At 37.2% G+C, this 130,788-nt stretch overlaps 7 protein-coding genes and 1 pseudogene across 22 annotated transcripts; 6 read left to right on the top strand and 2 right to left on the bottom strand.

Annotated features, from left to right (window-relative positions):
* The first annotated feature begins 3,118 nt into the window (after window positions 1-3,118).
* LOC122297009 (TMV resistance protein N-like) lies at window positions 3,119-5,937 on the top strand. Its single transcript, XM_043106796.1, has 4 exons — window positions 3,119-3,185; window positions 3,295-3,417; window positions 5,093-5,333; window positions 5,850-5,937. The coding sequence occupies exons 1-4, from the start codon at window positions 3,119-3,121 to the stop codon at window positions 5,935-5,937; spliced, it is 519 nt and encodes a 172-aa protein (XP_042962730.1).
* A 69-nt stretch (window positions 5,938-6,006) lies between these two features.
* Window positions 6,007-6,737, top strand: LOC122297008 (annotated as a pseudogene).
* A 21,622-nt stretch (window positions 6,738-28,359) lies between these two features.
* LOC122297007 lies at window positions 28,360-29,848 on the bottom strand. The gene is made up of 2 exons (XM_043106795.1): window positions 29,668-29,848; window positions 28,360-29,537 (listed from the first exon to the last, which is right to left on the bottom strand). The coding sequence occupies exons 1-2, from the start codon at window positions 29,846-29,848 to the stop codon at window positions 28,360-28,362; spliced, it is 1,359 nt and encodes a 452-aa protein (XP_042962729.1).
* An 8,782-nt stretch (window positions 29,849-38,630) lies between these two features.
* Window positions 38,631-39,698, bottom strand: LOC122297005 (TMV resistance protein N-like). The gene is made up of 2 exons (XM_043106794.1): window positions 39,193-39,698; window positions 38,631-38,676 (listed from the first exon to the last, which is right to left on the bottom strand). Exons 1-2 carry the CDS (start codon window positions 39,696-39,698, stop codon window positions 38,631-38,633), a joined length of 552 nt encoding a protein of 183 aa, XP_042962728.1.
* Window positions 39,699-42,081: 2,383 nt separating this feature from the next.
* LOC122295451 (disease resistance protein RUN1-like) lies at window positions 42,082-122,698 on the top strand. Of its 15 annotated transcripts, XM_043104483.1 has the most exons (8): window positions 42,083-42,647; window positions 43,230-43,411; window positions 44,229-44,332; window positions 44,429-44,716; window positions 44,810-45,874; window positions 45,964-46,559; window positions 46,655-47,373; window positions 48,745-49,016. In XM_043104483.1, exons 2-5 carry the CDS (start codon window positions 43,321-43,323, stop codon window positions 45,848-45,850), a joined length of 1,524 nt encoding a protein of 507 aa, XP_042960417.1. In that variant the 5' UTR covers window positions 42,083-42,647; window positions 43,230-43,320; the 3' UTR covers window positions 45,851-45,874; window positions 45,964-46,559; window positions 46,655-47,373; window positions 48,745-49,016. The 15 variants fall into 15 exon arrangements, with proteins under 15 accessions (XP_042960421.1, XP_042960417.1, XP_042960420.1 ...); XM_043104486.1 differs by lacking the exon at window positions 43,230-43,411; XM_043104484.1 differs by having other exon boundaries at window positions 42,083-44,332; window positions 44,810-45,012; window positions 45,121-45,874.
* On the top strand, window positions 52,743-54,640 carry LOC122297004 (formin-like protein 3). The gene is made up of 3 exons (XM_043106793.1): window positions 52,743-52,815; window positions 53,360-53,525; window positions 53,941-54,640. The coding sequence occupies exons 1-3, from the start codon at window positions 52,743-52,745 to the stop codon at window positions 54,638-54,640; spliced, it is 939 nt and encodes a 312-aa protein (XP_042962727.1).
* On the top strand, window positions 55,066-68,920 carry LOC122295456 (formin-like protein 6). Its single transcript, XM_043104493.1, has 4 exons — window positions 55,066-56,001; window positions 56,128-56,199; window positions 68,569-68,628; window positions 68,721-68,920. Exons 1-4 carry the CDS (start codon window positions 55,975-55,977, stop codon window positions 68,835-68,837), a joined length of 276 nt encoding a protein of 91 aa, XP_042960427.1. The 5' UTR covers window positions 55,066-55,974; the 3' UTR covers window positions 68,838-68,920.
* Window positions 74,916-80,084, top strand: LOC122295447 (disease resistance protein RPV1-like). Of its 2 annotated transcripts, XR_006238078.1 has the most exons (6): window positions 74,916-75,510; window positions 76,092-77,193; window positions 77,290-77,577; window positions 77,671-78,741; window positions 78,832-79,546; window positions 79,653-80,084. XR_006238078.1 is itself a non-coding variant. In XM_043104467.1 (5 exons), the coding sequence occupies exons 1-5, from the start codon at window positions 74,999-75,001 to the stop codon at window positions 79,384-79,386; spliced, it is 3,528 nt and encodes a 1,175-aa protein (XP_042960401.1). In that variant the 5' UTR covers window positions 74,916-74,998; the 3' UTR covers window positions 79,387-80,084. The 2 variants fall into 2 exon arrangements, 1 of the variants encoding a protein (XP_042960401.1); XM_043104467.1 differs by having other exon boundaries at window positions 78,832-80,084.
* Window positions 122,699-130,788: the final 8,090 nt, after the last annotated feature.

The raw sequence follows: 130,788 nt of genomic DNA, 5'->3' as shown, positions 1-130,788 counted from the left end.
TAAGGAGAAAATAGTGCCTTGTAAGTCTACCCGTACCTCTTCAAAACGCCCTTGGCACTTCAGTTTATCGCCATTAGCTATTTTCAGGGTGAATGTCTCGGTTGGCACCACTGGTAGTCATAACCCGTTGGCCATTCGCTTACTAATGAAATTGTGAGTTGAGCCGCTGTCTATTAACACGATGATGTTATGGGAACCGATCCTAGCAGCTATCCGCATGGTCCTGGGAGCTGACCAACCTGTTAATGGATGCAACGTAATCTCAGGTTCGAGATTCTCCTCCTGGTGTACTCTTGCATTTCATCCTTCATTTACGTCGTCATAGATAACATCGTTACCGTCCTCGTATCCCTCCAACATGAGCAACCGAGACCCCTGGCATTTGTGACCTGCGGTAAAACGCTCATTACAATTGAAACATAATCCTTGAAGACGACGTCGCTGCATTTCCTCCCAACTCAGCCGCCGAACTGGATCGACATGTGCTACTAGTGCTATCCGATTTGCTGGTGGGAGAGCTGGGGGAACTCGTACTGGTGGTGTAGATCGTAAGAACTGCCTTTGTCGCATTAGTTGGTCATCTCTCATCCTTGCTAAATGTATAGCATCTTTCAAAGTCTGTGGTTTAAACATACGGATTCCATCCGAAATTTCTGTCTTCAAACCACCCATGAAGGTTCCCGCAAGTGCCTTCTGTGTCCAGCCTCTGACCCGGTTGCCTAATTGCTCGAATTCTCATTGGTAATCATGCAGGGAAACCGTCTGCGAATTCGGGACAAAGCTTCGTCAAAGTCTTCACAATCCAAAGGTCCAAAGCGTGCCCATAGTTCCTCTTCAAAATCACTCCATGAAAGAACTCGACCTTCCTCTTGAAAAGTCCTGCAAATCCATTGCCGCCACTGGTTGGCTTCTCCTTCCAAATGGTAAGATGCTAAAGAAACCTTTTGGGTGTCGGGAGTGTTTTGGAACTCGAAAAACTGGTTCACACGGTTGAACCACTCCATCGGATCATCTCCTAAAAATCGTGGAAATTCTAACTTTGCCGTTTTGGAGGATACCACAAGCCATCCCCCATTGTGACCTTCACAGTATTGAATACCCTGGTGTGGAGGTTCTTGGTCTGCAAGGAGCACATCAGAGAGACGGTTAAGAGTCTCTTCAACATGCCGCAGTCAATCCGCCATGCCTAGCTCCATCCAATGTAGCCCCTCTTGAACTTCACCGAGCCTAGCCTCCAGATGTTCAATTCTCTCTTTATTGGTTCCCATATTAACCTGGCTCTGAGGCCAATGATAGGTCCCAACTCAGAAATTACAAAAGTAAATAACAAATTCTCTTCGGGTGAGAAAGTACCGCAATGTTTGAATAACAATGATTTTTTTCGTACCCTTCATTGATAACTGCGGCTACTTTAAATATGTAAGGCCTGGTACAAAAATCTGAAATACAAGCAAACGGGTAGCTAAAGCTACGGAACTGAAACACACGTAAAAGTAGGTCATGCGACTTACGTAAAATAAACAAACTAACATGTAAAATAAACAAACTAACAAAAATACATAAACGACGTAAAATGTGCAACTGCAAGTGACCCAGTCTACTGACCCAGTCCACACCATTGCACCCCATTCATTCTTCACGTGCCATTAACTCCTTTGTTGTTTTATCATGTCCATCTGCATGCTGCATGCAATGGCAATTTACGTTCTACTTTTATCCCAAGTATTTGGGATTCGGCCGAGGAGCTCTGGCTGACCTTCGTGGCCTATCACCCTACAAGCGCAACCTTCCTTTCTGATTCACCACCTCAAGGGTATGAACAATCCATCGAAAAGGACTATGTTAAGTCGGTTTGGTTGAGAGGTTTGGTCAGTGACTTGGTGCTAGCAGTTGCCTCTGTGATGGGGGAGGCTTTGCAGTATAGAGATGTAATGTATTTTTGTTCTTATTAGCGTCACTTTCTTATCACATTTATCTTGTTTGGCCAAATTACAGTTTTTATGAAGAGCAGATCAATATCTAGAGTTCATGTAATGCTATCACTTCTGCAGATTGACCACCGGCGGGCATATAACTGTGAAATCATGCTTTCAAAGGTGAAAGTATCATTGCATGACTTAGTGGTAAGTTTGATGGCATTTCAAACATGTACTTCTCCGGGTAATTGGAATGAAGGTTTAATTTAGCCTAAGCTTCAAGTAGTACAGAGCTGAACTGTACAAATCTTTATCGAAACTATAGGTGCTCAGATAAATGAACATGTTCTGCATTCCACTATATATAGGGCAGTATTCGTTTCTTATTCCTAGGTTTTCTTTTCCTAACTTCTCATCCTTATATTTGAAATTCTCTTTGTATTATGTACAAACTGATACCGAGAGTAACAGGTTTTATGACATGTGTCACTTGATTCTAGAATTTCTCCTTTTTTTTTTTCAATAGGTAAATAAACCTATGTGACCTTACCCTCTGACCTTATAAGGGAAGGAAGGGCCATTTTGTCAAGAGACCATTGATGCCAATTGGTTGCTTGAACTACAGATTCATTTCAATAAAAGAGTTCCAGGATGGTTGGGCTCAAACTTAACATTTGAAATATGATTAGAACAATAATGGTGGTGATGTGTGCTAAACGCTTACAACTGATATGAGCCTACAATGGTTTGACTTTAAAGTTTCTGCATAGATATGTCAAACTTTCAGCACAAAAGTTCTTTCTTTTCTTAGAACTCAAAGTTTCATGTTGTTAAAGGGACACGTATAGTTATATTATTACATTCGTATGGTTATCTTATGTCAACCCTTCAGTTGACAAATATGGGATGTAGGTCATGTCTTTAATTTGCCTTGAGCAGGTTGTGTTATAATTGTTTTGGTGATCATAATGTCATCTTCCACTATACATCCAAAAACAAAACGTGTTGCTCTCTCTCTCTCTCTCTCTCTCTCTCTCTCTCTCTCTCTCTCTCTCTCTCTCTCTCTCTCTCTCTCTCAATTCACTTACATTCTTATTCCCTTATTTAGGCTCTCTCTCCTGCTAGAACTCATCTTTTACCTCTCGGTCATCTCAAATGGGAGTAAGCTGGATTGTACTTCCCTCCATCTTTACATGGCTACTATGGCTGAGGAGATGCAGGGCACGGATGGGAGAAAATACGGATTCAATAGAAGAAGTGTGGCAGGCGGTTAGACTTTGGATGGCCAGGTTGATGAAGGACTCCTCAAGGTTTCGGAAGATGTACGTGGGGATAAAGAAATGCTGAAGGGTCTGAACATTGATTGATGTAATACCAGTGAAGTTAAAACGTGCACAAGTGGTCAGGTGGATAAAGCCTCAGCAGGGGAGATATAAGCTCAATACAGACGGAAGCAGTAGTCCAGGTGCTTCAAGCGCGAGTCTCCTTCGAGATGCCAACGGTAATTTAATTTTTGCTTTCTCCGTAGACTTTGGTGTTGGTAGTAATAACACGGCTGAATTAAGGGCTATCCTATATGGACTAAAGATCTGTCAAGAACAGAGGATTAATGGGGTGTAGGTTAAAACCAACTCACTACTAGTGGTTAAGTGGATTTGCGGTGCTAAATGCGGAGTGTGGTACTTGAAGACTATTGGGATGAACTCTTGAAAATTTTCAGAGAAGGTGGTAACTTGATTCAGCATATCTTCCGAGAAGGAAGCGCCTCGCCGATTACTTGGCAAAATTTGGTGATCAAGGGAAAAACCAAATATGGAATAATCTTATGCAATTACCGAGGAAACTCCGAGGACTCATCTGAATGGATAAACTCAACCTCCACTATTTACACATCCATTAGAATACTCTCAATGAATTCTCTATCTTATTCTTTAAAATATATCACAAAAACACACTTTTTTTTTTTTAATTTTACATATTGACTTTTACAATATACCATATATCAGCTTATTTATTTTTTCTTCATATTATTAAAATATTTTACTTTTTAATCTTTTTTATTCATTTCAAATATTTTATCTATCTATCAATGATATTTTCATATCTTTTGATATCTGTAATATCTTTATATATAAAATGTCATATAATTATGTACTATTTTAAATTAATATAAATTTATAAGTTAAATCAAAATATAAATTAATTCAAAAATTATAAAAATTATATAATAACAATATATATTAAAATATCACCACCAACCAAATAATTGATATCCAAATTATTAAAAATATCTCCATTCCAACACTTGCCTAGACAATGGCAATCCATGACTACGTCGCCTCCAGGTTCTTCTGGATATGTGAGAAATGAATCAAAAAACGTTTACAAGTGTGAACAGGTTCTTCCAAATGTAGTGGCTTTCCTATAGCATACTGTAAAATCTCTTTAAAATAGAAGATATGATGGAAGGCAATTTTGACAACATTTCTTTATATTTTAAAGAAAAATACATCATACAACATTCATTAGGAGTGCTCTTAGTAATAATCGTGTCTATGGATACTTCTTGTGTGGTCCTAATATGGATCCTGTTATCATGGTTTTCCTCTTAAAGTGAGGATTTATCATTTATTGAATAAAATAGGGGTTCTGTCCTCGTAAAAAATTTTTAAAAAAAAAGTATGATTTAGGTAATTAAAGAAATCCGGCCTAGCCTTTAGGAAATTATTTTCTTTGTTTTTTTTTTTTCGTTGACCTGCTGGCCAGCATGCAGGTTGTTGCCAAGAAGTTGTCGACAAGTTTAACCCACTTCTCTATTATTATTTATTTGCAATAAGTACTCTATAATTGGACCTCTTGGTGATACTAATCTTGCATACTCATCAGATCGATCAGGATGAGCACTTCTTCCATGACCTTTCAATTAGGAGCTTCTTCCTCTCTCTCATTCTCTTCTTCTTCCATTCCTAGGTGGTCTCACGATGTATTCTTGAGTTTTAGAGGTGAGGATGTTCGCCAAAACCTTATTTCTCATCTATATCATGCTTTGCATCAAAGGGGAATCAACATTTGCATAGACAACAATATTGAAAGAGGAGATGAAATTTTGCCAAAACTTTTCAAAGCAATTGAAGGATCAATGATTTATATCGTTGTATTCTCTAAAAACTATTCAGATTCTAGATGGTGTTTAGATGAGCTATTGAAAATCCTTGAGTGTAAGGAAATGGTGAAACAATTTGTTTTACCCCTGTTTTACGATGTAGATCCGTCGCATGTACGACATCAAAAAGAGAGTTTTGGAGAAGCATTTAGTAGAGTTGAATATAAGTTCAAGGCTGATAAAGTAAAGCTTACAAAGTGGAAGGTAGCTTTAGAAAAAGTATCCAATTTGTCCGAATTCGAATTTGGGGACAGGTATTTTTAATGAACTATGCTTTTAAATATATATATATATATATATATAATATATGTTTATATATGATGTTCAAGAGAAGTTTATGGGGGAAAATTTAGACAAATCCCGAATCTGAGAGTTTGCAAATTGATGAAGATCATTATATGGTGCCATGCAAAACTATTTGATATTTTTCAGTTTTTCAGCATTGAGTTTTATGCATATATACCATACTTAAATTAGAAATCTTTTCTTACTAAGGGATTTAATATCGTACTACCATATTAATTTCACATGAAGTTTATGGGAGAAACATAACAGAAGAATGTGAAAAAATCAAAATCAAAATCTTCTCAAAATTAAGGGAGGGACAAATTCGAGAATGGAACTTTAACTGCATGGTAATCTACTACTGTAGTTTTTTAATATATGAAGAGAAAAAGAAAAAATGATATTGTTACTAAATCATCTTTATGTGTGTATTACAGTGAAGAGTCTTAACTCTTTTAAATTTCTTTTGTCTTTTATATTGATAGGGATGAATCAGAGTTTATTCAAGATATCATTAAATGGGTGGACTCAAAAATGGTAGATCGTACACCTCTTAATGTTGCTACGTATTGAGTTGGAATAGAGGCTTGTGTACGAGACATTTATCAACATTTAAATATGGGAAGGAATGATATTATATGCATGGTAGGGATATTTGGAACTGGTGGAATTGGTAAGACAACTATTTTAAAAGAGGTCTATAACAAGATTTCTTATTAATTTGAAGGAAATTGTTTCGTGAAAAACATTAGAGAAACTTCAAAAGCAGGAGGTCTGATCCAGCTACAAAAGACACTTCTTTATGAGATTTTGGGAATGAGTTTGGAATATCATGATATTGACAAAGGCATCAATGTAATTAGGCATAGACTTTGCTCTAAAAGGGTTCTCCTAATTCTTGATGATGTGGATGACTTGGTCTAACTAGAAACATTAGCTGGAGCTCGTGATTGGTTTGGTCCAGGAAGTAGAATCATCATAACAACAAGAGATCAACATTTATTAAATATCTCTATAGGTGATTCAAATATGAAGTAAAGAGGTTGGATCATAATGAAGCTCTTGAGCTCTTTAGTTGGCATGCTTTTGAAGAAGACAAACCTATTGAAGATTATGTGGAACTCTCTAAGCAAGGAATGCAATATGCTGAGGGCCTTCCACTAGTTTAAAAAGTGCTAGGCTCAGATTTAAGGGGTCAGAATATAAATCATTGGAGAAGTACATTGGATAAGTATAAACGAATTCCTAACAAAAATATTCAAGAAGTACTCAGTATAAGTTACGATGGATTAGATGATAATGAGAAGGAGATTTTCCTCGATATTGCTTTTTTTTCAAAGGACAACACTTGGATTATGTTGTTAAAATATTAGATAGCTGTGGTTTCTCTCCGGAAAATGGTATCAAAAGGCTTAAAAATAAGTGTCTCATTACAATTACTATTCACAATACATTGTGGATGCATGACTTGCTACAAGACATGGGCAGAGAAATTATCTAAAAGGAATCACGCAATAAACGAGACACACGTAGTAGATTATGGCTTTATGAAGATGCTGCCATGTACTGGAGGAAAATGCAGTAAGTTCTTAAATTTAAATCTCTTTTAATTGAACACTTTTTACTCACATGAAAAGTATTGAATTTCTTTTCATAACAAGTGGAAAAGAACTGCATATTAAATAAAATACCATATATGTATAGAAAGATAATGTGATCATTTTTTTTATATTTCCAAATAAAAGTAATGTATTTAACTAACTAGGGCAATCATTAAATCATCATACTTAAATGTGCTTTAAAGATATATAATCATCCCTTTTCAAAGACAAGAATGAGTTTTTTTTTTTTTTTTTTTTTTTTAATCTTGAGTATATTGCCTTGTCTTATATGAATGAATAGTTAATAATGACACATTTTGAAGGTGATTAAATACTTTTACTAGCACTCTTATGAATTGTCTCATTAGGGAACAAACAATGTTGAGGGGATAAAAGTGGTTCTGCCTGAGGGCAATGATCATGACATGATATGCTTGAGTCCCAAATCGTTTGCAAAGATGAAAAGACTCAAATTTTTTATAAGCCATGGTGCACGCTTTTCTGGAGGATCACTTAATTATAGAATTAAGAGTACTTGATTGGTCAAACTGTTCTTTACAATCTTTGCCATCCAATTTCCTTGGAGAGAAGCTCACTGATTTTCAACTGCATAAAGGCCGCATCAAGGACATTAGCGGCCAATTTAAGGTACAATTATTACTTTCAATATTTCCTTTCTTTAAACCCATGTTATCATGTGAACTTCCTCAGGGTTAATATATATTTGTTGTTTTTCAACAAAACTTGACGATAATGAAATTTTATGAGTGCAAGTTCTTAACCAAAATCTCGAATCTTTCAAGTTGCTCAAATTTACAAGAATTGGATATTAGGGGTTGTGAAAACTTAGTCGAAGTTCATGATTCTGTTGGATTCCTGGATAAGCTTGTTCGTTTGCGTCTTTATCACTGCTCCAACCTAAGTTTTCCAAGGCATCTCAAGTTGAGATCTCTACAAGTCCTTACACTTCATAGGTGCTCAAAACTTCAAAACTTTCAAGAAATCAAGTGAAAAATGGAATATTTATTTTCATCTTATTATGGGGCACTGCAATAAAAGAATTGCCTTCATCCATTGGGACAATGCACAAAACTTATGTGTCTACCTAGTAGCATTTATCAGTTGCAAAATCTAAAGTTGCTTTGTGTCAGTGATTGTATTAATGGATGCTTCACTGGGATTGAACATTTTTATATAGAAGGCTGCAAGGACCTGATGCGTCTCCCAATCAGCGTTTCTGATCACTTGCAGCATCTAAAGAGTCTTTCTTTCAATAATTATACAAATCTTGCAAAAGAAGAAATAAATTTATCCTTTGGGTACTTCACTGGGCTTAAAAATCTACACCTAACAACATCCAGAATGATTAAGAGGCTTGAACCCGAATCAAGTGATGAATTACTACCACAACTCTTGTCGTCGCTTTATGGTATCTTGACGAGTTCTCATTTTGTTGCACATCCACTTTGCAAGAGTTAGATCTATCTGGAATTGTTATTGTCAGCCTTCCTTCCAGTTATTGAAAGCTTTGTTGAATTGAGGATTCTCAAACTGTGGCATTGCGAGAAACTTAAAGAAATTCTACATCTTCCACCAAATATACATGTGCTATATGCTCGTGATTGTTTCTCCTTGGAAAGATTCCCAAAAGTATCAGCAAAATTTCAATTCTATACAACATGTGGCTTGCGAGAGCTAAGATGGATTGATTTGTTTGGTTGCCATAAATTGGATGCAAATATAGGGAGTCAGGTGCCAAATCCTTCATTTATTAAGGTATGTCTCAATTTCTCTCTGTGTTTTGTGTAGGTGTTTTTGTTTGCGGATTGCCTTGTGCTTATAAAAATATGCAATATATGTTTGACAGGAACATATTCAGGACCATTCATGTGGTATTAGATTTCCAGGGAATAAGATTCCAGATTGGTTTAGCCATACTATGAAGCCTTCAAATAGAGATTCGTGTGAATTGGATATTAGTGGGCCCTTGTATTTGGATGAAATCATAGGAATTGTTTTCTGTGCTATTATTGGATCCAACCCGGATGACTCTCCCTCCGGTATTTGTGTTTCTATAAACGGTAACATGCTTGTAGAAGAAAATTTTGAATTATTAGGAGACTGGGATCATGTATATCTAAATTACTCATTTCTAGAATGTATCGAGCAGTGGCTACGGTACCTAACAGGAGACAATCTGAGGTTTATATTTGATAGCAATGAAGAAGTTGCAGCGATGTTTACAAGTTGCAGAGTTCACATAATCTATAAGCATGAAGAGAATGAGAGTTTAACAGTTGGGGAGTGCTCAGTAGATTCATTGAATGGTATCCAACTTTGTAAGGACACCGAGATGATGAAGAGAGCAACTTGGAATTCAACGAATATCCACAACACAAGAGGCGCTCTCAAAACTTGGGCAATTCAAATGTGGATTGCGCAGGTGTTGATGGTGATTTCACAGAAGCAAAAGGAGTTTGATCTGTGGGAAGTTTAAAAGAAGAAGAAATACCTGCCTCTCGATGACTCGATCTGTGTCCCAAGAAAGCCAAGCCAATTCAGAGAAGGCTTAGTAGGCACCATCAGTGTATTTGCATTGATAAAATTCCCCAGTTTGGTTTTTTTTTTTAATTATTTTTTTATATTGGATTGGTTTCATGACATATATATATTTTTATCAAATATCTGATTGGTTTCATGACATTAATGGCATGTACAAGGATTTTCCGCTGCCAATTGTAAAAGGGTTTCACAAATGATCGGACGATGGACTTGTATGTGTGCTTGGTGGTGTTCATGACATGGTAATTGTGTGCGGTGTTGCCCCATCCATCCACTTGCAGCCTCCTTTTTTACTTCATCGATAATTTTTTGTGCATCCCGTGAAAACATTACTCTCTCTAACTGCAGATTTCTACATGTTTCCATTGCCTTACACATAGCACTTGCTTCAGCTAACTCAACACTTCCATGAAAGTTATTAGCTGCACACAAAGAGAACATGATCTCCCCTTCATGATTTCTTGCTACCTCCCCTATACCTATTTTCTACTTTGCCTTATTCATTGCTGCATCAAAGTTAATTTTTGTGAAGCTCTCAGTTCCATCAAAGCTCTCATGCCAGGTTCAATCTGTTGCTCTCCTTTTTCCTCCTCAGCTTCTTGAAAGACTTTCAGGTTTAATAAAGCCTTATGAATAACCATGCATGGACTATCAAATTTATTTTCAAAAACTGCTTTATTTCTTCTGGACCAAATACCTGCAAGTATTACAGATATTTCTTCTATTTTCTTCTGATTAAAACTCCACTGCAATTTTTCCTATAGTTGAGAAAATTATATGGAACTTAATTAAAACCCTTTAATTAGTTTGTTCATTGGTTCTTTTATATTATATATATATATATATATATATATATATAATCAAAGCATACTAGAAAATCCAGTAGTTAATAATTCAATTGTCTCAGTTTGACTAAGATTGTTTTTAACATAAGCATTTGCAACCATAGACATCTTATTCATGGTATTGAGGATTTCTTATTCAAAGAATCCATAATTAATTAATTTGTAGTACTATTAATAATCCTATCAACCAAATGCACAACTCATGATGAGACAAAATTGTAAGTTAATGCACAGACTTCATTTCCACTTAATTTTTTCATTGGATACAATTTTTCCATTCACTCTAAATTAATTAATGATGATGCGTGAAGTATATATGTTAATAGTTTGAAAATATAAATCTTTTGTCAAAGCTTTTCAGGTGAATTCTACTTCTCAGTTGGCTAAAGAAGCTGAATTTGAGGTTAGAATTTAGAGCACAAATGAAACCATATCTTATGTTCTTAGTTAGGACTTTATGAACCATTAAACAACACAAGCGATATGTTGAAATTGAGTTCACTTAATTGTTTTAAAAAAATCAATTTATATATGTACAAATGTCTATGATTCATGGCTTAAGAATGGGCTTAAGAATGGTTGTTCTTCTTCTTTCTTTCTCCTACTTCTCTATAATTGAACCTCTCTAGTGAATGGTACTTACACTTATAAAGAGGGTGACTCCCTTCAAGGAGCTTCTTTCTCTTCCTTTTACTCTTCTTCTTCTTTTAGAGGTGAAGATGTTCGCCAAAAGTTTGTTTCTCATCAATACCATGCTTTGGATAAAAGGGAAATTGGCGCTTACATAGAAACCAATCATGAAAGGGGAAAGAAATCTCACCAGCATTTTTCAAAACTACTGAAATTAAGATCAAGGATTTCTATTGTTGTACTCCTTGAAAATTATGCAGAATTAAGATGGTGCTTGAATGACCTATTGAAGATCCTTGATTGTAAAGAAGCGATGAAACAAATTGTTCAGAAGTACAACATCAAAAAGGAGATTTTGGAGAATCCTTTGATAGACTTGGAGATAAGCTCATTGATAACGTAAAGATGCTATAGTGGAAGGCATCTTTAGAAGCAGCAGCCAACTTGTCCGAGTTTGAATTAGGGAACAGCTACTTCCTATGAGCTGTGCCTATATATATGTTTATATATGATGTTAAAAGAGAAGTTTATGAATAAAATATAGAGAAATTAAGGATTTGAGAGAGCGCAAATTGGGGAAGATATGGTGCCATACAAAACAGTTTGATATTTATCATTCTTTTCAACATTTAGTGTTATGCAAGCCATAAATATATTTAAATCTTTTCTGGATTTGTTAGGGAATTAATTACCACATTAATTTCACATAATGTATGTATATTGGAAAAACAAACAGAGAAATTAACATGGAAAAAATACAAATCTAAATCTTCTCTCTCTCTATTTTTTTTTTTTTAACTAATGGGGAGTCTTCTACTTCAAGATCCAACACTTAACGGGGCTCTAACACTTTCCCCCAGCCATTCCTAAACCATCCAAAGCTACTTTTGTTGGTGAAAGAACAACAATCGGTCAATGGCATCATCGCCTCAGCCATGCTTCTCTTCAACTTGTCTCACGCATTTTGCACACCAAATGCTTACCATTTATCCCTACTCAACCTAGTTTCTTTTGTTCTAATTGTCCACTTGCCAAATGTCAGCAACTAGCTTTTAAGCTTTCCGTTACGTGGTCCTCTAGACCATTAGAACTTATATTTGTAGATGTTTGGGGGCCCTCTCCTTATATATCACATGATAGTTTTCATTTTTATAATTGATTTGTTGATGATTACAACAGATATACATGGTTTAATCCTTTAGCCTCCAAGGGAGATGCGACATCTACTTTCTTAATGTTCCAAAAAACTGTTGAAAGATTACATGATGCAAAAATTAAATTTGTCCAAAGTGATTGGGGAGGGGAATTTTGACCCCTCACCTATGTCCTCAACTCTCAAGGCATCTCTCATCGCCACTCATGCCCAAACACTCACCAACAAAATGGTGTAGTTGAGAGAAAACACGTCATCTTGTTGAGATGGGTTTAGCACTTTTGGCCACGACATACCTTCCCTACAAATTTTGGTCGAATGCTTTTCATACTACATCATATCTTATCAACCTTCTTCCTTCACCTTCACTTCAAAACAAATCACCAAATTTCCTACTCTTCAAAAAGGAACCTGACTACACTTTTTCCAAAGTGTTTGGTATCGAATGTTGGCCCAACCTTCGGCCCTACAGCAACCACAAAATTCATTTTAGATCACTCTTTTGTTTATTTCATGGGTATTGTAAAGGCAAAAATTGGCTAGGATTAGATGACTAAATGATAAGGTTTATCTTATCATTATTTGATTAAATTTGAATGAATGATAAGATTCATCTTATCATTATTTGATTAAATTTGGATGAATGTAAAATAAGTATTGATTTGTATCTAAACAATATTGAGTCTATCTAGAAGTCTTAGGTGTTGTTTAGATAAGTCTTTGAGGTTAAAATCGAGTTCTGGAAGTTTGGTATTTATCAAGAAGAAAGCTGAACAGAGTTTAAGTCAAAAACAAAAGATATTATCGCGAAATGTTAGCAGTCCGTCGGAACACGTTTTCGTGTCTGTTGCTAACCGTCAGCAGAGTCCTACTACGACTAGAACTCTTTTGAACAGAGTTTAGTCAATAACAGAAGATATTATCGCGAAATGTTAGCAGTCCGTCGGAATACGTTTTCGCGTCTGTTGCTAACCGTCAGCAGAGTCCTGCTGTGACTAGAACTCTTTCCAGACTTTCTATTTAAAGGGATTCGGTTTTGTATCTTTTCAAGGACTTCAAGCCACGAATTTTACAGAGGAGATTTCTGAGTATTTAGGAGAGAAAATTCACTTGAGAATTTTCATGGGATTTTTCATATCTTCTTGAGTGTGATCGTGCTTTGAATGTAAAGCAACATTGATTGGATTTCAGCCTCTGGAGTTCCAGAAGGGAAGTCAACATTTGAAGATCGTCAGAGGTTCTGGCTGCTACTGCGGTAGAAGACAAACGGGTCGTTTGTCTAGGCAAGTAAGAGAGTCGAATTGCAAAGGTTTTGTAATTGATTATTGCTTGTAATTGTTCTTCAAATAATAAGATTGACTTTCCTGGGTTTGGCTGCCCCGTAGGGTTTTACCTTTAAAGAGTTCTTTAAAGGGTTTCCCTTCGTAACCAATCTTTGTGTCTTGCAAGTTTGATTATTTATTTTAAAATATTTGATTCGTTTCATAATCTTGATAATTGAGATCTAACTTATTTGTTCAAGGAAATTGGTAGACAATTTCGTGGTTTTACATGGGTACGTTGGGAATTTCAATTGGCATCAGAGCGTGGTTCACTCATTCGAGTGTGATCCGTGTCCTTGTAGATCATGTCGACGTCATTACACGTTCCACCATACTTCGATGGGGAAAACTATGCTTATTGGAAAGTTCGTATGAGGGCTTTTCTCAAGTCTTTAGATGAACGTGTATGGCATTTGGTTGAACGAGGATGGACTAAACCTGAGACATCTATAGATGCTTGGACAAAAGATGAAATTAGCAATTGCAATTTGAATAGCAAAGGACTTAACGCTATTTTCATGGCGGTATCCTCCGAAGAATTCAAAAGAATCTCCATGTGTGAGATTGCTAAAGAAGCTTGGGATATTTTAGAGGTTACACATGAAGGCACAATAATAGTAAAAAATTCAAAATTGCAAATGCTAACCTCAAAATTTGAAGAGATTAAAATGTTGGAAGACGAAAATTTTAATGATTTTTATGCTAAACTGAATGATATTGTGAATTCCAGGTTTAATCTCTGCGAAAAGGTGGAGGATTCAAGGATCGTGAGGAAGATTCTAAGGTCTTTACCTGAAAGATTTCGACCCAAAGTTACCGCTATTGAAGAAAGCAAAGATCTTGATGCAATAAGGGTAGAAGAATTGGTAGGATCTTTACAAACATATGAATCTTCGCTTCCTCAAGCAAGAAAAGGTAAGTCTATTGCCTTAAAAACTATAGAAGAAAACCAAGATGATTTTTCTGATGAAGAAAATCTTAACAATGAGGATATAGATCTTATAGTAAGAAAATTCAGAAAATTCATATTTAGTAAAAAGTATAGTGAAAAGAAAAAAAGAGGTAGAGAATTTTCTGCAAAGAAAAATTATTTTGAAAAATGGAATAAAGAAAAATCTGATAAAGTAAAGTGTCATGAATGTTCTGGTTATGGTCATATAAGAATTGAATGTCCAAATTTCAAGAAAAGTAAAGGAAAAGCATTGAATGTCACACTTAGTAATAGTTCAGAATCTGAAATTTCAAGTTCATCATCTGATTATGACAATACTTTTGTCACTTTTTCTACTGTTGTTAATGATTTTTCTGATATTGAGCTAACAAAATCTGAAAGTGATGATGGCAATAGTGATTCGGAGGTTGCTCTAGTTGTGGAGGATCATGAGTTGAGTTTACAAGAAGCTTACAATGATGTGTGTGAAGAAGTGATCAAATTAAAGAAACTCAACAAGAAGCTGTACAAGAAATTCACTAATATGGAGAGTGAGAAAAATAACTTGTTTGAGGCATTCAAAATTTCTGATATTGAAATAGCAAGATTAAGGGATCAAAAAATTGCATTAGAAAAAGAGTTGGAAAAGGTTCAAGAAAAAACAGCAACACAAAAATTAGAAGAGATGTTGAGTATTCAAAAATCTAGTTGTGATCGCACGGGTTTGGGGTATATGACTTCCCAAGGTATGGAACTTAAAGACTCATCATCCGCTGCCACCTCATTAAAAGATATCATTTTTGTTAAAGGAAGTCAAGATGAGGAAACTCCAAAGAAGGCCGTGTCTACAACTCATGTTCCAAGAGCCTCACATGATAGATCAATGACAAAGAAGCCCGACCAAGGTAAGTCCAAAGGTAAGTTTATTCCTACTTGTCATTATTGTGGTGTTATCGGTCATATAAGGCCAAATTGCTTTAACTTGAATAAAGTGAAGAAAATTGGATGTGAAAGAAATCCAAAAAGGAAAGGAAATAGTCTAGAGAATCAAATTTGTGATATGAGTCAACAAATCAATTTTTTAAATCTCAAAATTGGTGAAATAGCAGATTTTTGCTTTCAAAATAAAGAAAAGATCATACAAAGTGATGTTGATAAAAAGAATAGGCCAAAATTTAAAGCAAAATGGGTGGTCAAAGAGGATGTTATGTCACATTAATGGATAGGATTACTTGCATGTTCTTGCATCCGTTATATTATTGCATTAGCCTAGGACATACATTTTATTTTTCTGTTTTGTTTTATGTTTCTATTTTTCAGTTTTAAATAAGAAAAATATAATATAAAAAAAAAATTCTGGTTTGGTTCAAAACTTTTCTTTAAGGAAAGTGTATGCTTGATATGTCAAAGTTTGAGCATTTGTGTTCTCACTTAATAAATTCCTGAACCTATGCATCTCTCTACTTTGTGCAATTCACTTTGTGCATACTAACCCTATGGATTATCTTGCCAAAGTTCATTTTTAATGCACTGTGAGGAACCTATATGTAAGCATCCTATAATTAATATGTTTCTTTTTTAGATGCTAATCAAAGGGGGAGTTCATGCCTTGAATTGACTAATACTAGTTGAACCTTGTACATATATAAAGAGCTCACTTCTTGCCAAACACAAAGAGTGATCCATATAGAAAAAGTCGGTGTTAATTCATTGCGGAAAAAGACAAACACCCTACACGGATCTACCACCTTGAGTTCTTACAGAAAAAATCGTTGCTCTAATTATTATGGAAAAAGATGAGCAGCCAACATGAACAAAGGGGGTGTACAAACTAGTGTTTGGAGGAGATGCTCATGTATCTAGGCCCTAGCATAAAGTTTGACTTTTAAGGTCAAGTAACAAACTCTTGAGAGCATCTATCAAAAGTAATCTTTCTTTGAACAAAGGTCTCAAAGATACATTAAAAAAAAAGGGGGAAGCAAAACGAAAAAAAAAAAAAAAAGGAGTTCATAACATGCCATGATATAAGTATACTCACTCACACACTCACATGAACTTTGACATTGATGATCTTATGAGGAGTGAACATCCATAGTGATTGTTGCAAATAAAAAGGTGTACTTTATTGAATTTGTTTTGTGAGTTACACTATGTTTGAACTAAGATGCATTTAAGCATGTTACTTGCCCTTTTGTTGTTTTTTTTATAAAAAAAAAATTATAAAAAAATTCAATGGTTTTTTTTGTTATATCTACTCTATGCATGTATTGAAGACGGTTTTTGAGTGGGTCTTTAGCCTTTGTCACTCGGTTTTCATAGAATGCCCACCAAGTGTTTGTTTTTTTGTCTCAACCAAGTTGTCTCAATTATTTGCTCATTGTTCAAACATACATTCATGCTCATACATCATGTGCATTTAATCCATGAAAAATTGAGACACATGTGAGTTGTTCATCATTTCTTAGTATCGTCATCTTGTCTCACATAAGTGATATTTATTCTAGTTTGTGTCTTGTCAGATTAGTGACAAAAAGGGGGAGAAAAATAAATTGGAATATCTTGATATTATGAAGTTTAGGGGGAGTTTGAGTAAGTGGGAGTTTAATGAATTTGCTGAAAATAAAAAGGGGAGCAGCAGAATATTGAGGGGGAGAACTAAGTATTGAACATGGTTATTGATGATGACTAGAACATTTTTTTTGTCGGTTTACATTACATCTAACCTTTGATTATTATTGGGACTAGTTTCAAGGAATGTTCTATGTCATTTCTTATCATAACTGTATTAAGATATTTTTCACGAGATCTTGGTCTGCTGGTTGTTTTTGTCTTAGGTACACACTACATTCATCAAGTTGGTTTTGTGACTGATCCACCAAAGGGAAGATGGTATATGCAAGACATTCATCAAGTTAGTTTTGTCACCAATCCGCCAAAGGGGGAGATTGTAAAGGCAAAAATTGGCTAGGATTAGATGACTAAATGATAAGGTTTATCTTATCATTATTTGATTAAATTTGAATGAATGATAAGATTCATCTTATCATTATTTGATTAAATTTGGATGAATGTAAAATAAGTATTGATTTGTATCTAAACAATATTGAGTCTATCTAGAAGTCTTAGGTGTTGTTTAGATAAGTCTTTGAGGTTAAAATCGAGTTCTGGAAGTTTGGTATTTATCAAGAAGAAAGCTGAACAGAGTTTAAGTCAAAAACAAAAGATATTATCGCGAAATGTTAGCAGTCCGTCGGAACACGTTTTCGTGTCTGTTGCTAACCGTCAGCAGAGTCCTACTACGACTAGAACTCTTTTGAATAGAGTTTAGTCAATAACAGAAGATATTATCGCGAAATGTTAGCAGTCCGTCGGAATACGTTTTCGCGTCTGTTGCTAACCGTCAGCAGAGTCCTGCTGCGACTAGAACTCTTTCCAGACTTTCTATTTAAAGGGATTCGGTTTTGTATCTTTTCAAGGACTTCAAGCCACGAATTTTACAGAGGAGATTTCTGAGTATTTAGGAGAGAAAATTCACTTGAGAATTTTCATGGGATTTTTCATATCTTCTTGAGTGTGATCGTGCTTTGAATGTAAAGCAACATTGATTGGATTTCAGCCTCTGGAGTTCCAGAAGGGAAGTCAACATTTGAAGATCGTCAGAGGTTCTGGCTGCTACTGCGGTAGAAGACAAACGGGTCGTTTGTCTAGGCAAGTAAGAGAGTCGAATTGCAAAGGTTTTGTAATTGATTATTGCTTGTAATTGTTCTTCAAATAATAAGATTGACTTTCCTGGGTTTGGCTGCCCCGTAGGGTTTTACCTTTAAAGAGTTCTTTAAAGGGTTTCCCTTTGTAACCAATCTTTGTGTCTTGCAAGTTTGATTATTTATTTTAAAATATTTGATTCGTTTCATAATCTTGATAATTGAGATCTAACTTATTTGTTCAAGGAAATTGGTAGACAATTTCGTGGTTTTACAGGGGTACGTTGGAAATTTCAGGTATAGTCCACTCCACAAAGGCTACAAATGTCTTCATATCCTTTCAAATCAATTGTACACGTCACGAGATGTTGTTTTCAATGAACAATCCTTTCCTTACTCAAAATCCCTCAAACTGGCCCAAAGCCACACTCAGCCAACTCATATCTCACTATCCATCATCTCGCCTCTAATATTGGGCCCAAGTGCCTCTTGTTTCCCATCTAACCATAACACATTACCCAGGCCATCACATCCTAGCCCACTTCCAAGTCCTTCTTCGCCATCTACACAACCTAATCTGACATCACCAAACAGCAACAACCAACCTCCTCCTCCAAATCGACTGCCTTCACCTCTTCAATCCCCCATAATCACACGCTCCAAAACAAATAACTCATGTCCCAAAACCTTTACCGATGGCCAAATACCCTACCCACCCACTTGCCACTGTAATTTCACAATCACTAATACTCTCAAAGACCCCCCTCCTACACCGTAGCCTGACATTACCTAGAATGGCGTGATGCCATGAGCAAAGAATTCCAAGCTCTCATACAGAGCAAAACTTGGTCTCTTGTCCCCCCTCCCCCTTCATCTAACATTGTTGGTTGCAGGTAGATTTTTCACACCAAACATCATGCCGATGAAAGCATTGAACGACGCAAGGCCAAACTTTTTGCCAAAGGTTTCCACCAACAAGGAGTAGACTACTCTGAGACATTCAGCCCAGTAGTCAAACCCACGACAATCAAACTTGTCCTCTCCCTCATTTTGTCCAATGGGTGGCCTCTTCGACAGCTTGACATCCACAACGCATTTCTTCACAGTGCCTTCAGTGACATAGTCTACGTGACCCAACAAGTAGGCATCATTCACTCCAAATATCTTGATTATGTGTGTCACTTGCATAAGGCCATTTATGGCCTTAAGCAAGCACCAACATAGTTTGTGGAACTCAGCTCATCCCTCCGAGAGTATGGCTTCCACCCCTCCAAAGCTGATCCCTCAATATTTATCTACCATCATCAATCTGTTTTGATCTATGTGTTAATCTACGTTGATGATATTGTAGTAACCAACTCTCACCCAAGTCAAATTGATCATCTAATTTCCTTTTTGGCCTTTGTTTTCTCACTAAAAGATCTAGTCAGACTGTCTTATTTTTTGGGTATTGAAATTACATACTTAGAAAATGGAATCCTCCTATCCCAAAGGAAATACATTTGTGACATGCTCTTAAAGACCAATATGCTCTCGGCAAATGGTGTGACTTCACCAATTTCAACTTTCACCAAGTTGTCTATCAATGACACTCCTTCATTTTTTGATCAAACTCTCTACCATAGTATTGTAGGAAGCCTTCAATACCTCTCCTTAACCCAACCAGACATAGCTTTTTCAGTAAACAAAATTTGTCAATTCATACATAACCCCAAACACTCACACTAGCAGGCTGTAAAATGCCTTCTAAGATACCTGAAACAGACATTGAACTTTGGTATTTTTCTTCACAAATCACCCTCACTTCAAATTCAAGCTTTTTCAGATTCTGATTGGGCAAGTTGCCCCAATGATCGTCGCTCCAATGGTGGTTATTGCATCTTCCTTGGATGCAATCTGATCTCATGAAGCTCTTGCAAGCAATGCATCATTGCTCACTCAAGCACAGAGGCCGAATACAAGGCTCCTGCAAATACCACAGCAAAAATACTCTAGATACAATCCCTCCTCAAAGAACTCCACATTTTTATGCCTAAAGCTCCCATCCTCTAGTGTGACAACCTTGGCGCCACATACCTATCTGTTAATCCCATTCTCCACTCTCGCACAAAACACATGGAAATCGAATTCCATTTCATTTGGGATGCAAAAACCATCCAAGTTGCTTTTCTCCCATCAAAAGACCAATTGGCAAACATTTTTACTAAACCTATTTTGTCCACTCTGTTCCAAACAATGAGGACAAGCCTCACTGTCATTGACACTCCGTTAAGCTCGTAGGGGCGTGTTGAAGCATCCACTCTGGCAGCCAAGGCACAATCCCTACAACAAGATTCCTCCAAGTCAGCAGCTCCTCCAGAACCTTTAGGAATAATGTAGAACATGCTATGATTGATTTTGTACAAATGATTGTAACGGTATTGGCAGAGCTATATAACAAACTCTGCCATACCGAGCACTACCTCACTGTGCACGCCACCTGCTTGTAGGATTTTTTAGGACAGCTCACCATAGCTGCATTCTTTTGTGTATATATACATCACTATAACATCTCCTTGATAATTAATGAAAACAATTCTTCAAGAAATCCTCTCTGTTTTCTCTAGCTTGATCCTTAGTGGGTGCTGATCTATAAAAGTTGCAGAGCAAAAGTCGTATACAAGAATAAGGAGAACAAATAAAAGGAGAAGAATGGATGAAACCGATCCTGGAAAGGGTCCTCAACAACAATTGAGTTAATGATGGATAACCCAAGACTTCCATGTTGCTGTTGTTTACTTTAGTTTTTTTTTTCACCTGCCTGTCTTCTATTTTTTTTCCTTTCTTTCTCTTTCTTGGATGCAAACGAAGCAAGCGTTTGATATGCATTTTATCAAACAAGTTATAGTTTGTGTTGTATTCCCAATCTACACTACTAAACTCTCAATACAACTGACTCCAAAATGCACCAATTAAAGAAAACCAAGTCCCTCATTTTGGCTATAAAACATGGCAATGAGCTTATTAAGTTCAAAGCTTAGCTAGAATAAATAAAGAAACTTTACCAGACAGACACTGGAAGAAGATTAAAGAAGAACTTATCGGACAACCACAGAGAGAGAGAGAGAGAGAGAGAGAGAGAGAGAGAGAGAGAGAGAGAGAGAGAGAGAGAGAGAGGATTGCATCTTTATATATACCATACAAAGGAACATAGAGTCCGCAACTTTGCAAGCAATTCGGAATGAAATTCTACCAGCCAAAGGCCATCCCTCCGTTTGAAGCTCTGCACCATAAAAAGTGTTAAGATGGGAATTCCACATTGCCTATGGACCAAAATCTGGGTATGTTTATAAGAATGATCAACCCTATCTTAATGAACCGATTTTATGATATGAGTTATGCTCATGAATTTCTTTATGGTATCAGAGCCAACCACAGGATAAATGGCAGATAGGAGCCCACATTAGTTAGCACACACAGAGAGAGAGAGAGAGAGAGAGAGAGAGAGAGAGAGAGAGAGAGAGAGAGAGAGAGAGAGAGGATTGCATCTTATATTATACCATGAATAGGATCATAGAGTTTGGAACTCTGCCGGCCATTTGGAAGGAAATTCCACCTCCCAAAGGCCACCCCTCCCTTTGAAGCTTTATGCCACGCAAAAGCTTCCTAGTTCTAACAACATGCAATCGACACACAAGGAGTTACTAACTGACATAAATTCAGCACCAACTAGATAATAGAAGACTTCATATATAGCATCTCTACCCCCCAGCAATTACATAAATAATAAACTTCCCTGTTCTTATGGAGAGATATGCATTATGCTCGTAATCTTTGTTTTTTATGCTGTTGTTTTGTAAGGAAAATGCTAAACTCACCGATAATGAAACCTAACAGCGGGTCCCGATAGTTTTTTTCTTTATTTAATAATTAAGGAAATGTTTTTTAATGATGTTTTGAGTTTTTTTGTTAATAATTAAAAGTATAAAAAATGTATAAAAATTAAATTAAATTAAATTAAAAAGGCCAAATGGCCTTCTTGAGACATTTTGTTAGGCTACATGATTCTTTTTATAAAAAACTCAATATCTAACATCAGCCTTCCAAATATGGTAACTTTTTTGTACGTTGTGCCAAATATTACCATAAAAGTGCACCTTTGACTTGTAACCTTTGTAAGACTCTACATGGTACATATGATACACAGGCAAAACAAGGGCTTCTTCTGTCTTTCTGCGAAAGCTCTTTGTCAATCTCTAAACTTATTTTTATCTTCTTCAAGCCCAAACATGCATTACAAATACACTTGGTAAGCCAACTCGTGCCCATTAACATAGTTTTGATCTAAATTCATTCTGTCTAAAACAAACGTCCAAATCTAACACCTACTAATTAATTACCTTTAGACATGAGAGCATTAAAAATTTATCACATTAAAGTAGTTTTTTTTTTTTTTTTGAAAGGAACAATTATATCAATCATCAAATATTACAATAAGGATGCAATACATGAAGGGACATCCTCTATATCTACAAAGACAGCAACAACATTGAGTGCATCTTTAGCTAGGCAGTGAGCCAAATTATTGTAGCTTCTAGGAATAAAGTTAATTGAAAAAGAATTAAATCTCTTCAGCACTTGCTTAACATCATGAACAAGTAAACCAGCTTGGCCCCAACTTTTTTTGTTGCCTTTAATATCATTTATAACATTCAGTGCATCACCTTCAAGGGTAATATGTTTCAGTCCAATATCAGCAGCCAGACTTGCTGAATGCAAAGCACCAAACGCCTCTGCCATATAAGGATCAAGAAATGGAGGCCTGCACAACCTCATACAGGCTATGACTATTCCTTCCCAATCTTGAATTATAGCCCCAACACCCACTTTGCAATGCACTTTATCCATAGCAGAGTCCCAGTTAATCTTGTACACATCAGAAGGTGGGGCCAGCCACTGGTGGATATGAAATGTAGAAGTAGGAGATTAGTAGGATGCTGAGAGGAAAGGACAGCAAGGTCCTCTATTTTTTGAGTAGCCTGTCTCATTAGAAGATGAGGACTAGAAAATTTTTGGTTAAAAACCAAATCATTCATTCTCCTCCATAATTTCCATGCCACCAAAGCCAGTTCAATTAAAGCTTTATCATCGAGGTCCTCAAGCATTTGTAACAGAAAGTTTCTGAAGCTGAATTGATGCACACTTTGTTTCTGCAGCTTAGTGGAGCTAAGACACCACACATCCCTTGTTGCCAAACATTCCCACAATACATGTTCCACGGATTATTCATGCTGATTACAAATTGGACACCAAAGATCTGTGACAACCTTTCTCTTGAACAGGTTATGTTTTGTTGGTAACCTGTTATGACAGGCTTTCCATTGAAATAATCTTTTAGCATTAGTAACCTTGATTCTCTAGAGCTTGTTCCAATTCTCTTTGTTGACATGGGAGTATGACGCCGGACAGAATAGCGATTATCCTGCAAGTTAGTTCCAGCAAATGATTCACAGGGAAGAAGAGGAGAAAATTGCCAAAAAACACAGAGAGAAAAATCTCAAGGATTTAATTGAATATTATCAAATCAAGCAATCATCAAAATCAGTCCACAAGCCGGACTGTTATAGCCAAAAGTTGTGTTTATCCGAATTTTGCCAAAAATAGCAAAATCTTGAAAATCACTCCAAATTGAAATTCAAAATAAAATAAGCAATCTGCAAAAAATCTGACCTCAAATCAGGTTTAAAATGACTTCCTAACTGACAAACGAAATATTACCATAAATAGTAAAAAATAACTAAAACTAGTGATTCAGAGGGGAAAACAGCAAAATTTGAGGTCGAAAAAGGGCACATGGAGCTATGCTCAATGTGGATAGCGTCGTGCCGAAAATAGCTTTCCGAATTGGGGTCTTATGCGTGATTCCGACGCCCATAGCCAAAGTTATGGCCAAAAGACTGAAACACACTCAAAACGGCCCCAATTAGGAACATATCACAATCAATTCCCGCCTTTACGCTGATCTGACAACTCATGGTATCTCAGTGCCATCAAGGTGCAATCTGATAGCTTAGCATCATCTATCTTGGATCCCCCTGCATCAGTCACCCCGAGTTGGAAAGAACTCGTCCTCGAGTTCAGAGTAGTGTCCTCAGAATCCACAAAACAAGGACTTAGGTGCTTCACATTAAAGACATCAGAAGTCTTCAAGTGATTGGGAAGACTTTTCCAACCCTTATTTTCTTCATCATGGAGAAAGCCCTAGTTTGATCTTGGTCTCTCATCCTTTGAATGATGAGAACTACTATACGTGGAGCAGATCAATGTTGACAGGTCTCAATATCAAGAACAAGATGGGTTTCATGGATGGAATGTTTTCTCAGCCTAAAAATCAATCTGATCCATTGTACATTTTATGGTTTCGTTGCAACAACATGGTCCTTTCATGGATCTTTAATTCTCTTACATGGGAAATTCCTGCCAATGTTATCAACACTTCGATTGCTAAAAAAGTTTGGAAGAATCTGAAGATCATATTTACACAAGGTAATGGTCCCAGTTTATTTCAACTCAAGAAAGATCTTGCTTCATTAGTTCAAGATCAATCTTCTATCAGTTCTTATTACACGAAGTTGAAAGTTATATGGGATGAATTTTATACTGTGAAATCAATCCCTAGTTGTTATTGTAATCTGGGCTGTTCTTGCGGAGCCTTAAAAGCAGTAATTGATCAACATAAAAAAGAATTTGTTGTTCAATTTTTTATGTGTCTGAATAACTCTTTTACACATTATTGGAAAATAAGAATGGAGATACAACAAATGAAGCCTTTGGAGAAAAGACAACAAGCTGCAATGAAATTAGAGCATTGTAGGGAATGATTTCAGCTAATGAAAGTACTTGAGTAGAATGTATTGGTTGTACTAATGTAGTGGACATTTTCTTTGTATATTCCTTTGTAGTGGAGTCAATTATTCTTATCTATATTCCTTTGTAGTGGAGTCAGTTATTTTTTGTACAGAGTTGTCTTACATGCAAAGCTGGCTATACAGTAGCATGTGTGCATCCTTTTTATTCTGTAAAGCTTTTAGGGAGAAGTTGTTAGAGGTGCCTTTGTTGTATTTTTCTTTATATACTGCATTGTTTCATTCATTAAATCACAAGAGAAATTCAAGAGTTTTCCCCTTCTCATCTTCCTCTGCTTCTTTTTCTATTTTTCCAAAGGCTACTCTCCACCTTGTTTTCTTACATGGTACCATAGCAGTAGTTGAGAACAATCATGGCAAAAGAACCAACCAACAATACCTCACCTAATAGTGAGAAACTTGTTTCACGTTTCCTCAATTTCTCCAATCAAAATAATCCCCATCAGATAGAAAATGGGGAATACAGCGGCTAGCCTAGTCACTGATCTTCTAACCATAGAGAATTATGTTCCTTGGTCTAGAGCTATGCGAAGAGCACTCAGAGCTAAGAACAAGATTGTTTTTATTAATGGAGACATTAAGAAGCCTACAAGTCTGGATGATCTTCTCATGGAAGCTTGGGAATGCTGCAATGATGTGGTAGTGTCCTGAATTCACAACTCTGTAAGTAACTCAGTAAAATCAAGCTTAGCTTTCATTGATAATGCTTATGCCATTTGGAATGAGTTGCAAGACAGATTGTCATAACAAAATGGACCACGTATTTTTCAATTAAAGAAATCCTTGGCAAGTCTTTCACAAGGGGATGAATAAGTAAGCTATTTGGGATGAACTCATTTTGTATGATCCTATGCCTAAATGTAACTTTGGTCAATTGAAAATTCTAAAGGACAAATATCAAAGGGATTGTGTTATGCAATTTCTTACGGAACTAAGTGACTGTTACTCTAATACTAGAGATCAGATTATGTTGATTGATCCCATCCCATGCCTGATTTGAACAAAATTTTTTCAATGATTCAACAGCAGGAGAAGCAACACTAGATGATTTCTGGCAATCCTTCTCCTAACCTTATGCCTATGCTTACTAAGAAAAATTATGGCACCTTCAAACCTGGTTTTAGGCGTGAGAGGCCCTATTGCACACATTGTAGGATATTAGGACAAGTTTTAGAGACCTGTTTTAAGGCTGGGAATGCCGAGGCTGCTGTGTGTAATCATTGCCACATGAGTGGACATTAGGTAGACAAATGCTATAAGTTGCATGGGTATCCACCAGGACATAAGCTATACAACAAAGGAAAGGGACCTAGTGTTTACGTTGCTCAGTCTAACACCCCAATTGCAGCAGATCAAAATGAAAACAATGAGGAGAAAATGGGACTCACCAAGGGTCAATATCAGCAACTCCTTACTTTGCTGAAGCAAAAGGATCACTCATCAGCTACACCTCTTGCAGGGCACTGTTGTGAAATTTTGCAAGTGTACGAAATCGTACCAAGTAATATAATGATAAGAAAGATGTCGAACCCACAAGGACTATTTACCTATTAAAATTATTCTAATTCTAAGTTATTTGAAAATCAAGAAAAGTGATGGATTTTGAATTAGAAAAATAGCAACCAATTAAATTAAATCAACAACTAAAGAATTGACCAAACACTTGGAAAGAAGATGATTTCACCCAAGAAGAAAACACTAAGGCATCCGACTCACCTAACCAATCCAATCCAATCCCAAATCCTAACCATAAAATCAATCAATTATCATCTAATTTGACGGCAAAATATTCTAACTTATCTAAGACCCTCTCTCGAGTAGAATTAGAATTACTCAACCTATGATAACTCGCGATATGTCTATGCAAATTTAAAAGCATTTGAGAACATTAAGATTAATAATATTATACATAGGCACATTCCTGTCTTTCGTTCAATTCATGCATACATCATACGAAGCTAAACGACATGCATCATCTCTCGAATCAACATGCAAAACAAATCATTCAACTATTGGCCAAATAATTGAAGGCATTAAACTCAATGATGTATACCCAAAAGGAATGATAAAATTATGATCACAATGAAATAAGATCCAAGATTGTCATGGAGAGGCTACATTGTAGGCTTAGCAATAGAGATTAGTTCATAATCTAATCAAAACAAACCATAATAATTCTAGAATTCATAATGAGAATTATACAAAGAGAAGATTAAAGAGTTAAGAAAGAAACTCTATGTAGATCAAGAATCTCTATCGTTGATGAACTCCAATTTTGCAGATTTTCGACCTCCTGCTTGAAGCGTCTTTTCATCCTTCAAGATGTTCATAGATAGTGATGTCGCAAACATTGAAAAAATAAATAAAGATAAGGGATGTTTAAATTAATAAACACTACAAGAATTATTGATAAAAAATTTTCAAGTGCTCTGCGTTCCATGGGTGCAGCAGTTCCTTGCCCTCGCTGTCCTTCAATCTGTACGATCCAAGTCGGTTGTTGGCTACTGCTAGATAAGGACCTTCCCATCGGGGTCCCATTTTCCCCTCGCTTTGGGTAGTCACCCCGCTTTTCTTCAAAACCAGGTCGCCCACTTTAAAGGTCCTGGGCCTTACTCTTTTGTTGAAGTATTGCGCAGCTTTTCTCTTTTTCTACAGCATCCGAGCCTCAGCTATCCTCTTTCTTCTTCAAGTAAGTCGAGGTATTCTTCTATCTTTTTGTCATTCTGGGTACCCGAGAAATGGCTCATTCTGTAGGTTGGCAGCCCTACTTCCACTACTGTAATCGCCTTGCATCCGTACGCCAGCGTAAATGCGGATTCCCCTGTCGGAGTTTTTGCCGAAGTTCTGTACACCCAAAGTACCCCTGGGATCTCGTCTGCCCAATCTCCTTTCTTCTCCACGACCTTTTTCTTGAGGATTGAGAGTAATGCCTTATTTGTTGCCTCAGCTTGACCATTTGCTTGGGGATGGCCTGGGGAGGAGTACTTTACCTTGATCCTTAACTCCGCTCACCATTCTCGGTAGTGATCTGAGTCGAACTGGCGCCCATTATCAGTTATAATACTCTGAGGAATTCCAAACCTACAAATGACATTCTTTCACAAGAATTTTGTCACGACTTTGCCTGTGATCGTTGCTAACGGCTCTGCTTCTGCCCACTTTGTAAAATAGTCGACGGCGACTATCATGAATTTAACACCACCCGGAAGGGTCTCACCAGATCTACCCCCCACTGGGCGAATGGCCATGGCACTGTTATTGATGCTAATTCCTCCAGAAGGGCATGAGGTATAGGCGCGTAAGTCTGGCATTTTGCACACTTCTTGGCAAACTCCCGTGCATCCTTCAGATCATTGGGCCAGTAGTATCCTGGCCGATCGCTTTCCTGGCCAAGGTTCTTCCCCCACTGTGATTTTCAAATATCCCCTCGTGTATCTCGGCTAAGACATGTTGTGCTTCTTGTGTGGAGATGCATTGTAGTAAAGGGACAGAGAAGCCTCTTTTATAAAGGATTCCGTCGATGAGTAGGAATCTTGCCGCCCTTTTCTTTATCTTTCTCATCTCTTCTTTTGCTTCCGGCAATCTTCCTTCATCCAAGTAGTCCACTATACTGTTCGCCCAATCTGGGGTGCCTGACCCCAGGACTCCTACCTCAATGCCCACAGCTGGGACCTCGATGACCCTTCTCTCGACTGGCCATGGTAGGGGTACCTCCTCCCCTCCTGATGCTGCCCGTGCCATTCTGTCTGCGACTTCGTTGTCCGCCCTTGGTATCTGAGTTATAGCGAAGTATGAGAAAAGATCGCGTATCTCCCAAACTCGTCCCAAGTATTTCCTTAACTTTTCGCCCTTAGTAGCGTACAGGCCCAAAACCTGATTTACTACCACTTGTGAATCCAACCTGGCTTCTACTTCAGTTGCCCCGATTTGGGCGGCTACAGATAACCCCGCTATCAGTGCTTCATACTCAGCTTCATTGTTCATTATCTTAAATGCCAGTGTGACCATGTAATACCATTTCTGGCCATCAGGGCTCAGCAAATGTATCCCCAGGCCTCCGCCTAGCCGGTAGGACGACCCGTCTATGAACAATATCCACGGCTTCCCTGATGGCGTTATTACCTGTTCTTGGGGAAAGTCTGAGAATTCTGCTAAAAAATCTGCCATTGCTTGACCTTTAATGGCTTTCCTTGGCTCGTACTCTATATCGAACTCACTCAGCTCAATTGACCAACCTATCAGCCTCCCTGTACAATCTAGCTTCCTCAGTATTTTCACCAATGGAGCCTCTGTCAGTACCTTCACTACGTGGGCCTGAAAATAAGGACGGAGTTTCCTAGCTGCCACTATCAAGGCAAATGCCAACAACTCAATTCGAGGGTATCTTGCCTCTGCTCCTCTGAGTGCTCGACTCACGTAATACACCAAATGTTGCACGGCTTCTTCTCCTTTATAAGGATGGCGGATACAGCATGCGGGGAGACCGCTAGATACATGTAGAGCATGTCTCCCTTTTCTGGTTGCTTTAAAAGGGGCAGACTAGCCAGATACTGTTTTAATCTTTCAAATGCTTCATCGCACTGCTCATTCCAAGGATGCATTTTCTGCAATAATTGGAAGGGGAGGCACTTGTCTATTGACCTGGCTATGAACCTTCCAGGGCTACCACTCTCCCCGCCAGTTGTTGAGTCTCGTTTAGATTTTTTGGCAGCTTCATATTGGTTATGGCTTCTATCTTATCTGGAGAAGCTTCAATTCCTCTCTCCGATACAATGAAGCCTAAGAATTTCCCTGATTGGACCCCGAAAGCACATTTCGATGGGTTCAGTCTCATTTTGTAATGGCGTAAGACTTCAAACGCAGTTCACAAATCCACAAGGTGCTTGGCGGGTTCTTTTCTCTTTACCAGCAGGTCATCCACATATACCTCCATGGATTTCCCAATCTGTTCCTTGAACATTGGTTCACCAGCCTCTAATAAGTCACCCCTGCATTCTTTAGACCGAAGGGCATAACTTGGTAGCAATATAGCCCTCGGTCTGTGATGAAAGATGTTTTTTCTTCGTCGGCTGCATTCATCCGTATCTGGTTGTAACCTGAATATATGTCCATGAAGCTTAACATATAATGCCATGCTGTAGCATCTACAATTACGTCAATGCGTGATAAGTGGAAGCTATCTTTTGGGCAAGCTTTGTTTAAATCTGTGAAGTCTACACACATCCTCCACTTCCTGTTTGCCTTTTTTACCATGACAACGTTGGATAACCACTCTGGGTAATGGGCCTCTATGATGAAGTCGGCCGCAAGCAACCTTTCAACTTCGTCACTAATGGCGGCGTACTTCTCTGCGCTGAACGATCTCCTCTTCTATCGTACTACCTTGTGCATTGGGTCTACGCCCAAGCAATGCTCAATTACCTCGTTGTCTATACCGAGCATCTCTTCATGGCTCCATGCGAAAACATCCCTGTGTTCTACCAACAACTGTATCAGGGCTTCTTTATCTACAGGTGGGACGTATGTCCCAATATAGGTAGTGGTCCCGGGGCGATCAGTGTGCAACACCACGAGTTCTAGAGGTTCATTGACTTCTGTATACTGCTGAACCCGGTCCTCCTTAACTTCTATATCTCTCTCGCAAGTTATCGCTACAGGTGGTGGCAGGGGCGGCAAGGCCCCATCTTGCCCTGCCACCGTGCAGCTTTCCTTCTACACTTTCTTCAATTCCATGCACATAACATTCTCGAGCCAAAGCCTGCTCACCTATCACCTCTCCCACGCTGCCATCTGTTGGGAACTTCATTTTGAGATGGTAGGTGGATGTTACCGCCCTTAAATGGTTGAGGGTCGGTCTTCCCAATATGACATTGTAAGAGGAAGGAGCTTTCACTACTAAAAAGGCTGTCATAGTGGTTGTTGTACGCGCCCCCTTGCCTGCAGTTACTGGTAGTGTGATTGCCCCTTCAAGCTGGATGGTGTCCCCTGAGAAACCCTTCAATGGCATAGGGGAGAGCCTAAGTTTGCCAACATCAATCTCCATTTTGGTAAACACTTCCCAGAACAATATATCAGTCAAGCTCCCATTGTCTACTAGTACCCGCCTAGTTGTGTAATTTGCTATCACAAGGGTTATTACTAGAGCATCGTCATGTGGATATATAATTCCTTCCCTTTCTGTCTCTTCGAAGGATATCACCATTCACTCATTGCTAACCTTTGGTTGTTTGTGTACTCTATCCGCTACGAACACCTCTTCATACCTCGCCTTTTGTGCATACGCCTTTCGGTTGGATGTGGAAATACCACCCCCAGCAAAACCTCCCGCTATGGTCTTTATTTGCCCTATGGGCTCCCTGCTTCGATCGCCTTTTGGGGGTGACCTCGCCCTCCTGTCCTGGCGGTTTTTGACATGGCGCATTCTTTTCGGACTGAAACTTTGCCTTGCTTTTTGCCTAGTCTCCTGACACCTTTTAGGTTTTGACCGTTCCACGACCATCCGCTCTAACTCGCCAGTTCCTGCCAACTCAGCAACTCTCTTTCTCATGGTCGTGCAGTCCTCAGTCCAGTACGAGCTCGTCTGATGGTACTTGCAGTACTAACTGCCTATTTTGACAGGGCGGTGACTTTCCTTTTCTCTCTCCTCTTCCTGTACGCCCAGATTATTGTGCACCAATCTGAAGTTGCGATCTGCTCGCTCGTTCTCATCTACTTGGATTACCCTTCTTATCAACCTACCTATTTCTCCGTTCAACTAGAGTATCTTCTTTACAAGGGTCCACCAAAGCCTGTAGAGTATCTTTTGTATTGACAAAATCATCCACCCTATCCATGAACTCCCTGAGGGTGGAAGGAGTCTTCCAGGCCAACTCCACCATGAAAGGACTGCGTGGCCATACTCCTCCTAAGAGGGCAGCCAAAGGATCTTCTCATCTTGGTCATTCGTTGTTAAGCGCTCTTTGTTGAAACGGGCCAAGTAGGCTTTTAAATTCTCATCTTCCTTTTGCTTAACCATTAACAGGTAGGCGGCTGGGCGCCGACATCTTCGGCTAGGCATGAACTGAGTCAAGAACTGCTTTGCCAGTTCCTCAAAGCTATCTATCGACTTTGGTCTAAAGGTCCCAAACCATCCTCAGGCGGTCCCTTTTAGGGTCAGAGGGAAAGCTCGGCATGCAATCTCCCCTTGGAAACAGTAAAGCGTGATGTGAGCTTTAAAGTTTTCCAGATGATCTACCGGGTCCTTGGACCCAGTAATTATGGTTTCATTTGTGCTCCAAATCCTAACCTCAATTCAGCTCCTTCAGCCAGCTGATCAGAAGTAGAATTCACCTGCAAAGCTTTGACAAAAGATATATATTTTTAAACAATTAACATATATGCTTCACGCATCATCATTAATTAATTTGGAGTGAATGGAAAAATTGTATCTAATGAAAACATTAAGTGGAAATTAGGTCTGTACGTGCATTAATTTATAATTTTGTTATCATGAGTTGTGCATTTGGTTGATAGGATTATTAATAGTACTCCTAATTAATTAATTAAGGTTTCAGTATAGAAAGACAGAGACTCATCATTTAATCCATCATGTCTGTTTGGAGGAAAGAATAATATAATTTTGTGTAGTGCCAAGAAATACAAGAAAGGCAATTAATTAACCCAAATTAATATCCCAACAATTCTGCTATCGATAGTCGAGGCATGCAAACACGGGGTAAGCGTGCAGGCCACGTCAATTAAATTAAAAAAATATAAAAAAAACGACAAAAATAAGAAATAAATTCACTCAGAGCTCTTTGTGTGGTGGTCGTTTCTTCTTCATGTGGGTCTCTCCAAGCACTTATGAATTACAAAATTTCGAAACCCAAGTTTTACTACAGCTAAGAAAGCAATTGGGCTACCCTTCCTCATTACAAATTTTGGAAAATTACGTTGGAGATTTCTGTAGCCTATCTTCTTCTAGATAGATGAGCATCTCATGCCAGGGCAGTTCGGTTACTGAGCTCAAAATAATGGGAAATAAGCTTGCCAAGGTCAATGGGTTCGATTGAAGGGAAATAGTGTTTGAGCAGAGGGAGGAGAAGATGAGAGGGCAGATGAAGAAGTTGAAGGAAGGAAGAAGATGGAGAAGATGAGAGGGGAGACAAAAGGAGGAAGAAGATGAGAAAATAAGGACTTCTTAAACCATGCGTTTTGCATGAGGCCTTCCATGCTCATTCTCATGTCTTGGTTCAGATCAAGGAGCTGAAAGATCACGTGTCATGCCAACTTGGAAAACCAGGCTGGGAAATGATAGTCTCGATGGTGAATCTTCTTGTACATATGTACGAGGTTGCTATCGTCGAATGGGAGGTAACTGGCAAGGAACACATACAGGATGACCCCGCAAGACCAGGCGTCGGCTTTGGAACCATCGTATCAACGCCAACAGACGACCTCGGGGGTCGTGTAAGCTGGGGTCCGGCATGCCATGTGTAGCAACCCGTTCTTGAGCTGCTCGAGGAGAGTTGAGAGTCCGAAGTCCGAGACCTTCAGGTTACCATCTTTGTCAAGGAGGAGGTTCTGGGGCTTCAAGTCACGATGGGCTACGCCGTTTTGGTGGTGGAAATGCAGTGCCAAGACTAGCTGCTGGAAGTATAGTCGCACCAACAGCTTAGTAAGTTTGCCTCGGCAAGAGATCTTGGAGAAGAGCTCTCCGCCCGTGGCAAGTTCGACAATGAGGTAGATTTTGGTCTTGGTGGCGATGACCTCGAGAATCTTGAGGATGTTAGGGTGGTCCTAAAGGCAGTGCATGGCCATGATCTCGCGAATAATCCGAGATGAATGAAGGAAGAAGATGGAGAAAATGAGAGGGGAGACGAAGAAGATGAAGGAAGAAGATGGAAAAGATGAAAGGGGAGATGAAAGGAGGAAGAAGATTTTGCACGATACGCACCGTTTCATTAAGGACACGTAGGACCAGACTGCTCGGCAACTACCCCTTTCGCTTACAGTTAGCATTTTTGATATCCCAATATCAGAAAATGCCATGATCACCTAACATATTAAGTATATATAAATATATATTTATATATATAACACAGTTTGCCACCGTTTCTTCTGACAAAATTTATAAATGGAATATTGATGGATTCTTTGAATAAGAAATCCTCAATACCATGAATAAGATGTCTATGGTTACAAATGCTTACGTTAACAATAATCCCAATCAAACTAAGATAGTTGAATTATTAACTATTGGATTTTCTGGTATGCTTCGATTATATATATATATATATATTTATAAAAGAACCAATAAACCAACTAATTAAAGCGTATTAATTAAGTTCCATATAATTTTCCTAGGTATGGGAATTGAAGATAAATTTGATGGTCCATGCATGGTTATTCATGAGGCTCTAGTAAACTTGAAAGTCTTTCAAGCAGTTGAGGAGGATAAAAGAGAGCAACATATTGAACCTGGCATAAGAAGAAGAGAAACTAAGTGGTTACCATGCACTGAGAGCTTCAGAAAAATTAATTTTGATGTAACATTGAATAAGGAAGAGCAAACAATGGGTATATGAGTGGTAGCAAGAAATCATGAAGGGGAGATCACGTTCTCTTTGTGTGCGGCTAAGAACTTTCTTGGAAGTGTTGAGCTAGCTTAAGCAAGTGCTATGTGGAAGGCAATGGAAACATGTAGAGATCTGCAGTTACATAGAGTAATTTTTGAAGGGGATGCATAAAAAATTATCAATGAAGTAAAAATGGAGGAGGCTACAAGTGGATGGATGGGGCAACACCGAGCACACAATTATCATGTCACGAACAACACTGAGCACACAAACAAGTCCAACGTCTGATCATTTGTGAAATGCTTTTGCACCGGCATTGTAAAATCATTTTACATGCCATTAATATCATGAAACCAATCCAATAATAAATAAAAAAAACCAAACTGGAGAAATTTATCCATGCAAAGACACTAACCTGGTGCCTAGTAAGCCTTCTCTGAATTGGCTTGGCCTTCTTGGGACATAGATCGAGAGGCAAGTGCTTCTTCTTCTTTTAAACTTCCTTCAGAGCCTCCTTCTGCTTCTGCGAAATCACCGTCAACACCTGCTCAATCAACAACCACATTTGATGTGCTCAAGTTTTGAGAGCACGTCTTGTGTTGTGGATACCCGTTGAATTCCAAGTTGCTGTCTTCATCATCTCGACGTCTTTTACAAAGTTGGATACCATTTGATGAATCTACTAAGCACTCCCCAACTTTTGAACTCTCATTCTCTTCATGCTTATAGATTATGTGAACTCCGCAACTTTTAAACATCACTGCAGCTACTTCATTTCTATCAAATATAAACCTCAGATTGTCTCCTATTGGGTACCGTAGCCATTGCTCGATACATTCTAGAAATGAGTAATTTAGATATACATGATCCCTATCTCCTAATAATTCATAATTTGCTTCTACAAGCATGTTATTGTTTATGGAAACAAAGGGGGAGTCATCCGGGTCAGATCCAGGAACAACACAAAAAACAATACCTATGATTTCATCCAAATACAAGGGCCCACTAATATCCAATTCACATGAATCTCTATTTGAAGGCTCTTTAGTATGGCTAAACCAATTTGGAATCTTATTCCCTGGAAATATAATTCCACATGAATGGTCCTAAATATGTTCCTGTCAAAAATGTATCACATATTTTCATAAGGACAAGGCGATCTGCAAAAACAAACACCTACAAAAAACATAGAGAGAAATAGAGAAATACCTCAACAAATGAAGGATTTCATTTGCAACCAATTTATGGCAACTGGACAAATCAATCCAACTTAGCTCTCGCAAGCCACATGATGTATAGAATTGAAATTTTGTTGATACTCGGGGAATCTTTCCAAGGAGAAACACTCACTAGCATATAGCTCTTGTATATTTGGTGGAAGATGTAGAATTTCTTGAAGTTTCTCGCAATGCCACAATATGAGAATCCTCAATTCAACAAAGTTTTTGATGCTCGGAGGAAGGCTGACAATAACAATTCCAGATAGATCTAACTCTTGCAAAGTGGATGTGCAATAAAATGAGAAGTCGTCAAGATACCAATAAAGCGACGATAAGAGTTGTGGTAGTAATTTAACACTTGATTTTGGTTCAGACCTCTTAATCATTCTGGATGTTGTTAGCAGGTGGAAATGTTTAAGCCCAGTGACGTCCCCAAAGGATAAATTTATTTCTTCTTTTGCAAGATTTGTATAATTATGGAAAGAAAGACTCTTTAAATGTTGCGAGTGAGAAACACTGATTGGGAGACGCATCAGGTCCTTGCAGCCCTCTATAGAAAAATGTTCTATCCTAGTGAAGCATCCACTAATACAGCCACTAAGACAAAGCACCTTTAGATTTTGCAACTGATGAATGCTACTAGGCAGACACATAAGTTTTGTGCATTGTCCCAGAAGTAACTCTTTAAGCGCAGGAGTGAGGTACCCAATGGATGAAGGCAATTCTGTTATTGAGTGCCCCACAATGAGATGAAACATAAATATTCCATTTTACACTTGATTTCTGGAAAGTTTTGAAGTTTTGAGCAACTATGAAGTGTAAGGACTTCTAGAGCTCTCAACTTGAGATGCCCTGGAAAAATCTTCAGGTTGGAGCATTGGTAAAGATGCAAAAGAACAAGCTTATCCAGGAATCAAATAGAATCATGAACTTTGACTAAAGTTTCACAACCCACAATATCCAATTCCTGTAAATTTGAGCAACTTGAAAGATTCAAGATTTTGGTTAAGAATTTGCACTCAGAAAATTTCATTATCGTCAAGTTCTGTTGAAAAACAACAAATATATATTAACCCTGAGGAAGCTCACATGATCACATGGGTTTAAAGAAAGGAAATATTGAAAGAAATAATTGTACCTTAAATTGGCCGCTAATGTCCTTGATGCGGCCTCTTTACAGTTGAAAATCAATGAGCTTCTCTCCATGGAAATTGGATGGCAAAGATTGTAAATGACAGTTTGACCAATCAAGCACTCTTAATTCATTAGAAAGATAATTAAGTGATCTTCCTGAAAAGCGTGCACCACGGCTTATAAAAAATTTGATTCTTTTCATCTTTGCAAACGATTTGGTAGTCAAGCATATTACGTCATGATCATCGCCCTCAAGCAAAACCACTTTTATCCCCTCAACATTGTTTGTTCCCTAATGAGACAATACAAAAGAGTGCCAGTAAAAGTATTTAATCACCTTCAAAATGTGTCATTATTAACTATTCATTCACATAAGACAAGGCAATATACTCATGATTAAAAATAACTCATTCTTGTCTTTGAAAAGGGATGATTATATATCTTTAAAGGACATTTAAGTATGATGATTTAATGATTCCCCTAATTAGTTAAATACATTACTTTAATTTGGAAATATAAAAAAATGATCACAGTATCTATTGATACATATATGATATTTTATTTAATATGCAATTCTTTTCCATTTGTTATGAAAAGAAATTCAATACTATTCATGTAAGTAAAAAGTGTTCAATTAAAAGTGCTTTAAATTTAAGAACTTACTACATTTTCCTCTAGTACATGGTGAGCATCTTCATAAAACCATAATCTACTACGTGCACCTGATTTATTGCGTGATTCCTTTCGGATAACTTCTCTGCCCATATCTTGTAGCAAGTCATGCATCCACAATGTATTGTGAATAGTAATTGTAATGAGACACATATCTGTAAGCCTTTTGATACCATTTTCTGGAGAGAAACCACATATTTTAACGCATAATCTAGGTGTAGTCCTTTGAAAAAAAAGGCAATATCGAGGAAAATCTCCTTCTCATTATCATCTAATCCATCGTAACTTGTATAAATTACTTCTTGAATATTTTTGTTAGGAATTTGTTTATACTTATCCAATGTACTTCTCCAATGATTTATATTCTGACCCCTTAAATCTGAGCCTAGCACTTTTTAAACTAGTGGAAGGCCCTCAGCATATTGCATTCCTTGCTTAGAGAGTTCCACATAATCTTCAATAGGTTTGTCTTCTTCAAAAGCATGCCAACTAAAGAGCTCAAGAGCTTCATTATGATCCAACCTCTTTACTTCATATTTGAATCACCTATAGAGATATTTAATAAATGTTGATCTCTTGTTGTTATGATGACTCTACTTCCTGGACCAAACCAATCACGAGCTCCAGCTAATGTTTCTAGTTGGACCAAGTCATCCACATCATCAAGAATTAGGAGAACCCTCTTAGAGCAAAGTCTATGCCTAATTACATTGATGCCTTTGTCAGTATCATGACATTCCAAACTCATTCCCAAAATCTCATAAAGAAGTGTCTTTTGTAGCTGGATCAGACCTCCTGCTTTTGAAGTTTCTCTAATGTTTTTCACGAAACAATTTCCTTCAAATTAATAAGAAATCTTGTTATAGACCTCTTTTAAAATAGTTGTCTTACCAATTCCACCAGTTCCAAATATCCCTACCATGCATATAATATCATTCCTTCCCATATTTAAATGTTGATAAATGTCTCATACACAAGCCTCTATTCCAACTCGATACGTAGCAACATTAAGAGGTGTACGATCTACCATTTTTTAGTCCACCCATTTAATGATATCTTGAATAAACTCTGATTCATCCCTATCAATATAAAAGACAAAAGAAATTTAAAAGAGTTAAGACTCTTCACTGTAATACACACATAAAGATGATTTAGTAACAATGTCATTTTTTCTTTTTCTCTTCATATATTAAAAAACTACAGTAGTAGATTACCATGCAGTTAAAGTTCCATTCTCGAATTTGTCCCTCCCTTAATTTTGAGAAGATTTTGATTTTGATTTTTTCACATTCTTCTGTTATGTTTCTCCCATAAACTTCATGTGAAATTAATATGGTAGTACAATATTAAATCCCTTAGTAAGAAAAGATTTCTAATTTAAGTATGGTATATATGCATAAAACTCAATGCTGAAAAACTGAAAAATATCAAATAGTTTTGCATGGCACCATATAATGATCTTCATCAATTTGCAAACTCTCAGATTCGGGATTTGTCTAAATTTTCCCCCATAAACTTCTCTTGAACATCATATATAAACATATATTATATATATATATATATATATATTTAAAAGCATAGTTCATTAAAAATACCTGTCCGCAAATTCGAATCCGGACAAATTGGATACTTTTTCTAAAGCTACCTTCCACTTTGTAAGCTTTACTTTATCAGCCTTGAACTTATATTCAACTCTAGCAAATGCTTCTCCAAAACTCTTTTTTTGATGTCGTACATGCGACGAATCTACATCGTAAAACTGGGGTAAAACAATTTGTTTCACCATTTCCTTACACTCAAGGATCTTCAATAGTTCATCTAAACACCATTTGGAATCTGAATAGTTTTTAGAAAATACAACGATAAAAATCATTGATCCTTCAATTGCTTTGAAAAGTTCAGGCGAAATTTCCTCTCCTCTTTCGAGATTGTTGTCTATGTAAGTGTTGATTCCCCTTTGATGCAAAGCATGATATAGATGAGAAATAAAGTTTTGGCAAACATCCTCACCTATAAAACTCAAGAATACATCCTGAGTCCACCTAGGAATGGAAGAAGACGAGAATGAGCAAGAGGAAGAAGCTCCTAATTGAAAGGCCATGGAAGAAGTGCTCATCCTGATCGATCTGATGTGTATGCGAGATTAGTATCACCAAGTGGTCCAATTATAGAGTACTCGTTGCAAATAAATAATAATAGAGAAGTGGGTCAAACTTCTCGGCAACTTCTTGGCAACAACCAGCATTGTAGCCAACAGGTTAATCATACCACTCAATTCATTAATTGACCGGTCTTTAATTTGACCGGTCTTTAATTTCCTAAATCTTCGATTAAATTAGCCTAAATAGTGAAGTCCACAAAATGGAAGGAAGCTGTCTGGATCATATCTAGCTTGAAATGACATTATCAGAGTGGCGACATCAAAAGATGTTGGATCACGGCCTACTTTAATGTGATAAACTTTCAATGCTCTCATCTTAGGAAATCCCAAAAGTCTAAAGTTTGTGGGCGTCGGCATAGGGGAGAGGAAAACGTGGGGAAGAGATGAATGGGACTCAACGGTGTGTTTAGCGCCTTCTTCTTCTTCTTCTTCTTCTTTCTTTCTTTCTTTTTTTTTTTTTTTTTTTTTTTTTTTTTTCAGGTTGGGCTTGTTTTAAAACATGGGCTTGGGTCTGGGCCTAGAATCGAACCGGGTGTTACATTAAGTATTTGCTATAAGTCCGACCCATGACCAATTTACCATACCATGGATTAGTAGTGAAAAAATATCTAATTCTACATCATAAAATGATGAGAATATAATTTTTAATTATCTAAATTATCTAATGTCAAATCCAGCGAGGCAAGGCAACTCAGGCATAAACAAGTAATTGAGGCTAGCTAGTTCCCTTGAGCCATATCTAGATGAATTGAATGACATATGCATGGTGGGAATATTGGGAGTTGGAGGAATTGGTAAGACAACTATTGCCAAAAAGATCTATAACTCAATTTTTTCACAATTTGATAGCCATTGTTTCTTGAAAAATGTTAGAGAAACTTCAAACCAAGTAGGTGGTCTGGTCCAAATGCAAAATACACTTCTTAATGAGATTCTAAAGCCTCAAAATGTTTTGATGTTGGTAATGTTGATACAGAAGTTTATGAGTTAAAGCGCAGGCTTTGCTTTAGAAGAGTTTTCTTAATTCTTGATAACGTGGATGAGTTAGTCCATTTAGAAACACTTTCAACAACTCCTACTCATGACCAATTTACCATGGATTGGTAGTGAAAAAATATCAAATTTCACGTTACGGGAAGATGAGAATCTGAATTATCTAATATCACATCCAGCAAGGCAACTCAGGCATGATATATATTTATCAAACTCATCATGTGATTGGGTGGAGTAGTTCTAGTACCAAAACGAGTGGTTCAGGCTAGCTATTTCCCGTGAGCCACAGGAAATTAATTAATGTGAAACGATGAACACAGCCCGCACCCTACGTATACGACCGGCCTCCGGCCATCATAATCTACTCATGCTGATCTGTATCATGTCTTTGTTTGTTTAGCCCGTCTTTTGGCATAGTTTTTTGTGCTTCAGAAATTCAACGATATGGACATAAAAAATCACACGAAGACTTTAAACATCCAATGATTTACGAACCAAAATTATCTAAAATGCTGACCAGAATTATGAACCCAAAACGTGTTGAAGCACGGAAGTAATTCAACGTACGAGTCTTTGATCATGACTTATAATATAAACACGTATATATGGACTTGAGCTAGCGTGCATGGACTTAATATCATGAGTTTGATCTTTATTTATTTACTTTTTGATAAGTAAAACCAGAAACGTTTTTGGCATCAGTTAGGAGATTATGGATACCATGTCCATGTGTGTGCACATGAAGGACATAGCAGTCCAACCTTTCCCTAATCTTCTTCAAGAGATTTTAATCTGGAAGTACTTTCATAATTTCGTACAATGATAAACTAATTACCCTACTGCTCATTGATAGTTTGATGACGGGCGGGGTTTGAGACTTCAGATGAGACACAAAATTATCATATCATCTTATTCTCAAACATAATTCAAATACAAAATTTTTAAAATAATCATTACAATTTTTTCAAACTTTCAAATAAAAAATAAAAAACAATTCTAACCTTTTCAAATTCTCAAACAAAAATAATATTCTAAAACTATATTCTTACAATATTTAACTTTATAATATTTTTTATTCAAATTTTTATCTCTCATTTCTCAAATTCTAAAAAATAATTAACTCAAATTATTTCACTATTATTCACAAATTATCTTACTGCTATTCACAAAATTATTATCTAATTTCACTCCTCAAATTAAATCAGACCTAACACACAATTGCGACATGTAATTAAGGAAAGTTCAACGAAAGTTCAGTCAATTCTTTAACTTTTGTACGCTACTCTTTAATGACAAACGCTGCGACTTGTCTTTTAAAGGAGAGCCCCATGTCCAATATTTATATGCGATAAGGATAGGTAGAACTCAAGGCATTGCAAACACAATGACTTCTTCCATGTCCTTCCTTGGACTCTCTTCTTCCTCCTCTTCTACTGTTAGCTCTCTGTAGTTTTACGATGTATTCTTGAGTTTTAGAGGAGAAGATACTCGCAATACTTTCACTACCCATCTTCACCATGCTTTGCTTCAAAATGGCATCCACACCTACATAGATGAGGACAAGCTTAGAAGAGGTGATGAAATCTCACCAGCACTTCTCCAAGCCATTGAAAATTCCCGACTTTCAATTATCGTGCTCTTAGAAAATTATGCATCATCTATTTGGTGCTTAGATGAATTGCTCAACATTCTCAATTGCAAGAAAACAAAGCAACAAATAGTTTTACCTATATTTTACCATGTAAATCCATCAGATGTACGAAATCAAAGAGGTAGTTTTGGAGAAGCTTTGGCTGTATGTGTAGGAAAATTCAATGAAGATGTGAAGAAGGTGCAAAGGTGGAAGGCAGCCCTACAAGAAGTGGCCAATTTGGCTGGATACGAGTTGGAAAATGGGTAACTCTAACCACTCTTGTGCCTTTCATTGGAGATTTGTTATTATTATTATTGTTATTATCATTATTATTATTATTATTATTATTATTATTATAACACATCAGTACTTGAGAAAAATAATTGAAATTATTTATTTTCTACACCATATAACTAAAATATAGCTACGGAATGCGCAAGCGTTACGAAATCTTTTTGAAAAAAAATAAGATCTACTATTAAAAAATTAATTTTGTTTCATGTAAGTATCATATTTACTTATTTTTTTCAAAGAGATTGCGTGGTACTTACACACTTCACGGCTACAAATATTTTTTCTAAAAAAAAATAGTACTCTTGAAAACGGAAACAAATTTAAGAATGCATGTAAATGCAATCAAGTGTAAAAGATATGAATCTAACCAAAAAAAGAGCATTACTTGTGGTCAACGCTTGTGCGAATTGGGATTTGGGGAGGGGGGATTCTATACCCTACAACCTACCACTTAATTTTTATTTTACTTTTGGTTGTGAGAAAATAACTTATTAGATTGTGTTACTTGTTTTTCATCTGAAGAGCCAGCTCATTAATTTATTTGTATGCAAGAATGAATCGAAATTCATCCAAGAAATCGTTCAAGAGGTCTCTAGAATAGTAAATTATTCATATCTAAACAACACAAAATATCTAGTTGGGATGGAGTCTCGGGTGCAAGACATTGATTTGCTTTTAAGTATTAGGATGAATGACAAACGCATGGTGGGAATATTTGGAGTTGGAGGAATTGGTAAGACAACTATTGCCAAAAAGATCTATAACTCAATTTTTTCACAATTTGATGTTCATTGTTTCTTGACAAATGTTAGAGAAACTTCAAACCAAGTGGGTGGTCTGGTCCAAATGCAAAATACACTCCTTAATGGGATTCTAAAAACCTATAAATGTTTTGATGTTCGTAATGTTGATAGAGGAGTTTATGAGTTAAAACGCAAACTTTGCTCTAGAAGGGTTCTCTTAATTCTTGATGATGTGGATAAGTTAGTCTAGCTAGAAACATTAGCTGGAGATCGTGATTGGTTTGGTTTAGGAAGTAGAATCATTATAACTACAAGAGATCAGAATTTATTAAATAACCATACGGTTGATTCAAAATATGAAGTAAAGAGATTGGACCAAAATGAAGCTCTTGAGCTCTTTAGTTGGCATGCTTTTGAGGAAGATAAACCTATTGAAGATTATGTGGAACTCTCTAAGCAAGTAATATCATATGCTGAGGGCCTTCCACTAGCTTTAACAGTGCTAGGCTCAGATCTAAGGGGTCAGAGTATAAATCAATGGAGAAGTGTATTGGATAAGTATAAAAGAATTCCTAGCAAAAATATTCAAGAAGTACTCTATATAAGTTACGATGGATTGGATGATAATGAGAAGGAGATTTTCCTCGATATTGCCTTTTTTTTTCAAAGGACAACACATGGATTATGTCGTTAAAATATTAGATAGTTGTGGTTTCTCTCCAGACAATGGTATCAAAAGGCTTATAGATAAGTGTCTTATAACAATTACTATTCACAATACATTGTGGATGCATGACTTGCTACAAGATATGGGCAAAGAAATTGTTCGAAAGGAATCACGCAAAGAACCAAGCACACGTAGTAGATTATGGTTTTACGAAGATGTTCGCTATGTACTAGAGGAAAATGCAGTAAGTTCTTAGATTAAAAGCTCTTTTAACACGTGCTTATAAACAAAGATTTTAACGATCTGATTTTACTTGCACTCTTTTAAATTGTCTCATTAGGGAACAAACAATGTTGAGGGGATAAAAGTGGTTCTGCCTGAGGGCGATGATCATGACATGATATGCTTGAGTCCCAAATCGTTTGCAAAGATGAAAAGACTCAGATTTTTTATAAGCCGTGGTGCACACTTTTCTGGAAGATCACTTGATTATCTTTCTAATGAATTAAGAGTGCTTGATTGGTCAAACTGTCCTTTACAATCTTTGCCATCTAATTTCCGTGGAGAGAAGCTCATTGATTTTCAACTGTATGGAGGCCGCATCAAGGACATTAGCGGCCAATTTAAGGTACAATTATTACTTTCAATATTTCCTTTCTTTAAACCTATGTGATCATGTGAACTTCCTCACGGTTAATATATATTTGTTGTTTTTCAACAGAACTTGACGATAATGAAATTTTCTGAGTGCAAGTTCTTAACCAAAATCTCAAATCTTTCAAGTTGCTCAAATTTACAGGAATTGGATATTTTGGGTTGTGAACATTTAGTCGAAGTTCATGATTCTGTTGGATTCCTGGATAAGCTTGTTCGTTTGCGTCTTTATCACTGCTCCAACCTGAAGATTTTTCCAAGGCATCTCAAGTTGAGATCTCTACAAGTCCTTACACTTCATAGTTGCTCTAAACTTCAAAACTTTCCAGAAATCGAGTGTAAAATGGAATATTTATGTTTAATCTCATTATTGGGCAGTGCAATAAAAGAATTGCCTTCATCCATTGGGTACCTCACTCCTGCGCTTAAAGAGTTATTTATGCCTGGACAATGCACAAAACTTATGCATCTCCCTAGTAGCATTCATCAGTTGCAAAATCTGACGGTGGTTTTTCAAACTGATTATGTTGGATGCTTAACTGGGATTGAATGTTTATCTATAGAAGGCGGCATGGACCTCATGCGTTTTCCAATTAGTGTTCCTCACTGGCAACATCCAAAGAGTTTTTCTCTCGATAAGTATACAAATCTTGCAAAAGAAGAAATAAGTTTAACCATGAGATACCGGACTGAGCCTAAACATTTCCACGTAACAACATCCGGAATGATTAAGAGGTCTGAACCAGAATCAAGTGCTGAATTACTCCCGATGCCGGTTTATAATTGGTACCTTCACGACTTTTCATTTTATTGCACATCCACTTTGCAAGAGTTAGATCTATCTTGTTGTGATATTGTCAGCCTTCCTCTGGGCATCGAAATCTATTTAGAATTGAGGATTCTCAAATTGCAGCATTGCGAGAAACTTCAAGAAATTCTACTTCTTCCACCAAATATACAAGAGCTATATGCTAGTGAGTGTTTCTCCTTGGAAAGATTCCCAGAAGTATCAACAAAATTTCAATTCCATACATCATGTGGCTTGCGAGACCTAAGATGGATTGATTTGTCCGGTTGCCATAAATTGCTTGCAAATATAGGGAGTTAGGTGCCAAATCCTTTAGTTGTTGAGGTATGTCTCTATTTCTCTCTATTTTTTATAGGTGTTTGTGTTTGCGGATTGCCTTGTGCTTGTGAAAATATGTGATACATGTTTGACAGGAACATATTCAGGACCATTCATGTGGTATTATATTTCTTGGGCATAAGATTCCAGATTGATTTAGCCATACTAAGGAGCCTTCAAATAGAGATTCGTGTGAATTGAATATTTGTGGGGCCTTGTATTTGGATGAAATCATAGGTATTGTTTTCTGTGCTGTTCTTGGATCCAACTCGGATGACTCCCCCTCCGGTATCCGTGTTTCTATAAATGGTAACATGCTGGTAGAAGCAAATTTTGAATTATTAGGAGACTGCGATCATGTATATCTAAATTACTCATTTCCTGAATGTACCGAGCAATGGCTACAGTACCCAACAGGAGACAATTTGAGGTTTATATTTGATAGCAATGAAGAAGTTGTAGTGGTGTTTAAAAGTTGCGGAGTTCACATAATCTATAAGCATGAAGAGAATGAGAGTTTAATAGTTGGGGAGTGCTCAGTAGATTCATCGAGTGGTATCCAGAAGTATCAACAAAATTTCAATTCTATACATCATGTGTCTTGCGAGAGCTAAGATGGATTGATTTGTTCGGTTGCCATAAATTGGTTGCAAATATAGGGAGTCAGGCGCCAAATCCTTCATTTGTTGAGGTTGTCTCTATTTCTCTCTGTGTTTTTTGTAGGTGTTTCGTGTTTGTGGATTGCCATGTGCTTATGAAAATATGCGATATATGTTTTCCGTACAGGAACATATTCAAGACCATTCATGTGGTATTATATTTCCAGGGAATAAGATTCTAGATTGGTTTAGCCATACTAAGGAGCCTTCAAAAAGAGATTCGGGCGAATTGGATGTTAGTGGACCCTTTTATTTGGATGAAATCATAGGAATTGTTTTCTGTGCTGTTCTTGGATCCAACACGGATGACTCCCCCTCCGGTATTTGTGTTTCTATAAATTAACGGTAACATGCTTGTAGAAGCAAATCTTGAATTATTAGGAGACTGGAATCATGTATTTCTAAATTACTCATTTCCAGAATGTATCGAGCAATGGCTACGATACCCAACAGGAGACAATCTGAGGTTTATATTTGATAGCAATGAAGAAGCTGCAGTGATGTTTAAAAGTTATGGAGTTCACATAATCTATAAGCATGGAGAGAATGAGAGTTTAACTGTTGGGGAGTGCTCAGTAGATTCATCGAATGGTATCTAACTTTGTAAGAGACGCCGAGATGATGAAGACCGCAACTTGGAATTCAATGGGTATCCACAACACAAGATGTGCTCTCAAAACTTGAGCAATTCAAATGTGGTTGTTGATTTTGCAGATGTTGATGCTGATTTCGCAGTAGCAGAAGGAGGCTCTGAGGGAAGTTTAAAAGAAGAAGAAGTACTTGCCTCTCGATCTGCATCCTAAGAAGGCCAAGCCAATTCAGAGAAGCTGGCTTACTAGGCACTAGGTCAGTGTCTTTGCATTGATAAAATTCCCCAGTATCGCTTTTTTTTTTTTATTGGATTGGTTTCATGATATTAATGGTGAGTACAAGTATTTTGCACTGCCGGTGCAAAAGGGTTTCGCAAATGATCGAACCCTTGACTTGTTTGTGTGGTCGGTGTTGTTGTGACATGGTAATTGTGTGCTCGGTGTTGCCCCATCCATCCACTTGCAGCCTCCTTTTTTACTTCATTGATAATTTTTTGTGCATCCCCTTCAAAAGTTACTCTCTCTGAAACTACTGATCTCTACATGTTTCCATTGCCTTCCACGTAGCACTTGCTTTAGCTAACTCAACACTTCCAAGAAAGTTCTTATCTACACACAAAGAGAAAATGATCTCCTCTTCATGATTTCTTGCTACCACTCCTATACCCTTTTTTTGCTCTTCCTTATTCAATGCTGCATCAAAGTTAATTCTTGTGAAGCTCTCAGTGGGTGGTAACCAATTAGTTTCTCTTCTTCTCATGCCAGGTTGAATCTGTTGCTCTCTTTTCTCCTCCTCAGCTTCTTGAAAGACTTTCAGCTTTACTAAAGCCTTGTGAAGAACCATGCATGGAACATCAAATTTATCTTCAAAAACTGCTTTATTTCTTCTGGACCAAATACCTGCAAATATTACAAATATTTCTTCTATTTCTTCTGATTAGAACTCTGCTACAGTTTTTCCCATAACTGGAAAAATTATATGGAACTTAATTAATACGCTTTAATTAGTTGGTTTATTGGTTCTTATATATATATATATATATAATCGAAGTATACCAGAAAATCCAGTAGTTAATAATTCAACTGTCTCAGTTTGACTGAGATTATTGTGGACATAAGCATTTGCAACTAAAGACATCTTATTCATGATATTAAAGATTTCTTGTTCAGAGAATCCGTCAATATTCCATTCATAAATGTTGTAAAAAAAATGATAAACTGTGTTATATATATATGTGTATATATAATTAATATGTTAGGTGATCGTGGCATTTTTTGATATTGGGGTATTAATTTGGATTAATTAATTGCCTTTCTTGTATTTCTTGGCACCACACAAAATTATATTATTCTTTCCTCTAAACAGACATGATGAATTAAATGATGAGTCTCAGTCTCTCTATACTGAAACCTTAATTAATTAATTAGTAGTACTATTAATAATCCTATCAACCAAATGCACAACTCATGATGACAAAATTATAAGTAAATGCACGTATAGACCTAATTTCCACTTATGTTTTCATTGGATACAATTTTTCCATTCACTCCAAATTAATTAATGATGATGCGTGAAGTATATATGTTAATAGTTTAAAAATATATATCTTTTGTCAAAGCTTTGCAGGTGAATTCTACTTTTGATCAGTTGGCTGAAGGAGCTGAATTTGAAGTTAGGATTTGGAGCGCAAACGAAACCATAACTTGTGTTCTTAGTCAGGACTGGATGAACCATTAAACAGCACAGGCGATATGCTGAAATTAAGTTCACTTTATTGTTTTAAAAAAATCAATTTATATATGTACACGTGTATGATACATGGCTTAAGAATGGTTATTGTTCTTCTTTCTTGCTCCAACTTCTCTGTAATTGAACCTCTCTGATGAATGGTATTTACTCTTACAGAGAGGGTGACACCTTTCAAGGAGCTTCTATCTCTTCCTTTTACTCTTCTTCTTCTTTTAGAGGTGAAGATGTTCGCCAAAAGTTTGTTTCTCATCAATACCGTGGTATGGATAAAAGGGGAATTGGCACTTACATTGAAACTGATCTTGGAAGAGAGAGGAAATTTCACCAACACTTTTCAAAGCTATTGAAGGATTAAGGATTTCCATCGTTGTACTTTTTAAAAATTATTCAGAATTAAGATGGTGCTTGAATGAGCTATTAAAGATTCTTGATTGTAAAGAAGCGATGAAACAAATTGTTCTACTAATTTTTTACGATATAGACCATCGGAAGTACGGCATCAAAAATGAGATTTTGGAGAATCCTTTGATGCTTTAGAAGAGAATCCTATGATCCTTTGATGCTTTATAGGTACTTCCTGTGAGCTGTGCCTATATATATGTTTATATTTGATGTTAAAAGATAAGTTTATGGATAAAATCTGGATAAATACAGGATATGAGAGGGTGCAAATTGGTGAAGATATGGTGCCATTCAAAACGGTTTGGTATTTATCATTCTTTCCGACATTGAGTTTTATGCAAGCCATAAATATATTTGGAATCTTTTTTGGATTTGTTAGGGCATTAATTACCGCATTAATTTCATATAATGTATGTACATTGGAAAAACAAACAGAGAAATTGACATGAAAAAAATACAAATCTAAATCTTCTCTCTCTGTTTTTTATTTTTTATTTTTAACTAAATCATATAATTCATATATAATTATACTTTGAGAAGTCTTTCAAATTTCTCTCTTTTGTATTGATAGGAAAGAGTTAGAATTTATCCAAGACATCGAGTTCAATGGGTGGACTCAAGAATAGTTTTTTTTTTTTTGGCACCGGTTGGACTCAAGAATAGTAAACCATATATCTCTAAATGATGCCAAGTACACCATTGAAATAGAATCGTGCGTACAAGACATTTATCGACACTTAATTATTAGAATGAATGATGTTATATACATGGTGAGGATATTTGAAATTATTTCAAAAGATATCTATAACAAAATTTCTCATCAATTTGAAGGAAGTTATTTCTTGAAACATGTTAGACTTCAAAATCAAGAGGTTTGATCCTGCTACAAAATACATTTCTTTATGAGATTTTAGGAACCAATTTGGATATTCGTGATACTGACAGAAGAATTCATGTGATTAAGGACTTTGTTCTAAAAGGGTTCTCCTAGTTCTTGATGAAGTGGATGAGATGGTTCAAATAGAAAAATTAGCTGGAGATTGTGATTGGTCTTGTTTAGGAAGTAAAATCATCACAAAAACAAGCAATCAACATTTATTAAGTGATTCTAAAGTTGATTCAAAATGCAAGGCGGTGATATTGAGTGACAATGAATCCCTTCAGCTTTTTAGTTGGCATGCTTTTGATAAAGGCAAACCATTGGACGATAATGTGGAACTCTCTAAACATGTAATACAATATGTTGAGGGCCTTCCATTAGCTTTAACGTTGCTAGGCTCAGATCTAAAAGATAAGAGTATACATCAATAGAAGAGTGCATTAGATAAATTTAAAAAAATTCCAAACGGAAATATTCGAAAAGTACTTCAAGCAAGTTATGATGGATCGGATGAGAATGATAAGAATACGTTTCTTGATATTGCATGTTTCTTCAAGGAGAATGCTTGGCTTATGTCACTAAAATACTTGACGGTTGTGGTTTCTTTCCGGATGATGGTTTCAAGAGGCTTGTAGACAAGTTTCTTATTACTATTGATAAGCCTAATAGATTATCGATGCATGACTTGATACAAGATGTGGACCGAGAAATTATTCGTCTAAAATCACCGACAAACGTAGTAAATTGTGGTTTCACAAAAACGTTCGTCATGTGTTGGAAGAAAGCACGGTAATTATAACATTGAAAAAACTCTAGTTTTAATTATTGATTTTAGTAAGCTGGACTTTACACTAATGTTGCTAACACTCTATGTGTTTCTCTTGCTAGGGAACAAACAAAATAGAAGTGCATAGTAATAGATTTGCCCGAAGGCGAGGACGTGATAAGATTGAGTTCGAAAGCCTTTTAGATGGATGAAAAACTCAATAGTGTTTATAAACCGTAATGCATGATTTTCTAAGTGTACCTAATTACCTCTCCAACAAATTAAGATTACTTGATTGGTCAAATTATCCTTTACAATCTTTGCCACTCAATTTCCATAGAAAGAAACTCATTGCCTTTAGAATGCGTTGTAGCTTCATCAAGGAGTTGGGCGAGGGAAGAAGCATCAATATCCTTTGGGAACTTTGTTGCACTCGGTTTTTCAAATCTAACGGGCTGCAAAAAGATTGATGGTTATACAAATCTTGGAAAGGAGATGAAGGATGGGAGCAGTGTATTACAAGTGTTGAATCTTGAGAATTATTTCCAGTCAACTAAATTTCTTCCCAATATCAAATGTCTTTATGATGTTTAATTCCTCTGCCGCTTCGGATTTCTTAGATCTCTCGGAGAGTGAAATTGTTATCCATTGTCATTACAAAGAATTCCAGAATTAGTATCAAGATTATTACAATTCAATGGAAGCCACATCAAATCGCTCTAGAGAATTGACTTGACTGGCTGCACCAAAATGCATGTAAACATCTGGAATTCTCAAGTGCCAAGTCCTTTATTGTGGAAGAAAGGTATGCATCTTTCAAGTTGACTCCATTTTTTTCAGTTTTCATGACTTGAAACCGTTGAGGAATCATCGTTGGTTTAACAGGGGCAATATCAAGAAGAGTTATTAGAAAGTAAAATAGTTAAGAGGAGATTAGTGGAATTGTGTTATATGCCGTTGTGTTTTTCAAAAAAGTTCATAGGGCAACAAATATTATTTTTTATGCTGAGATAACCAGTAAAGACCCAGATGATGTATGCAGTTGTTTTTAAGGCGTAGATTTGGTTAATAATGATAAGAATACATAGAATTGGAGGCCGATTTAGGATCTTTTGAGCGGAAGGTTTTGGACAATTTGAGAGTTGAATTGTATCCCAACGATACTGATCCTTAGTGGGTGCTGATCTATAAAAGTTGCGGAGCCAAAGTGGTATATAAGAATGAAAGGAGAGCAAATAAAAAGAGAAAATGGATGAAGCGGATCCTGGAAAAAGTCCTCAACAGCAATTGAGTAAATGATAGATAACCCAAGACATAGTTGATAAGATCAAGTGCAGGATCGGAATAGGCGTGGTGATCAAAGATTCACAAGGGAAAGTCATTGCAAGCCTAAGATCCCAACGGGACTCTTTCCCCGACGTTCAGCTGGCAGAGTCATTGGCAGCCCTCAAAGCAGTTATCCTGTGTAAGCAGCTTGGTCTTGACCATGTCATTCTGGAAGGAGATGCACAGTTGGTGGTGAAGGCTATACAAGACAGTAAAGAGACATGGAATACTACAGGCATGATAACCAGTGACATCAAGAATTTACTCACAGAGTTGAATAGTTGGTCCATTAATTTTATTCCTAGGAATTGTAATCAGGTGGCACGTAATCTAGCTAAGGATGCCCTGAAACTCTCTAAGGAGGGCATTATTCTGGAGGGTTTACCTCCATGTATTCATCCTTCGTGATTAATATTAAATCAGATGATTTCTTTTCAGAAAAAAAAAAATATATATATATATATATAGAGCTGCAATTGGAGGTGACGTTGGACGACTGAGATGGCGTTGCTGCGCAAGTCCTTTTTTCGGAAGCCGCCCGTTGGGCTTCTTGAAATCTCTGAGCGAGTCTACGGTACGTTCCTCATCTGTTTTATTTCTTTGTTAAAAAAAAGTTGAGGGAAATGATGAAAATGTTTCCAAGTTGCAAGGGATAAATGGAAAATTGTGAATAGGAAGAGTAGGATGTTTCACCATCTGCGTGTGTTTTTTGAATTCCAAGTGTTTTACTGAGCATAGGAATCAGTGAATTACATTCAGAAAATCCTAAATCTTTTGTTTGAAATTATAAAAATAAAGAAATAAAAAAATCCCAAAAATTTATAGTTCATTCCCTTCCTTTGCCTCTACACTCCGAGGAACCAAACAGAGTAGAAAGGAGCAAAAATCTAAGTCGAGGCAGTATTTTTTAGTGGTTATCTAAATTATATACTAGAAAGCTCAAATGGCAACCCAATTTTGTGTTTAGAGGACTAAATCAGTATCTCAGTGCATAATGGTTGCAGAAGAAGAATACAAATTTTTTCTAGTTCAACGAATAGAACAAAGTTATAATATATAGCCACTACTAACTAGGATTATTTTGCCTAATTAAGTTGTGGAAAAAGTTTCCAATCCAGTGGAAGCATTTGCAAAAGTTAAAGAGTTCTTCAGTTATGCGGACTGTTTAGATCCCAAGGCCGATGCATCACTAAATGTGCTCCAACACATGAGTGCATCAAATATTGTCCACGAACTGTTGGAAAGTGGTTCTCATGAGAGTGTGGAAACTAGTGGTCTATTGCAGTAGACAAGTCCTAGAAAGCTTTGGGAGAAAAAGAAGCCTACGGTCTTGGAAAGTAAGGCTAAGAACTCCTTGTCTCTGTCCCCAGAGATTCAGTCCATGTCCATGTCCTCCCCTAAGCAATCTCCCGGTACTTATCTGAGTAGAAAGGTAGCTGAGACTCCTGAAGTTCAGATTCCGCCTCAACTATCCAGACAATCTTGACATCAGCTGCCAAGGGATACCTCAATCTTCTCAGTCAGCAAATAGTCTTCTGTAAATCTGTGGAAGATGCATCTGTAGCCCAAACTTCTGGCATAGAACGTCAGCTACATTATCACACCTTATCTGAAAGTGCAGAAACCACACATCTGCCAGCTATATCTCCAGTCATTACAGATCTAACCTTGTCTGTTTCACACACATCTCAATCTCTAGATGCCAAAATTGTTTTGGTTTCACCCCTACACCTCCACCTCCACCTCCTCCTCCACCACCACAGCCTTCCTCAACTGATGTTTCTACGAAACTTTTTCATTCTCCAACTCCTCCACCACCTCCAACACTGCTGCCTCCTCGAGCACCTCCTTTGAAGGAGAATCTAGCTGTTAGAGCTATGCTGCCTCTGCTTCCGCCTCCACCCCCTCATACCATGCAAACTGCTGGTCCTACAATTCCTGCCACTAGTTTATTACTTAATCCTCCTTCAGCTCCTGCAGTTACTTCATCAATTAGGCTGCCTCCTCCGAATCCTCCACCACCTCCAATACCGCCACCTCCTCCAACACCTCTTTTGAAGGAACATATCGCTGTTAGAGCAGGACATCCTCCACCACCACCCCCTCCTCATTCTCAGCAGGTTGCAGGTCCTAGAGTTCCATCTTTAGTGCCACCACCACCTCCTGCCCCCATTTTTTCATACAAGAACTCACTCCCTGCATCACAAAATTCTCCACCTGTCCCATCCCCGCCCCCTCCACCAGCTCCTTTTCTTAAAGGTACATCTAGGACTGGTGATGGTCATCCAGGATCCCTTGCTCTAGATGGCAATGGAAATAGTATCTCTGTATCTCCATCTTCTGGATCACCGTTTAATTCTCTCAGCAGGGAAAGGGGCAAATTCTTTCACGTACTATAAGTGCCAAGAATTATCATAACAGAAAAATGAAGCCATTGCATTGGTTGAAATTAACAAGAGCAGCATCAGGAACTCTTTGGGTGGAGGCACAAAAATTGGGTGCAGCTTCAATAGGCTATTTCGCTTGTTATATCTCGATGTAGGGCTCCAGACATTGACATTTCAGAACTTGAGAATCTTTTCTCAGCATCAATTCCAACTTCAGATCATGTTAGGAAGTCTATGCGAGGCTCAGTACACATCTGCTTTTCTGGTTAAAATTTTACAGTGATTTTTTTTTTTTCAGATTCTTTGTCTTATGGTACTCCGTCTGATGTAGGATAGAACAACTTGTTTAGGATTGCATTTCCTAAGGGCTAAGGAAAGGGGAGATTATTAAGGTTCTTATAGATGACAGAAAGTATTAGACCTTGTCAGTGGATTTTAGCCAAGGTTGGATGAAGAAAAGGTTGTAAGATTTTGAGATAGTGAGCAGAACTTTAGGACTTTAGATTGTTGAGAAGATGGAATAAGGGGGAAAATGATAAATGAGATCCCAATCAGGATTATGTGATGGAAAATGTAAGAACGCATGGTTGTGATTGCATCAAATTTTAAAGAGGATAATGGCAAATGTTCATGCCTTCCAATGAACAAAACATCCTATTATTTTTATTAATCAAAAACCTTATAAAGTTTTTGAATCATATTTATTATAAATAAAACATAGTATATAGACTCCTAGACTATTTGATAACATACCTTAGAAAACAAAACCCAAGAATTCAATGATTCGTAGAAATTATTAGAAAACCCTAGTACTATTAGAAAACTCAGCTTAAAAGCACCAGTAACCTTTTAGAACCCAACATTAAAAATAATTCTTTGAAGCTATTTGAAACCTTAAACTGAACTTCATTGCAAGAGCACCCCTTAAACTTGTGCTTGATGCAGAAAAGCATGACTCTTCAAATGGGCTTTTTACCAAAACAAATAACTAAAGTCAAAACTGACATAACTGTTTGCATTTTTCATTTTTGGAACCCCCTTAACTACTATGAGGTAGTCTTATTTCCATTATATGTATCCTGTGGGCTCCACATAATAAAACTTAAAATCACATATAGAGGAAAGACACTTGTACTTATTTGTAGGCTTCTATTTTATGGTCTTTTGGTTTTTTTTTTTTTTTTTTTTTTTCGGTGTTCTTATTAGCTTCCTCCCACCCTACAAGCGCAAACTTCCTTTCTGATTCACCACCCCAAGGGTATGAAGAATCCATCGAAAAGGACTGTGTTAAGCCAATTTGGTTGGGAGGTTTGGTCAGTGACTTGGTGCTAGCAGTTGTCTCTGTGATGGGGGAGGCTTTGCAGTACAGAGATGTAATGTATTGTTGTTCTTATTAGTGTCACTTTCTTATCTCATTTATCTTGTTTGGCCAAATTACAGTTTTTATGAATAGTAGATCAATATCTAGAGTTTATGTAATGTTATCCTCCCTTCTGCAGATTGACCACCGGCAGGCATATAACTGTGAAATCATGCTTTCAAAGGTGAAAGTATCATTGCATGACTTAGTGGTAAGTTTGGTGGCACTTCAAACATGTACTTCTCCTGGTAATTGGAACAAAGGTTTAATTTCGCCTCAGCTTCAAGTAGTCCAGAGCTCAAATGTACAAATCTTTATCGAAACTATAGGAGCTCAGATAAAAGAACATGTTCTGCATTCCACTATATATAGGGCAGACTTCGTTTCTTATTTCTAGGTCAGACTTCGTTTCTTATTTCTAGGTTTTCTTTTTCTAACTTCTCGTACTTGTATTTGAAAATTTCTTTGCATTAAGTACAAACTGATACCAAGAGTAACAGGTTTTATGACGTGTCACTTGATTTTAGAATCTCTCTTTATTTTTTTCCAGCAGGTGAATAAACCTATGTGACCTTACCCTCTGACCTTGTTAGGGAAGGAGGGGCCATTTTGTCAAGAGATCATTGATGCCAATTGGTTGCTTGAACTACAGATTCTTTTCAATAAAAGAGTTCCAGGACAGTTGGGCTCAAACTTAACATTTGAAATATGATGAGAACAATAATAGTTGTTGTTGAGGGAAAAATGAGCGTGTTGGCATATTCTTGTGAAAACCTGTGTAAAATAGTGTTGTAACAAGTGTTGTTGCGGAAGGCTTGAAGTGGGCTTGAAGTGTGCTCATTATTGGTCAAAAGAAGCGACTTCGCTCGACCCTCGCTCGACAGAGCGCTCGAGCGAACTCTGGCAGATTCAACCGCTCGACCATCGCTCGACATACGGCTCGAGCGAACTCAGGCAGATTCAACCGCTTGACCCTCGCTCGACACTGAGCTCGAGCGAACCCAGGCAGAGTGTGTCGCTCGACCCTCGCTCGACACTGAGCTCGAGCGAACTCAGGCAGAATCAACCGCTCGATACTCACTCGACATGGCGCTCGAGCGAACTCAGGCAGATTTCGGCGCTCGACCTTCGCTCGACACTTACAATGTAGGGTTTTGAACGCCTCATTTGATGGGAACTATAAATAGAACATGTTAGCTTCTGTTCTATGTGTGGAGAATCAGAGCAAAAACCCTAAGGGCCTCCAAGAACTTCTTAGAGCAACCTCTCCCCCATTTGGTTGATCCTCTCTTGGATAAACACGTCTCCACCACAACATACACAAAATCAACTCTTACTTGAGTCCATTGAAGTGGACATTTTTGTTGGCCGGAAGAGTCCGGAGCTGCCGTTGATGCAGAGATCGAGAGGTTCTCATGGGAAGCTATAGGAAGGTCGGAGTTCCGACACTACATGTGTGTAGAGATCGAGTGGGTCACTCGTGGTGTTGCAAGCCAAGTTTAGCTACTACAAAGGTTTTGTGAGTGTCTCTAAATTGGTTGTAACAAACTAAAGTTTCTATAGTGGATTTGAGGTGGTGTCTTACACCCGGAGTGGTTTTAGATTTTGAAGATGTTCTTCAAATGAGTTTCCACTCCGTGAACAAAATCATGTGTTGATTATTTGTGTTATTTGATTTATTTATTAACTGCTTGTTTGATTAATTTTCAAAAGGCCATAAAAATTAGATTACACCTATTCACCCCCCCTCTAGGTGTAGTGTTGTGTAGAACCACTGCTTTTTCAATTGGTATCAGAGCGGGTTCACTCCGCTAGGATTTAGTTCCTGAGTGTGATCCTGCTGTAGTGGTTTAAATGGATAGGTCTCAATCACTCACATCTCCACCATTTTTTGATGGAAGCAACTATGCGTATTGGAATGTTCGAATGAGAGCTTTCCTTAAGTCTGTGGATGAACGAGTGTGGGCTTCCATAACAAATGGATGGAAGGAACCGGTTGTAGTCATTGAAGGAGTCCAAACCCCTAAGAGTGTGGAAAATTACTCTAGGGATGAAGTCAATGAGTGTAGTTGGAATAGCAAAGGCTTGAATGCAATGTTCATGGCCGTGTCCCAGGAGGAGTTCAAGAGAATCTCCATGTGTGAAAATTGCAAAGAGGCATGGGACATTCTTGAGGTTACCCATGAAGGTACCAAGGCTGTAAAGAATTCTAAACTTCAAATGCTGACCACCAGTTTTGAGGAGTTGAGAATGAAGGATGATGAGACATTTGATGCTTTCTATGCAAAACTAAATGATATCGTCAACTCTCGCTTTAATCTAGGGGACAGAATTCCTGAGAATAGAGTTGTGAGAAAAGTTCTCAGATCTCTTCCTGAGAGATTTCGTCCTAAGGTTACGGCTATTGAGGAAAGCAAAGATGTGGATACTATGAGAATTGAAGAATTGGTGGGCTCCCTCCAAACATATGAACATACTCTTCCAGTGGACAGAAAGCACAAGTCCATAGCCCTCAATACTGTTAGAGAGGAGTCAGATGAGTCATTCGATGATTTGGCTATGAGTGACAAAGAAATAGCATTCTATGCTAAGAAATTCAGGAAAATGTTTGTGGCTAGAAATAAAAAGAATCAGAGCCTAGAGAAGAAAAAGTTTGAAAGATACAACAGAGGCTCAAGTTCAGGGAACAAGGATAGAAACTTTGAAAAGCACACTAGAACAAATAGAGACAAGGGTCAGTCAAGTGTGCAGTGTCATGAATGCCGTGGTTTTGGACACATTCGCTTGGAATGTCCAAACTACAAAAAGGCAAAAGAAAGAGCAAAAATTGCATCCCTAAGTGAGAGTGAATCGGAGTCAAGTGATTCATCAGGGAACTCTTCCCCAAAAAGAAATTTGAATTACATGGCATTCACTGTCTCGGTAGATAGCAAAAGTCAACACAGTGAAAATGTGTCGGATGATGAGAGCAAGTCTGGAAATGAATCTGAATATGAAGATGAGCTGCAAGAAGTTTATGAGAAGTTATACAAGGAATGTGTTAAATTGAGGAAACTCAACAAAGTGCACATTGAAGAGATAGACTTCATTAAAAGAGAAAATGAAGAGCTTCAAGGCAAATTAACTGATGCCATTGTTCTAGCTGATCACTTTAAAATGAAGAAGGTTTGCTTGGAAGATGAGTTAAAAGCTCATGAAAGTGAAATAAGCTTGTTGAAGGAAAAGCTGAAATCCTTCTCCAGCGGGAAACAAAAGTTGGATGAAATTCTAAGCTTTGGAAAGCCCCATAGTGACAAGAGTGGTCTGGGATATGGCGCAGTAAAATCTGAGACTGCAACCACCTCAAAGGTCTCCCACAAAAATGAGAAGAAGAATGTGTTTGTTCGTGAATCAGCTGTCAATGGAAAGACTAACCCATCTGACAAGGGCAAATCTCATGTCCAAATGGGTGTTTTGTCTCATGTGAAACCAAGAACTAGAAATACAAGACCTATTTGTCACCACTGTGGTAAAACAGGTCATGTTGTAACGGAGTGTTTTAAGCTGAAAAGATACATCACGTATGAACATACACCTTCTCAAAGCAAAAGTGTGCACCCTCCAAACATGGGTAAACGTCTCATAACTGCTCCTAAGTATACCTCTTCATTCAGGAGACAAAGAGATAGCAAAGAAAACTGTGTGTGTCATAATTGTGGTAGGGCTGGCCACATCCGACCAAATTGCTATGAGCTTAGGAAGAATCACATGAAAAATGGAGATAGACAACCAAGAAGAGGGCATCTGAATCTTTGGAGTCAAGTGATGGCCTTAACTAGGCAAAATGAGATGCTGAATGTCAAGTTAGACCAACTGTCAACTACCAAAAAGGGTGGCTCTCCAAAAGTTAGAAAGATATGGGTCAGAACTGGAGAAAGAAACACATGTCATGTGGCACACATTGCTCTAAAGACTAGAGACACATATGTGTGGTACCTTGATAGTGGATGCTCGCGTCACATGTCAGGTGATAGGAGTTTGTTTAAAACTGTTGAGGAATACAAGTGTGGAACAGTAACTTTTGGAGATGGTGGAAAAGCTGATATAGTTGGAAAATGTGAAATTGATATACCTGGACTACCCGTCTTGAGGGAAGTACTGTTTGTTGATGGATTAAAAGCAAATCTTCTCAGCATAAGTCAAATGTGTGACAATGGTGCTGAGGTTCGCTTTTCAAAAGAAAAATGCATTGTTTCAGATAATAATGGAAACTGCATGATGCAGGGAACGAGGACATCTGACAATTGTTATGGCATCACTCCTAATTTTCAACATAGTTGCAACAGTGCTAAGAGTGAGGCAACAGACTTGTGGCACCAAAGACTTGGACACGTGAATCATAAAAATCTGTCCAAGATTGCCAAGAAAGATATGGTGATAGGATTGCCTGAGCTGGGTAAAGTGGAGACTCCTGTGTGTGGGTCATGTCAATTGGGAAAAAAAGTCAGAACAGTTCACAAGAAAACTACGGCTATCCTAACTGAACAACCTTTGGAGTTATTGCACATAGATCTTATGGGACCCTCTAGAACTGAAAGCCTGGGGGGAAAGAGATACATACTAGTAATGGTGGATGACTTCACCAGATATTCATGGGTGGAATTTCTGAGAGAGAAAGCTGAAGCTCCTAATGTGATTAAAATCTTGTGCAAGAAGCTTCAAAATGAGCAAGGAAAGGTAATAGTTAGAATTAGGAGCGATCATGGAAGAGAATTTGACAATTCAAATCTTGAGAGTTTCTGTGATGAAGAGGGCATCAGTCAAGAATTTTCTGCCCCTATCACTCCACAGCAAAATGGAGTGGTTGAAAGAAAGAACCGGGTGATTCAAGAAATGGCTCGAGTCATGATACACAGCAAGAATGTTCCTACCTATTTCTGGGGAGAAGCTGTGAACACGGCATGTCATATTGTGAATAGAGTCTATCCGAGAGCAAACACTTCCAAAACACCATATGAACACCATATGAACTGTGGAAAGGAAAGAAACCAAATGTGAAGTACTTCAAGGTGTTTGGAAGTCAATGCTACATTTTGAGAGACAGGGAAAACTTAGCTAAGTTTGACCCCAAAAGTGATGAAGGGATTTTTCTTGGATACTCTAGAAACAGTCGTGCGTATAGATGCTACAATCTGCACACCAGAACTGTAATAGAATCCATAAATGTGGTAGTGAATGATGCTCCTGAAGAGAAATTGAATAAAGATGAGCCATCTCACTTACCAAGTGGAGCTGAAAGAGAAGATAGTGATGCAGTAAGGGAAAACTTGGAGTTCGCATCAAATGAAAAGATAAGAAGCCAAAAGGAACCTTCTTCAAGAGTAAAGTTGAATCATCCCCAAGAAAATATTATAGGAAACATAGATGAAGGGATGAGACTAAGAAGGAAAGTGGTAAATCAATTGGCTCACTCAAGTTACATCTCACAAATTGAGCCAAAAAGGGTCGAAGAAGCTTTGAGTGACGAGAATTGGTTAAATGCTATGCATGATGAAATAAATCAATTTGTGAGGAACGATGTGTGGTATTTGGTGCCAAGACCAGAAAGTCACAATGTGGTAGGCACAAAATGGATTTTCAAGAATAAGTCTGATGAGAATGGAATCATTGTGCGAAATAAAGCAAGACTGGTTGCTCAAGGGTATGCCCAGATGGAGGGTATAGACTTCGATGAGACTTTCGCTCCGGTTGCCAGACTTGAGTCAATTCGAATTTTGTTGAGCATCGCTTGTCATATGTGCTTCAAGCTCTATCAAATGGACGTCAAGAGTGCTTTTCTGAATGGAGTTCTCCAAGAAGAAGTATATGTTGAACAACCAAAGGGTTTCAAGGATCCAAAATATCCTAGTCATGTCTACAGGCTGAAGAAAGCTCTTTATGGCCTAAAACAGGCTCCCAGAGCTTGGTATGAAAGACTAACTTCCTATTTGGAGAACCACAAGTTTTTGAGAGGAAGTGTTGATAGGACATTATTCATCAGAAAAGCTGGAGAAGACATAACAATTGCTCAAATCTATGTGGATGATATTGTTTTTGGATCTTCTATTGACACTCTGGCTCTTGAGTTTGCTGATGAGATGAAGAATGAATTTGAGATGAGCATGGTAGGTGAATTAACCTTTTTCTTGGGACTCCAAGTAAAACAGTTGAATGATGGGTTATTCATATCTCAATCAAAATATGCAAAAGATCTTATCACAAAATTTGGATTAGATGGCAAGAGCCATGCTAGAACTCCCATGAGCACCAGTGTTAAGCTAAGCGCTGATCTGTCAGGCAAGAATGTTGAGCAATCATTGTATAGGAGCATGATTGGGAGTTTGCTGTATCTCACTGCAAGTAGACCTGACATTGCTTTTAGTGTTGGGGTGTGTGCTAGATTTCAAGCCAATCCAAAAGAATCACATTTAATAGCTGTCAAACGCATACTTTGTTATGTGAATGAGACGATTAACTATGGGATTTGGTATTCTAGAGACTCTAACACTGAACTTGCAGGCTATTCAGATGCTGATTGGGCAGGTAATGCAGATGATAGGAAAGCACCTCTGGTGGGTGTTTCTATGTGGGGACGAATTTGGTAGCCTGGATGAGTAAGAAACAAAACTCAATTTCCATGTCTACGGCTGAAGCTGAATACATTGCTGCAGGGAGTTGTTGCACGCAATTGTTGTGGATGAAGCAAATGCTATGTGACTATGGCATTGCCCAAGGAGTGATGAGCGTCTATTGTGACAATACCAGTGCTATTAACATTTCAAAAAATCCTGTCCAACACTCCAGGACCAAGCACATTGACATTAGGCACCATCTCATTCGGGAGCTTGTGGAAACGAAGGTTGTGACCCTTGAGTATGTTCCCACCGAACATCAACTAGCCGACCTTTTTACAAAACCCTTGGATAAGCTTCGGTTTGAACTTCTTAGAAAGGCTATTGGGGTTTGTGCTTTGACATAAGCCTGAAACATGCATAACATGCATTACATGTTTTTCATGCACTTTCATTTTTTTTTATTGTTGTTGATGTTTGGGTTGCATTTGTTAGCTGTTTAGTTTTATTGTCTTTGATTGCTGCCCCTACATGCACTCCATGATTGCGCTATATAATAGTGGGGTTGTTAATTCTAAAATCTTGGTGCATGTATCTTTTGAGATTTGTATCATATATCTATGTTTTACAAAGGTTTGGAACATGAGTATCTCGTGTAATCTGTGACTGGCAGCACACACTTCACTCCAAACTCAGTCAATTGACATTTCACCACTTGTGAGTTTATTGGGGAGGCAATCAAAAGTGGTAGGAAGCTCTACCTACATACAGAATTGACCACGGGCTAGATGACCTCATCATGGTTCGCTTGTGCAAAAATATGGTATCTCAAACAGAAAAGAAAAAGTGAAGTTATTATATATATATAAAAAAAAAAAAAAAGGAGGGTGAAAAACAGAATAAGTTTTCTGTTTTCTTGAACATACTGAGACAAGTATTTAAACAGAAAGATTCAGGTCCTAGCAGCATTAGGTTTGACTTTCTGTGTCTTGAATGAGCTTCCCAAGCACTTATGGTTTCATGTTCAGCCCAACCCCACTCACGCCTTACGGTTGAAATTTCTTGATTGAGCAAGGACCGCTTTAAACACGCACGTCTATATTACTTGTGATACTTGGTTTTAAACTGCGTATTTTATTGGAATATGATGCTTCTCTACATTTGATATGTACTCTTGGTGTGAAAATTGACATTCCCAGTATTTGTCCAAGTCATGTGAGTGTTGTATGCTTCAAAACTGGGCAAAATGTATTTTTCTGGAGGTCTCGCTCGACCCTCGCTCGACCCCGCTCGAGCGAAACCCGCTCGACAGCCGCTCGAGGGTTTTAAGTTCGCTCGAGCGAACGACTGTTATAAAACTCGAGCGCCGCTCGAGCCGCTCGAGCAGACTGCTCTGTTTCGTGCGTTTTCTCCCCTCCGTGCGATTTTCCTCCTTCTTTTCTCAAATTTCCTCGGTTAATCGAGTTCTTTCCTTCCGAAATCATCTCCAAACCAAGGTAAATCCCTTTCTCTTGTGTATTTTCATGTTTTGGTGATTTTATTTTGGGTATTTCCGTGTAGTTTGAAAATGGTGTTCGGATTGGGGTTTTTGAAAGTTTTTTTGTTGAAATTGTTCCGTTTCTTTTGGTTTATTGAGGCTTTTGTGTAGCCATTGTTGGGATTGAGTGTATTTAGGCAGTTTTTGGAAATTCCATGGGCTTATGCCCGAGTTTCACACTTGGATGCACTCCAAGTGTTTGATAAAATGCCTAAATGAATTGTGTTTTCTCTTTTTCGTCATGCATTGGCATAGCATTATTCCCATACCTATTTCATGTCTATCCTAGGTTTGAGACATCGTTTAACTAGGATTTCATTATGTTTTGAAGGTGTTTTGGTTTAGAATTGGCATTAGTTTGCACATGGGTCATGCATGAGGTTTGGCTTTTGCTTGCCAATGGGTTGGAATTGGCTTGTAAATGGCTTGGCATTGTCATTGCATAAGAGTCATGCACATGGGTTGGCATTGGCTTACATGTGGGTTGTCATTGCATATGTGTCATGCACATGAGTCATGCACATGAATTGGCTTGCAAATGGTTGGCATGTATTATTGTTTTGAAAAATGAAGAGTGACATCGGGCATGCACCAAGTCCTACATTGTTGGTTGGCATTGTTGTGTCAGCATGCATGCATTCAGCACATCTTTGCATTGCCTTAGCCTTGTCTAACGTCGTTGACTCTGTCTACAGCTGAAACCATGTCTCGACGTGTTCGTCCTCGCCAAAACCCCCCTGCACCTGCTCAAGCCCAATTCCATAGTGCCCGAGCCCAAGAGTTATACTCTCAGAACTTCTCGCATCGTACTCCCATAGTCGAGCGTGAAGTGACATTAGGTGAGCTTACCGAGACTATAATTCCCCGTATTTTTGAGTCTCGTCAGTGGCAGGCATTGACCACTGGTCATCCCACTCCTTCTGTGGAGTTGGTTAGGGAGTTTTACTCCAATGTTCATGACATATCTGTTGATGACTCATTTGAAGTCAGTCTCAGGAATGTTGTTTTCCGAGTCACTCCGGGCATGATAGCGACTCTGCTAAATGCCCCTCGTGAGCTCTATCCTGAGTTTCCCTACTCACGGACATCTCCTCCAAGTCCACAAGTCATTGCTACTTGTCTTTATGGCCGACCTAGTAGTTGGGAAGGGACAACCCCTATTTCAACTACTCGTTTTACCCCCGATCACCTCATTCTTAGTAGGATTGTTCTTACGAACTTAGATCCTACTGGTCATAATAGTGATGTGGGTCTTGACCGTGCCCGTCTGCTGTATGCCTTGATCAATGGTGTCTCCATTGATCTAGGAAGTCTTTTGTGTCGGGTTATTGTTGAGGCGTATCGGTCCTCCAAAACACGGACTGGTTTGCCCTTACCGTGTTTAATCACCCGACTAGCTCTCTCCCAATCTGTTGCTTTCCATCCTCAGAAGCCTAGAATTGCACTTAAGGCTCCTATTGGTCATAGGACGGTCCAGTTGAGTCGTGCTCACACAACTCCACAGCCTATCCGTGTTGAGCACCCTCCTGCTCCCTCCTCTCAGCCTTCGAGCTCTCGACCATCTAGTTCTCAGCCGTCTACCTCGGCCCCATCCAGCTCTCAGCCATCTTCCTCAGCCCCCGGTTCGTCGGAGCCCAGTCTTCAGCAGGTACTTGAGTATCTAGCTCGCCTTGACGCCCGGTTCGACAGCCTTGAGGTGAAAGTTGACAACCTGCAACAACTTGTGACTCAACGCTTCAATGACATCGAGAGGCAGCTCAATGAGGATGATGAGCATGCCGATGGTGATGATTGAGACCCTTGGCTTCTTGTGACAAAAAGGGGGAGATTGATTGTTGAGGGGGAGATATTGTTGAGGGGGAGTAGTACAGTATTAACTCAGGGGGAGTGTTACTTGTACTAACACATTTTTTTGTTTTGGGGGAACAGCAGCTTTTGGTTATTTCTGTTGATTTATATTTCTTGTTAGCTGCTGATTGTCTGACAAATGTTTCTTGAACTCCTGATTTGTTGCTTAATGAAGTATTTCTTTTCTAATTATGATTTGATTTGAGAAGTATGATTTGAGAATTGCAAATACGTTTTTGTGCATATGTGAATGGGTATGTTTAACCGTTTGCTAAGCGTGTGCAGAAATTTTTCAACATGTTCAAGAATATGGATCTAATTGGGTGTGCTAGGATTAGGTCATATGTATAGGTTAGAGGTTTTGTCACAGAAATGCCAAAGGGGGAGATTGTTGAGGGAAAAATGAGCGTGTTGGCATATTCTTGTGAAAACCTGTGTAAAATAGTGTTGTAACAAGTGTTGTTGCGGAAGGCTTGAAGTGGGCTTGAAGTGTGCTCATTATTGGTCAAAAGAAGCGACTTCGCTCGACCCTCGCTCGACAGAGCGCTCGAGCGAACTCTGGCAGATTCAACCGCTCGACCATCGCTCGACATACGGCTCGAGCGAACTCAGGCAGATTCAACCGCTCGACCCTCGCTCGACACTGAGCTCGAGCGAACCCAGGCAGAGTGTGTCGCTCGACCCTCGCTCGACACTGAGCTCGAGCGAACTCAGGCAGAGTCAACCGCTCGATACTCGCTCGACATGGCGCTCGAGCGAACTCAGGCAGATTTCGGCGCTCGACCTTAGCTCGACACTTCGCTCGAGCCAATGTTCCAGATCACTTACAATGTAGGGTTTTGAACGCCTCATTTGATGGGAACTATAAATAGAACATGTTAGCTTCTGTTCTATGTGTGGAGAATCAGAGCAAAAACCCTAAGGGCCTCCAAGAACTTCTTAGAGCAACCTCTCCCCCATTTGGTTGATCCTCTCTTGGATAAACACGTCTCCACCACAACATACACAAAATCAACTCTTACTTGAGTCCATTGAAGTGGACATTTTTGTTGGCCGGAAGAGTCCGGAGCTGCCGTTGATGCAGAGATTGAGAGGTTCTCGTGGAAAGCTATAGGAAGGTCAGAGTTCCGACACTACATGCGTGTAGAGATCGAGTGGGTCACTCATGGTGTTGCAAGCCAAGTTTAGCTACTACAAAGGTTTTGTGAGTGTCTCTAAATTGGTTGTAACAAACTAAAATTTCTATAGTGGATTTGAGGTGGTGTCTTACACCCGGAGTGGTTTTAGATTTTGAAGATGTTCTTCAAATGAGTTTCCACTCCGTGAACAAAATCATGTGTTGATTATTTGTGTTATTTGATTTATTTATTAACTGCTTGTTTGATTAATTTTCAAAAGGCCATAAAAATTAGATTACACCTATTCACCCCCCCTCTAGGTGTAGTGTTGTGTAGAACCACTGCTTTTTCAGTTGTGATGTGTGCTAAACGCTTACAACTGATATGAACCGACAATGGTTTGACTTAAAGTTTCTGCATAGATATGTCAAACTTTCAGCGCAAAAGTTCTTTCTTTTCTTAGAACTCAAATTTCAGTAGTTAAAGGGACAAGTCTAGTTATATTATTACATTCTTATGGTTATCTTATGTCAACTCTTCAGTTGATGAATATGGGATGTAGGTCATGTCTTTAATTTGCCTTGAGCAGGTCATGTTATAAATGTTTTGGTGATCATAATGTCATCTTCCACTATACCTCCAAAAACAAAATGCATCTCTCTCTCTCTATCTCTCTCTCTTTCTCCAAAAACAATATTCTGTTTTGGACAGAATATTTTAGAATCAGGTTCAATAGCCTAAAAACTGGACAGAATATCAAGCCTCTGGCACAACCATTTATGTCACTGTGATCAGTAATTTCGTGGAAATATTCTAAAAAAACAGGAGTTCATCTTTTCTTTTATTAATGTTATAGAGGGAACTATTTACATTATCAAAAGCAGTTACACTGGTCAATCTAGGTTGGCATATCTCTTTAATTTGGGACTTCAGCAACCATAAGGGTGTGGTCAAAGTTTAACATGGCTTTCTGGTCCTGACTTGAAATCCAAAATGGATTTGGATGGTATATCATGACCAATTAGGATAAACCCAAGGGGTTATAATATGGTGGGGTCAGTGTTTTGGGAGCTTCATTGTATTGTTGAGTCTCCTAAAGATTACTTGGACTAGACACTTGATCAAATAACACCAAATAACACACAAATATAATTGAATTGATTTGTATCCAGCTATTGATACCTTTCTTTCTATGCTTTAATCTACTGTGGAAGCTCACTGGATGCAAACTTTGTTTGGATTTATTTTTTCATGTTAGGTGAATCCCCAATTTGCTCTAATCTTTGTACATATGACTGTTTATCTTAGAATTGTGTTTCAGGGAGAATGCGAACTAGTTAAAATAGACATCAATTGCCATATTCAAGGTGATGTTGTGGTGGAGTGTGTTAGCTTGAATGATGAAATAGCACGTGAAGAGATGATGTTCCGAGTAATATTTAATATATACTGCTTTTATTAGGTCTAATATATTGATCCTAAACCAGGATGAAATTGACATATTGTGGAATGCTAAGGATCAATTTCCGAAGGACTTCAGAGCAGAGGTATCTCACATGCTAGATTTGTTTAGGCATAGCCTTTTTTTTGGCGTCTTTCTTAACATGAAAGTAATACCTTGGTTATCATTCGGCTGAAGATTCTCTTCTCTGAGATGGATGCTGCTGCTTACGCAGCAGCGGGTGATATCTCAAGCTTTGAGGAGGAGGGCCTTCCAGTGGAAGCAGTTGCAAAAGTTCAAGAGTTCTTCAGTTGAGGATTGATCGAAGTGTTTTATTTAAAAATTTGAAAATGTTGTAATGATTAGATAAAAAAGTTGAAAACTTGAAATTGAAAAATTTTTGCATTTAAATGATATTTTGATATTGAGATGAGATGGTTTGAGAGATTTGTGTATCCAAACAAAACCTAAGGACACTTTTACAGCAATTATTGGCACAACATACAAAAAGTTACCATCTGAGGGAGGCTGACGTTGCATGCTGAATTTATATAGGAAAAAAAAAAAAAAAAGGGCGCACACAAAATATAGAGACATTATGATAAATATGCATTATGCAAATCTATCAATAGATCGATTTGATACAAGAGTTAGCCATTCATACAGGGATCATTGTAATGCTTGGGAATGGAAAAAACTTCATAACAAGAACAGATGGTCCCCTCCAGAAATCATTTCAATTGCATTTGATGTAGCAGTTAAACCAAATGGCAGCACCTCTGCTGCCATATGCAGATCAAACAGTTGCAAAATTGTTTTCATAATAGCTGAGCGCTCAGGAGCTGCAATCCGAATCAAGGAGAAGCTATGGCAGCATTCATAGGAGTATATGAACCTCAATCCAAACACCTAAAAAATATCATAGTAGAAGCTAGGAAATTCTCAGAGAACCATATTAGCTTTAAAGGACCCAGAAGAAAATCAAAAGCGACTTGCAGAAAGTATCATAAGAGACATAAGATTAATACTACAAAACTTTAAAAGATGGGAGATGGTTAAAATACATCGCTTTCAAAATCAATGCATGCATGCCATTGCACAATGGACAGCATCCAATATTGTAATAGGAAGCATATACTCTTAATCAAAATCCCACAATGTCTATTAGATTTTCATAACGGTAAGGATCCATCATATGCATCGGATCACTTAATAGATTAGTAGTAATTGCTAGCTTATTGTACTAAGACCTAGTTTATTACTCCACATTACTGGCAGTGCTGTTCTTATGGAGCTATTTCTTGTAACTCTTTGTTTTTTGTGCTGTTTTTTTATAAGGAAAATGCTAAACGTACCGATAATGAGTTCTGACAGTAGTCCTGATAGGTTTTTTCTCTTTATTTAATAATAAAAGAAATGTTTTTTTAATGATGTTGTGAGTCTTTTTAATATTTATAAGTATAAAAAATGTATAAAAATTAAATTAAAAAAGCTTCTTAGACATTTTGTCGGGCTACACGACTCTTTTTATAAAGAGTTTTATTACGTACAAGCAAAGTCGCATACTAATCTACATACGAATACTGATTCATTTATATTTAAAATTTAAATTAGCACTGTTTTCAATAAAATCTACTTTTTAACCAATCATATTAGATTAACGTACATATTAGTACACAATTATACTTACAACTAGATTTTTCTTTTGTTAAAAACTCAACATCCAACATCAGCCTCCCAAATATGGTAACCTTTATGTACGTTGTGCCAAATATTACCATAAAAGTGCACCTAGACTTGTAACCTTTGTAAGACTCTACATAGTAAATATGATTCACAGGCAAAACAAGGGCTTCTTATGTCTTTCAGAAAGCTCTCTGTCAATCTCTAAACTTCTTTTATCTTCTTCAAGCCCAAACTTGCATCACAAATACACTTGGTAAGCCAACTTGTGCCCATTTACACAGTTTTGATCTAAAGTCATTCTGTCTGAAACAAACGTCCAAATCTAACACCTACTAATTAATTACCTGTAGACATGAGAGCATTAAAAATTTATCACATTAAAGTAGTTTTTCCAACGTCGTTCGATCTCCCCAAGCCAATAATATTGTTTCAAGATAGGTTTAAGCTTCAGGAAAATAATATTATACAACTAGAAATAATGAGAAAGTTAAACCGTCAAAAGTAATCCCATGGGCCAGGACCAACTTTATAAAAGGGCACAACTTTGTACCGGACGGATGTTAAAGGTATTTTCACACCAACCAATGATAGGGTGCCACATAGACACTCCAGGAAGACTAATTTTGAATCCACGTACACCCGATCAATCTTTACATTTCTTGCTTTTCCCCTCCCTCATCCTCTGTTTCATTTCCTGCATCTTCTCTCCAGTGTCTTCTCTCTACTTTCTTTCTCTCCATCTCATGCCCTATCCTACATGACGAACAAAAGTGAGTGCCGACTACGAACAAGAGCAATGCCCACGACGACAACTCACAATAAGTTTCTATATCATGATGCTCGCTGTAGCATGGCTTATCATTCAGTGAAGGGGACCTAAGTTCACAGCAAAGTCGATGGAATTTATATAAATATTATAATTATTCTGCCATATTCTTGTTTCTATTTTAGCTTTGCCATTCTTGGGGGTTGTAGTTTGTTTGTTTTTTTAAAAAATATTATTTATAGTCATAATTTTATGCACATAATGATATATATATTGTCGTGTGTCAACTATTAAAATTAATTATGAAGATTTAAAAATTAAAGTTAAAAACAAAAAATTAAATTAAATATTTGATACGTATAATATTATACATAAAGTTAATTATAAATAGATATAGAAATTTTTTTTTAATACTTTCACAATTTCTTACACTAATAAACTAATTACTCTACTTACTGCTCATTAATAGTTTGATGACTGTCAGGTTTGGGGCCTCAAATGAGACACAAAATTATCATTTCATTTCATTTTATCTTATTTGTAAACATAATTTAAATATAAAATTTTTAAACTAATCATTATAATTTTTTCAAATTTTTAAATAAAAATAATATTCTAAAACTATATTCTTACAATATTTTTTATTTAACTTTTTCTCTCTCCTTTCTCAAAATCTAAAAAATAATCAAATTAAATTATTTTACTACTATTACTGCGTTGTGTAATTGAGGAAAGTTCAACGAAAGTTCAGTGTACACGGAATTGACTGCAGTTAACTGTTGGACTCTACATAGTACATACGATACACAGGCAAAACAAGGGCTTCCTCTGGCTTTTTGAGAAAGATCTTCTTCAAGCACAAACATACGTTACAAGTACACTCGGTAAGTCAACTCGTTTACACGGTTTTGAACTAAAGTCACTTTGCAAAAAAACAAATGTGCAGATCGAACACCACTAATTAAGTCCCAGTATGAAGTACTTTAGACTTTTGGGATTTCCTGACGTACGTGGGAACATTGAAAATTTATCACATTAAAGTAACTATTCCAACGTCTTTCAATCTAACCACCTACGATACACATGGTAGGGATGGTGGTAAGTAGGGATGATGGTAATCCCGACTACAATGCACATAATAGGGATGGTAGTAAGCAGAGATGGTACTAGTCCTACCTTTAATTCTCGCCTACAGCGATTGATAAATAATATGTTAGGCCATTCTTCGGGAAAATGACGGTTTATGATTTAATGGATACGAGCACCAATATTGTTTGGGCCATTTGCTTGGAAATTGACAAATATGTTTCAGGTCGAATCAGATTTTTAGCGTGCGTTGGAAAATAATCATTTTCGAAAAAAATGAGGGTTTTGGATCACATTCGTGTTTCATCATGTACACACATTTTTGTTGGATGCATTAATATATTTTTATCTCTTAGTTTGTTTGGGTGATTACCTACTGAGATTCACAATCTCATTCTATTCGACATCTTGCGGTTCCATTTTATGGAATTGTAGATTTTGATGCTGATGAAGACGTTGAGTCTGAGGGATCGGCTTCACTGAAGGAGTGATATGTGGTCGCTTTTTAGATTATGGGATTTGTTTCCCTTTTGTCTATGTATTTGGCTTTTTACTTTATTTTCATAGATAACTGTATAATTTTCGGCAATACTTTTATTTTGGTAGTCTGTATTTAAAATTCTAGTACTTGGTTGACTTATTTAATTTATCCGTTACGTTTTTTGTTGTATACTTTCTGCTTGTACACACACTTGAAACTTATCGTTGGGATGCGTGACTCGTGTTGTTATCATCCCGACGTCACGATTCCCAGGTTTCGTACATGAGAGTCGAGGCATTACAGATACAAGAAATACGACACAAGTTTTGATCAGTTTTCTCTCCAAGACAGAGTTTTCTTTCTACTTTCTTGCAATACATTTTTTCTTCGTTTTCTGATACTAGTCTTTTCGCATAAAACAAATGTTAAGATGGAAAGTACTACATTAGGATTATTGTAATGAATTCTCTTCTTTCATTGACCCACTTCTGAGATATTTATGAAGTCCTTCCGCGTGAATTAAACAAACGTCAAAATCAAACACCCGTGAAGATTGGTCTATTGAATTTCTTGTATGAACTTTAGACTTTTGGGATTTCCTGATGCAGGGGAAGTTTCTGGGTAAGCCAACTTGCAATACAATTTACACGGTTTTGAATTGATCAAATACTCCTTCCACGTTAATTAAACAAACGTCAAAATCAAACAGTACTCATTAAGATTGTTCTATTGAATTTCTTGTATGAACATTAGACTTTAATTGAGATTTCCTAACGCGGTAGAATTGAAGATTTATCACATCAAAAAATTAAATATGATGCTGTAGCAGTATCTGTGGCTGATGTCGAAAGAAGCCACTGCTTTTAGATCTGAGGGGGAAGTCATCCACTGGTGTTACAATGAGTTTCTATATCATGATGCTCGCTGTAGCATGGCTTATCATTCAGTGAAGGGAACTTAAGTTTACAGCAAAGTCGATGGAATTTATATAAATATTATAAGTAGTCTGCCATATTCCTGTTTCTATTTTAGCTTCGCCATTCTTGGGGGTTGTGGTTTGTTTGTTTTTTTAAACCAATATTATTTATACTTATAATTTTATAAGCATAATGATATATACTGTTTTTAAAATTAATTATGAAGATTTTAAAATTAAAGTTAAAAATAAAAAATTAATAAAATTAAATTAAATATTTAATATGTATAATATTATGCATAAAGTTAATTATAAATAGATTAAGACAATTTTTTTAAATATGGAATTAAGCACTTTCACAATTTCGAACATGATAAACTAATTAATCTACTACTCATTGATGGTTTGATGACTGTCAGGTTTAGGGCCTCAAATGAGACACAAAATTATCATTTAATTTCATTTCATCTTATTTCTAAATATAATTTAAATAAAAAATTTCATGTGATTGGGTGGAGTAGTTCTAGTACCAAAACGGGTGGTTGAGGCTAGCTAGTTCTCTTGAGCCACATGAAATTAATTAATGTGAAACGATGAACACAGCCCGCACCCTACGTATACGACCCGCGGCCTCCATCATCATCTACTCATGCTGATCTGTATCATGTCTTTGTTTGTTTAGCCCGTCTTTTGGGATAGTTTTTTGTGCTTCAGAAATTCAACGATATGGACATAAAAAATCACAAGACTTCAAACATCCAATGATTTATGAACCAAAATTTTCTAAAATGCTGACCAGAATTATGAACCCAAAACGTGTTGAAGCACGGAAGTAATTCAACGTACGAGTCTTTGATCATGACTTATAATATAAACGCGTATATATTGACTTGAGCTAGCGTGCATTGAGTCCGGCCAATAATATTATACCGATAATATTCAAATATTAATATCATGAGTTTGATCTTTATTTATTTACTTTTTGATAAGTAAAACCAGAAATTTTATTGAAGGACATAGCAATCCAACCTTTCCCTAATCTTCTTCAAGAGATTTTAATCTGGAAGTACTTTCACAAAATTATCATTTCATCTCATTTCTAAACATAATTCAAATATAAAATTTTTAAACTAATCATTATAATTTTTCCAAACTTTCAAATAAAAAATTAAAAACATTTCCAACGTTTTACAAATTCCCAAACAAAAATAATATTCTAAAACTATATTATTACAATATTTAACTTTATAATATTTTTTATTCAACCTTTTATCTCTCATTTCTCAAATTCTAAAAAATAATCAACTCAAATTATTTAACTATAATTCGCAAACTATCTTACTGCTATTCACAAAATTATTATCTAATTTCACTCCTCAAATTAAATCAGACCTAACACACAACGAAAGTTCAGTCAATTCTTTAACTTGTGTACGCTACTCTTTAATGACAAACGCTGCTACTTGTCTTTTAAAGGAGAGCCCCATGTCCAATATTTCTGTGCAGTAAGCATAAGGAGAACTCAAGGAAGTGCAAACACAATGACTTCTTCCATGTCCTTCCGTGGACTCTCTTCTTCCTCCTCTTCTATTGTTATATCTCCATGGTTTTACGATGTATTCTTGAGCTTTAGAGGAGAAGATACTCGCAATACTTTTATTGCCCATCTCCACCATGCTTTGCTTCAAAATGGCATCCACACCTACATAGATGAGGACGAGCTTAGAAGAGGTGATGAAATCTCACCTGCACTTCTTGAAGCCATTGAAAATTCCCGACTTTCAATTATCGTGCTCTCAAAAAACTATGCATCATCTACTTGGTGCTTGGATGAATTGCTCAACATTCTCAATTGCAAGGAAACAAAGCAACAAATAGTTTTACCTATATTTTACCATGTAAATCCATCATATGTACGAAATCAAAGAGGAAGTTTTGGAGAAGCTTTGGCTGTATATGTAGGAAAATTCAACGAAGATGTGAAGAAGGTGCAAAGGTGGAAGGCAGCCCTACAAGAAGTGGCCAATTTGGCTGGATACGAGTTGGAAAATGGGTAACTTTAACCACTCTTGTGCCTTTCATTGGGGATTTATTATTATTATTATTATTATTGTTATTATCATCATTATTATTATTATTATAACACATCAGTACTTAAGAAAAATAATTGAAACTATTTCTTTTCTACACCATATAACTAAAATATAGCTACAGAATGCACAAGCGTTATGAAATCTTTTTGAAAAAAGTAAGATCTACTATTAAAAAATTAATTTTGTTTCATGTAAGTATCATATTTACTTACCTTTTTTAAAGAGATTGCGTGGCATTTACATACTTCACGGTTGCAAATATTTTTTCTAAAAAAAATAGTACTCTTGAAAACGGAAACAAATTTAAGATTAATGCATGTAAATGCAAACATGTGTAAAAGATATGAATCTAACAAAAAAGAGAGCATTACTTGTGGTCAACGCTTGTGCGGATTGGGATTTGGGGAGGGGGGATTCTATACCCTACAACCTAGCACTTAATTTTTATTTTACTTTTGGTTGTGAGAAAATAACATATTAGATTATGTTGCTTGTTTTTCATGTGAAGAGTACTCCAGCTTATTAATTTATTTGTATGCAGGAATGAATCGAAATTCATCCAAGAAATCGTTCAAGAGGTCTCTAGAATGGTAAATTATTCATATCTAAACGTCGCAAAATATCTAGTTGGGCTGGAGTCTCGTGTGCAAGACATTGATTTGCTTTTAAGTATCGGGATGAATGACATACGCATGGTGGGAATATTTGGAGTTGGTGGAATTGGTAAGACAACAATTGCCAAAAAGATCTATAACTCAATTTTTTCACAATTTGATGTTCATTGTTTCTTGACAAATGTTAGAGAAACTTCAAACAAAGTGGGTGGCCTGGTCCAAATGCAGAATACACTTCTTAATGAGATTCTAAAAGCCTCTAAATGTTTTGATGTTGGTAATGTTGATAGAGGAGTTTATGAGTTAAAGAGCAAACTTTGCTCTAGAAGGGTTCTCTTAATTCTTGATGATGTGGATAAGTTAGTCCAGTTAGAAACATTAGCTGGAGATCGTGATTGGTTTGGTTTAGGAAGTAGAATCATCATAACTACAAGAGATCAAAATTTATTAAATAACCATAAGGTTGATTCAAAATATGAAGTAAAGAGATTGGACCATAATGAAGCTCTTGAGCTCTTTAGTTGGCATGCTTTTGAGGAAGACAAACCTATTGAAGACTATGTGGAACTCTCTGAGCAAGTAATATCATATGCTGAGGGCCTTCCACTAGCTTTAACAGTGCTAGGCTCAGATCTAAGGGGTCAAAGTTTAAATCAATGGAGAAGTGTATTGGATAAGTATAAAAGAATTCCTAGCAAAAATATTCAAGAAGTACTCTGTATAAGTTACGATGGATTGGATGATAATGAGAAGGAGATTTTCCTCGATATTGCCTTTTTTTTCAAAGGACAACACATGGATTATGTCGTTAAAATATTAGATAGTTGTGGTTTCTCTCCGAACAATGGTATCAAAAGGCTTATAGATAAGTGTCTTATAACAATTACTATTCACAATACATTGTGGATGCATGACTTACTACAAGATATGGGCAAAGAAATTGTTCGAAAGGAATCACGCAAAGAACCAGGTGCGCGTAGTAGATTATGGTTTCACGAAGATGTTCGCTATGTACTAGAGGAAAATGCAGTAAGTTCTTAGATTAAAAGCTCTTTTGATAAGTACTTATAAACAAAGATTTTAACGATCTGATTTTACTTGCACTCTTATAAATTGTCTCATTAGGGAACAAACAATGTTGAGGGGATAAAAGTGGTTCTACCTGAGGGCGATGATCATGACATGATACGCTTGAGTCCTAAATCGTTTGCAAAGATGAAAAGACTCAGATTTTTTATAAGCCGTGGTGCACGCTTTTCTGGAAGATCAATTGATTATCTTTCTAATGAATTAAGAGTGCTTGATTGGTCAAACTGTCCTTTACAATCTTTGCCATCCAATTTTCGTGGAGAGAAGCTCATTGATTTTCAACTGTATGGAGGCCGCATCAAGGACATTAGCGGCCAATTTAAGGTACAATTATTACTTTCCATATTTCCTTTCTTTAAACCCATGTGATCATGTGAACTTCCTCAGGGTTAATATATATTTGTTGTTTTTCAACAGAACTTGAGGATAATGAAATTTTCTGAGTGTAAGTTCTTAACCAAAATCTCAAATATTTCAAGTTGCTCAAATTTAAAGGAATTGGATATTTTGGGTTGTAAAAATTTAGTCGAAGTTCATGATTCTGTTGGATTCCTGGATAAGCTTGTTCGTTTGCGTCTTTATCAATGCTCCAACCTGAAGAGTTTCCCAAGGCGTCTCACGTTGAGATCTCTAGAAGTCCTTACACTTCATAATTGCTCAAAACTTCAAAACTTTCCAGAAATCAAGTGTAAAATGGAATATTTATGTTTCATCTCATTATGGGGCACTGCAATAAAAGAATTGCCTTCATCCATTGGGTACCTCACTCCTGCGCTTAAAGAGTTACTTCTGGACCAATGCACAAAATTTATGTGTCTTCCTAGTAGCATTCATCAGTTGCAAAATCTAAAGGTGCTTTGTCGCAGTGATTGTATTAAAGGATGCTTCACTGGGATTGAACATTTATCTATAGAAGGTTCCAAAGACTTGATGCGTCTCCCAATCAGCAATTCTCACTCGCAACATCGAAAGAGTCTTTCTTTCCATAATTATACAAATCTTTTAAAAGAAGAAATAAAATTATCATTTGGGGACGTCACTAGGTTTAAACATTTCCACATAACAATATTCAGACCGATTAAGAGGTCTGAACCAGAATCAAGTGCTGAATTACCACCACAACTCCGGTCGTCGCTTTATTGGTATCTTGAGGAGTTCTCATTTTATTGCTCATCCACTTTGCAAGAGTTAGATCTATCTGGAATTGTTATTGTCAGCATTCCTTCGTGCATCGAAATCTTTGTTGAATTGAGGATTCTCAAACTATGGCATTGTGAGAAACTTCAAGAAATTCTGCATCTTCCACCAAATATACAAGAGCTATATGCTAGTGAGTGTATATCCTTGGAAAGATTCCCCGAAGTATCAAAAAAATTTCAATTCTATACATCATGTGGCTTGGGAGAGCTAAAATGGATTGATTTGTCCAGTTGCCATAAATTGCTTGCAAATATAGGGAGTCAAGTGCCAAATGCTTTATTTGTTGAGGTATGTCTCTATTTCTCTCTTTGTTTTTGTAGGTGTTTGTGTTTAAGGATTGCCTTGTCCTTGTGAAAATATGCGATACATGTTTGACAGGAACATATTCAGGACCATTCATGTGGAATTATATTTCCAGGAAATAAGATTCCAGATTGGTTTAGCCATACTAAGGAGCCTTCAAATAGAGATTCGTGTGAATTGGATATTAGTGGGCCCTTGTATTTGGATGAAATCATAGGAATTGTTTTCTGTGCTGTTCTTGGATCCAACCCGGATGACTCCCCCTCCGGTATTCGTGTTTTTATAGACAATAACATGCTTGTAGAAGCAAATTTTGAATTATTAGGAGATGGGGATCATGTATATCTAAATTATTCATTTCCAAAATGTATCAAGCAATGGCTACAGTACCCAACAGGAGCCAATCTGAGGTTTATATTTCATAGAAATGAAGAAGTTGCAGCGATGTTTAAAAGTTGCGGAGTTCACATAATCTATAAGCATGAAGAGAATGAGAGTTTAACAGTTGGGGAGTGCTCAGTAGATTTATCGAATGGTATCCAACTTTGTAAGAGACGCCGAGATATTGATGAAGATCACAACTTGGAATTCAACGGGTGTCCACATTACAAGAGGCGCTCTCAAAACTAAAGCAATTCAAATGTGGTTGTCAATTGCGCAGATGTTGACGGTGATTTTGTAGAAGCAGAAGGAGGCTCTAAGGGAAGTTTAAAAGAAGAATAAGTACTTGCCTCTCAATCTATATCCCAAGAAGGCCAGGGCAATTCGGAGAAGGCTTACTAGGCACTAGGTTAGTGTCTTTGCATTGATAAAATTCCCCAGTTTTTATTTTTTATTTTTTTATTATTGGATTAATTTTATTGGATTGGCTTCATGATATTAATGGCATGTTCAAGGATTTTATGCTACCGATGCAAAAGGGTTTCTCAAATGTCTAAGAAGTATGTGGCTCAAATCAAGTGGAACACATCTTACAGATAAAGCAGGCTAATGCCGAAAGTGGAGCGAGGTGTTAGTTGTCAATCCACATCATCTTCCTACTCAGATATAAAACCAAGCAACTCCAAGTCAGTTGCACATGAGGATCCAAAACCAGCTCAGGAAAAAGAATCTTCTGGAAAACAATTAGATGTGATCTAATAATATTGTGTAATTTAGTTTTTGTACTGAGGAATTTTCCCTTCTGTTGTAACAAAATCTTACAGTTGGCACTAGGCCATTGGCCCACCACATGTCTGTAAAAATGTCAGAATCATCTTGGCACATCACTCTCTATAAATAGGACATTGTACAAACAATACAAATCAATTGAGAGGAATATTTGAAAACTCTGTTTCCCACATGGTATCCAGAGTCATTATAGACACACATCTACCATGGCCGACGATCCTTCTACTCCTCCTCTGCAAATAACCCCGCCCCGAAATCATCTTCTTCTTCTTCCCCCCTCCTTCCATATCTTAATCATCTTGTTTCTGTCAAACTCACAAATGATAATTTCCTTATCTGGCGAGCTCATATAATTCCATATCTGAAAGGCCATGGTTGTTTCACTTTGTCGATGGGTCAAGTTCCCCACCTCCTCTTCTTCTATCTGACCAAACCACACCCAATCCTAAGTTTTTTAATTGGACTCAAACAGACCAAATCATCCTCAGTGCTATTATCTCCTCTTTATCTAATAATCTCATCGCTCAAGTTGTTGGCTATTCCACGGCAAGGTAAGTTTGGGCTGCTCTCGACAAACTCTTCTCCTCTCAATCTCATGCTCGTGTCATGCAACTTCGTTACCAACTTGCTACTGTGTCAAATGGTTCCTCCTCTGTCTCTAACTATTTTTAGAAGGTCAACCACCTCTCCGATGCTATGAGTGATGCCGGAACCCCCCTCTCCCCTCCTGAATTCGTCTCCTACTTGCTTACAGGATTGAGCAGTGGCTACGATGCATTTGTCACCTCAGTTACTGCTCGCATTGATCCATTAGCCCTAAGGAGATTTTGGTCTTCTCCTAACCCATGAGAGTCGTCTCTCCCATTCCTCTCATTTGCCTCCCTTCACAGACCTCTCGGAAAATTTTACAACCTCTACACACATTTGGTAATTATCATAGAAGCAATCGCGGTAATTATCGGAGCCATGGTAGGGGTTGCACAAATTCTTTCTCCCCCCACAAATTTCACTCCTTCTTCTTCCCTTTAAAATACACCACTTCCTCACTCGAAACCCACCTGCCAGGTGTGTGGAAAAGTCGGACATAGTGCTATAAAATGCTACTACTAATTCGATCATGCTATCCAAAGTGAACCTCCTCGATCTTTCTCTGCCAACTACACCACATCGTCTTCTAGTCACGACTAGTCTTGGTACCCAAACACCGCAGTTACCAACCACCTCATGTGACTCCCTAACTCCCACATATGGAAATGCTGGAATTGTGACATCGAGATGATGACAACACGGGTCATGCACCTCAACAACAAGTGCAAAGTGTGTGCACATGCAACATGTGTAAGTCAAAAGACACAGCGGATAAGTTAAAGTCAATCAAATAATACTGAAATTGTTAAATATAAATTCACTTAATTACAAGCGTTTTAAAAGATATTACAGTTATCTGATGAAAACATATATAAACCAAAATATAATAACCAAAAGTGGGAAATAAATCCCAACCCACGAGAAAGTGATCCCCGATCACTACTCCAGTGGAGCTGCATCCTCATTTGCATCAAAATCTACGGTACCATGAAACAGTACTGCAGGTAAGTAATAGATCAAACAACCCAAGAGATAAAAATCCCAAACCCTCATTTTCCCAAAAAATGATTATTTTCCAACCTAAGCCAAAAATCTCATTTTGGCCCAGAAACCAACTTCATTAAAATAACCTCCGCCATTTTCATAGATAACGGTCCAATACCAAAATCGACCATCTTTCTAGAAAATGGTTCATATAAATCTCTTTATTCAAACCCCGCAATTTTTTTTTTTTTTTTTTTTCAGAAAATGGCCTAAATAACCAATTAACATTGTAGATGAGAATAGCAGGCGGGACTCTACCACTATCCCTACCACATGCACTATAGGTGGGAATCACAGGTTGGACTACCACCATCCCTACAGCTCACATTGTAGGCAGGAATCACAGGGGAGACTATCACTATCCCTACAACTCAGATTGTAGGCGGGAATCACAGGCAGGACTACCACCATCTCTATCGCATGCACTGTAGGCGGGACTCTACCACCGTCCCTGCTTACCACCATCCCTACAGTTCCTTTTACCTCTCTTTCAGTCTACCAGTGTACTGTAGGTGGGAATCACTGGTAGGACTCTACCACCATCCCTACTACATGCACCGTAGGCGGGAATCACAGGCGGGACTACTACCATCCCTTCTTACCAGCATCCTTACCGCATGCATCGTAGGAGGGAATAATAGGCGGGACTCTATTACTGTCCCTGCTTACCACCATCCCTACAGTTTCTCTCTCTCTCAAACCATTCAATCCATTCATTGTAAACATACCCAAATTTATTTCTCACATGAAAATCCAGTTTTCAAATATACACATGAACATATATGCAATTATGTGAAAACTCAGTTTTCATTTACAAACATGAACATACGTGCAATTATGCAATGTATATGATCGATATGACACAAATATTCAACAGCCAACAAATCCCAACATAATCCAATCACATAAACAACTTCATCCTCCAATCCAACCAACACCCAAATTCCTCGAACTCAACGTCCGGCACAACCAACCAGATCACAAAAGATTTGTTAGCGCAAAATATATTTATATGTCAAAAGGTTTTTTAGAAAATACTTACAAAGCTATAATATAATATTCGGAGGATCAAAGAGATGCAAGAGGTGGCGGCACAACAACGCAATAGTGTAAATTTGACACGGGTCATGGGTCTTAAAAAACTTTTGAACGGGGATAAACAAAGACTTGGAATGGCTAGAGAAGGGCTTATGGAGGTTAGTGGAGTTAATGGTGGTGGCTGGTGGCCGTGGGTGACGGCGTGGGCAGCGGTCAAAAGCCAAAAGCTCAAATCGAAGATGGAGCTCAAGGGGCTTCAATGGTGGCTTATCGGGCTACGGAAGGGTGGTTGTTGGGGAACCGGTGATGAAGTAGTAAAGAGGTGGTGGCCAATGGTGGCACAATGGCAGGCTAGAGTGAAACGGGCCGCGGCTTCCAGCCGTGCATGGAGGTTGATGGCAGCACGGGCTGGGCTGAAATTGAAGGGGGGTAGTGCCGGCTGATGGGGAGGAGAATAGACAGGGTGGTGTTGGTCACTCCGGTGAGCGACGACGCGTTGGAGGGGATGACGAAAATGGATGGGGGAGAAGGGAGAAGGCTCGTGCGCGAGAAGAGAAAAGCAGGGGAGGAAAAAGAAAAAGAAAGAATAAAAGGGGAGAGGGAAAAAGAAAAGGGAAAAAGAAAAAGAGGAAAAAGAAAAAGGAATGGAAAAAAACGAGATCCAGCCTTTTCAACTCAGGGTCTCAAAACTAATCCAACGGAAATAAATTTTAAAATAACGAGTTAAATAAAATAATTTAAACACAGTGTCTTAGTAAAATAAAATAATAAAATTCAATAATATGCTAATTTAAAATAAAGAGCATTTTAAATGATGAACAATATTAATAATAATAAAATACGAATTAAATTTCACAATAAGAAATAATAAAATAATACCACTAAAATAATATAAAACTTGAAAAAAGAATGCCCATAATTATAATAAATAAAATAATTTACTTAGTTAAAATACATGTAAATACGGGGTATCACACCTCACCTCTGATTTAGCCCACCTCCACCTCAACTCATCACCTTATACTAGTGCAGAACAAATTTGTATTGGTGATGGCACTACACTACCGATTGCAAACATTGGTGATTATATGTTCAACACTTCCTCTCATGCTTTCTCTCTCAAACATCTTCTTCATGTTCCTAATATAACTAAGAATTTAGTTTCTATTAGACAATTTTGTCATGATAATCTTGTTTTCTTTGAATTTCATAGTTCTTGTTTCATTGTGAAGGATTCAAAGACAGGGACACCCCTCATTCATGGCCTCGTATGTGATATCCCCATTTTACGTGTATTTTTATTGAATGATTTTATTTAAATTACTATAATTAGTTATTTTCTTATTTTAAATTAAAGATGATTTTTGTAATATTATTTTATGATTTTTAAGTTGTGAAATTGTTTTAATATGCTTTCTTGTTATTTATTATTATTTTGTATTTAAGTTGTTCGTTAATTTAAAGTAGTTATTTTTGGGCTTTAGAATTATTATGTTTTTAGATTTTATTATTTTATTTTATTTAATCACTGCATATAAATTATTTTACTTAACTTGTTATTTTGAAAATAATTTTCGTTGGATCAGTTTCTTAACCCAAGTTGTGAGGGTTGGACCTCATTTCTTTTCCTTCCTTTTTCTTTTTCCCTTTTTTCTTTTTCTCCTCCTTTTCCTTCTCTTTTTCTTCTTTCTTCTTTCTTTTTCTTTCTCCCCTGCTTCTCTCTCTCTCATGTGTGACGTCCCCCTTCCTCTCTCTGCCCGTTTCCTTCGTCAGTGCCTAGCACCGCCGTCACGCAGCCACGTGGCTCACCACCCCTCCCATTCTCTTCCCCTCCAACTGGTGATCATTCCCTTCCGTTTTCAAGCCAACCCGTGCAGCTGTTAGCCGCCATGCACGTCTGGAAGCCATGGCCCATTTTCCTTCCAACTCCGTCGTGCGCCGTCCATTGCTTTCGCCATTGCTTCCATTCTCTTCCCCACTCACCGGCGACCTCACCCCTCCATTTTTAGACCACCTAATGCCACCGTTAGCTCCTCCAAGCCGCATGGTTTTTGAGCCGTTCCACCGCCGTCGCTCCACCTTCGGCCACCATTTCTTCATCATTTCATCACCGACCTAACCCACCCATTTCCAGCTCCGATCTGTCGCCGGAGCAACCACCACGAGCTCAACTCTGTTTTGGCAATTTTTGACTTCCACCGCCGTTTTCGCTGCCACCCAAAGCCAACTACCACTTCCATTAGCTTCATCAACACCCTTAAGCCTTATCCTAGCCTTTCCTAGTCTTCGTTTGTTCCTATTCAAAAGTGGGTATTTTGTGACCCACGACCATAGTGCATTTTGCACTATTACGTTGCTTTGCCACCACCTTTTGTAGCTCATTGATCCTTTGAAAAATATTTTATAGCGCTGTAAGTATTTTCCAAAATTCCTTTTAGATTTAAATATATTATTGCTTTTATAATAAATTGTGATTGGTTGGTTATGACGGACTGAGTTCGAGGAGTCTGGAGTCGGATGGATTTGAGAATAGAGTTATTCATATTTGGATGATTTGGATTGTTGGGTTTTTTGTGTCATGTCATTTGCATTGCATGTTGCATGTATATACATGTGTTGGAAATTGAAAACTTGGTTTTTATGAGTTAAATAGATTTTTGGGTGCGTGTGTATCACGTCCCCAAGCCGAGATGGGGCATTATCTCGGTGGAGCTCCTCTGGTCATTAAGGAGCTAAAAATACTGAGTAGCATCCCCTGGGTTGTCGTTGGGCAACAACCGGCTCGAACGATACTGTAACAATGTCAGCCGACTCTGTGGTCCCTAGGCTGGCGGGGACTAGAGGATGCCTGGTCATGGTACGCGCTAGGTACGGAGCTGGGTATCACTCATGTAGATGTCACATGCGTAGTCATTACCTACGGTGTGGCATAGGAGCTAGAGTGTGCGGATGATCCCTAGGGGAGATCATGGTTCATACAATAAAATGGAAACTGGTTTTGATATTGGATATGGGCCATTTTCTAGAAAAATGGCGGAGTTTTATAAGTAGATTTTCGTGAGCCATTTTCTTGGAAAATTGTGGATTTCTTATTTTGGGTCATTATCTAGGATAGTGGTGAGGAATTGTTTTAAATGAATTTATTGTGGGCCAAAAATGGGATTTTTGGTGTGCGTTGGAAAAAGATTTATTTTGAGAAAAGATCATTTTTGGATCTCATGCATATTGCATCCTATTCATGCATATTGTTGAGGTTTAATGTATTTTTATTTTGTGGGTATTTGGATTATTACTTACCTGCGGTACCGTAGACTTTGATCCATATGAGCAGGAGGAGGCTGAACCTGAGGAGGCGGCTCCGTCAGATGACTGATTGGAGTTTTGTTTGTATTATTCAAAAATTATTTCATTGCCTTTAAATTATGTATTTAGATTTTATAATGTTACCGAAAATTGTAATACTTTTGAAATACTTCTATTTAAGTGAAACTGTATTTAATATTTCTAGTACTTAGTTGGTTGACTTTAATTTAACCGCTGCGACTTTTGTTTACACATGTTGCTTGTGCACATACTTGATACTTAGCGATGGGATGCGTGACCCGTATGGTCATCATCCTGACGCCTCGATTTCCACGTGTCCGTACGTGGGAGTTGGGGGCGTCACACCGTACATGATGGACTTTATACCTTTCCAGTGCTTTCCACCTCTCCTCAAGCTCTAGTTGGCTAGCGCACCACTTCCTCTCAGTGGCACTCAAGACTTGGGCATCCATATCTCCAGATAGTTCAACACGTTCTCTCAAAATTTTCTTCCAGTTTCCATACGCGATCCTCCTTCAATTTTTTTCGCCTACTGTCAAGCCAAACATTCTCAGTTGCCGTTTTGTACTTCTCATCAGCACTCCACCAAACCACTTCAACTTATTTACTCAGATGTATGGGGCTTGCCCCTGCTCTTTCCTATGATGGGTTCCGTTATTATATTACTTTTTTACACGATTTCACTAGGTTTACTTGGTTGTTTCCTTTAATATAAAAGCCTGATGTTATCTTAGTTTTTATTCAACTCCAAAAACAAATTGAATTGCAGTTTAATTCCAAAATTTTATCTCTTCAAAGTGATTGGGGGTGGTGAGTACCGCACTCTTCACACCCTTCTTAAAAATCAAGAAATTTCGCACCACATCTCGTGCCCTCACACCCATCAACAAAATGTGGCCGTGGAAAGAAAACACCTGCACCTTGTTGAAACTAGATTAGCCCTTATGGCCCATGCCTCGTTACCTTAAAAATTTTGGGTTGACTCCTTTCATACAGCAGTTTATTTAATAAATCATTTTCCAACTCCTTTTCTCAATTACCAATCTCCTTTCGAAAACCTTTTTTCAAAATCACCTAATTATACCATTCTCAAAGTCTTCGACACAGCTTGTTGGCCTCACTTAAGGTCCTATAACCACCACAAACTTGACCTCCGCTCCACTCAATGCTTATTTTTAGGATATAGGGATTCACATAAAGGCTATAAATACCTACATGTTCCGTCCAATTGTCTTTATCTTTCTTTTGATGTTACATTTGATGAATGTTGTTTTCCTTTTGCCCAACAATCTGAAAATTCTTCTCAGCCCAATTCTGTAATTCTTCTGTCCATTCCGGTTCCTTTACCTCACTCCCCTCAAATGTCTCCTTCGTCCACTTCATTACCCGTTGCACTCTCTAGGCCCAATATCTTGCCAAGCCCACTCATTCCTCCTAGCTCTACTACTCAAACAAACTCTCTTCCTGTCCCGAGTCCCACTTCCTCACCCAGCCCATCTAATATTTCTCAGCCTCTCGAAAGTTCCTCTCAGTCCCTTTCTTCTTCTTTGACTCCAGCATCTTCTTCTTCCTTTGTTCCGATTCTCACCTGTTCCAGAACCAACTCTTGTCGTCTAAAACAGTTCACCGATGGGACAATGCTCTGGCTGCCGCCACGAAGGTACCTCACCACCACCTCCAATTTGGTTCCTGATGACCCTCGAACTTTCATAGAAGCTGCCAAGCATCTTCAATGGCACACAGCCATGGCAGATGAATTTCAAGCACTTATGCAGACTCACACTTGGACCTTGGTGCTGTCTACTGGCATCAATAACTTGGTCAGTTGCAAGTGGGTTTTTCGCACCAAGCGGAACTCAGATGGCACAATTGAGCATTACAAAGCATGCTTGTTAGCCAAGGGATTTCATCAACAGGAAGGTATTGATTTCTCTGAAACCTTTAGTCCTATAGTGAAACCCACCACCATTCGGACCATTCTCACCATTGTTGTCACTAAAGGCTGGTCTCTTAGATAGTTAGACATTAACAATGCCTTTCTGCATGGGGACCTCCAAGAAAAGTCTACATGACTCAACCCGTTGGGTTTATCAACCCTGACTACCCCACTCATGTTTGTCGCTTGAATAAGGCCATTTATGGCCTTAAGCAAGCACTAAGAGCCTGGTTCTCAAAACTGAGTACAAAACCCCTTGAACTCAGTTTTACTCAATCACTTGCTGATCTTTCAATTTTCTTGTATAAACACTCTTCTGTTACTATTTATTTTTTGGTCTACGTTGATGATATCATACTTATTGGGTCCTGTCCGAATGCTATTTCATTAGCTCCTAATTCTCTAAGTTTGTCTTTTCCAGTGAAGGACTTAGGTCCTCTTCGTTATTTTCTCGATCTAAAAATTCAGCTTTTATCCAATGGTCTTCATTTATCTCAGACCAAATATGTCTGTGACATTCTCAAAAGAACAAATATGGACTAAGCCAAGCTTTTCAAAACTCCCATGTCCACCAATACCCATCTTTCACTCACTGATGGACCTGCCTTCAGTGATCCTACACTTTATCGTAGCACTATAGGCAGTCTCCAATATTTATCCCTCACCCACCCTAATGTGGCCTTTGTTGTAAACAAAACTTGCCAATTCATGCATGCTCCTACACTTCCCCACTGGCAAGCCGTGAAGAGAATACTGAGGTACCTCAAACATATAGCTCATTATGGCCTTCACATTCGGCCATCTTCCTCTTATCATCTCCAAGCTTTTTCAAACTACAACTGGGCTGGGTGCCCTGATGATCTGTAGTCTACAAGGGGCTACTATGTTTTTCTTGGCTCCAATATGATTTCCTGGGGCTCCAAGAAGCAACATACAGTTGCATGATCTAGTACAGAAACCGAGTACAAGCCGCTCGCAAATACCACTGCAGAATTACTATGGCTTCAATCTTTAGTTTGAGAACCTGGTGTTTTTCTTCCTAAGCCTCCTACTTTATGGTGCGACAATTTAGAATCTACATATCTCTCAGCAAATCCAGTTCTCTATTCACGTACAAAGCCTATGGAGATTGACTTTCACTTTTTACGTGACAAAGTTGCATCTAAGGCTTTACAAGTTGCTTTCATCTCTTCCCGTGATCAAGTGGCTTATATTCTTAACAAGCCCCTGCTCTTCTCTTGGTTTCTTACACTTCGATCGAGTCTCACCATGGTTCCCTTGTTGGACTCGCAGGAGGATTGTCTTCCAGCTCAGTTATAAAACCAAGCAGCTCCAAGTCAGCTACACTTGAGGATCCAAAACCAGATCAGCAAAAAGAATCTTCTAGAAAACAATTAGTTGTAATCTAATAATATTGTGTAATTCTGTTTTTGTACTAAGGAATTTTCCCTTCTATTGTAACAAAATCTTAGAGCTGGCACTAGGCCATTGGCACACCACGTGTCTGTAAAAACACTATACAAACAATACAAATGAATTAAGAGGAATATTTGAAAACTCTATTTCTCACACGATGGGAGCGTAGTATAAATACATATGATGTAACCCTACTTTGGCATAGTGAAATTCAACCTCCACTCATTCATGTGGACGTAGGCATACTGCCGAACCACGTTAAATTCATGCATTTTTCTCACTTTCTCTCTCTTTGGTTTTCCACACTATTCATCTTAATTGCTACACATTTCACAACAGTGTTGTTCGTGATATGGTTGTGTGCTCAGTGTTGCCCCATCCATCCACTTGCAGCCTGCTTTTTTACTTCATTGATAATTCTTTATGCATCCCTTTCAAAAATTACTTTATGTAAGTTAATGTAACTGCAGATCTCTACATGTTTCCATTGCCTTCCACGTAGCATGCACTTGCTTCAGTTAACTCAACAAAATTATATTGGGATATTAATTTGGATTAATTAATTCCCTTTCTTGTATTTCTTGGCACTACACAAAATTATGTTATTCTTTCCTCCAAACAGACATGATAGATTAAATGATGAGTCTTTGGCTCTCTATACTGAAACCATAATTAATTAATTAGTAGTACTATTAATAGTCCTATCAACGAAATGCATAACTCATGATGACAAAATTATAAGTTAATGCACAGACCTAATTTCCACTTAATTTTTTCACTGTATACAATTTTTCCATTCACTCCGAATGAATCAATGATGTTGCGTGAAGTATATATCTCTATGTATATATGTGTATAGTTTGAAAATATATATCTTTTGTCAAAGCTTTGTAGGTGAATTCTACTTCTCAGTTGGCTGAAGGAGCTGAATTTGAGGTTAGAATTTGGAGTGCAAACAAAACCTTAACTTGTGTTCTTAGTCAGGACTGGATGAACCATTAAACAGTATAGGCGATATGCTGGAATTGAGTTCACTTTATTGTTTAAAAAAGCAATTTATATATATGTACAAATGTGTATGATACATGGCTTAAGAATGGTTATTGTTCTTCTTTCTTTCTCCGACTTCTCTCTGGTGAATGGTACTTATGCTTACAGAGAGGGTGACGCCTTTCAAGTTTCAAGGAGCTTCTTTCTCCATCTTTTACTCTTCTTCTTTTAGAGGTGAAGATGTTCGCCAAAAGTTTGTTTCTCATAAATACCATATTTTGGATAAAAAGGGAATTGGTGCTTACATAGAAACCGATCTTGAAAGATGAAAGAAATTTTACCAGCACTTTTCAAGGCTATTGAAGGATCAAGGATTTCTAGCATTGTTCTCCTTGAAAATTATGCAGAATTAAGATGGTGCTTGAATGACCTATTGAAGATCCTTGATTGTAAAGAAGCGATGAATCAAATTGTTCTACCAATTTTTTACGATGTAGATCCACTGGAAATACGGCATCAAAAAGGAGATTTTGTAGAATCCTTTGATAGTTGTTGCACCTAAACTTTGACTCAAATTAATGAATCAAAAATTTAGTGCAGTTTTACCTGCAAGTATACAGGTGTTATAGTATCTTACAAGATCGAATCCACAGGGATTGACTTTTGTGATAAAGAAAATAAATTCAGACAATGAAATGAAATTACAAAAAGAAATGTGCAATCACATGAAGATTGATAAAATAACTGAATCAAACTAAAATGATAAAATGAATTGATATGGAGAAAGACTAAGGTTTCGAGGATCCGTCTAATAATTTATGATATTGTTTCCGATCGATTTACTTCAATTAAATTAGAATAATGATTCCGTTTAATTGGAAGATTTAGTATTTAAAATCAAGAAAAATAGTCGCTTATGATTGAGCGTGAACGATTGATGATTAAAACATTCACAAATCAATTTGAATACCACAGGGATTCCTCAAGCATTCACTGTATTCGAAAATCACAATGAATCAAGATGAGTATATAGATAATCAAAATATCCAATAATAAAATCTTTCAATCGGTCAAGCTCACATAAGAAATTTTACGTGGATCCGAAAATAATATTTATATCATTAAACTTCACCTCTAACCTTAGTATGAAAATTTAGTCAATCATATTCATTATAAGTGCTATAGAAATCACATAAATATTATTCATTAGAAAACTAAAATGAAATACAAGAAATACTAGAAAACAACTTAGAAATAATAAAATTTGGAATTCAGTTAATGCTGAGAGAATAAAATCCATGCCGTCATTGAATCGTAGAAAATAGAAATGAAACTAAAGATATCCATCAAGAAGAAGCTGCAGTCTCCCATGTCTCTTGCAAATTAAAACTCCAACCGACTTACACTCCTCCTCTCACGTCATCTCCAACATCCCACCTTCGATCTCCAACGTGTTTCTCTCTACTCCCACGAAAATCAATCCCAGCCAACCCTTTAAATCACCACCGACTGCTTTCTTTCCTTTATTTCCCTCACCTCACGTCTTTTACTCAGCAAACAAAAACTCACCAAGCAGAAAATTAAGTTCATGCACCGACTCTCTCTTCCCTCTAATCATGCACCGACTTACTCTTCCCTCAATTCCAGCACAACATGCACCCACCGACTGCACACGTTTCTCTCTATTCTCTTCTCCCTACCCGTCTACTTCTTTTCACATCAACTCCAAAGAAAATCTGGAAGCTCCTTACACTTTCTCTACCCAGCCAAAAAACAAAAATCCCCATCGACTCTCCCTTCTCTATGAAAACTCAGTAACTCTCCCCCTCTCTACCGTCCCTCTTCTTGATAATTAACCAATTAAACCAACCGACACTCCACTCTCACGTTCCCTCTCTTCACCCGTTCACTCTCCACGTCTTCCCTCCCCCAGCCAGTCTCACTCCAGCCAGGAGGGGGGAAGCCCCCGTAATGCCCCTTCATCCGTCCAGCAATATATCTATATATATAGATAGCTGCCCCAAGTTGCTGCTGCCAAACTCCTTCCTCCAAGTCAAGCACGGCTCCTTCTCTATTCACCCACTCTCTCGTACCTACTGCACCGTCCAGCGACATATATATATATATAGCTGCCTCAAGCCGGTACCAATTCCTCCAATCCCAATTCCAGCCGACACCAAATTTATTTTATTCCGCTTGACAATACCACGTTTTCAGAGGATTAAGCACTTGATTGAATCAAGTCCACTTTAGCTGCACCACACTTTAGCTGCACCAACCGACATCAAATATTTGATTCTCACGTGAAAGTTAAGCCGAACAACAAGAAGTTACCGCCAATTACATTCACACTCCCACCGAAAATTCATTTTTCTCTTTTCACTTTTGTCGTAATTCAGCCCCTTGTATGACTTTAATGTTGCACCACCAAAAATTCTCAAGCCTCCGTGATTTTCGTTCAACCATAAAGATCACATGCATCTTGAATAATCAATGGAAGAAAATAACCACCGATTCTTCATTTTGTACACTTTTCAGTTGTCCAAGTACATCGCTTCTTTCTTCTCTTCGTTCCTCTCAATTAATATGCACTTTTCGTCAAAAGTTCCAACTGAATCCATGTGAATTTTATTTGAGCTGAAAATAAGTAAATAAATTATAGTTATAAAATTAAGCATAAACATGATATCAATCAATTAAAAATCACAATTCGTATTTATGCTTATTAACCATTTTTCCATCTAAAACCAATAGTAGTGTCACGAAGAATTTAAAATACATTGGTTTTAAATAGCTAAAACATGCAATATTTCAGCTCAATCAATAGTCTTGGAGATAAGCTCTTTGATAACGTAAAGATGCTGAAGTGGAAGGCAGCTTTAAAAGAAGTAGCCAACTTGTCTGGGTTCGAATTAGGGAATAGCTACTTCCTATGAGCTGTGCCTATATGTATGTTTATATATGATGTTAAAAGAGAAGTTTATGGATAAAATATAGAGAAATCCAGGATTTGAGAGGGTGCAAATTGGGGATGATATGGTGCCATACAAAACAGTTTGATATTTATCATTCTTTCCGACATTGAGTTTTATGCAAGCCATAAATATATTTGAAATCTTTTTTGGATTTGTTAGGGCATTAATTACCACATTAATTTCATATAATGTATGTATATTGGAAAAACAAATAGAGAAATTAACATGGAAAAAATACAAATCTAAATCTTCTCTCTTTGTTATTTTAATAAAAAAAAAAAAACTAAATCATATAATTCATATATGATTATACTTTGAGAAGTCTTTTAAATTTTTATCTCTTTTGTATTGATAGGAAAGAGTCAAAATTTATCCAAGACATCATTCAATGGGTGGAATCAAGAATATATATTTTTTTTTTATTGGCACCGGGTGGACTCAAGAATAGTAAACCGTACATCTCTAAATGATGCCAAGTACACCATTGAAATAGAGTCTCACATACAAGACATTTATCGACACCTAAATATTAGAAGGAATGATGTTATATGCATGGAGGTAAGGGTGGCAATATGTTACACGACCTGTTAACCCAACACGAACACGACATGATAATAGAGGGTTAAATTCCGTTTGGTTGCCAAACCCTCCTCAACTCACTTCATCTTATCATTACACCTTTTTCAAATCTCCATACACTTTTTTAAATTTCTATATAAAATATAATAAAAAATTTAACTTTTTGAAATCCCCATACACCTTTTTCAAATTTCTATATAAAATATAATAAAAAATTTAACTTTTTCAAATCCCAACACACTCATAATATTTAAAACTAATATTCTAACAATATTTTATTCAACTCAACTCAACTCAACCCAACATCCAAACCCAACCACGTCTTAATGAGTCCAGGTCAAAACAGGTTGACCCCTTAAGACATGATTGCTCAATAGGTTGATAATTGGTCAACCCGTTATGACACGTTAAGAAAGTTAAAGTTACAATTATACCCTTATACCTAAAAGTAAAATTGTTAGAATTTTAATTTCGATATTTTTATTATTTGGATTGTAATTATAGACTTGTAGTTAGTTTTATTTTTATAGATATTGTGATTTTAATATTTATATAAAATTATTCTAAATTTAATCAAGTCAAACGAGTTCATTTCGGGCCTATTCAACATATTTATATAAATAGTTTGAAACGGGTCGTACTGTATTGTGTTAAAATGTTTCATAATATTTACTAATGAGTCCAAATGGGTTGACAGGACATGACCCGTTATATTAATGGGCTGTGTTAGGGTTTAAGATTTTGACACAATAAGTTTAATAGGTCGGGTTAGGGTTGACCTATATAGTATAATATACATGCTTTGATATGACACGAACATAAACCGTTAACACGATTTCACACCCCTACATGGAGGGGATATTTGAAATTGGTGGAATTGGTAAGACAATTATTTCAAAAGATATCTATAACAAGATTTCTCATCAATTTGAAGGAAGTTATTTCTTGAAACATGTGAGACTTCAAAATCAAGAGGTTTGATTCAGCGACAAAATACATTTCTTTATGAGATTTTAGGAACCAGTTTGGATATTCGTGATATTGACCAAAGAATTTATGTGATCAAGCATATACTTTGCTCTAAAAAGGTTCTCCTAGTTCTTGATGAAGTGGATAAGATGGTTCAAATAGAAAAATTAGCTGGAGATTGTAATTGGTCTTGTTTAGGAAGTAAAATCATCACAACAAGAAGCAATCGACATTTATTCAATGACTCTAAAGTTCATTCAAAATGCAAGGTGGTGATATTGGGTGACAATGAATCCCTTCAACTTTTTAGTTGGCATGCTTTCAATAAAGACAAACCATTGGATGATTATGTGGAACTCTCTAAACATGTAGTACAATATGCTGAGGGCCTTCCATTAGCTTTAACGTTGCAAGGTGGTAAGAGTATACATCGATAGAAGAGTGCATTAGATAAATTTAAAAAAATTCCAAACGAAAATATTTGAAAAGTACTTCAAGCAAGTTATGATGGATCGGATGAGAATGATAAGGATACGTTTCTTGATATTGCATGTTTCTTCAAGGGAGAATGCTTGGCTTATGTCACTAAAACATTTGACGGTTGTGGTTTCTTTTCGGATGATGGTTTCAAGAGGCTTGTAGACAAGTGTCTTATTACTATTGATGAGCCAAATAGATTATCGATGCATGACTTGATACAAGATATGGACCAAGAAATTAAGTTCGCATGTGTTGGAAGAAAGCACGGTAATTATAACATTGAAAAAACTCTAGTTTTAATTATTGATTTTAGTAAGCTGGACTTTACACTAATGTTGCTAACACTCTATGTGTTTCTCTTGCTAGGGAACAAACAAAATAGAAGTGCATAGTAATAGATTTGTCCGAAGGCGAGGACGTGATAAGATTGAGTTCGAAAGCCTTTTAGATGGATGAAAAACTCAATAGTGTTTATAAATCGTAATGCATGATTTTCTAAGTGTACCTAATTACCTCTCCAACAAATTAAGATTACTTGATTGGTCAAATTATCCTTTACAATCTTTGCCACTCAATTTCCATAGAAAGAAACTCATTGCCTTTAGAATGCGTTGTAGCTTCATCAAGGAGTTGGGCAAGGGAAGAAGCATCAATACCCTTTGGGAACTTTGTTGCACTCGGTTTTTCAAATCTAACGGGCTGCAAAAAGATTGATGGTTATACAAATCTTGGAAAGGAGATGAAGGATGGGAGCAGTGTATTACAAGTGTTGAATCTTGAGAATTATTTCCAGTCAACTAAATTTATTCCCAATATCAAATGTCTAGATGATGTTTAATTCCTCTGCCACTTCGGATTTCTTAGATCTCTCGGAGAGTGAAATTGTTATCCATTGTCATTACAAAGAATTCCAGAATTAGTATCAAGAATATTACAATTCAATGGAAGCCACATCAAATCGCTCTAGAGAATTGACTTGACTGGCTGCACCAAAATGCATGTAAACATCTGGAATTCTCACGTGCCAAGTCCTTTATTGTGGAAGAAAGGTATGCATCTTTCAAGTTGACTCCATTTTTTTCAGTTTTCATGACTCAAAACCGTTGAGGAATCATCGTTGGTTTAACAGGGGCAATATCAAGAAGAGTTATTATAAAGTAAAATAGTTAAGAGGAGATAGTGGAATTGTGTTATATGCCGTTGTGTTTTTCAAAAAAGTTCATAGGGCAACAAATATTATTTTTTATGCTGAGATAACCAATAAAGACCCAGATGATGTATGCAGTTGTTTTTAAGGCGTAGATTTGGTTAATAATGATATGAATACATAGAATTGGAGGCCGATTTAGGATCTTTTGAGCGGAAGGTTTTGGACAATTTGAGAGTTGAATTGTATCCCAACGATACTGATCCTTAGTGGGTGCTGATCTATAAAAGTTGCCGAGCCAAAGTGGTATATAAGAATGAAAGGAGAGGAAATAAAAAGAGAAAATGGATGAAGCCGATCCTGGAAAAAGTCCTCAACAGCAATTGAGTTAATGATAGATAACCCAAGACATAGTTGATAAGATCAAGTGCAGGATTGGAATAGGTGAGGTGATCAAAGATTTAGAAGGGAAAGTCATTGCAAGCCTAAGATCCCAACGGGACTCTTTCCCCGACGTTCAGCTGGCAGAGTCATTGGCAGCCCTCAAAGCAATTATCCTGTGTAAGCAGCTTGGTCTTGACCATGTCATTCTGGAAGGAGATGCACAGTTGGTGGTGAAGGCTATACAAGACAGTAAAGAGACATGGAATACTATAGGCATGATAACCAGTGACATCAAGAATTTACTCACAGAGTTGAATAGTTGGTCCATTAATTTTATGCCTAGGAATTGTAATCAGGTGGCACTAGCTAAGGATGCCCTAAAACTCTCTAAGGAGAGCATTATGCTGGAGGGTTTACCTCCATGTATTCATCCTTCGTGATTAATATTAAATCAGATGATTTCTTTTCAAAACAAAAATATATATATAGAGCTGCAATTGGAGGTGTCGTTGGACGACTGAGATGGCGTTGCTGCGCAAGTTCTTTTTTCGGAAGTCGCCCGATGGGCTTCTTGAGATCTCTGAGCTAGTCTACGGTACGTTCCTTATCTGTTTTATTTCTTTGTTAAAAAAAAGTTGAGGGAAATGATGAAAATGTTTCCAAGTTGCAAGGGATAAATGGAAAATTGTGAATAGGAAGAGTAGGATGTTTCACCATCAGCGTGTGTTTTTTGAATTCCAAGTGTTTTATTGAGCATAGGAATCAGTGAATTACATTCAGAAAATCCTAAATCTTTTGTTTGAAATTATAAAAATAAAAAAATAAAAAAATCCCAAAAATTTATAGTTCATTCCCTTCCTTTGCCTCTACATTCCGAGGAACCAAGCAGAGTAGAAAGGAGCAAAAATCTAAGTCGAGGCAGTATTTTTTAGTGGTTATCTAAATTATATACTAGAAAGTTCAAATGGCAACCCAATTTTGTGTTTAGATTATAATATATAGCCACTACTAACTAGGATTATTTTGCCTAATTAAGTTGTGGAAAAAGTTTCCAATCCAGTTGAAGCATTTGCATAAGTTAAAGAGTTCTTCAGTTATGCGGACTGTTTAGATCCCAAGGCCGATGCATCACTAAATGTGCTCCAACACATGAGTGCATCAAATATTGTCCAAGAACTGTTGGAAAGTGGTTCTCATGAGAGTGTGGTAACTAGTGGTCTATTGCAGGAGACAATTCCTAGAAAGCTTTGGAAGAAAAAGAAGCCCAGAGTCTTGGAAAGTAAGGCTAAGAGCTCCTTGTCTTTGTCCTCGGAGATTCAGTCCATGTCCATGTCCTCATCTAAGCAATCTCCTAGTACTTATCTGAGTAGAAAGGTAGCTGAGGCTCCTGACGTTCAGATTCTACCTCAACTACCCAAAAAATCTGACATCAGTTGCCAAGGGATGCCTCAATCTTCTCAGTCAACAATAGTCTCCTGTAAATCTGTGGAAGATGCATCTGTAGCCCAAACGTCTGGCATAGAACGTCAGCTGCATTATCACACCTTATCTGAAAGTGCAGAAACCACCCATCCGCCAACTATTTCTCTAGTCATCACAGATCTAACCTTGTCTGTTTCACACATCTGAGTCTTTAAATGCCAAAATTGTTTTGGTTTCACCCCCTACACCTCCACCTCCACCTCCTCCTTCACCACCACAGCCTTCCTCAACTGGTGTTTCTACGAAACTTTTTCATTCTCCAACTCTTCCACCACTTCCAACACTGCTGCCTCCTTGAGCACCTCCTTGAGAATCTAGCTGTTAGAGCTATGCTGCCTCTGCTTCTGCCTCCAACCTCTCATACCGTGCAAACTGCTGGTCCTGCAATTCCTGCCATAAGTTCAAGGTTTAATCCTCCTTCAGCTCCTGCAGTTACTTCATCAATTAGGCTGCTTCCTCCAAATCCTTCACTGCCTCCAATACCACGACTTCCTCCAACACCTTCTTTGAAGCAACAGATAGCTGTTAGAGCAGGACATCCTCCACCGCCACCCCCTCCTCATTCTCAGTAGGTTGCAGGTCCTAGAGTTCCATCTTTATGATCTTTTGGTTTTTTTTTTTTTTTGGTGTTCTTATGAGTTCCCTCCCCCTATGATAGGTCCCAACTCAGAAATTACAAAAGTAAATAACAAATTCTCTTCGGGTGAGAAAGTACCGCAATGTTTGAATAACAATGATTTTTTTTCGTACCCTTCATTGATAACTGCGGCTACTTTAAATATGTAAAGCCTGGTACAAAAATCCGAAATACAAGCAAACTGGTAGCTAAAGCTACGGAACTGAAACACACGCAAAAGTAGGTCATGCGACTTACTTAAAATAAAAAAACTAACACGTAAAATAAACAAACTAACAGAAATACATAAACGACGTAAAATGTGCAACTGCAAGTGACCCAGTCTACTGACCCAGTCCACACCATTGCACCCCGTTCATTCTTCACGTGCCATTAACTCCTTCGTTGTTTTATCACGTCCATCTGCATGCCGCATGCAACAGCAATTTACGTTCCACTTTTATCCCAAGTATCTGGCATTTGGCCGAGGAGCTCTGGCTGACCTTCGTGGCCTATCAACACCCCCCCCATTAGGTGGACTCTTGTCCTCAAGGTCCACGCCTGGGTACCTCTCCAGCAGTTGTTTGGTTGTTTCCCAAGTGGCCTCTTCGGCTGGCAGATGTTTCCAATGCACCAAACTTTCTTTGATGATTTGGGCCCCCTGTTTGATCCAGCGGTGATCTAGAATAGCTTGCGGTTCTAGTAGTACAACCCCGTCATCAGTGAATGGTGGTAATTCAGTACTGTGTGTTGTAGCGTTTGAGTAACGAGACATGGAAGACCGGGTGGATGCGTGACCCCTCTGGTAATTGGAGCTTGTATGCGACTGAGCTGATTTTCTCAAGGATTTTGTAGGGTCCATAAAAGCGGCTAGCCAATTTCTGGTGGACTCGTTTGAAAACTGTTTGTTGGCAGTAAGGATGGAGCTTCAGAAGCACAAGCTCGCCAACTTCGAACGATGCATCTCTTCTCTTCTGGTCTGCTAATTGTTTCATGCGATTAACCGAGGGTGCAAGGTTGGTTTTGAGATGTTGGAGTAAGTTGTCTCGGTTCATCAATTGCATATCAACTTCATGCACAGGTGAGAGGCCTTCGTGGTACGCTGGAATGGTTGGGAGTAGCCGTCCATATAGTGCCTGAAAGGGGGTCATTCCTGTGGAGATGTGGTAGGTGGTATTGTACCAGTATTCTGCCCAGGGTAAATAAAAGCTCCATTTGCGCGGCCATTGATGGACAAAGTATCGGAGGTATTGTTCGACGCAACGGTTGACGACTTCCGTCTGGCCATCCGTTTGCGGATGGTACGTGGAGCTTAGCTGCAGTTTAGTACCCGACATCTTGAAGAACTCTTGCCAGAAGTTGCTCACAAAAATTGGATCACGGTCACTAACAATTGATCTGGGCATTCCGTGTAGCTTAATAATCCCATCCACAAATTTTTCTGCAACACCCTTAGCCGTAAAGGGATGGGTTAGAGTGAGAAAATGGGCTGACTTACTAAGCCTATCAACCACTACCATGATGGTATCCTTTCCTTGCGAGGTTGGTAACCCCTCAATAAAATCAAGTGTGATGTCGTCCCATACTCGACATGGAATGGGTAACGGCTGTAGAAGTCCTGCCGGTGCCAAAGTTTCAGCTTTTATCTTCTAGCACACCATGCAACATTTGATATATTCTTGGACCGATTTGAGCATCCCTGGCCAATAAAATTGTTGCTTTAATTTCTTGTACGTGCGCAGGATGCCGGAATGTCCGCCCACCTTGGTGTCATGCATCTCATGTAGCAGCTTGGCCCGTAAGGTAGAATCAGCTGGTACGATTACCCTATCCTTATAACGCAGTAAGCCATCTCGCCACCTATAAGTGCCGTCGGGTTGGTCTGTGGCTACACGGCTCATGGACTGGATATACGGGTCTTCTTTTGCAGCTTGTTTTATCTCCTCCCATAAGCTAACCTGAGAAATAAACACGTTATGGAGCATGGGGCTACCACGTTTTCTGGAGAGGGCATCGGCTGCAGAGTTTTTGCGTCCTGGGCGATACGTGATCTCATAATCGTAGCCTAAGAGTTTGGCTACCCATTTTTGTTGCTCTGGTGTGGCGATACGTTGCTCTAGAAAGTACTTGAGGCTTTTTTGATCAGTTTGAATATAGAATTTCCGCCCAAGGAGGTACGGTTGCCAAAGGCGTATTGCTTCTACGATGGCCAACATTTCCTTGGCGTAGGTGGACCACGACTTTTTTGCCACTCCCAGCGCACGACTCATGAAGGCCACGGGTTTGCCTTGCTGTGACAATACTGCTCTCATTCCGTCACCCGATGCATCAGTTTCTATAGTGAAGATGTCGTTGAAGTTGGGCATTGCCAGTGTGGGCGTGGTGGTCATAGCTTTTTTAAGAGCAATAAACGCAAACTCTGCTTCTTCGTGCCATCCAAATTGGCCCTTCTTAAGGAGATTGGTGAGGGCTCGTGCAATAATGCCATAATTTTTGACAAATTTCCTGTAGAAACCTGTCAACCCCAGAAACCCACATAGCTCAAAAATGTTAGTAGGTCTTGGCCATGCCACCATTGCTGCAATTTTAGTGTCATCAACTTTTACTCCTTGACTGGTGACAATATGCCCCAGATATTCCAACTCTTGTTGTCCAAAAGCGCATTTGCTAGCCTTGACAAAGAACTGTTGTTGCTTCAATATCGCCAGAGCCTGTTTAACATGTAACAAATGCTTGTCCCAAGTAGGACTATAAACTAATATATCATCAAGTAGGACTATAAACTAGTATGAATTTTCTAAGATGAGGGCGGAATATAGAGTTCATGATAGCTTGAAATGTTGAAGGGGCATTATTGTGACGCCCTCAAATTTCCGTTTGGGATCGGACGGACATTTGAAGCGTCGAGACATGCAACACAAGGTTACCTGCCCCCGTTCATGACATATAAGATACAATATTCCTAACATGCATCTAACATTATGCAATATTCGCAGCAGATAATTTTTTTTCTTTAGCAATACTATGCACCAAACTGAAAATATCACAAATACTTAAAACATACTTCATATATAAAGATCCATTGAATAACTAAGATCACAGCACTATTCCAAAATAGTTATGATCTAAAAGTACTGGAGATGCAACTCCATCATACAAGTAGTAATTTAACTACTATATTAACATTAACGACGCACCGTCGTTCAGTCGACTATGTCTAGTTGGTCAGCTCCTGATCCTCCTTCAGGTCCTGTAACAAGGTCTACCATTCGGGGGGAATGGTAGTTGGGACTACAACAGTGAGATTTGATTACAAATCTCAGCAAGTTAACAAAAAACTTCCACACAGTCTAATGATGCATGGATGACAGTAAAAGCATAAATGCATAATCAAATTCATAAGTAATTAAAGCATAACTTAGCGTACAACATAGCATAATTGACATAACTTAAATTGAAACATGAACTGAACTTGACTTAGCATGAACTTGCTCTGAAACTTGAATTAACATGAAAAATACATACTTCACAGTTGTTGTGGCCCCGTGTATTCTACGTGTAAATACATACTCCACAATTGTTGTGGCCCCATGTATTCTACACAAACTTGACTTAACATGAAAAATACATACTCCACAGTTGTTGTGGCCCCATGTATTCTATGTATAAATACATACTCCACAGTTGTTGTGGCCCCATGTATTCTACGTGTAAATACATACTCCACAATTGTTGTGGCCCCATGTATTCTACACAAACTTGACTTAACATGAAAAATACATACTCCACAGTTGTTGTGGCCCCATGTATTCTATGTATAAATACATACTCCACAGTTGTTGTGGCCCCATGTATTCTACATAAACTTGACTTAACATGAAAAATACATACTCCACAGTTGTTGTGGCCCCATGTATTCTATGTGTAAATACATACTTCACAGTTGTTGTGGCCCCATGTATTCTACATAAACCTGACTTGACATGAAAAATACATACTCCACAGTTGTTGTGGCCCCATGTATTCTATGTGTAAATACATACTCCACAGTTGTTGTGGCCCCATGTATTCTACACATCACAATGCAGTTAAATACATACTCCACAGTTGTTGTGGCCCCATGTATTCTACATAAACTCAATATGAAACGTGACTGGAATACGAAAGGACTGAAACCCTGACGTAACATAACGTGACTTGAACATAACTTGAAAGACATGACCAACTTGAGATAGAAACATTTCGTAACATGATATAACATATAATAGACAACATATTTAACATGACATACTTGCAACAGTGAACATTACATGACTTGACATACATGTAATAGATGGCATACTTAGCATGACGTACTTGTAATGTACAACAATACATGACATAATATATTATGTAACAGATAAAATCTGATGACAGAATAAATTTTATGTAACAGAAAATTATGTGATAACTTGGCATGGCATGGCATATATGATAACACACATATATATATATATATACGATAGTTTCTTTACTTAGCACACATACATAGTAGACTGCTAGTAAGTTAAAAGCTAACTTACCTCGATCTCCGCATTTCTTATAAAACCTCAAGCGTGATCACGAGGAACTGTAATTAGTGATTCTAAAAGTTAGCACTAAATCACTAATAACTTGAAATATGGAAAATACTAACTTAAAGAGTAAAATTTCCATTTTACTCTCTACATGTAAGAAAATGACTGTTTTACCCATAACTTAAGGATTTTGCATACTAACTCCAAAAGTCACCAAAATTTACATGCCTCATGTAAATTTTATCCTTAACTCAAATATCAATTTAGAAAAATTTAAAACTAATCACAACTATTAAAACTCCATAGAGCCGAAATTCCCATATGCTATTTCCATTGATTTTTGTTTCCAACTTGTTTTGATCAACCTTTTGATCTATGACTTATAAATATGTGATCTTCAAACCAAACCATCACATGGTTTAAAAAGATGTCTTAAAACATATATAAGCTTCTAATTCAAGATCACATGGTTAAAAATTAACCAAAACATAAATTTAGCCAAGAACATCCACACTTTGGCTTATCTGAATATCTCTTTACATAAAATTTCATATCTTTGAAACTAACATCAAATATCTTCAAAATAATAATATAACATGTATATAAGATGCTTAGGATCCTCCAATAAAATTATCAAAGTCATTAGAATAGGTTTAGACCACCAAAGAGTTAAACTTTCTCAAAACAGAAATTGTTTTTCCTCTTTCAATTTCTAAGTTTCTAAATCTAAGAAGATCTTTCATCAAAACCTTTAATCATGCAAACATCCTCAACCAATAGTCATATATACATGTTAACAATACTTCATAAAAATTTCGGACCAATATCTATCTATTAGCTTGGTCAAAAACTCCAAACTATAATATATTCTCCAGTTTATCTCCCAGAATGACCTTTCTATAGTTTACACAATATTTTACTGACCAAATGATATTCAAATGGGGAAAATAAGATATCCACGTAAACTACACTAAAAAATGAACAACTTATATGAAGGAGACTTTATGATAAAACACTTACAAAAGCTTCGAAATGGGCATGCAAAAGAACTCCTAAAAGCTGTCCGAGAGAAAGTGTTTGATATTCTTTTAAAGGAACGTGTAAATGAAGATAAGTTCGTGGGTGATGGCTGGAGATGCTTATGGACGAGATAAGGAAAATGATAAGGCTGGAGTTGAGAGTTGAGTGTAGTTTTCTCCTACCCAAAATATCTATAAAAGATTATCTCAAAATATTCTATCCAATAATATCTACAAAAATCAGTTTAAGATATTTTCCAAATGTGGAGTAGACTTGGAAGAGTAAGGTGGCTAAAATCTTTCCATGTGTATTTTAAATCTCTATTCTTAAGATATTTTCCAAATGTGTATTTTGCTTAGGTGTCATGATCTCACACCTTGATTTCCTTTACAATTCCATCTAATGGTTTCTCTTTATGCCAAGTATCTAATACTATTCATTATGTGTGGTTAAGATCTTGCCAAGTGTCCAAATAAAATATCGCTAACCTAATTTGGACATTTCACACTGTGATTTTGAAAACACTGTGCTTAGTACGTTTACCGAGGTTACTATTCACTCCAAAAATAAACGTAATAAACTTAGTACTGCGACTAGAACTCTTTCCAGACTTTCTATTTAAAGGGATTCGGTTTTGTATCTTTTCAAGGACTTCAAGCCATGAATTTTACAGAGGAGATTCTGAGCGTTTATGAGAGAAAATTCACTTGAGAATTTTCATGAGATTTTTCATATCTTCTTGAGTGTGATCGTGCTTTGAGTGTGAAGCAACATCGATTGGATTTCAGCCTCTGGAGTTCCAGAAGGGAAGTCAACATTTGAAAATCGCCAGAGGTTCTGGCTGCTACTGCGGTAGAAGACAAACGGGTCGTTTGTCTAGGCAAGTAAGAGAGTCGAATTGCAAAGGTTTTGTAATTGATTATTGCTTGTAATTGTTCTTCAAATAATAAGATTGACTTTCCTGGGTTTAGCTGCCCCGTAGGGTTTTACCTCTAAAGAGTTCTTTAAAGGGTTTCCCTTCGTAACCAATCGTTGTGTTTTGCAAGTTTGATTATTTATTTTAAAGTATTTGATTTGTTTCATAATCTTGATAATTGAGATCTAACTTATTTGTTCAAGGAAATTGGTAGACAATTTCGTGGTTTTACAGGGGTACGTTGGGAATTTCAATTGGGATCAGAGCGTGGTTCACTCATTCGAGTGTGATCCGTGCCCTTGTAGATCATGTCGATGTCATTATACGTTCCACCATACTTCGATGGGGAAAACTATGCTTATTGGAAAGTTCGTATGAGGGCTTTTCTTAAGTCTTTGGATGAACGTGTATGGCATTTGGTTGAACGAGGATGGACTAAACCCGAGACATCTATAGATGCTTGGACAAAAGATGAAATCAACAATTGCAATTTGAATAGCAAAGGACTTAATGCTATTTTCATGGCGGTATCCTCCCAAGAATTTAAAAGAATCTCTATGTGTGAGATTGCTAAAGAAGCTTGGGATATTTTGGAGGTTACACATGAAGGCACAAGAATAGTAAAAAATTCAAAATTGCAAATGCTAATCTCAAAATTTGAAGAGATTAAAATGTTGGAAGATGAAAATTTTAATGATTTTTATGCTAAACTAAATGATATTGTGAATTCCAGGTTTAATCTCGGCGAGAAGGTGGAGGATTCAAGGATCGTGAGGAAGATTCTAAGGTCTTTACCTGAAAGATTTCGACCCAAAGTTACCTCTATTGAAGAAAGTAAAGAGCTTGATGCAATAAGGGTAGAAGAATTGGTAGGTTCTTTACAAACGTATGAATCTTCGCTTCCTCAAGCAAGAAAAGGTAAGTCTATTGCCTTAAAAACTATAGAAGAAAATCAAGATGATTTTTCTGATGAAGAAAATCTTAACAATGAGGATATAGATCTTATAGTAAGAAAATTCAGAAAATTCATGTTTAATAAAAAGTATAGTGGAAAGAAAAAAAGAGGTAGAGAATTTTCTGCAAAGAAAAATTATTTTGAAAAATGGAATAAAGAAAAATATGATAAAGTAAAGTGTCATGAATGTTCTGGTTATGGTCATATAAGAATTGAATGTCCAAATTTCAAGAAAAGTAAAGGAAAAGCATTGAATGTCACACTTAGTGATAGTTCAGAATCTGAAACTTCAAGTTCATCATCTGATTATGACAATACTTTTGTGGCTTTTTCTACTGTTGTTAATGATTTTTCTGATATTGAGCTGACAAAATCTGAAAGTGATGATGGCAATAGTGATTCGGAGGTTGCTCTAGTTGTGGATGATCATGAGTTGAGTTTACAAGAAGCTTACAATGATGTGTGTGAAGAAGTGATCAAATTAAAGAAACTCAACAAGAAGCTGTACAAGAAATTCACTAATATGGAGAGTGAGAAAAATAATTTGTTTGAGGCATTCAAAATTTCTGATATTGAAATAGCAAGATTAAGGGATCAAAAAATTGCATTAGAAAAAGAGTTGGAAAAGGTTCAAGAAAAAATAGCAACACAAAAATTAGAAGAGATGTTGAGTATTCAAAAATCTAGTTGTGATCACACGGGTTTGGGGTATATGACTTCCCAAGATATGAAACTTAAAGACTCATCATCCGCTGCCACCTCATCAAAAGATATCATTTTTGTTAAAGGAAGTCAAGATGAGGAAATTCCAAAGAAGGCTGTGTCTACAACTCATGTTCCAAGAGCCTCACATGATAGATCAATGACAAAGAAGCCCAACCAAGGTAAGTGCAAAGGTAAGTTTATTCCTATTTGTCATTATTGTGGTGTTGTTGGTCATATAAGACCAAATTGCTTTAACTTGAATAAAGTGAAGAAAAATGGATGTGAATGAAATCCAAAAAGGAAAGGAAATAGTCTAGAGAATCAAGTTTGTGATATGAGTCAAAAAATCAATTTTTTAAGTCTCAAAATTGGTGAAATAGCAGATTTTTGCTTTCAAAATAAAGAAAAAATCATACAAAGTGATGTTGATAAAAAGAATAGGCCAAAATTTAAAGCAAAGTGGGTGGTCAAAGAGAATGCCATGTCACATTAATGGATAGGATTACTTGCATGTTCTTGCATCCGTTATATTATTGCATTAGCCTAGGACATGAATTTTATTTTTTTTGTTTTGTTTTATGTTTCTGTTTTTCAGTTTTAAATAAGAAAAATATAATATAAAAAAATTCTGGTTTGGTTCAAAACTTTTCTTTAAGAAAAGTGCGTGCTTGATATGTCAAAGTTTGAGCATTTGTGTCCTCACTTAATAAATTCTTGAACCTATGCATCTCTCTACTTTGTGCAATTCACTTTGTGCATACTAACCCTATGGATTATCTTGGCAAAATTCATTTTCAATGCACAGTGAGAAACTTATATGTATGTTTTTTTTATAATTAAAGTTCACATCATTTAATGAGATACTCATCAAAGAGGGAGTTCATGCCTTGAATTGACTAATACTAGTTGAACCTAGTACATCAATAAAAAGCTCTCCTCTTGCCAAACACAAAGAGTTGATCCATATAGAAAAAGTCGGTGTTAATTCATTGCGGAAAAAGACAAACACCCTATACGGTCTACCACCTTAAAGTTCTTATAGAAAAAATCGTTGCTCTAATCATTATGGAAAAAGATGAGCAACAAACATGAACACAAAAAGGGGGTGTACAAACTAGTGTTTAAGAGGAGATGCTCATGTATCTAGGCCCTAGCATAAAGTTTGACTTTTAAGGTGAAGCAACAAACTCTTGTGAGCATCTATAAGAAGCTATCTTTCATGAACAAAGGTATCAAAAAAAAAAAAAAAAAAAGATATTGAAGAAAGGAGTTCATAAAAATGCTTTGTTATAAGTATACTCACTCACACACTCACATGAACTTTGACATTGATGATCTTATGAGAAGTGAACATCCATAGTGTTTGTTGCAAATAAGAGGGTGTACTCTATTGAATTTGTTTTGTGAGTTACACTATGTTTGAATTAAGATGCATCTAGGCACGTTACTTGCCCTTTTGTTTTTTTTATAAAAAAAAAAATTAAAAAAAAAATTTCAATTGGCTTTTTTTTTTTTTTTGTTATATCTACTCTATGCATGTATTGAGGACGTTTTTTGAGTGGGTTCTTGATCTTTGTCATTCGGTTTTCATGGTATGCCCACCAAGTGTTTGTTTTTTTTTTGTCTCAACCAAGTTGTCTCAATCATTTGCTCATTGTTTAAACATACATTCATGCTCATACATCATGTGCATTTAATCCATGAAAAATTGAGACACATGTGAGTTGTTCATCATTTCTTAGTATCTTCATCTTGACTCACATAAGTGATATTTATTCTATTTTGTGTCTTGTCAGATTAGTGACAAAAAGGGGGAGAAAAACAAATTGGAATATCTTGATATTATGAAGTTTAGGGGGAGTTTGAGTAAGTGGGAGTTTAATGAATTTGCTGAAAATAAAAAGGGGAGCAGCAGAATATTGAGGGGGAGAACTAAGTATTGAACATGGTTATTGATGATGACTAGAACACTTTCTTTTTATCGGTTTACATTACATCTAACCTTTGATTATTATTGGGACTAGTTTCAAGGAATGTTCTATGTCATTTCTTATCATAACTGTACTAAGATATTTTTCACGAGATCTTGGTCTGCTGGTTATTTTTGTCTTAGGTACACACTACATTCATCAAGTTGGTTTTGTGACCGATCCATCAAAGGGAAGATTGTATATGCAAGACATTCATCAAGTTGGTTTTGTCACCAATCCGCCAAAGGGGGAGATTGTAAAGGCAAAAATTGGCTAGGATTAGATGACTAAATGATAAGGTTTATCTTATCATTATTTGATTAAATTTGGATGAATGATAAGGTTCATCTTATCATTATTTGATTAAATTTGGATAAATGTAAAATAAGTATTGATTTGTATCTAAACAATATTGAGTCTATCTAGAAGTCTTAGGTGTTGTTTAGATAAGTCTTTGAGGTTAAAATCGAGTTCTGGAAGATTGGTATTTATCAAGAAGAAATCTGAATAGAGTTTAAGTCAAAAACAGAAGATATTATCGCGAAATGTTAGCAGTCTGTCGGAACACGTTTTTGTGTCTGTTGCTAATCGTCAGCAGAGTCCTACTACGACTAGAACTCTTTTGAATAGAGTTTAGTCAATAACAGAAGATATTATCGCGAAATGTTAGCAGTCCGTCGGAACACGTTTTCGCGTCTATTGCTAACCGTCAGCAGAGTCCTACTGCGACTAGAACTCTTTCCAGACTTTCTATTTAAAGGGATTCGGTTTTGTATCTTTTCAAGGACTTCAAGCCACGAATTTTACAGAGGAGATTCTGAGCGTTTATGAGAGAAAATTCACTTGAGAATTTTCATGAGATTTTTCATATCTTCTTGAGTGTGATCGTGCTTTGAGTGTGAAGCAACATCGATTGGATTTCAGCCTCTGGAGTTCCAGAAGGGAAGTCAACATTTGAAAATCGCCAGAGGTTCTGGCTGCTACTGCGGTAGAAGACAAACGGGTCGTTTGTCTAGGCAAGTAAGAGAGTCTAATTGCAAAGGTTTTGTAATTGATTATTGCTTGTAATTGTTCTTCAAATAATAAGATTGACTTTCCTGGGTTTGGCTGCCCCGTAGGGTTTTACCTCTAAAGAGTTCTTTAAAGGGTTTCCCTTCGTAACCAATCATTGTGTTTTGCAAGTTTGATTATTTATTTTAAAGTATTTGATTTGTTTCATAATCTTGATAATTGAGATCTAACTTATTTGTTCAAGGAAATTGGTAGACAATTTCGTGGTTTTACAGGGGTACGTTGGGAATTTCAAGTGGATTCGTGAAAGCTTATAGAGTCTTCACGAGGTTCCTAAAGTCAATAGAAATTCCACGATTGAATTTCTAGCGGGCTGTTACAATTACACAGGCCGAAAGGCATAACCAAATATTCGTAATGTCCATTATGAGTGCGAAAAGCGGTTTTATGAATATCCGGAGGATTCACCCGTACCTGATGGTACCCAGCCCGTAGATCTAATTTGGTGAAATACGATGCCCCATGGAGTTTGTCCAACATATCCTCTACTGTGGGAATGGGAAAGCGGACTTTCACGGTGGCTGCGTTAAGTGCACAGTAGTCTGTGCAAAAACTCCAGTTCCCATCTTTCTTTTTCACTAATAAAACCGGTGATGAGAAGGGGCTTGTACTGGGTCGAATGAGGCCTGAGTTTAACATATCTTGGACTTGTTTTTCAATCTCCTCTTTTTGATAATATGCATATTGGTACGTCGGACGTTAATGGGTTCAGTTCCTTCTTTGAGCGAAATGCAGTTGTCGACTTCTCTGATGGGCGGCAAACTTGAAGGCTCGTTAAATAATTCCGAGAACTCTTGTATTAATTCCTGCATGTCAGGATGTATTTCTTCGCGTGACTCTCGCGTACTGACTTGTAGGCATACGGCAAAAATAGTATGGTTCTGGCGTGCCTCTTTGGACAGCTCCTTCAGTGATGCAGTCTGAATAGCTTCACCATAGGCCCCTTGCAACCGCCTGATCTGGTTCTCCCAAAGAAATTCCATAGTTAACTGCGTCCAGTTGCAAACCATGGAACCTAGCATTTCAAGCCATTGGATTCCCAAGACTAGATCCAGCCCTGTAAGAGGAAGGGAATAGAGAGTTAAGGAGAAAATAGTGCCTTGTAAGTCTACCCGTACCTCTTCAAAATGCCATTGGCACTTCAGTTTATCGCCATTAGCTATTTTCACGGTGAATGTCTCGGTTGGCACCACTGGTAGTCGTAACCCGTTGGCCATTCACTCACTAATGAAATTGTGAGTTGACCCGCTGTTTATTAACACGATGACGTTATGGGAACCGATCCTAGCAGCTATCCGCATGGTCCTGGGAGCTGACCAACCCGTTAATGCATGCAACGTAATCTCAGGTTCGAGATTCTCCTCCTGGTGTACTCTTGCATTTCATCCTTCATTTACGTCGTCATAGATAACATCATTACCGTCCTCGTATCCCTCCAACATGAGCAACTGAGACCCCTGGCATTTGTGACCTACGGTAAAACGCTCATTACAATTGAAACATAATCCTTGAAGACGACGTCGCTGCATTTCCTCCCAACTCAGCCGCCGAACTGGAGCGACATGTGCTACTAGTGCTATCCAATTTGCTGGTGGGAGAGCTGGGGGAACTCGTACTGGTGGTGTAGATCGTAAGAACTGCCTTTGTCGCATTAGTTGTTCATCTCTCATCCTTGCAAAACGTATAGCATCTTTCAAAGTCTATGGTTTAAACATACGGATTCCATCCGAAATTTCTGTCTTCAAACCACCCATGAAGGTGCCTGCAAGTGCCTTCTGTGTCTAGCCTCTGACCCGGTTGCCTAATTGCTCGAATTCTCATTGGTAATCATGCAGGGAAACCGTCTGCGAATTCGGGACAAAGCTTCGTCAAAGTCTTCGCAATCCGAAGGTCCAAAGCGTGCCCATTGTTCCTCTTCAAAATCGCTCCATGAAAGAACTCGACCTTCCTCTTGAAAAGTCCTGCGAATCCATTGCCACCACTGGTTGGCTTCTCCTTCCAAATGGTAAGATGCTAAAGAAACCTTTTGGGTGTTGGGAGTGTTTTGGAACTCGAAAAACTGGTTCACACGGTTGAACCACTCCGTCGAATCATCTCCTGAAAATCGTGGAAATTCTAACTTTGTCGTTTTGGAGGATACCACAAGCTGTCTGACTCACTCAAAAATGAGTAGCACTAATGCTATCCCAAGTGCAGGAGGATGTCGTGTAATAATTAGGAATAAATTCCTAGATCGTCTCCTCAGGGAAAGTTGCTTAAAATTAAATTCGTTGAAAAAATGTGAAAAACTTCACAAAGAGAAAATAATATGATGGTATATGCAATGGATGAAAAAGGGTACTAGTCATGGACTAGATTCATGTCTTTTGAATTTTTTTGTTTGTTGGATTGGAATGTAAAAGACTAATAAATTAAACTAAGAAACTAATAAAACTAAATTAAGCATTAAACTAAATTAGAAAGTAATTGACAAAACATGAACTGAAAATTAAAAATGCCTAAAACCAAGATTCTAGATTTCATCTTTGTAATTAAATTACGGATTCTCAAAATAACACATAACAATTGTAATCACTATTAAATGAAAACTTAAAGAAGTAAGAGAAATAAATAACACGAAATAAGTAAACAGAAACTCAAAAGTATTCTATAAACTTTAAACTGAAGTTAAATAAAATAGGGAACGAAAAGTCTAAACGAAAACGTCCTTTCACGATTCAATTGAAATTCGAAACGAAAAGGAACAATTTCTTACGTATAAAAACTCTAGAACAATTCCTCTGCTCTTCACGTATGATATTCAGAAAAATCAAAAACAAAAACAAAAGCTTAAAATCAAATCTTTCTTGCAATAAATTAAGGTAACACAATCAATTTAGAACTTCTAAAACAATTCCTTTTATTGTATGAAACAAACTAGTAATGAAACAAACTAATAATGAAACAAACTATTAATGAAACAAACTAGTAATGAAACAAACTAGAAATGAAACAAACTAGTAACTTAATGGAAATTAAGGTATTACACTCAATGAAATACAATTCTAGAACAAATATTAATGCACTAAAAAAAATGCTAAAACAACAAAGCTTTGAAACTTAAAAGGAGAAACAAAATTTCTTAAAACAAAAAGGAGCTAATTCTTTCAAGTAAATAGCAGAAAATTGTGTGTTGACAAGTGTTTTTCTAAGATTGAGTTGTCCTCAATTGTACTCAATTGTACTCTAAAAATGTTCTCTCCTTAAGCTTCGGTGTGCACCTCCTTTTATAGCCAAAAATCTTGGCTACTTCATCTCTCATTCAATTGGTTTTGCATTCACACCCAACAACCAAATCTTCAATCTTGCTTTCACACTCATTTTCGGCCTTGCATTCCTCTTTCTTTATTTTGTGTCTTGCATTGCATTCCTCTTCAATTGCCGTGTCTTCCATTGTTTTCCTCTTCAATTATTTTATTCAATTGGTTTAGTAATTCAAACCAAACAACCAAGTCCAACATGCCTAACTTCTTGCCTAACTCTTGCCTAACTCTTTGTTCGGTTTCTTCAATTTGTTTCTTCAATTTCAGCACATGTTCCTTCATTCACCTACTGCTTTGACCGGTCCAAATTCCCTCACAATTCATTCCAGCACATGTCTCCATTCCGTCCATCAATATATATATGTCAAGTAGGTGCCAAACTCCCTTTGATTGCAAACTCAAGCACGGCTTCTTCCTTTGATTGCAAACTCAAGCAGCCGACTTCTTTTCAAGAGTCAAGCAAGGCATCTCTCCTTTCTTTTCTTCATCCAGCAATATATATATATATATATAAATAGCTGCCCCAAGTTGCAAACTCATTCTTCCAATCAATTTCAGCCAAAATTCATCACATGTTCTTCACCCTTCAACAAGGCCGGCTTCTCTTCAATTTGTCACATGTTTTCTTTTCTTTCTTCCTTCATTTCGATTGTCTAATTCAATGGAAAGGAAGCAGCCTTTTATGACTTTTTTAATATTTAATTTGGTGGAGAGTAGCAGCCTTCTTCTTCATATAGTTTCGGTGGACACAAAAACTTCTTGTTGGATTTGATTAAACTTGGTCTCTTGAAGCTCTAAGCCTATATTCATCACCATATATGCTTGGATCCATGATATCTTCATTAAATCACCTTTTTGTTGTAGAACAAAGGCCTGGAATAGGCATTGCATGAACAAATGGAAATGAAAAGTAGAGAATCAATAGGAGAGAAAGACATAACCAAACATGCAAGATAAACAAAATAAACATATATTTGAAGTATGTGAACTCATAACTCATGCACAAAGAGCAAAAATATGTGTCCAATGAACTGTGATCACGAAAATGAAGACATGTGAAGCCATTCCAATATCGACCTAGTTCAGTTTATTTTGTTTCTCAATTCTAGAGGAAAAGATCAGAATGCACAGTAATCAATAGTTGGTAGAATTCAAGCATAAATTCATGCTTTTAATCAATTAAAATCACAACTTTGATTTATTCATTTTAACCATTTTTCCATTTAAAACCAATAATAATGTCATGATGAATTTAAAATACATTGGTTTTAAATAGTTAAAATGTGCAATATTTCAGCTCAATCACCGTCCCCCATTTTGACCTTCACGGTATTGAATACCCTGGTGTGGAGGTTCTTGGTCTGCAAGGAGCACATCAGAGAGACGGTTAAGAGTCTCTTCAACATGCCACAGTCGATCCACCATGCCTAGCTCCATCTGGTGTAGCCCCTCTTGAACTTCACCGAGCCCAGCCTCCAGATGTTCAATTCTCTCTTTATTGGTTCCCATATTAACATGGCTCTGAGGCCAATGATAGGTCCCAACTCAGAAATTACAAAAGTAAATAACAAATTCTCTTCGGGTGAGAAAGTACCGCAATGTTTGAATAACAATGATTTTTTTCATACCCTTCATTGATAACTGCGGCTACTTTAAATATGTAAAGCCTGGTACAAAAATCTGAAATACAAGCAAACGGGTAGCTAAAGCTACAGAACTGAAACACACGTAAAAGTAGGTCATGCGACTTACGTAAAATAAACAAACTAACATGTAAAATAAACAAACTAACAGAAATAAATAAACGACGTAAAATGTGCAACTGCAAGTGACCCAGTCTACTGACCCAGTCCACACCATTGCACCCCATTCATTCTTCACGTGCCATTAACTCCTTTGTTGTTTTATCACGTCCATCTGCATGCTGCATGCAATGGCAATTTACGTTCTACTTTTATCCCAAGTATTTGGGATTCGGCCGAGGAGCTCTGGCTGACCTTCGTGGCCTATCACCCTACAAGCGCAACCTTCCTTTCCAATTCACCACCTCAAGGCTATGAACAATCCGTCGAAAAGGAGTATGTTAAGCCGGTTTGGTTGAGAGGTTTGGTCAGTGACTTGGTGCTAGCAGTTGCCTCTGTGATGGGGGAGGCTTTGCAGTATAGAGATGTAATATATTTTTGTTCTTATTAGCGTCACTTTCTTATCACATTTATCTTGTTTGGCCAAATTACAGTTTTTATGAAGAGCAGATCAATATCTAGAGTTCATGTAATGCTATCACTTCTGCAGATTGACCACCGGCGGGCATATAACTGTGAAATCATGCTTTCAAATGTGAAAGTATCATTGCATGACTTAGTGGTAAGTTTGATGGCATTTCAAACATGTACTTCTCCGGGTAATTGGAATGAAGGTTTAATTTAGCCTAAGCTTCAAGTAGTACAGAGCTCAACTGTACAAATCTTTATCGAAACTATAGGTGCTCAGATAAATGAACATGTTCTGCATTCCACTATATATAGGGCAACATTCGTTTCTTATTCCTAGGTTTTCTTTTCCCAACTTCTCATCCTTATATTTGAAATTCTCTTTGTATTATGTACAAACTGATACCGAGAGTAACAGGTTTTATGACATGTGTCACTTGATTCTAGAATTTCTCCTTTTTTTTTTTTCAATAGGTAAATAAACCTATGTGACCTTACCCTCTGACCTTATAAGGGAAGGAAGGGCCATTTTGTCAAGAGACCATTGATGCCAATTGGTTGCTTGAACTACAGATTCATTTCAATAAAAGAGTTCCAGGATGGTTGGACTCAAACTTAACATTTGAAATATGATTAGAACAATAATGGTGGTGATGTGTGCTAAACGCTTACAACTGATATGAGCCTACAATGGTTTGACTTTAAAGTTTCTGCATAGATATGTCAAACTTTCAGCACAAAAGTTCTTTCTTTTCTTAGAACTCAAAGTTTCATGTTGTTAAAGGGACAAGTATAGTTATATTATTACATTCGTATGGTTATCTTATGTCAACCCTTCAGTTGACAAATATGGGATGTAGGTCATGTCTTTAATTTGCCTTGAGCAGGTTGTGTTATAATTGTTTTGGTGATCATAATGTCATCTTCCACTATACATCCAAAAACAAAACGTGTTGCTCTCTCTCTCTCTCTCTCTCTCTCTCTCTCTCTCTCTCTCTCTCTCTCTCTCTCTCTCTCTCTCTCTCTCTCTCTCTCTCTCTCTCTCTCTCTCTCTCTCTCTCTCTCTCTCTCTCTCTCTCTCTCTCTCTCTCTCTCTCTCTCTCTCTCTCTCTCTCTCTCTCTCTCTCTCTCTCTCTCTCTCTCTCAATTCACTTACATTCTTATTCCCTTATTTAGGCTCTCTCTCTTGCTAGAACTCATCTTTTACCTCTCGGTCATCTCAAATGGGAGTAAGCTGGGTTGTACTTCCCTCCATCATTACATGGCGACTCTGGCTAAGGAGATGCAGGGCACAGATGGGAGAAAATACGGATTCAATAGAAGAAGTGTGGCAGGCGGTTAGACTTTGGATGGCCAGGTTGATGAAGGACTCCTCAAGGTTTCGGAAGCATGTACGTGGGGATAAAGAAATGCTGAAGCGTCTGAACATTGATTGATGTAATACCAGTGAAGTTAAAACGTGCACAAGTGGTCAGGTGGATAAAGCCTCAGCAGGGGAGATATAAGCTCAATACAGACGGAAGCAGTAGTCCAGGTGCTTCAGGCGCGAGTCTCCTTCGAGATGCCAACGGTAATTTAATTTTTGCTTTCTCCGTAGACTTTGGTGTTGGTAGGAATAACGCGGCTGAATTAAGGGCTATCCTATATGGACTAAAGATCTGTCAAAAACAAAGGATTAATGGGGTGTAGGTTGAAACCAACTCACTACTAGTGGTTAAGTGGATTTGCGGTGCTAAATGCGGAGTGTGGTACTTGAAGACTATTGGGATGAAGTCTTGAAAATTTTCAGAGAAGGTGGTAACTCGATTCAGCATATCTTCCAAGAAGGAAGCGCCTCGCCGATTACTTGGCAAAATTTGGTGATCAAGGGAAAAACCAAATATGGAATAATCTTATGCAATTACCGAGGAAACTTCGAGGACTCATCTGAATGGATAAACTCAACCTCCACTATTTACACATCCATTAGAATACTCTCAATGAATTCTCTATCTTATTCTTTAAAATATATCACAAAAACCACTTTTTTTTTTTTAATTTTACATATTGACTTTTACAATATACCATATATCAGCTTATTTATTTTTTCTTCATATCATTAAAATATTTTACTTTTTAATCTTTTTTATTCATTTCAAATATTTTATCTATCTATCAATGATATTTTCATATCTTTTGATATCTGTAATATCTCCATATATAAAATGTCATATAATTATGTACTATTTTAAATTAATATAAATTTATAAGTTAAATCAAAATATAAATTAATTCAAAAATTATAAAAATTATACAATAACAATATATATTAAAATATCACCACCAACCAAATAATTGATATCCAAATTATCAAAAATATCTCCATTCCAACACTTGCCTAGACAATGGCAATCCATGACTACGTCGCCTCCAGGTTCTGCTGGATATGTGAGAAATGAACAAAAAAACGTTTACAAGTGTGAACAAGTTCTTCCAAATGTAGTGGCTTTCCTATAGCATACTGTAAAATCTCTTTAAAATAGAAGATATGATGGAAGGCAATTTTGACAACATTTCTTTATATTTTAAAGAAAAATACATCATACAACATTCATTAGGAGTGCTCTTAGTAATAGTCGTGTCTATGGATACTTCTTGTGTGGTCCTAATATGGATCCTGTTATCATGGTTTTCCTCTTAAAGTGAGGATTTATCATTTATTGAATAAAATAGGGGTTCTGTCCTCGTAAAAAATTAAAAAAAAAAAAAGTATGATTTAGGTAATTAAAGAAATCCGGCCTAGCCTTTAGGAAATTATTTTCTTTGTTTTTTTTTTTTTTGTTGACCTGCTGGCCAGCATGCAGGTTGTTGCCAAGAATATGCATAAAACTCAATGCTGAAAAACTGAAAAATATCAAATAGTTTTGCATGGCACCATATAATGATCTTCATCAATTTGCAAACTCTCAGATTTGGGATTTGTCTAAATTTTCCCCCATAAACTTCTCTTGAACATCATATATAAACATATATATATATATATATATTTAAAAGCACAGTTCATTAAAAATACTTGTCCCCAAATTCGAATCCGGACAAATTGGATACTTTTTCTAAAGCTACCTTCCACTTTGTAAGCTTTACTTTATCAGCCTTGAACTTATATTCACCTCTAGCAAATGCTTCTCCAAAACTCTCTTTTTAATGTCGTACATGCGACGGATCTACATCGTAAAACAGGGGTAAAACAATTTGTTTCAACATTTCCTTACACTCAAGGATTTTCAATAGCTCATCTAAACACCATCTAGAATCTGAATAGTTTTTAGAGAATACAACGATATAAATCATTGATCCTTCAATTGCTTTGAAACGTTTTGGCAAAATTTCATCTCCTCTTTCAATATTGTTGTCTGTGCAAATGTTGATTCCCCTTTGATGCAAAGCATGATATAGATGAGAAATAAAGTTTTGGCGAACATCCTCACCTCTAAAACTCAAGAATACATCGTGAGACCACCTAGGAATGGAAGAAGAAGAGAATGAGAGAGAGGAAGAAGCTCCTAATTGAAAGGTCATGGAAGAAGTGCTCATCCTGATCGATCTGATTAGTATGCAAGATTAGTATCACCAAGAGGTCCAATTATAGAGTACTTATTGCAAATAAATAATAATAGAGAAGTGGGTTAAACTTGTCGACAACTTCTTGGCAACAACCTGCATGCTGGCCTTTAATATCGTACTACCATATTAATTTCACATGAAGTTTATGGGAGAAACATAACAGAAGAATGTGAAAAAATCAAAAGCAAAATCTTCTCAAAATTAAGGGAGGGACAAATTCAAGAATGGAACTTTAACTGCATGGTAATCTACTACTATAATTTTTTAATATATGAAGAGAAAAAGAAAAAATGATATTGTTACTAAATCATCTTTATGTGTGTATTACAGTGAAAAGTCTTAACTCTTTTAAATTTCTTTTGTCTTTTATATTGATAGGGATGAATCAGAGTTTATTCAAGATATCATTAAATGGGTGGACTGAAAAATGATAGATCGTACACCTCTTAATGTTGCTACGTATTGAGTTGGAATAGAGGCTTGTGTATGAGACATTTATCAACATTTAAATATGGGAAGGAATGATATTATATGCATGGTAGGGATATTTGGAACTGGTGGAATTGGTAAGACAACTATTCTAAAAGAGGTCTATAACAAGATTTCTTATTAATTTGAAAGAAATTGTTTCTTGAAAAACATTAGAGAAACTTCAAAAGCAGGAGGTCTGATCCAGCTACAAAAGACACTTCTTTATGAGATTTTGGGAATAAGTTTGGAATGTCATGATACTGACAAAGGCATCAATGTAATTAGGCATAGACTTTGATCTAAAAGGGTTCTCTTAATTCTTGATGATGTGGATGACTTGGTCCAACTAGAAACATTAGCTGGAGCTCGTGATTGGTTTGGTCCAGGAAATAGAATCATCATAACAACAAGAGATCAACATTTATTAAATATCTCTATAGGTGATTCAAAATATGAAGTAAAGAGGTTGGATCATAATGAAGCTCTTGAGCTCTTTAGTTGGCATGCTTTCGAAGAAGACAAACCTATTGAAGATTATGTGGAACTCTCTAAGCAAGGAATGCAATATGCTGAGGGCCTTCCACTAGTTTAAAAAGTGCTAGGCTCAGATTTAAGGGGTCAGAATATAAATCATTGGAGAAGTACATTGGATAAGTATAAACGAATTCCTAACAAAAATATTCAAGAAGTACTCAGTATAAGTTACGATGGATTAGATGGTAATGAGAAGGAGATTTTCCTCGATATTGCTTTTTTTTCAAAGGACAACACTTGAATTATGTCGTTATAATATTAGATAGATGTGGTTTCTCTCCGGAAAATGGTATCAAAAGGCTTAAAGATAAGTGTCTCATTACAATTACTATTCACAATACATTGTGGATGCATGACTTGCTACAAGACATGGGCAGAGAAATTATCTGAAAGGAATCACGCAATAAACCAGACGCACGTAGTAGATTATGGTTTTATGAAGATGCTCGCCATGTACTGGAGGAAAATGCAGTAAGTTCTTAAATTTAAATCTCTTTTAATTGAACACTTTTTACTCACATGAAAAGTATTGAATTTCTTTTCATAACAAGTGGAAAAGAACTACATATTAAATAAAATATCATATATGTATAGAAAGATAATGTGATCATTTTTTTTTTATATTTCCAAATAAAAGTAATGTATTTAACTAACTAGGGGAATCATTAAATCATCATACTTAAATGTGCTTTAAAGATATATAATCATCCCTTTCCAAAGACAAGAATGAGTTTTTTTTTTTTTTTAATCATGAGTATATTGCCTTGTCTTATATGAATGAATAGTTAATAATGACACATTTTGAAGGTGATTAAATACTTTTACTGGCACTCTTATGAATTGTCTCATTAGGGAACAAACAATGTTGAGAGGATAAAAGTGGTTCTGCCTGAGGGCGATGATCATGACATGATATGCTTGAGTCCCAAATCGTTTGCAAAGATGAAAAGACTCAAATTTTTTATAAGCCATGGTGCATGCTTTTCTGGAAGATCACTTAATTATATTTCTAATGAATTAAGAGTACTTGATTGGTCAAACTATTCTTTACAATCTTTGCCATCCAATTTCCGTAGAGAGAAGCTCATTGATTTTCAAATGTATGGAGGCCGCATCAAGGACATTAGCGGCCAATTTAAGGTACAACTATTACTTTCAATATTTCCTTTCTTTAAACCCATGTGATCATGTGAACTTCCTCAAGGTTAATATATATTTGTTGTTTTTCAACAGAACTTGACGGTAATGAAATTTTATGAGTGCAAGTTCTTAACCAAAATCTCAAATCTTTCAAGTTGCTCAAATTTACAAGAATTGGATATTAGGGGTTGTAAAAACTTAGTCGAAGTTCATGATTCTATTGGATTCCTGGATAAGCTTGTTCGTTTGCGTCTTTATCACTGCTCCAACCTAAGTTTTCCAAGGCATCTCAAGTTGAGATCTCTACAAGTCCTTACACTTCATAGTTGCTCAAAACTTCAAAACTTTCAAGAAATCGAGTGAAAAATGGAATATTTATGTTTCATCTTATTATGGGGCACTGCAATAAAAGAATTGCCTTCGTCCATTGGAACAATGCACTAAAATTATGTGTTTGCCTAGTAGCATTCATCAGTTGCAAAATCTAAAGGTGCTTTGTGTCAGTGACTGTATTAATGGATGCTTCACTGGGATTGAACATTTTTATATAGAAGGCTACAAGGACCTGATGCGCCTCCCAATCAGATTTTCTGATCACTTGCAGCATCTAAAGAGTCTTTCTTTCGATAATTATACAAATCTTGCAAAAGAAGAAATAAATTTATCCTTTGGGTACTTCACTAGGCTTAAAAATCTACACCTAACAACATCCAGAATGATTAAGAGGTTTGAACCCGAATCAAGTGATGAATTACTACCACAACTCTTGTCGTCACTTTATTGGTATCTTGACGAGTTCTCATTTTGTTGCACATCCACTTTGCAAGAGTTAGATCTATCTGGAATTGTTATTGTTAGCCTTCCTCCAGTTCTTGAAAGCTTTGTTGAATTGAGGATTCTCAAACTGTGGCATTGCGAGAAACTTAAAGAAATTCTACATCTTCCACCAAATATACATGTGCTATATGCTCGTGATTGTTTCTCCTTGGAAAGATTCCCAAAAGTATCAACAAAATTTCATTTCTATACAACATGTGGCTTGCGAGAGCTAAGATGGATTGATTTGTCCGGTTGCCATAAATTGGATGCAAATATAGGGAGTCAGGCGCCAAATCCTTCCTTTGTTGAGGTATGTCTCAATTTCTCTCTGTGTTTTTTGTAGGTGTTTTTGTTTGCGGATTGCCTAGTGCTTATAAAAATATGCAATATATGTTTGACAGGAACATATTCAGGACCATTCATGTGGTATTATATTTCCAGGGAATAAGATTCCAGATTGGTTTAGCCATACTATGGAGCCTTCAAATAGAGATTCGTGTGAATTGGATATTAGTGGGCCCTTGTATTTGGATGAAATCATAGGAATTTTTTCTGTGCTATTATTGGATCCAAACCGGATGACTCTCCCTCCGGTATTTGTGTTTCTATAAACGATAACATGCTTGTAGAAGAAAATTTTGAATTATTAGGAGACTGGGATCATGTATATCTAAATTACTCATTTCTAGAATGTATCGAGCAGTGGCTACGATACCCAACAGGAGACAATCTGAGGTTTATATCTGATAGCAATGAAGAAGCTGCAGTGATGTTTAAAAGTTGCAGAGTTCACATAATCTATAAGCATTAAGAGAATGAGAGTTTAACAGTTGGGGAGTGCTCAGTAGATTAATTGAATGGTATCCAACTTTGTAAGAGACACCGAGATGATGAAGAGAGCAACTTGGAATTCAACGAATATCCACAACACAAGAGGCGCTCTCAAAACTTGGGCAATTCAAATGTGGTTGTCGATTGCGCAGGTGTTGACGGTGATTTCGCAGAAGGAAAAGGAGTTTGATCTGTGGGAAGTTTAAAAGAAGAAGAAGTACCTGCCTCTCGATGACTCGATCTGTGTCCCAAGAAAGCCAAGCCAATTCAGAGAAGGCTTAGTAGGCACCATCAGTGTCTTTGCATTGATAAAATTCCTCAGTTTGGTTTTTTTTATATTGGATTGGTTTCATGACATATATATATTTATATCAAATATCTGATTGGTTTCATGACATTAATGGCATGTACAAGGATTTTCCGCTGCCAATTGTAAAAGGGTTTAACAAATGATCGGACGCTGGACTTGTATGTGTGCTTGGTGGTGTTCATGACATGGTAATTGTGTGCGGTGTTGCCCCATCCATCCACTTGCAGCCTCCTTTTTTACTTCATCGATAATTTTTTGTGCATCCCGTGAAAAAATTACTCTCTCTAACTGCAGATTTCTACATGTTTCCATTGCCTTACACATAGCACTTGCTTTAGCTAACTCAACACTTCCAAGAAAGTTATTAGCTGCACACAAAGAGAACATGATCTCCCCTTCATGATTTCTTGCTACCTCCCCTATACCTATTTTCTGCTTTACCTTATTCATTGCTGCATCAAAGTTAATTTTTGTGAAGCTCTCAGTTCCATCAAAGCTCTCATGCCAGGTTCAATCTGTTGCTCTCCTTTTTCCTCCTCAGCTTCTTGAAAGACTTTCAGGTTTACTAAAGCCTTATGAATAACCATGCATGGACTATCAAATTTATTTTCAAAAACTGCTTTATTTCTTCTGGACCAAATACCTGCAAGTATTACAGATATTTCTTCTATTTTCTTCTGATTAAAACTCCACTGCAATTTTTCCTATAGTTGAGAAAATTATATGGAACTTAATTAAAGCCCTTTAATTAGTTGGTTCATTGGTTCTTTTATATTATATATATATATATATATATATATATAATCAAAGCATACTAGAAAATCCAGTATTTAATAATTCAACTGTCTCAGTTTGACTAAGATTTTTTTTAACATAAGCATTTGCAACCATAGACATCTTATTCATGGTATTGAGGATTTCTTATTCAAAGAATCCGTAATTAATTAATTTGCAGTACTATTAATAATCCTATCAACCAAATGCACAACTCATGATGAGACAAAATTGTAAGTTAATGCACAGACTTCATTTCCACTTAATTTTTTCATTGGATACAATTTTTCCATTCACTCTAAATTAATTAATGATGATGCGTGAAGTATATATGTTAATAGTTTGAAAATATAAATCTTTTGTCAAAGCTTTGCAGGTGAATTCTACTTCTCAGTTGGCTGAAGAAGCTGAATTTGAGGTTAGAATTTGGAGCACAAATGAAACCATATCTTATGTTCTTAGTTAGGACTTGATGAACCATTAAACAGCACAGGCGATATGCTGAAATTGAGTTCACTTAATTGTTTTAAAAAAATCAATTTATATATGTACAAATGTGTATGATACATGGCTTAAGAATGGTTGTTCTTCTTCTTTCTTTCTCCTACTTCTCTATAATTGAACCTCTCTAGTGAATGGTACTTACACTTATAAAGAGGGTGACTCCCTCAAGGAGCTTCTTTCTCTTCCTTTTACTCTTCTTCTTCTTTTAGAGGTGAAGATGTTCGCCAAAAGTTTGTTTCTCATCAATACCATGCTTTGGATAAAAGGGAAATTGGCGCTTACATAGAAACCAATCATGAAAGGGGAAAGAAATCTCACCAGCATTTTTCAAAACTATTGAAATTAAGATCAAGGATTTCTATCGTTGTACTCCTTGAAAATTATGCAGAATTAAGATGGTGTTTGAATGACCTATTGAAGATCCTTGATTGTAAAGAAGCGATGAAACAAATTGTTCGGAAGTATAGCATCAAAAAGGAGATTTTGGAGAATCCTTTGATAGACTTGGAGATAAGCTCATTGATAACGTAAAGATGCTATAGTGGAAGGCATCTTTAGAAGCAGCAGCCAACTTGTCCGAGTTCGAATTAGGGTACAACTACTTCCTATGAGCTATGCCTATATATATGTTTATATATGATGTTAAAAGAGAATTTTATGAATAAAATCTAGAGAAATAAAGGATTTGAGAGGGCGCAAATTGGGGAAGATATGGTGCCATATAAAACAGTTTGATATTTATCATTCTTTTCGACATTTAGTTTTATGCAAGCCATAAATATATTTGAAATCTTTTTTGGATTTGTTAGGGAATTAATTACCACATTAATTTCACATAATGTATGTATATTGGAAAAACAAACAGAGAAATTAACATGGAAAAAATACAAATCTAAATCTTCTCTCTCTGTTTTTTTTTTTTTTAACTAATGGGGAGTCTTCTACTTCAAGGTCCAACACTTAATGGGGCTCTAACACTTTCCCCCAGCCATTCCTAAACCATCCAAAGCTACTTCTATTGGTGAAAGAACAACAATCAGTCAATGGCATCATCACCTCAGCCATCCTTCTCTTCAACTTGTCTCACGCATTTTGCACACCAAATGCTTGCCATTTATCCCTACTCAACCTAGTTTCTTTTGTTCTAATTGTCCACTTGCCAAATGTTGGCAACTAGCTTTTAAGCTTTCCGTTACTTGGTCCTCTAGACCATTAGAACTTATATTTGTAGATGTTTGGGGGCCCTCTCCTTATATATCACATGATAGTTTTCATTTTTATAATTCATTTGTTGATGATTACAGCATATATACATGGTTTAATCCTTTAGCCTCCAAGGGAGATGCGACATCTACTTTCTTAATGTTCCAAAAAAATGTTGAAAGATTACATGATGCAAAAATTAAATCTGTCCAAAGTGATTAGGGAGGGGAATTTTGACCCCTCACCCATGTCCTCAACTCTCAAGGCATCTCTCATCACCACTCATGCCCAAACACTCACCAACAAAATGGTGTAGTCGAGAGAAAACACGTCATCTTGTTGAGATGGGTTTAGCACTTTTGGCCACGACATCCCTTCCCTACAAATTTTGGTCGAATGCTTTTCATACTGCATCATATCTTATCAACCTTCTTCCTTCACCTTCACTTCAAAACAAATCACCAAATTTCCTACTCTTCAAAAAAGAACCTGACTACACTTTTTCCAAAGTGTTTGGTATCGAATGTTGGCCCAACCTTCGGCCCTACAGCAACCACAAAATTCATTTTCGATCACTCTTTTGTTTATTTCATGGGTATAGTCCACTCCACAAAGGCTACAAATGTCTTCATATCCCTTCAAATCAATTGTACACATCACGGGATGTTGTTTTCAATGAACAATCCTTTCCTTACTCAAAATCCCTCAAACTGGCCCAAACCCACACTCAGCCAACTCATATCTCACTATCCATCATCTCGCCTCTAATACCGGGCCCAAATGCCTCTTGTTTCCCATCTAACCATAACACATTACCCAGCCCATCACATCCTAGCCCAATTCCAAGTCCTTCTTCGCCATCTACACAACCTAATCTGACATTACCAAACAGCAACAACCAGCCTCCTCCTCCAAATCGACTGCCTTCACCTCTTCAATCCCCCATAATCACACGCTCCAAAACAAATAACTCATGTCCCAAGACCTTTACCGATGGCCAAATACCCTACCCACCCACTCGCCACTGTAATTTCACAATCACCGATACTCTCAAAGACCCCCCTCCTACACCGTAGCCTAACATTACCTAGAATGGCGTGATGCCATGAGCAAAGAATTCCAAGCTCTCATACAGAGCAAAACGTCTCTTGTCCCCCCTCCCCCTTCATCTAACATTGTTGGTTGCAGGTAGATTTTTCACACCAAACATCATGCCGATGAAAGCATTGAACGGCGCAAGGCCAAACTTTTTGCCTAAGGTTTCCACCAACAAGGAGTAGACTACTCTGAGACATTCAGCCCAGTAGTCAAACCCACAACAATCAAACTTGTCCTCTCCCTCATTTTGTCCAATGGGTGGCCTCTTCGACAGCTTGACATCCACAATGCATTTCTTCACAGTACCTTCAGTGACATAGTCTACGTGACCCAACAAGTAGGCATCATTCACCCCGAATATCTTGACTATGTGTGTCACTTGCATAAGGCCATTTACGGCCTCAAGCAAGCACCACGTGCATGGTTTGTGGAACTCAGCTATCCCTCCGAGAGTATGGCTTCCACCCCTCCAAAGCTGATCCCTCATTATTTATCTACCATCATCAATCTATTTTTATCTATGTGTTAATCTACGTTGATGATATTGTAGTAACCAGCTCTCACCCAAGTCAAATTGATCATCTAATTTCCTTTTTGGCCTTTGTTTTCTCACTAAAAGATCTAGTCAGACTGTCTTATTTTTTGGGTATTGAAATTACATACTTAGAAAATGGAATCCTCCTATCCCAAAGGAAATACATTTGTGACATGCTCTCAAAGACCAATATGCTCTCGGCAAATGGTGTGACTTCACCAATTTCAACTTTCACCAAGCTGTCTATCAATGACACTCCTTCATTTTCTGATCAAACTCTCTATCGTAGTATTGTAGGAAGCCTTCAATACCTCTCCTTAACCCGACCAGACATAGCTTTTTCAGTAAACAAAATTTGTCAATTCATACATAACCCCAAACACTCAGAGTAGCAGGCTGTAAAACGCCTTCTGAGATACTTGAAACAGACATTGAACTTTGGTATTTTTCTTCACAAATCACCCTCACTTCAAATTCAAGCTTTTTCAGATACTGATTGGGCCAGTTGCCCCAATGATCGTCGCTCCAATGGTGGTTATTGCATCTTCCTTGGATGCAATCTGATCTCATGAAGCTCTTGCAAGCAACGCATCATTGCTCACTCAAGCACAGAGGTCGAATACAAGGCTCTTGCAAATACCACAGCAAAAATACTCTAGATACAATCCCTCCTCAAAGAACTCCACATTTTTCTGCCTAAAGCTCCCATCCTCTAGTGTGACAATCTTGGCGCCACATACCTATCCGTTAATCCCATTCTCCACTCTCGCACAAAACACATGGAAATCGAATTCCATTTCGTTTGGGATAGAGTCGCTGCAAAAACCATCCAAGTTGCTTTTCTCCCATCAAAAGACCAATTGGCAAACATTTTTACTAAACCTATTGTGTCCACTCGGTTCCAAACAATGAGGACAAGCTTCACTGTCATTGACACTCCATTAAGCTCGTAGGGGCGTGTTGAAGCATCCACTCTGGCAGCCAAGGCACAATCCCTATGGCAAGATTCCTCCAAGTCAGCAGCTTCTCCAGAACCTTTAGGAATAATGTAGAACATGCTATGATTGATTTTGTACAAATGATTGTAACGGTATTGGCAGAGCTATATAACAAACTCTACCATACCGAGCACTACCTCACTGTGCACGCCACCTGCTTGTAGGATTTTTTAGGATAGCTCACCATAGCTGCATTCTTTTGTGTATATATACAGCACTATAACATCTCCTTGATAATTAATGAAAACAATTCTTCAAGAAATCCTCTCTATTTTCTCTAGCCTTTACAAATTGTATCCCAATGATATTGATCCTTAGTGGGTGCTGATCTATAAAAGTTGTAGAGCAAAAGTCGTATACAAGAATAAGGAGAACAAATAAAAGGAGAAGAATGGATGAAACCGATCCTGGAAAGAGTCCTCAACAACAATTGAGTTAATGATGGATAACCCAAGACTTCCCTGTTGCTGTTGTTTACTTTAGTTTTTTTTTTCACCTGCCTGTCTTCTATTTTTTTTTTTCCTTTCTTTCTCTTTCTTGGATGCAAACGAGGCAAGCGTTTGATATGCATTTTATCAAACAAGTTATAGTTTGTGTTGTATTCCCAATCTACACTACTAAACTCTCAATACAACTGACTCCAAAATGCACCAATTAAAGAAAACCAAGTCCCTCATTTTGGCTATAAAACATGGCGATAAGCTTATTAAGTTCAAAGCTTAGCTAGAATATACCATACAAAGGAACATAGAGTCCGCAACTTTGCAAGCAATTTGGAATGAAATTCCACCACCCAAAGGCCATCCCTCTGTTTGAAGCTCTGCACCATAAAAAGTGTTAAGATGGGAATTCCACATTGCCTATGGACCAAAATCTGGGTATGTTTATAAGAATGAACAACCCTATCTTAATGAACTGATTTTATGATATGAGTTAGGCTCATGAATTTCTTTATGGCATCAGAGCCAACCACAGGACAAATGGCAGATAGGAGCCCACATTACTTAGCACAGAGAGAGAGAGAGAGAGAGAGAGAGAGAGAGAGAGAGAGGATTGCATCTTATATTATACCATGAATAGGATCATAGAGTTTGCAACTCTGCAGGCCATTTGGAAGGAAATTCCACCTCCCAAAGGCCACCCCTCCGTTTGAAGCTTTATGCCACCCAAAAGCTTCCTAGTTCTAACAACATGCAATCGACACACAAGGAGTTACTAACTGACATAAATTCAGCACCAACTACATAATAGAAGACTTCATATATAGCATCTCTACCCCCAAGCAATTACATAAATAATAAACTTCCCAAAATTATGATTGGGATCCATGATATTAATTAGAAGCACTTTGGGAATTGGGATGTAATTTTCTTGGCTTCATCTCATCTGAAATTAGTATTATTACTCCACATTAAGAGCAGTGCTGTTCTTATGGAGAGATATGCATTATGTTCGTAACGTCTTTGTTTTTTATGCTGTTTTTTTGTAAGGAAAACGCTAAACTCACAGATAATGAGTCCTAACAGTGGGTCCCGATAGTTTTTTTCTTTATTTAATAATTAAGGAAATGTTTTTTAATGATGTTTTGAGTTTTTTTTGTTAATAATTAAAAGTATAAAAAATGTATAAAAATTAAATTAAATTAAATTAAAAAGGCTAAATGGCCTTCTTGAGACATTTTGTCGAGCTACACGATTCTTTTTATAAAAAACTCAACATCTAACATCAACCTTCCAAATATGGTAACTTTTTTGTATGTTGTGCCAAATATTACCATAAAAGTGCAACTTTGACTTGTAACCTTTGTAAGACTCTACATGGTACATATGATACACAGGCAAAACAAGGGCTTCTTCTATCTTTCTGCGAAAGCTCTTTGTCAATCTCTAAACTTATTTTTATCTTCTTCAAGCCCAAACATGCATTACAAATACACTTGGTAAGCCAACTCGTGCCCATTAACATAGTTTTGATATAAATTCATTCTGTCTAAAACAAACGTCCAAATCTAACACCTACTAATTAATTACCTTTAGACATGAGAGCATTAAAAATTTATCACATTAAAGTAGTTTTTATTTTTTATTTTTTTATTTTTTGAAAGGAACAATTATATCAATCATCAAAGATTACAATAAGGATGCAATACATGAAGGGACATCCTCTATACCTACAAAGACAGCAGCAACATTGAGTGCATCTTTAGCTAGGCAGTGAGCCAAATTATTGTAGCTTATAGGAATAAAGTTAACTGAAAAAGAATTAAATCTCTTCAGCACTTCCTTAACATCAACAAGTAAACCAGCTTGGCCCCAACTTTTTTTGTTGCCTTTAATATCATTTATAACAGTCAGTGCATCACCTTCAAG

This window comes from Carya illinoinensis, chromosome 15 (genome assembly GCF_018687715.1).
Source record: "Carya illinoinensis cultivar Pawnee chromosome 15, C.illinoinensisPawnee_v1, whole genome shotgun sequence".
Taxonomy (NCBI): Eukaryota; Viridiplantae; Streptophyta; class Magnoliopsida; order Fagales; family Juglandaceae; genus Carya; species Carya illinoinensis.
This window is presented reverse-complemented; position numbering and strand designations above follow the sequence as displayed.

Coding starts and splice junctions, on each gene's coding strand:
- LOC122297009 (XM_043106796.1), top strand. CDS start 3,119: ATGGCTGAGGAGATGCAGGGCACGGATGGGAGAAAATACGGATTCAAT. Junction 3,186..3,294: donor TAGAAGAAGTGTGGCAGGCG/GTTAGACTTTGG, acceptor ATGTAATACCAG/TGAAGTTAAAACGTGCACAA. Junction 5,334..5,849: donor GAATTCGAATTTGGGGACAG/GTATTTTTAATG, acceptor TTATATTGATAG/GGATGAATCAGAGTTTATTC.
- LOC122297007 (XM_043106795.1), bottom strand. CDS start 29,848: ATGAGACTGAACCCATCGAAATGTGCTTTCGGGGTCCAATCAGGGAAA. Junction 29,538..29,667: donor GAGAGTGGTAGCCCTGGAAG/GTTCATAGCCAG, acceptor CCCCTTTTAAAG/CAACCAGAAAAGGGAGACAT.
- LOC122297005 (XM_043106794.1), bottom strand. CDS start 39,698: ATGGCCTTTCAATTAGGAGCTTCTTCCTCTTGCTCATTCTCGTCTTCT. Junction 38,677..39,192: donor GGATTCGAATTTGCGGACAG/GTATTTTTAATG, acceptor TTATATTGATAG/GGATGAATCAGAGTTTATTC.
- LOC122295451 (XM_043104481.1), top strand. CDS start 44,033: ATGGATTGGATGATAATGAGAAGGAGATTTTCCTCGATATTGCCTTTT. Junction 44,333..44,428: donor ATGTACTAGAGGAAAATGCA/GTAAGTTCTTAG, acceptor TTGTCTCATTAG/GGAACAAACAATGTTGAGGG. Junction 44,717..44,809: donor ACATTAGCGGCCAATTTAAG/GTACAATTATTA, acceptor GTTTTTCAACAG/AACTTGACGATAATGAAATT.
- LOC122297004 (XM_043106793.1), top strand. CDS start 52,743: ATGGCGTTGCTGCGCAAGTCCTTTTTTCGGAAGCCGCCCGTTGGGCTT. Junction 52,816..53,359: donor AATCTCTGAGCGAGTCTACG/GTACGTTCCTCA, acceptor TTTCCAATCCAG/TGGAAGCATTTGCAAAAGTT. Junction 53,526..53,940: donor GAAACTAGTGGTCTATTGCA/GTAGACAAGTCC, acceptor CTCAATCTCTAG/ATGCCAAAATTGTTTTGGTT.
- LOC122295456 (XM_043104493.1), top strand. CDS start 55,975: ATGGGGGAGGCTTTGCAGTACAGAGAT. Junction 56,200..68,568: donor TATCATTGCATGACTTAGTG/GTAAGTTTGGTG, acceptor ATCCTAAACCAG/GATGAAATTGACATATTGTG. Junction 68,629..68,720: donor CGAAGGACTTCAGAGCAGAG/GTATCTCACATG, acceptor ATTCGGCTGAAG/ATTCTCTTCTCTGAGATGGA.
- LOC122295447 (XM_043104467.1), top strand. CDS start 74,999: ATGACTTCTTCCATGTCCTTCCGTGGACTCTCTTCTTCCTCCTCTTCT. Junction 77,194..77,289: donor ATGTACTAGAGGAAAATGCA/GTAAGTTCTTAG, acceptor TTGTCTCATTAG/GGAACAAACAATGTTGAGGG. Junction 77,578..77,670: donor ACATTAGCGGCCAATTTAAG/GTACAATTATTA, acceptor GTTTTTCAACAG/AACTTGAGGATAATGAAATT.